The sequence below is a fragment of the Argiope bruennichi genome, chromosome 5 (genome assembly GCF_947563725.1).
Source record: "Argiope bruennichi chromosome 5, qqArgBrue1.1, whole genome shotgun sequence".
Classification (NCBI taxonomy): domain Eukaryota; kingdom Metazoa; phylum Arthropoda; class Arachnida; order Araneae; family Araneidae; genus Argiope; species Argiope bruennichi.
Genome location: NC_079155.1, coordinates 30902452 through 31046630, shown reverse-complemented (window position 1 = coordinate 31046630; position 144179 = coordinate 30902452). Strand labels below are relative to the sequence as shown.

General features: G+C 30.9%; 4 protein-coding genes across 9 annotated transcripts; 2 read left to right on the top strand and 2 right to left on the bottom strand.

Annotated features, from left to right (window-relative positions):
- Positions 1 to 24829: 24829 nt before the first annotated feature.
- Positions 24830 to 48124, top strand: LOC129969039 (fatty-acid amide hydrolase 2-B-like). The gene is made up of 8 exons (XM_056083439.1): positions 24830 to 25052; positions 29724 to 29913; positions 31695 to 31914; positions 39286 to 39495; positions 39743 to 39862; positions 42204 to 42385; positions 45448 to 45543; positions 46602 to 48124. The coding sequence occupies exons 2-8, from the start codon at positions 29737 to 29739 to the stop codon at positions 47190 to 47192; spliced, it is 1596 nt and encodes a 531-aa protein (XP_055939414.1). The 5' UTR covers positions 24830 to 25052; positions 29724 to 29736; the 3' UTR covers positions 47193 to 48124.
- A 9822-nt stretch (positions 48125 to 57946) lies between these two features.
- Positions 57947 to 97333, top strand: LOC129969037 (fatty-acid amide hydrolase 2-B-like). Of its 3 annotated transcripts, none has more exons than XM_056083437.1 (8): positions 57947 to 58104; positions 79562 to 79751; positions 80977 to 81196; positions 87618 to 87827; positions 88075 to 88194; positions 89758 to 89939; positions 92549 to 92644; positions 95896 to 97333. In XM_056083437.1, the coding sequence occupies exons 2-8, from the start codon at positions 79575 to 79577 to the stop codon at positions 96484 to 96486; spliced, it is 1596 nt and encodes a 531-aa protein (XP_055939412.1). In that variant the 5' UTR covers positions 57947 to 58104; positions 79562 to 79574; the 3' UTR covers positions 96487 to 97333. The 3 variants fall into 3 exon arrangements, with proteins under 3 accessions (XP_055939412.1, XP_055939411.1, XP_055939413.1); XM_056083436.1 differs by lacking the exon at positions 57947 to 58104 and adding an exon at positions 63650 to 63863; XM_056083438.1 differs by lacking the exon at positions 57947 to 58104 and adding an exon at positions 71763 to 72138.
- Positions 70040 to 71674, bottom strand: LOC129968223 (uncharacterized). Its single transcript, XM_056082076.1, has one exon. The coding sequence runs from the start codon at positions 71672 to 71674 to the stop codon at positions 70040 to 70042; it is 1635 nt and encodes a 544-aa protein (XP_055938051.1).
- Positions 97334 to 107378: 10045 nt separating the features above from the next.
- LOC129969580 (fatty-acid amide hydrolase 2-B-like) lies at positions 107379 to 136332 on the bottom strand. 4 transcript variants are annotated; one of them, XM_056084214.1, is made up of 9 exons: positions 136222 to 136332; positions 134156 to 134274; positions 133502 to 133595; positions 124466 to 124685; positions 122705 to 122914; positions 121568 to 121687; positions 119029 to 119210; positions 117167 to 117262; positions 107380 to 109505 (listed from the first exon to the last, which is right to left on the bottom strand). In XM_056084214.1, exons 3-9 carry the CDS (start codon positions 133556 to 133558, stop codon positions 108915 to 108917), a joined length of 1476 nt encoding a protein of 491 aa, XP_055940189.1. In that variant the 5' UTR covers positions 133559 to 133595; positions 134156 to 134274; positions 136222 to 136332; the 3' UTR covers positions 107380 to 108914. The 4 variants fall into 4 exon arrangements, with proteins under 4 accessions (XP_055940190.1, XP_055940189.1, XP_055940186.1 ...); XM_056084215.1 differs by lacking the exon at positions 134156 to 134274 and having other exon boundaries at positions 107379 to 109505; positions 136222 to 136319; XM_056084211.1 differs by lacking the exons at positions 134156 to 134274; positions 136222 to 136332 and adding an exon at positions 129013 to 129200 and having other exon boundaries at positions 107382 to 109505.
- Positions 136333 to 144179: the final 7847 nt, after the last annotated feature.

The following is a 144179-nucleotide window of genomic DNA, read 5'->3' as shown; positions in this document are numbered from 1 at the left end:
TATCGAAAAATAATCTCGAAACACATTATTTTTTCAAAAATGACTTTAGTGTGATCTTAAAATTCGAAATACTTAATTTTCAGAAAATTCAATTCATTTACACGCAGTTGTTTGTTATTATTTTAGTAAATGCTTCTAAATATAATTTTAATCAGTGATAGCTATTGTTGTAATGATATTTTAATCTTATACAAACATTAATAAAGAATATGTTAATTTCAATCAAAAATAGATTTCGTATATAAGCATATGCATTAACATATTTTCTTACTTCATTGTTAATTTAAAATTTAAAATCTTATTATCTTATTTCTTTCTTATTCATTTCTGCAGAAATGTTTTTATAAAATCAAACATAGTGTATGACCTACAAATGACAAAAGATTGCTTTATTTTGAAATAAAAATCCAGAATCTTTTCGAAGCAGAAAATTATAAATATATTTTATTCAGGGATTTTCATCAAAATATTTTGTATAAAATTTAATAACGTTTTAAATTAGATAATTATACAAAATTTATGAGAAAACATTTTGCATTAAAATTATTTAAAATGAAAAGAAATTGAAGTAAAATCCTGTGCTTGAAATGAAAAAGAATGTATTATTTTCGAAATGCATTGCGATATGTAAATTTTTCTCTAAAACATTTTTTAAGAAAATTTTCTCTATACTTTATAAAAAAAAAGAAAAATTTTAAAATCATATTAAACAATTTTTTCTCTAAAAAAAGTTTACTTTTTCTAAACGTTCCTCACTAATAGAAAAGCAAATTTTAAAGGGAAACAAAGTTCTTATTTGAAAAAATTACAAGCCAATTACTCTGTGCCGATAGATTTATTGCTTTAAATAAGAAGGAATTTCCTGCAATCTATCGCCTCAGCAGTTGGAGTTTCTAGCAGTTGCCAATACATAATGGTCATCGGAAAAAAATGTATTTCTTATTCTTGTCGAATATAAAAAGTGTAAAGAGCTGATACATTTTAATGAAAATTCTAAAACAAAAAATTATATTGTACTTGTCGTATGAATAATTAGATTGTTATGGAACTGCCTTTACTCATTTGTCCAACTTTCCTGTTGTTTTTACTTTCTTGTATACGTAGGATAGAGAAAAGCATTATACTCGTCAAAAAATTCGAAACCGAGGTTTTGACAAACGTCCAAGTTTTAGAGCTCCCTGAGTTCGAAAAACACATATCAAATTTTAAGCCAAATTCAATGAGAAATTGACCCTCTATTGGTCAGTACTTTCAGAAACATGTAAACACGATGATTCAAAAACTCAATGATTTAAATGTATTAAATCTGGTATTGAGATTTTGTGACTACAGTTGTAGTTCTGTGTCAAAAATTCGATTTTCAAACATTCTTAACCGCATGTCAGGGATTAATCGCCAAAAATATTCACCAAGGATCACACTATAAATAAATACAGTAAAAAATGCTAAATTCACACCAAAGGTTAATATTTCGTAATTATTATATGTCAATGCCATGCAAGGCGTTCTCCGGTATAAAACTTTTAGTGGAGAGTGTGCGAGAAAGTTTTTGGGGCACCACTCCCGCATGTTTTGATATGTTCTGAGCATCGATGTTTATGTCCTTCCGAAGAAACTCAATGTGCACAACTTTCTCCAAGATAAAGTATATGTTTACCATAGCAATGTCAGCTGATGTAATTACTAAGATATATATAAATATTTTTTAAATCTCACAAGCATTGATGAGTGTCTCTCTGTCCATGCTTCCCTTGTTTCAATGTTCAAAGGATGGAACCATTACCCACAATGTTAATCTTTAACTGATCCATGTACTACATAGCATAAAGACGACGAAATTGCAAGGAGTCCTAGATTTTTCGCTATAAAATATTTTTATGGATTATCTTATAGACTAATCTTTTCTGTTTTACTGGAAAACTTCTGCTTACAAAGCGCTTAGTAAAAACATTGTCAAAAAAATGTACTTTTTCAAAAAATTCTTCTTTTTACCCCAAGTAAGTAAATAGTAGATTTCTTTATATATCGTTATTATACTACATTTCCATTACCTATCACTAAAATGTAAACATGAAATTATTTCAGTAGATCATCTCAGAAAAAACGTTTTAACATAATATATTATTAGAATCAGATGAAGACTTTCATTGAAAGTTTTATCAATTTGATAGTATTGAACAATTTGAACTAGTATTATTATCACTAAAGATAATTTTAATAATTCACTCACTTAATTGTTTTAAAAATAATTTTGTTTTATTTCATATAGATTTACGTAACAAAAAGTTTTATTCCAAACTGCGCATGAAGGTGCAAACCTATATGGCATGTAACAGAATTCCGTGAACAAATCCACGTTACCTCTTCATCCATATTATTTTTCTCTGCTTTTTATTTCACTATCTGTTTATTCCTATATAAATTGAAGCAAGCTCCGACTACAATCATTTATTCTTATAAGTTTGAATTTCCTGCCTTTTAAATATCTTTTTCCTCCTTTTTTCTCTCCTTTATCTCCTTCTTTTGCACTATCAGCTGTCAAATCTCAAGAAAGTTTAACCGGACAATATGCGTTCGAATATTTCATAACTTGGCAGTATATTTCATAGAAAAACACATAACTTGTTCTCCAAAATATATAATTCCATTTAATTATATTCTATATTTTTTTCATTTTCTTCTCCATTCATGGTATCTACAAGCTCGGAAATGAAGAAATATCCATAGCACTAGTTGTTTACAAATATCAAGGTTTCATGCATGAGTGTTATTCGCTCTTAAAAATATCTTTACTCAGCATCGTGTAAGTGATCATAGTGCCGAGGGCCGAAAATAAGAAACTTTTCTTGAGAGGAAAGAGACCCCACACAGTCAAATGCACGTCCCGGTTCGCGAGATAAAGATAGCGAATATGCATTTCAGGAGAACCTTTGGAATTTTCTTCAAGAGAATGTACTTCTTCAGCCACAGAAGCCGCAGAAGTCGATACTCTGTCAGCCCACAGACACATGAAAAAGAGCATGAACGTATTGTACGGCAGTTCTATTAAGATAAGGATTTTCAGTTCGATTGAACTGTCAGCTTTTTCTGCTACTCCATACACGGCCAAGTAAATCGAAAACGCATTGTTAAGAGCGGCCCAAAACACTATACAACTGATGTGACTGTCGATTTCCGATACAAGTTTTCTCAGAGAAAAATGTTTCTGCAGAAGGGTTTGATAATCGGGGGCGGATTGGGATGTCAGGTGTTTTTTGTATGCTTCAAACAATGACACAATATCATGGCAAACGGTCATAAAATATACAGTAAACGTATTCACTGGTGTGGTACTAAATAAAATAAAAGTAAAACTCAACAACTCGTTTATTAATAAAGCAGTATTCGGATCTTGAACCTGAACACCAAAGAAGAACGATTTGTGTTCGCAGATCTCCACCGAGCGATAGCATGCCACACACATTGAAGTAACATGTAGCAAAAAATAAATAATGCTCGACCACACTAAAATGTTAAACTGCAGATTGAAACGACGATCTTTCATGGTGTTAATAGCAGAAAGACGCCGTGCGACTTCGCCAAGTCTTGGTGCACGAAGGCAGAGAAAATATCGCAAACACACTGTCGATGTGTCCTTTACGATCCAGCCTACAACCATGGTAGTGATTCTTGAGGTAGTGATAACTGAAAAGATCATTGTACTTTGAGTAATTATTATAATATATGAAATTAAAATTAGCAATTTCTCAGCAATGGTTCGCTTTTCATTTTGTGTTGAAAATCCAGTTATTGCACTGCAGCGAAAGAAATAAAAAACAAGCCTATAATATAGGTGGAGAGGAGGGGGCCCCATTTTCGTGTTACTCTGCATATTTGAAGCGTTATTTTTATTCATCTAGATGTACGATAGTGCTCATATATGTTTTACAATCTAGAATCAAATAAAAAAAATTATGCAAGTGATACACGTTAGATTTAATAACTTTACCGTTTGTTTAAAAAAAATTCAATCCAAACTTCATGCGCTAGTAGCGAAATATGTTTCTTTTAAACTTACATATGGCATTTGAATGGTTTATTTCATAAATTTCCTTTCCTTTCTGTGGCAAGAAGTGACAAAATCATTTTTTTTAATCATTTACAAATGACGTATAAGCAAATAAAAAAAAGAATGAATACATGAGATACCATTTCAAGCGTGACTATCCGAGAGAAATATTTCCTCCAAGGCTATTATTATTATGTTTACTACAAACAAAGGAAACTTGCAATATTGGATTTTCGAAGGGTGAATAACAATACAAATAGAAGATCGGTAAATTGCTCTATTTACAACATTACTTAGAATATTAAAATTTCACCTACTTTCTTTTATATAGAAATTGATTAAATGAGGCAGGAAATAATATCATTCAAGGAAACTGTCTAAGATAAGTTTCTTTTTAATTTTGATAAAATAATTAAATATACGTATGTCCTATTCTAAAATTATATCTTAAATATTATTTCTGTTCTGCAAGTTGTTTTGATGACCAACTGATTCACAAGAAATATTGAAGTGCGTTATTTTTCAACAAAGTATCTTATACACTATTTCAAAATAGTGAATAAAGTTTCCTCAATAAGTCATTTTAAGAATCCACTTTTATTAAACATTAAAGTCGTATTATTTTAATGCCTGAACATTTTTATTTTGTAGATGTATCGTCCTAAAGGAGTCAAGTCTCATGTTATCAAAGGGCTAAGAGAGATAAATGTAATATTATCAAGTAATATTTCTTTTGATCTCACGCCATTTAATATACTTCACTGTGTTTCACCTTCACATTTCTCATATGAGATTTATAGTCGACTCCAACATTAATTTTATGATGATTTAATATACTAATGTGTCTGAGGATGTTGGCGAATCCAATATGAAAGCCTTGCTCAATAAATACTTAAAAATCAAATATGTTTTGCCATTTTAATAATTCGCTAGGATTTAAGTAATAACATAAGATTAAAAAAATTCTTTAACATGCAAATCAATATTCTACAATGGCATATAAAACTTTCTGAAAATATTTTGGAATTAACTGTATTTTTAAATGAAAAGATTATTGAAAGCAGCAAGTTATCGAATGAAATATTTTTTGACATATAAAAATTTCCATCTTAATAAGCATATATTCTGTTTTATCTGGATAAGTTTAATTTGTCACATCTTCTTACCCATTCAATCATATTTCACTTGCTCGTATTCCGGCATAAATATAAAAATGTCCTTTGGTCAGTGGAATATTGAAGAGTTAATAATTTATATATTTCAAATGAATGAAAAATCCAAAGAACAAATCTCACAATCCCAGCCACTCCCTCGACTAAATCCACTTTTATTCCACAGTACAGTTCATAATCCCTACATACATCATCAGTGGTTGCCTGCATCTCTCCCATACATCCTAAAGTTTCATGAGAAAACTCACAAAAAACGTCACCTGCATATTCTCTATGGAGAAACATTTTGAGAGAATCCTCCATCCACAATCATTGTACTGTTTTAGGAAACTCTTATAAAATACGAAACCTCAAGAACCTTGGACATGTCATCGTTAGACTCGTGCCTTCCGTTGCCTTTCCATGAGATATCACAATTAAAATTTTGTCAATCCTCAATCTTTTCAGCTAAGCCACATTTTGTTTTTTAGAAGTTCAGTAGCTAATCAGAATGATCTGTGGTATTTTTCAAGCATAGTTTTGAATAATATTTCCTTTTTCTACGAGAAGATGTTGTTCATAAAATTTGTTGGATATTTCTAAATTAAAAGTATTAATATGATGGCAAACATATGGCAGTTATAGGTGTTAATTCATTGTAATTTCGTAGCAAAATCTTGATGATCTCAAGTCAGCTCCTATATAATTAATCAAAAATAAGAAATTTTGTTGAACATCGGGGATGCAATATATATATATATATATATATATATATATATATATATATATATATATATATATATATATATATATATATATATTGATTTTCCATTGCTGCAATATTGGTGTTGTCTTTGTAAGAACAAAGGAAAAAAACTAGATTTTTTCATTTTTTTTAGTGTTTTTGAGAGGGAAGTACAACTTTTTAGATTGATTGAACACATTTTGTTAAAATGTTGATTTAGCGGAAAAATTCAAGAACAACCATTAAAAAGGTGCTTTACTTCCTTTTTAGTGATCCCCATGAAAGGCATGCTATGATTCGATTCAATGAGAATCTGTTGTTCTGCAAATGGATATTTAATTTTAATTTAAAAGATAATATGTGTGATTGTACAAACTTCTCTTGGATGTGTCTTTGAAAACTCATTAACTTTAAGAAATATGAAGCAATTAGGAGAATAGAAGCTGGCTAGAATCTATAGTAGGTGTATAAAGATTTAAAGTTTCCAAAAAGCATCATGTCAAGAATCTGAAATCAGTTTAAGAGCATTGACTAAGCATATAGGCAACAAAATACAGGTTGAAAAATGAGCTACAACAAACTTTCGACTTCTGAGCTACAAAGAAAAATGAGTTATAACAAACTTTTTTATTTTGCTATGATTGCTAAAATTAGAGGGGAGTTCTATTGTTTTTGACGTTTGTGTTTGGCGTTAATAATTCAAAATGCGTTACATCCTCCAAAAAACAAAGCATCCATAATAAACTTTTAAACTTCCGCGAAAAGCAGCGGCCCAAAGGTAATGGGATCATAATATGCCCGATAATTATTTTTAACAACATTTTTTTATTAATGAAACTACAACTACAGAATCAACTTTTTTCCCAGGTAAAATTATTCAGTTCTGCAATTTGCAATAACGTTCTTTCACTCTAGATTATTGACCAATCGGTGCTGCACTAGTGACCATTATCTTTAATGCGATGGCAACCAATCGATGAAGAGGCCAGCTAATTCTGAAGTTTTAAATATGATAAAAAAAAAGGTACGAAACACATTAGATTGCCGATTTCCAACACTTCGACTCTTACATAGAACTGTGTAGGATCTTCAGAGTGCTTATTATCCTGAGGACACTTTGTTATCCTAGCAGTCCCAGACAATCTAAACAATAGCTGAGGAAATCTTTGTAAAGCTTTCATTACGGTCAGGTTTAAAACCCTGTTAATTAAAAAGTATAGATTAACTAATTATATCTAATTTTCAGAGTTATTTTTTAAGAAGTAATTACGCATTTTGAGATACTGTGAGCAGGACGAAATAAAAAGTATTTTCTAATTCCTTACTCTCAATTGCAAAATCTTTCAAGATACAGGAGTTTTTATAACTTTTTCCTAAATTTTTCTCTTTTATGCATTTTATTAAATGAAAAAAGAACCCGTCTATTTTGGAAAATTCAACAATCCCATCGCTTAAAAAAATCCTCACTTCTTAATTATGATTTATGAGCAATTTGGGAAACAAAAGTTGCAATTAAAGACGATTTCTAATTTTTCGAGTTATCATTGTGAAGCTTGGATTTATAAATAATAAGCCAGAAAATAATTAGACTGACCATGACAATTTGTCATTCAAATGAAAAGTATATTATTTTTTAAAAATTTCTTCAATACTAATAATATTTATGAAGCAATTAAATTCTGCCTGCATTTCTAAAAGCTCCTTATAACCTAGCTTGAATCAGGTTATACTGCTTATACTAGTATGTGACAAGTCGGATAGTAGGTTCCTATAACCTAGATATAGTTTGTCCATCAATGCCTTCAATAATATTAAAAAGATTATTTAATCTAAAAAGGTACTACTTAATTAATATTATCATGCATTATTATCAAGGCTGGATTATTGAAAAGGCAAAGTAAGCAATAGGTCGGGATCCTCACCGTTTAGAAACATCCTAAGCCTTTGAAATTTTTTTTTGCGATATCCCGAAAATAATTGAATCCTGTGATTTTATTTAATTATAAAAGCCATGCCTTCGAATTTCTGCAAACTTCTATCAAATATTGTTTAGACTAATTTTGGAATATTATTTTACTAAAATTCGTAATTTATTACTAATTGAGAGTTTAATGTTATGCTATTTTATAATTATATAAAACGTGTTGTTTTGCATTTTTAAAAATGCCCAATCTTAATAACAAATATTATTTAAATTGTTTTAATAATTTTTTCTTGTTATAATATTTTGTTTAAAATTAATTACTTATGAATTTTTTGTAAACAGAATATGCTGAAACCCACTTGTTAGAAAGGGATTTGCAAATAAGCGTTTTCGCCTCTTTACTAGTTTGCACAAATTTGCTCTTTTAAATAACTCATATTAAAATTAAATTAAAATCAATAAAAAATATCGTTTTGAAAATTTGAAGTTAAAAAGGATTTCTAGATTTGTATTATTTAAGGATTTCTAGAAGGCTTCATTCGATTTTGAATATTATTTTGAATATATAGTGAGGCGGTTAAATGTTGTGTTGACAATTACAGTAATTTAAACTAGAAATAATCTTTATTTAAAGCCCGAGATGAAATTCTTTGCTTGAAAAAAAATCAGGAAATTAAATGTCCCATTGCGTTAAATATAACTTCAATCTGGCGTCATAAAAAAATGAAGAAACATTTATGTCATAAGCAAACAATGCAAGAAAAACGCTAGGAAGAAAGAAATCAGACGATTAAATAGGTAAGATAAAAATGAACTTTCAAGTGAAAGATTATCAAGGAATCATCATATGTATAATTTTTTGAAAAATATATCTTGATTTTAACACTATTCTTATTGATATTCACTGAACAACTACTGTAAATTAAATTAAGTTTCCGATAATTAATACTATATTTTCTAATATATCTCAATTTCTGCGGAAAGAAAAAAATTTCGACGAATGTTTGAATTAAAAAAATTTTTATGGCTGAAAGAAAAGCTTCCAGGATTGAAAATTTAGCACGCATTCAACAAACGTACATCGCGTAAAACATTAAAAGCTCAGTTAAGCACATAAATTCTGTTTAAATTTAATTAAATTGGCAAATGTAACACATTATCTCTTGTTAAATATATAGAAGGACATAATTAACAAAAGTAATTGAAATCGTAATTTGTAGTATAAAAGTGAACGCATTATTTTACTAATTATTTGATAACTTCTTCGATGTGATTGAGTTTGGTTATTCGTTCGATTGTGTCATATCAACAATAAAGAGAAGTAACTTTTCATATTTATTTAAATTTCTTTGTGTAAGAAAACATAAAATGAACAGTAACGTTTTGAAAACTTCCATTTCCAAAAGTTAAATATCTATATATCGAGGAAAAGAAAAAGAGAACGTAAAATAAAAGTATATAAAGTAACTAAAAATAATAATATTTACACAAATCAATTACTATTAAAATAATTCCCTTTTAATGTCCAAAAAATGCGCTTTTCATGCAAAACAATATTTTTTTATTAGTTAGTACAAAATTTAATTTTATTAAGAATCTTCTTCGAAGCGTTACATTTTTGAACTTCAACTTTTTTTTAATCTTCTTAAATTTTCAAATTCAGATAGAACTGATGAATCAAGAAATGTACATAATCGATAAAAGAATCTAATATAATTGATCTATAATGCAAGATTCACTTAAACAAAAAAAAAAAAAACATTTACTAGAATTGTCAAAGATAAAATTGCATTCTCAGTTTCTTTCATAATTAAAATAAGACTGAATCAAAGTACTCATAAGAAGGTATTTTTATATTTATTAAACTTATTTACCACACTGACTTAAAAAGTTAATTAATTAATATCACGTTACGTTTCCAATTTTTGACAAAAATGATGAATTGAAAAATGTTTGTCTCAACATAATTAAAAGAATCTAATACGAATGTTCTATATAAAAATTAACATTCATTAAAATGCGAAAAGATAAATTTACATCCTGTGTTTCCTTCCTAATTAAAATAGATTTAACACAAAGTACCGATACGATGACATGATAATAAGCAAATTTTCAATCACTACTATCAATAAAAATTACGTCATTATAAACCTCGATAATATAATATTTTGAGTACAATTCAATGAGCGAAAAAAAGAATTCTGAACGATTTGATTTCTTAGATTTAAGTTTAAGTGTTCTACTGCTGTTGCCAAATCAATTTTTTTTTGTTTTGTAGTTTATTCGCTGTATATTTCCAATTCAATAATATTCTTGTATTAGTTTGTTGCTATATTGCCACTTTTTTATTATTGACTTTCTGTCATATTTAATTTTGTTCCAGCAATTAATATTTTATCGTTTGGAGTAAAAGGTTAAATCTTTGACATTCATTTTTTTCCCCCCATCTAGTTAAAGAAAAGAATTCCTTTTCTCTGTGCACTTATGTAATTTTTCAGTATAAGTCACAAGAATACACTATTTTTCACCATATTTATAATGACACAAATATACCTTTTTAAAAATATTTGTTGCTTAGTTTTCGTATCTATTTGAATTCTTTTTTCTTTTCTGAGATTTAATCTTTCTCTTTTACTGTTTAGTTCAATTATCGTCTGCTTACTTACAAAAATTAACTTCTAATATTCAAGCTTATATTTTAATTTTCGAGTTCGCAATATTTTTATTCGCAGTAATTTCTCAGACGTAGCTTTGTTCCTTAATATTGCATTGGTATTACATGACACAGAGAAGAAGAAAATGATTATATATTTAGAGTAGATGTAATTATTTTATATATTTATTTATCCATAATTCGTTGAATGCAGAATCTTAAATCTAGTGGAAATGAATAATTAATGTTTCAGTTCAATAAGAGGAAGTAAGAAGACGGAATGTTTCGTTTTTACAACATATGATGTTAATCTAGAAGAATAAAAATTCTTCTAAAGAATAGAAATACTTAAGATAATGAATTATTGATTTCATCCTAAGAAAGTAAGTTTTATTTTAATTTTTTATAAGAAGATTAACTTTGATTTCGAATATTACTTCTGTCTTACAATTTATTTCTGTTTTCGAATTCTTTTCCAGCAACTATAAAATAAGCGGTAGCTGGAATTTTAATTTTATGCTTGTAATATTTGGAGAGGATTAAGAATGCATTTTTAAGTTACCGAAAAGATTTTGTAATTTAAAAACGATTTAATTCAAGTAATAAACAAAAGTGAGCTATTAATTGAATGATAAGATAATTCTTGTGTATTTTTCGAACACAAGGTGGTCAATTCAATTAAATACTCTTCATTTTTGTTGAACATAAAAATTTAAAATATATTAGAACTATGATAAATTAGCTGTGAATAATCATATCGAAATTTCCAATTTAAATTCTAACTTTAAAAAATTTTAAGAAATTTAGAAGACAGAATCCATTATTAATCAGCTCAAAAGATAATTGTATTAGAGAACTTGTAAAACTGAGGAATGAAAAAAAATTTTTTGTGTGTGTTTGAGTAAAAAAAAAAAAAAAAAAAAAAAAAAAAAAAAAAAAAAAATTCTTCCGTCTTTCTGTTACAGGTACTAGTAATTGACAGCAAATGCAAAAAAGAACATTTTTAAAGCAGAGCTTGAGATATAGTTAAATAGTTGGAATTTTCATTGATCTTCAGAGATTGAGATATGCTAGTGTGAAATTATGTATTAAAAAGTAAAAATAAATTTTCTCATTAGGTGTCTTATGAATAATAAATCACCAAAAATATATTAGAGAGAGCATATTTTTGTTAGCTTATTTTTAAAAATAGAATGAAATATCCATTAGAAGTTATTTAAAAAATTGCAATAAAAGTAGATTATTTCTTAAAATAATATAAATAATATTCAGCTACCAGCAGTTTTCTTCATGAATGGAATATATAGCATAATCTTTCTTAGAATAAGCACTAATTTTTAGAAATGTAGTAATTCCTTTTCTTTCCTATAAAATTTTGTTTAAAAAGAAATTAATAATAATAAGTATATCTCCCGATCTTTTCATCAAATGGTTTTGGAACTGAGAATATTTTAAACAACCGTATGGAATTTTAGAATGGCGTTTAATATTAATAATTAAAATTGTAAATAAGAGAAATTGTGATTGTAAAATCATTTATTTATTTTTTCTTTTAATTAAAAAATAAAAAAGAACGAATAAACTTACGAAAATGATTACATCGATAAATGAATGATATTATAAATAAGATATAATTGCTAGGCAAAAAAAAACATGCTATGTTTTTTTTAATTAATGATGTTAATGTGTCTTCTTATCCAATTTACTGCACCATTGTCTCATTTGGGAGGCGCCACAAGCACGCGAATGTGTAATTAATGCTATAGCAAGCAGGTTCTCGCTTCCTTGAATGATATATTAATTATATGTGGTTGAGTTACTGCCACATCGAGATGGAATACAACTTTTACGGAAGCGATTGGCCAAAGCCGGATGTGGCAATTAATCTCCATCTTCAGTTTCCGTCTATGTTTTCGTTACCATGGTCACTTCGGATTTTAATTCAAGATGGGAATGCTCCTTTGTGATTGCGATTATTGAGATATTATCTATAAAAAATGCAAATTGTTTCGATTATCTGTTTTGAGATTCAGACACTTGCATAATTTATTCTGTAATATATAGTTAATAAATATTTTTGTTTTTAGATATTTTACCTTCATATTTCAGTCACACAATTTAAAATTTTAGATTAAACATTTTGCTGCAATCGAATCATGATCGCACTGAACCAAATAAATGAAGCAAGCAGTCTACAACAAAATGCTTAATGCATTCTTCGCAACCCCCCCCCAAAAAAAGAAGATTTTAGACATTATTATTTATTGATGCTTTAGAATATCCTTTATCAGCACAGAATACGTAATCATAGTCCCGATAGAAGCAAAAATGAAACCTTTTCTTAAGGGTAAAAAACCCCAGATAGAAAGATGCACATCTTGATTCACCGCAAAGAGATAACGAATGTGCGTTACAGAAGAATTTTTCTTGTTTTCTGAAAGCCAGTGTGCTTCACGTGCTACAGCTGATGCAGAACACGACACTCTGTCGGCCCAAAAGCACATCAAAAAGAACGTTAGAGTGTTAAACAGGATCATAGCAGATGCACCTATTTTCTCTTCAATGTTAGTTTGAGAAAAACCGACGATACCAAAATAGAGCGAAAATGTATTTGAAAGAGCTGCCCAAAACACAATGCAATTGAGATGACCATCCACATCGGACACTAGATTTGTCAAAGACTTGTAGATTTTCATTAGTCGCAGGTAGTTTGGGGATGATTGAATCGTCGTCATTTCTTTGTATGAATTAAAAGCTTGACTAATGTCATGGCACACGGAGATATAAAATAAGATAAATGTATTTACTGGCATCGAAAAGAATATAATTTGAGAAATGGTAGCTATTAGATATATTATTCTGACAACAATTTGCTCAGGAAACTGGAATCCAAATATTGTTGGATCCGTAAAGCTTTCTGGATTCCGAAAGAAGGCTACAGTTGTCATTGCTATAACCATTAAATAAAAAGGAATGAAACATACCATAAGGAAGTAAATCTGTTTCTGAAAGCGTTTATCGTTTTTGACGTTAAAATCCGAAAGGAGTTTAGTTATTAAACCAATCCGAAAGGAATTATGACACAGAAAATATCGATGAATGATGGACAATATATTCAATATGGCGTATCCAAATAACATTCCCGATGAAACAGATAGAGCATGAACTATGACTGATGCATTCATGACACTTTGAAATGTGATTATAATTTGAGACACCAATACACTTAGTTTTTCAAAGCATGTTGATTTGGCCAAGGTGGAGGAACGTACTGCTACAAAGGTGAAGCGAAAGAAGTAAAAAATATATTTATAATGCTGTTTGAATTGCATATTTTCTTTGAAATAGTGATGCTTGTTTTGACATAGTTAAGCACTGGTATTATTTAACTTAATTCATAGCCCTATATATATAAATGTAGAATATGATGAAGTTTAAACAATAATTTCAATCTTAAATCAGTAACAAAAGCAAATTCAGAAGTCTTGAAAGGTTGTTCGTGTATCTTTCTATTAGATTCTCCACAGACTCTATGCGGTGTCATGAGTATGTTTAATATAAATTAAATTTTATCGGCGCATTGTTCAGCAAATTCTATTCTTTAACTTTGGTTATAAAATTTAATTCTTCTCAAATTGATTTCAGCGATACATATATGGAATATTTAGCGGTGCAGATATTTTTAAACGTTTATCTAATGTCCTCATGAACTGAAAAATATCCTTAAGTTTTTCTTCTCTAAATTACAGCAACGGTAAATAATGATAACCTGGACTAAGCTTTATTAGTTTCCCTCAATAACGAAAAAGGCTTCCTTCATATAAATCGATAAAATGTAGAAAAAAGAAATTGGAAAGCTTTTAAAAACTTTTTGAAGTATGAAAATAAATCGAATAACCTTTATTTAATTTTATTGTCATATCAAACTGTCTATCACCTTTCAAACTGACATTAATGTATCAAAAATTACTTATGTCTGATTAAATAACTAATCGATTCAAAATAATTTTATAGATATATATATATATATGGTGTCGATATTTTTTAGACGGTTATCGAATATCCTGACAAGCTGATAAAAATTCTCAGCTTTTGTCCTTTAAACTGCATCAATAGAAAGTATTGATCTCCTTGAAGAAGCGTTATTAATTTACCTTAATAGCAAAAAATACTTCTTTAAAAAAAACGAAATAATGTAGAAAGAATAAATGGGGAAGCTTTTAAGAGATTTTTGAAGTATGAAAAAAAGTATCGAATAATCTTTATTTGATTTGATTGCCATGTCAAACTGCCAGTCAATTTTCAAAAAATACTTATAAATAATATGTTAATGTGCCAAAAAATACTTATCACTAATGAAACTGCTAATCGATTCAAAATAACTTTTTTAATCGTTTATGGACACGGCAAATATTGAACTGGATTATTATGTGCACTGTGTATGATCGGCGATGTCAGAATAAAGCGTGATAGGTCTTTTTTCTACAACTGCGCATAAATAAACAAACATAACAAGATAAGATTGATAATTTATTTAATACATTAAAGTAGAAAAAAAAGTTAAGCTAATGAATAAATATTTAAGATTACAATAATTCTTTTATTACTAAGAGGTAAATTCAGGGATTATCCCACATTAAATTCGAAACACATTATTTCCAATACACTATTTTTAATGTGATCTTAGAATTCTAAATATTTAATTTTCAGTTACTGAAAATGTTATGTAACATTTGGTTAGTGCAAATATTATTTAATACACAGTTACTGCAATTTCATTGACATGCAGTTATTTATTTTTATTATAATAAATGTTTCTGAATACAATTTTTAACAATGATAGTTATTGTTGTAACGATATTTAAATCTCTTACAAACATTAAAAAAAGAATAAGCTATAATCCAAGATTATTACCAATGTCCTGTAAGTAATACGCGGCCTTATCCAAGATCCACAATTTTATACCAAGGAAGGGGAAAGCTCTTATTCGAAAGTATGCGAGAAAGTTTCAGGGTGACCATCCAGTACACTAGCCACTGTAATGCCGAATCTGCTCTTAAGCAAACTTGCGTGTCTTGAGACAGAACATAAGACGAGCTGTCATCAGCATCGAAACTGACAGTTTACACGAAGCAGCGGAGAACGTCATACACCGTTTGCAATATGTTGTACATAGGGAAGGGCAGAATATTGAACATGTTGCACGGTGCCCAGGGGATCTTATATTGACGAATAAAAGATTATTTTATGCGAGTTTCATGAATTTATTCAAGACTGTACTTCTACAGCACCAATAATTCCCCTATCAACGACTTCTAGGTACTAATTTTTTTTCTGAGGAATCCATCTTCCCATGCCTTTCACAGTCTGTATATGAATTGCAGTTTCATTTAGTTCATCCATTTTAGAAGCAGATACCGCTAAACAGGGAAAGTTATTTTATGGCTATCCTGTATTTATTTTCCATTAAATCTTTTAAATATAACTTCATGTTCATAATCATTAAATTTGTGGAATATGTCTATAATTCATAAATTGTCAGACATCAAAATTGTGACAATTTAATTGTGTTTCATAAGTAATTTTCATTGTGTGCATTGACTTTTTATTAGAGACCAGTCCCTTAATATCATGGCTCTATTAAAAACGTAAATTTGCAGTTCGTATATTTTTCATATATTTTTAAAAATATTAAAAATTTATTTTCCAATAATATAGAACAAAATAAATGATTGATTTAATTTGAACGTGTACCTTTCGTGTGCCTAAATAAAATTACCTTTCATCACCGCGTTGCTATCAGGTTGATAAATGTTTTTTCTTTGGTCAAATGCACTTTTAACAAGTTATTTAAAATTTGATTAGGCACATGGTAGAAAAGCTATCACATTTTAATATCTTAAATGATTATTTATTTTGTTAATGCTGGTTTATATTTACTGTATTTTCATAGATCTGTCAAAAAGTTTAAAAATAATAGTAATGCAAATGAATGTGTCTCTATCTGTCTTCCGAAAATCTATATGTCTACTATCTTCGCAAAAAAGTAAATTTACACTGTTTGAAGATTTTAAATTATCTTTTTCCTGGTACCATTGCAAAAGTCCTATGAACTTTTGCTAAATTTTTAGTAATTTTTTAAAAAAGTATTTTTGTCTAATTTTTAAAAATAGATAATATTGTTGCCTTGAAGATCATACCGATTTTTTCAAATTGTTGAAAGCTAAAGAAGAAGGTCCTTATTCAATATCTAGACAGTTCACGAGCCGTATAAAAAATAAAATTACAAAATTGCGAATAGTGCCTTGATGTCATGGAACTGATTTCCATTACTATCATTTATGTACACTACGAACAAAACATAAATATGTGACAAATAAAATAACCCGACTTTAATGTATGATAATACGGTGGAATTTTGGACATGAAGTTATACCTATACGATTTAAAGAAAAGAAAATAGAATCCATTTTCCCGTGAACCAGCTGGTCGCTAAAGACAAATATATATTAAAAAGAGAAAGTTCACTCTATTGCGACTAAATCTGGGGGAGTTATAAAAACTTAAATATTACTATTGTATAAAAACACGCAATTTTAAACCTCTCCAGCAACCGTCTCAAAGTTGACACGCCAGTCGGTGTCCAAAGTTTCCCCAAGATTGATTGACCTAAGATTATGAAAATGTTGATTTTTCTACAATTGTAATATTGAAAACTTCATAATTCGGTCAGATTTAATCGCAGAAGAAATAAATGTTTTTTTTTTATTTATTTAAAAGCTGGAGTATCAAAAACATTTAGCAGAATATGATTCTTTCAGTCTAAAGGACTGTATAAAATTTAGATTTATATTTATTAATCAGAATAAAATAAAATATTGTTATTGACGTTATTTAAATCCTTTTGAAAGTAAAACTAAAAACTGAATTTTATGATGAATCAGAGGATTTTTATTGAATAATTTTTGAGATATTCACAAAATACGAGAATTATTCAGAAATGCATTTAAGACTTGCAACGATTTGGTTTTCTGTTTTCATATTTTTTAAAAAACAGCATCTTTTCAGAAAAAATATGTTTGTATTAATTAAAGTTTAATCACTTTTTTGTAATAACTAAAGTTTAATCACAAGAGTAAAGTTAAATTTTCACGGGAGCTAATAGAAAATTAGATAGACACATAATACCATGAACAGAATGATTTAAAGCTTCTATAATACTATGAATGATATCACTATCAAAATTTGAAGCCAAAAATACTTTGCTAAAAAAGCTATTATTACTATTTTGTTAATTAAACTATTGTTACGAATCTGTGATACGGCTTCTCAGCATAGTTGGTTACATAGGAGGTCCAGAGCTTGGCGACAAACTTGACGACGAATTTGGCGACTTTGGCGCCAAAATAGATTATACCCGAAACATCGAGAATTTTCCCGATCCGTCCATTAGGAACCGAGATACACCTTGAAAGTTCCTGATTTGTTGAGAGGCCTATAGCCTCCTGAGACCTATAAAAGGAGCTGAAGCTGCCGGGGAGTAGCCGTGAACGACGGAAGATATGGTCCAAAATTCAATAGATAATTATGTAAAACAGAACCCTAATTATAATTACGATGAAGTCAAACCATCGGAAATTGTTGAGTATATCAAGAAAACTAAAATAAACAAAACTCCTGGAATTGATGCTATAACCAACAAAATGATAAAAAAACTCCCAATCAAAATACTAATTAAAATAGCAAATCTAATGAACAAGATTTTCGAACTCAGATACTTCCCTGATTGCTGGAAAATAGCCAGAATAATACCCATACTCAAACCAGGCAAAGATCCCTCCCTTCCAGTGAGCTATAGACCTATCTCCCTTCTCCCGACACTCAGTAAAATATGTGAAAAACTAATCTTAAATAGATACCTTAAATACAGTAAGAGCACAGGAATCTTAATACCACAACAATTTGGGTTCACGGAAAAACTATCAAAGACTCACCAATTACTCAGAATGATCGAATATATCCATGAGGGCAGAAAAAATCAGAAACAAACGGCAGCAGTCTTTTTAGACATCGCCAAAGCCTTTGACAAAGTCTGGATCCCTGGATTAATCCACAAATTAATAGCATATAAATTCCCCAGAACTATAGTCGAAATCATCATCTCCTACCTATCCAATAGATACTTTCCAGTTCTAGTCAACCAGCATAACTCTTCCAAAAGACAACTCAAAGCAGGTGTGCCTCAAGGTGGCATTCTCGCCCCAGTGATATTTCTACTCTACCTAAACGATATACACCAGCAGAAAAATATCATGATTAGTCTCTATGCGGATGACACTGCCATTTTATCACAAGGCAAGAAATAAGCTGAAGCAATAGCTCCTCTACAAAACTACCTAAATAACCAAGAAAGATGGCTAACGAATTGGAAAATTAAACTAAACGTAGACAAAACTGAAGCAATAATCTTTTTTAAAAGAACATCGAACTGGACTAAAATTAAACTTTATAACAAAGAAATTAATTGGAAAAATGAAGTGAAATATCTTGGCATCACCCTTGACAGGCATCTAAACTATAGAACCCATATTGAAAAGACTAGGGAAAAATATAATAAAGTCTTCAGAGCACAATATCCACTCATATGCAGAAACTCCGGCCTCCCTCTTGACAGCAAATTATTAATATACCTAGCATACCTCAGACCCATCTTAACATATGCATGCCCGGTTTGGGCTGCCACTGCCAAAACCAATCTAAACAAAATCATAATTTTGGAAAACAAAATCTTTAGAATGATTACTGCTGCAAGATGGTTTCACAGAAACGCAGATATATCAAATGCAATTGGAATTCCTCCAATCAAAGAATTCATCGTGAAACTCGCAGAAAAATTTTACAGTAATATACCTACAATAGAAAATTCAACCTTACAAGAGCTCCCAATCTACAACATAGATGACAAGCAAAACAAAAAAAGGCCCCGTTGCTCTCTCAAAATCTAAAATAAACTCCTCTCCACACTTGCTATAATAATTATTATTGTTATCTCTTTTGCTTTGTATTATTATTTTTTTTTCTTTTCCCACAACAAAACAACGATTATACACAAATCCCCCAATAATTAAAATAAATGGTACACACTTTTATCTAACAGGAAAGTTTCATTTGCGTTAAGTCATAATCTTTGCTAGATTTGCAGATGGTGGGGCCTGCGGCCCCAATGAGCTGCAACTCCCCCTACAACTCGCGAGTAGCCGTGAACACTACTAAACGACAGAGTCTCTAAGAGTTTCCGGTTCTAGCGCTCGCTGAGTGAAGACGTGTTTCTCCTGAGCTCCGTTCGTACTGACACCCCCTGAGCATCCCGATACGCGCAAGCTGCTCAACTCGTCCTTGTCAGGATCAGTGTTGGAAGGGCAGAGAATGATGAATATCGAGAACGCTGAGTTCTCGCTGATGGATACCTCTCCCAGTCTCCAAACCTCCTCAGATATACTGGCCAAGACCACTCCACCCGCTCAACATTTCATCGACGCCAACTCCATTTGTGATGAATTAAGAAAGTGCTCTGCTGATATCAAAACCATGAAGAAGAAAATCCAATGCCTGCAGACCTTAATGACGTCCAGCACTGAGAACCCAGAGTTAAAAGCTCTCACAAGGATGGAAAAGACCCTACACCAGCAGCTGGAGGACCTGCAAAAAAGGTTGAGTGACTTTGGAACTTGCCCTCTAGTTAATTGCATGCATCATTCCCTCCAAAACCAGCCCAACTTAATCAAAACTAAAAGACCTAGAACTGAAACTGTAAATTCTAAGAATGTTAAAAATCCCAAAACTGCAAATAAAAACTTAAAATCTAACGAAGATAAAAAAAAAATCAAAATTTCAGATAATGATGAATTTAAATTCCCACCCAAAAGATTAACTGCCAAAATTGTCACTAAAACCCAGGATACTGACAACGATTCAGTTTTAAGTGAAAACACTTATCAAAACCTCGAGAACCTAGAAATAGACGAGGAAATAGAAGAAACAAAAATAGTAACTCCAAGCCCCCCCCCCCGATAATGCTTAAACGAACAGAAAAATTCATTGATGACCTAAAACTGATAAATGACAAATTTTTTCCAGTAGAAAGCTAACTTGGAGGTCCTTATATAAAAATTTCCGTTAATAATGACGATGAGCATCGTAAACTAACAAAATTCCTAAAAGAGAATAACCTCGACTACTTTGTCATAACACCCAGATCTAGCCGCCCCATTAAAATTGTTATCAGAGGTCTCCCCAACAATATCCCAACTCAGACAATTAAAGAAGCTCTGGAAAACGATTGTAATTTTAAAATTGAAAAAGTAGCCCAACCAACCCGCTTTAGAACAAAAGAACCACTTCCCCTCTTCCAAGTCACTTTACCTAATATCGACATTAACAAAAGTATATGGAGTCTAAATTCCCTACTCTATTTAAGAGTTAAAATAGAAAAATTTATTAGGAAAACAGGTTGCATTCAATGCTTTAACTGTAATTATTGGCACCATAGTGCAGCGTCCTGCCACATGAGACCAAGATGTATAAATTGCGGTGGTGAACACCACAAAGACCAGTGCACTACGCCACCAGAAAAACCTGTTTGTATAAATTGCGGAAAAGAGCATTATGCTTCATACCGTGGTTGTGAAAAATTCCCCAAGCCCCAAAGATTTACTAAAACACTTACCAAAAACAGCTATGTAAACCCAAATATCTCATATGCAAAAATAGCAAATAATGAACCATTTCAAGCCGAACTACCTCCGCCAGAAAAAATGACTCCCGAAGATACAGAAAACAATGTCCAGGCTCTAGTATATTTCCCCAAGGATAACGTATCTGAACTTGAAGATATTAAATATGTGATTAATGAATTCAGAGCACTATTTAACGGTTGCGACATTAGCAGCATTGCTAGATCAATAGCAGCATACGAGCTTAAGAACCTCGACACAAATTACTCCAAAATAATGCCATCAGAAATAGTACAATTCATCAAGAAAAAAATTAATAAAGCTCCAGGTCCCGACGCAATAACCAACAAGATGCTCAAAAAACTACCTGACAACATCATTATCAAACTAGCCCTATTATTAAGCAAAATCTTAAAGCTCAGATACTTCCCCAAATGCTGGAAAATAGCGAGAATTATTCCAATACTTAAACCTGGAAAAGACCCTTCACTGCCTGTCAACTACAGACTAAATTCCCTACTTCCAACCCTCAGCAAACTAACTGAAAAACTAATCCTCACAAGATACCTAATCTACGATAAAGAACATGGCATCTCAATCACACAGCAATTTGGATTCACGGTGAAACTCTCCACCACTCATCAATTACTCCGCATGATCGAATTCCTTCATGAAGGCAGGAAAAACAAGAAACCAACAGCAGCCATATTCCTAGACATAGCAAAAGCATTTGATAAAGTTTGGATCCCAGGCCTAATACATAAATTAATTGCTTAGAATTTCTCCAAAACCATAGTCGACATAATCAAAGTCAACCAGACTGACTCAACCAAAAGAAAACTCAGAGCTGGGGTACCCCAAGGCGGAATTCTGACGCCTGTCATATTCATTCTTACTATATCTGAATGACATACCCCAACAAAAAGACATCATGATAAGTCTCTATGCAGACGACACTGCAATTCTCTGCCAAGGCAAAAAACCCCAGCAAGCAATCATCCCCCTACAAAACTACATTAAAAATCTCGAAAAATGGCTAACCCGCTGGAAAATAAAACTCAACGTGGATAAAACAGAGGTAATATTATTCTTCAAGAAAAACAATAACTGGCCCAAAATTCAAATTTACAACACTGAAATCAGCTGGCAAAACGAGGTCAAATACCTAGGAATAATACTAGACAAAAACTTAAACTACAAAACGCACATAAATAAAACAAGAGAAAAATTTAACTTAGCTTTCAGAATCCAATATCCACTAATTTGCAGAAATTCTGGTCTCTCAACAAACAATAAAGTCCTTATCTACCTAGCATATCTTAGACCAATACTTACTTACGCATGCCCGATATGGGCTGATACGGCGAAAACAAACTTGCAAAAAATAGTCGCACTGGAAAACAAAACATTAAGGATGATAGCCAGGGCCAGATGGTTCATCAGAAATGCGGAAATCATAAAAGCTCTGAACATCCCCCCAATCAAACAATTCATCCTCAAACAAGCCCAAAACTTCTATGGAAACATAATAAATATAGATAACTCCACGCTAAACAACCTGCCGACATATGATATAAACGACACCTCCAACAAACGCAGACCCCGCTGTGCCCTTGCAATTTAAATTGCAGACAAACTAATACACTCACACCCTTTTTTTTTTTCCTTCCCACACACAAGAAAACAATACTTCCAAACTAAAATAACCCATGTATGATGCATTGTAATTAATAAGGTCAGTTTCATCACTCCAAAGTTAACCACTTTTAGATTTACGGTTGGAGGGGCCCTGCGGCCCCAATGAGCCGTAATCCCTCTCAACAATTCAGTAGTCGTGAACCAGTCGTCGTCGGAAGCGACAAAGAAGAGTAGGCGAGAGTAGTCGGAATCGACGGTGAAGAACTGGTCTTCCAGGGATAAGCGGAGCAGCGACGGAGTCAAGCTAGTGCTGAACTAAGCTGTGCGCTACTGTTTGCAGTAGAGTCTTGTTGTATGCTGCACATCTCGGCTGAAGATAATCGTCTTCTGTGCTGTACATAGTTGTTGTCTTTGTGCTGTCCTGTGTGTCTTCGTGTAAATAAACGTCGTTGATTCATTTTCTACTGCTGATTGAACGTTTTCCATACCATATAACTTCCACTATCCAAACTAACCCCGGAAATTTCGTAACACTATTATATAAAGTATTTAATTGAAAAGTTTGGCTAATAATAATCCTGGGGTACCAGCTAGTCAGAAAAGGTGGCTAGTATTAACATAAAATAAATTAAATAAAACTAGGGCACATACAGTTTCTGGAATTTTTATAGGCTCATCATTTTTATGTAATGTTTTTATTTAAAAACCTTGAATACAATGAAATAAAACGTGTGTCTCTTTATTTTATTTTTTTCAAAACTAAAAATAGATGAAGTTAAAGCCCCAAAAAATCACTTTTCAGACTCTAACTTTGAAACAATTGCAGCTATTGAAAATTCTTCGGTATAAATTTCTTCGTTCTACCTAAACACTTGTTTGCCTGATTTGATTTATTTTTCTGTCTTCAAAAGTATAGGAAAAGGAATATATATACAAGGGGTGTTCAAATGAAAAGGTACGAAACGTCGTAACAACGTAACCGTAAACATATTTGCTAATGCCGCTATTGGAGAACGTAGCGAGAAATCTAGGGATGGGGTTGGAGTCTCCGGCGTATATCGGAGCATGCGCAGGAGAGAGCAGAGGCTCTTATAAAGAGCGCCGTCCAAGGTCCGAAACTTGTTAAATTCCTCAAGCACAGAAAAACCATTAACCCCGATGTGTACTGTGAGACACTCCGAAGACTACGCAGGTACATCAAGGAAAAAAAACCCGGGGCTACTCACTGAGGGTGTGGTTCTGCTCCATGATAACGCGCGTCCACACGTCTCCAAGGACACACATGTGGAACTAGCCAAGTTCAAGTGGGGAGCAGCTTGACCATCCGCCCTGCAATCTGGACATGTCGCCCTGCGATTTTCATGTGTTTGGCCCCCTAAAAAAAATCTCAAAGGGAAGCGCTTCAACTGGGAAGGCGAACTAAAGGACGCTCTGAAGGTCTGGGTCTCGTCAAAGCTACAGCAATTCTGAGAACAAGATTAATCAATGGGATCATTTTGCCCAGGCCTATGATGTATACTTTGAATAAAGTCTTCATTTATGACCACAGTGTCGTTTCGTACCTTTTCATTTGAACACCCCTTGTATATAATATCAGAGAAGCGTCATCTCTGCTCAATTCTTTTGCATTTCTGGCAATAAAAAATTTACATTTAAAAAAAATTTATTTCAGAATTTTTAAACATACATAATTTCGAATTTTATTCATCTAAAAGCGCCATCTCCGCACGTGTAAATAAGCCGGAAAAAAGGAGAGTTAAAATTAGAATTTTCATTATGCATTAATGCCAGTAACATGTTCTTTCTTCTTTTTTCTGTATTATCAGCTTTATATCAGGAAGGAACTTTCGTTCATACTTGATAATAATCGACAAAGAATTATGATAACAATGAAGATAAAATCCTTATAATTGTATATTTAAAGTTTATAGCAACACAAAAATGAATGAAGAAAGCAAGGAAGAATAATAATTCCGTTGAGCGATTCAATTAATGCACTCGGAACACTTATATCAATACTGCCAAATAGTAACAAAATTTGAAAGTTGTTGTATTTAATGCAAAGAGTATTCACCAAAAGCTTAATTTAGTTAGTTATTATTTGAAAAAGAAATTGGCCTGTGCTGAATAAAATAATACTCTGATTTCAGCTGTAGAAAGTAAGTAAAGTTGATTCTTTGTCTCATAGCCTTTTTTAAATCTTTTAAGAAATGATATTAGTTTATTTATATTATAGACAGATTAATAATCTTATTTAATACAAATTCCGTTCTTTTTTAATTTTTTATCAAAAGATAAGTTAACGGAGCTACAATGCGAACTGTGCCATGTTATACCTTTGATCAACATTACGCATTGTTTCTTTGGCCAGTTGAGAGGTATGATTCTCATTTAGAGAAGACTAGGTGTGCTAAAATGTTTTCAAAAAATTTGACACTTAGTTACTGCGAACGAAAGTTTCTCACTCACATTCTCACTTTTATCTACTTAGAAGACACGCTCTTTATTGTATTTAAGAGATAATAGAGAATTGATAATTTGATAGAGAGACTTAATCATATAGAAATTTTTAATATTAAAAATGATTTGTTATTAAAGATAGTTTTAACACAAATTAAATTATACTGCTGAATACAAATTGGTAGACGAAATCAAAACTTTAAAATAAAGATGATTATATTAACCCAATAATTAACCCAACCGTATTTTAAAATCTATACAAAATTCATAATTATTTTTAAGTTAAGTGAAAATTTTTACCGTCATTCTGTTTAGTAAGAGTAGAATAACAATAAAAGCCAATGGAAGTGCTCTTCCAGAAAATTCTAATATATTCCAATAAAATTCATATCCATCCCCTTTCTTCGCATGAAATTATAGCAGGCTATAGACTTTAAGAGTGCTGAGATTTTTATTTTTAGAGTTCAGGTTGTGTGAATTTTGTGTTTCCAAGTATACTGAAGTAAGGCGAGTGTACTGAATGAACGCTTGTTTGACACCCAATTTAGATCAAAATTTCATACAGAGACTGTTATAACAATTAGATCACATAGTAAACTTCATTTATTTAAATCTTTGTGTTTTTCAATTGCCACTTTTACATTCACGCAAACGTACAAACCGACAGATAGTCGACTCTATGATAAATTCGACTCAAAATTTATTAAAACATTTCAGATGCTGTGTATCAAATTTCACACATCTAAAATGTTGCATTTTTGAGATATCACGTTTGCATTCAAGCAAAAATGCAGATAGACAAACAGTCAGCCCTTCTTCAGATTCGGTTTCACAGCCATGGTTTAGATGAAGAATCAGTGTATTCAATTTTATTCACGTGGCGTTTTTTGTTTTGAAGTTATAGTTTACATTTGTATTCGGACAGCTAAAGAGGCTATATCAAAATTTCTGTAACAGAGACTATATCAAAAAGATTTATTTCGAGTAAAGATCATATATCGAATTTAATCCGCTTAACTCAAGGCTTTTAAAGTTATCGTGTTCCTCTACAGACTGTAAATATGCCAAAAATATGCTTATCATACTCAGGAAGATATGAAACGTGAAGATTCAATAAAATTTTCCAGTTCTAATTTATTGAAAATTACTATACTTTCTCTTTGTATATTTTGTATGCTGCCTCAGCTGACATATTTCATGGTGATGGAATACTAACTTATTTTAAAATCTCTATCAAAAAGATGGAGTCGAGTTCACTTTGGAGAGTCCCACCTGCTCACGCTTGGTGTTTTGGTAAGAGTCCCGGTTGGTGTCACCGTCTGAATTTCTCTGAGTGGACACACCAAATCCCTCAACAATCACTATGGATGTTCGAATGAAATTACTTTTCTTTTATATTTTAAGCATTTCATCTATCATATCTTACTAATAAGGAGAGGGCACGGGGTTTAAAATTAATTTTGGGACGGAATTTAATAAAATGGCAGTTTGTCTTTAGAATGTTCATTTCTTAAAATATTAAAGCGCAATAGCCAACCCATTTCGAGGAAATGGCCCTCAAACTTTCAGTATAGTTTACATACTAAAAATGTGTCACCATCCCGTCCATTTGTAAAAGAACTGTGAATTTAAGAATGAAGTCAATAAAAAAAATTAATATCCTCAAAAATGGATGAAAAAATTGTCCAACGCTCACCCATACATTAAGCAGGAATTGTTATTTTACTTTAAAATGTTTATAATTGTTTAAAGCCGTAAAAGTTAGCAAGGCGTATTCTAGGAAAACACCTTTATGTGAGAGTATGCGAAAAAGTCTTTACGAGACCAATCCCGATGGTTTTGTATATTCTTGAAAAAAAAAAAAAAATTAATCTTCTGATTCTCTTGTTTTAATGAATTTTATAAATTTACCATGCTATTTTAATTAATTATTAATATATTAAAATTCTTAATGATGGCAACTTGCTTCCTGAAAAGATTTAATTTAACCAAATGAATTGAATGATTGCCAGATTTTTAAACAGAAGTAATCTAGGAGTGAGGAAGAGAAACATTGTGGAGATGTTTTTATACCTAATAATGAATAACTCTTGTTCAGAGTTGAAATTTTGATTTCTTATTTTATGGTGTTTCTAAAAGATATTAATAATGATTTGGTTTAAATTTTTTATTTTAATTTTCTAAAATTGATTCATGTTTTTTGCAACTGTGTCTTCCACTACATTTTTGCTCAAAATGTGTTTTATTGCCCTTGTTAATTAGGTATAGAAATAAATTAAAGTACTTGTGAAAAAGTAAGCTATATGATCGAATCCAGCTTAAAGAAAATAAAATTAAAAATGGCATGTGAGAAATTGATATTTTCTGCAAACTTTGATATAAAAAGAAACTCTGTGAATAAGTATTATCGAAAATTCTTTCTTACATCTTTATGTTCGATAAGATTTCGAGTGATCTATTTTGATAAAAAAAAATGAATAACAATTGTTACTAAAATTAATAATATAAAAAGCAACTTTGTAAAAAAAAGTTATTGAAAATTCTAAACTTTGAAATGAGACGCAGATTAATTTTCTTTTCTTTCTTGTATTTTTATATTCGATAAGATTTCGAATGCTTTATTTTGATAAAAAAAAATGGCCATGAAAAAATGAATAACAATTGTTACTAAAATTAAACGATTGACATTTTTTTGCATAGTTTTAAAAAGAAATGGAATATTCTAAACATTATAAAAAATGAATATTTATATTTATTTTTGAATAATTTTTCGATATTTTTTAGATTTAAGAATATGTTTAAATTGTGATGTAAATTTCTGAGTCTTTCCTTCTTTGTACCATTTTTAACATTTATTATTCACTATTCAAACTCACCGACAAAATAACAGCAATAATTTTAGTAGAAGTGAAATCTTTTTTTCTAACAAAGTCAAGTGTTTGTCTTAATATGTGTGCATGTGTCTGTGTCCTACAAGATAGAACAGTACACTTGCAGTTACTATATTCGTCCCAAATATACCCTGAGGCATTTTTCCTTTGAAATTTCAATCAATTAAAAAGAAAGCAAAATTTTGACGATTTTTCATCTTGTTTTGTGTGTTGTTGTAACTTATGGCAGTTTACAAGCTCGCTGACAGTTATCGGCCAGCGATTTAAGCCAAGTGAGCGCCTCTTGTTTTTCCAGTAGCGCCAACTAGGGCCAAGAGTACGACTTAGCTTTTTCATTGCAACATCTAAAAATATTGAAGAACAAAACTGGTTCTTATTTATTTAAAACTGCAAGGATTATCTTTTCATTATACCAATTTAATAGCCATAAAATGTTTGACAATTTTTTAAAAATAATTTTAACAAAATTTTTTGAAAAAGATTTCGGAGCTGCAATGAAATTCAAAGAATTTGAAGGCGTCAGTAAATAAAGAAGTTTCCATTTTCTTTCATGTCAAATGGGTAATTTTACCGTAATAATTGCAAATATCGGTAATTTTTTCTTTGAATTTCAACCAATTGATTAGACATGTAAAAAAGTTACATTTTTGTCCTATTATATATAGCCCTTAACTACAAATGTAAATTAAAGAGATCTACAGATTCATTTATTATCAATCAAATATCCATTATTAAAGTTATTAAAGTTAAAAGCAATTATTAAAGCTCAAATATTATTTAAGAGCCTTTGGTTTCGATCAGAAACAACTGCACGTCAAAGGATTTTAATAATATCTGAAAAATCTAATCTGTGATTTAGACGTGTTTTTCTCAACAGATTGAAACAAAAATTTTACACACAAAATTGCAATTTTTCGTACCGAATTTGATATATTTAAGTCATTGAGGTTTTGAAATATCACGTTTACTTATTTCTGGAAATACAGACCGACAGACTGTCGATCCTTTATTGGATTTGGCTCAAAATTTGACAGGTGTATACATTATAGATGTCAACACTGTGTATTGAAATTTATCTGACTCTCTTCATTTTGTAGTTATAGTTTTAACTTATATTCGAACAGCCAGACAGATTGACTTCATCTGAACAGATTTTACTCAAAATGTTACAGAAATCTGCACATTTGGTGTAAATATCATATACCAAATATCAATCGTCTAGGTCAAATGATTTTTGAGTTATCTTTGTCACAGACAAATGGACAGATTTCAAAAATGTGTTTTTTGATCTCAGAGAGGACTAAAACATGAAGGTTTGTAAAAATGTCGAATTCAAATTTTTTAACTATTATTTTACTTTCACTATATTACGTATAAGAGAAAGTAAAAAAGACACACCAAAGTCTTGATAGTATGCATCTTCATATTGTTGGTTTTTTTTCACTATTTTTAATGTTTAACTTGATAATTTCATTCTAGATAGTTTGCGACGATGAAGAAAACATTCTGGTACTGGTTTTTTCATATTTTGTTTAGTACTTTGCGTCACATATGGCGTTTTGTATTGTCAATAAAGCTTGGAACCAAAGGCAAAATTGTGCCACCTGTTAAAAATCCACTCTTACTGAAATCTGCTACAAAACTGGCACAAGAAATTCGAGAAGGAAAGGTAATTGCACTAATGAATTGTGGTTTAACTTTAAGAAGTGTCATGTAGAAACACAAATATTTGTGAAGTAAACATTTCACATATTATCATGTGTTTTAGCTTATGTTATATTTTTATTACTATTTATATTTCTGTTTGTCTTTATCTTCAAGTTGCTATGAGTAGAAACAGAAGTACAGAGATATCCTTCATGTAGAGCAATTCATTTAATTTCATTAACTTACCGTTACGGAGCAACTCGAGGACAAAATAATAAATTGGTATTGATTTAATATTGTATTTCCACAGCAAGGGATTTCATTCTGTGGAAATATAAAATTAACAACATTATGACGTCAGATAGAAACAGAGCATTATTGGCTCTGAGGAAATCAATATTGTAGCGATCGTTCTAATTCTCTCAGAGAAAGCGCGCCAAAAGTTTGATATGCGTTTCATCTCCATTAATCATAAATTGGCCTTGAATGCGCAGCATGACTCAGTTTCCCGCCTCTCGGGCAGCGGGGAAAAACATAACCAGAGTAGCTCCGAGGGACAGAGCGTGTGATGTTGTTGTGTGTCTAATAAAGATATATTTTTGATATAACCGAAGAGTGATTGCTTCTAAACCCTTACATGGAGTCAGATTATAGCAAATAACATTATGGATTAATCAATCCTCCTCATTGGTGACCTCGGACGCTGAACCTTCAACCTTCGTACAGCTGTTGTGGCGCCATCTACCCGCAACTAAAGTCGTCATACTCACGTGACGCAGCAACCCAAAGTCGCCAGACACACTTGGCGCATTAACACCCACAAAACGCTCGTCATTACGCTTGGCGCTATTCTAACAGGGTACAGGCCTATTAAGACAACAGCTACTCAATATATCACGACTCAACGCCATATCGCTCGTCTCCCCTTCGCCTCACTGGAGGGAGAGTACTGTGGTGAATCGCATATAAGCCAGTAACAGCGCTTGTGCCCGAACAGCTGTTTTGGCAAAATCGGAATGTTACTGGACTGCTAACCCAAAGGTCCCAGGTTCTATCCTCACGGTTCCCTCACCTCTTCAATATCTAATTATATTTATATAATCAAGATAATGACACCAACAGGAAAAACTATTAAATATCTATCATTATTTTGTTATATTTCATTCGATTTTTTTTAATAATAGAGGAATTTTCCTTTTTAAAAATGTAATTAATTATGTTATTCGAAATTATACCTACCACTCAAATTGTTTTTTTCTCTCGTAAAAATACGTCTTCTTGATTATAGAAAAGGAAATTAAATTTGGAACATAATGAAACTTTAAAATATTTGATTCAAATCTATCTATGTATGCAAATAAGTAAAAGATACGTGTTTTAGAACTTTTAAAAGTGCCTAATTTTGATTTACCTTTTTTACAATTCAAGCTTTTACTCTAAACTTTTAAGGGGGGTTGGAGAACGAATTATTTCTAATAATGCAAATAATCATTTTTTTTAAATTACTAAATTACTTTTTTAAAACTTTTTTTTAAAACTTTTCTTTTCTTTTTTAATAAAATAATTTATATTCTGTCTAGAACATGACAAATTATTGCAATACATTTACACATTTGTTATTTTCTTGTGAATACTTCTATTTACTAAAAACTTTTAATATAATTTTTTTAGAAGGCAATAACTAATTTCAGCTAGTTTTGAGCAAAAAATATACCGATATCCTCGTTTTATTAGTAAGATTTCTCTTAGAGTCTCATTTTCTTTTATTTGAAAACAAACTATTTTGAAATATCCTTTTTCCAGCTTAAAAGCGAAGAAGTTGTTCAGGCCTACATAGACAGAATTCTAGAAGTGGAACCGTACATCAACGCAACAGTAGATCACTGTTTTGAGGATGCTTTAAAAAAAGCGAGAGAAGTAGATTCTCTAATATCTTCAGCAAGTTATTCGAGTGAATATTTAAGCAAAGAAAAGCCCCTTTTAGGGGTGCCCTTTTCTATGAAAATCATACTCATGGCTAAAGGTAAGTACCGGGTGAGACATAAATTCGTGCAAACTTCTAAAAATCATAATGAAAAAAGTAATGCTCGAAAAAAAATTGAGGTTTGCGGGAATATGTTCAGAGAGCCTTTGGATTTTGTTATTTCCATTAAAAAATTTTATTTAGAAAATGACCAATAGATGGCGCTCACACGTCATACCCAGACACTTTATGCAAATCAGGAAAGCAGAGCACAGTAACATTATAGTACATTTTATTTTAAAGCAAAAGATGCTCAACATGACCGCCACCACAAGGTATAAAGAATGTGAGGCTTGCAAGATAACGGCATCGACGCCACCAACGACCAATCGAATGGCATCTCTCAGTTCCATGAAAGTGGCAGGAGAGCTCCGGTAGACACGAGACTTTAGGTATCCCCACAACCAAAAGTCCGCTGGATCAAGATCTGGCGATCGTGAGGGTCACTCATTCTTACATCCTCGGCTTATCACTCTGTCCTCAGTGAATGTGTCTAGGAGGAACGTCTTAACGGAACTTGCAACGTGGGGTGGGGCATCATCCTGCATGAAGGCGACGTAAGATAATGCGCGTCTTTGCTGCAAAGCAGGCATAACGTGGTCACGCAAAAGCCTAAGATAGCGTTCTGCATTGACGGAACAGGTTTTCCAACCGGATACAGGACAACGCTCTTCAAAAAATAAAAGGCCTAGAATGAAGGACGCAGTCAAACCGCACGAAACAGTCACATGCGGAGAATATAGTGATTTGGTCGTGTACGCACGAGGGTTTGATGTCGACCAGATACGACTGTTTTGCGTATTGACGTCACCATGCAATGAAAAGTGGGATTCATCTGTCTACATAATGTTCAGTAACCATTCTGGATCACGTTCCATTTGTGCCAACTCCCATGTTGCACCCATGTTGTCTTTTCTCGCAATCTGCTGGCAACAACTGGTGAAATACCTCTATCTCGTACGGATGCAGTTTCAAGATTTCGTTCAGAATGCATCGGATCGACCTTTCCGGAATTCCTATTACTTTACCTGCTTCACGAGCACTGCAACTCCCCGTTGAAGTCTCGGCTGCCACATTTCTCATGACCCTTTGGATAACAGGGAAGCGGTCAGCGCTGACGGATGATCTGCCACTTCGTGGACGATCCTCTAATCTTCCCATTTCCTCAAAACGGCGGACCCATTCAATGAAATTGGATTTTTCTTCGCCTTAATTCCTTTCACCGTCCGTAACTGTCGCAATGCTTTAGTCGCGGGTTCACCGTTCTTATAGAACAGTTTAACCACTTATGCTCGATCCGGTAGCGATAGCATGCTTCTGGCGTCGAATGACAGATCCATTTCCAGCCTTGTGTTTTATAGTTATGCTGATTTGCATAAACCTTCTCGGTAAGACGTGTGAGCGACATCTATCAGTCATTATTAAATACATTTTTAATGGAAATAACAAAATCTAAAGGTTCTCTGAACATATTCCCGCAAACCGCAATTTTTTTCGAGCATTACTTTTTTTATTGTGATTTTTTGAAATTCGCACGAATTTATGCCGCACCCGGTATACTAAAAAACAATAAAAAAGTGCTTTTTTTTTTTTGCAATTTAAGATATGTAAACGAGTCATTGGAACAAAAATAAACAGTCGGGAGAACTTTCTTTTTGTATCGTGTACTGTTACATGTTTTATAGGAATAGCTTTTAATACTTTCATATAAATAGTGCTTCATATAATATTGCTGTTAAAATATTTGCTACAATTTTTACGTTTATTGAGAATGTTAAATAAAAGAAAATACGTTAAGAATAATACATAAAGAAAATACAGCAAAATAAATAAATTAAATGACTAAATCAACGGGGGTGGTCTCTCTCAAATTTTTTCGTATAGTCTTAATAAACGTGTTACTCTCCTCCTTACTCATAAAATTGTTAACCTCGAGTTAGGAAGTGAATATTGGCATTCGCTGAACAATATTTATGCAATACATATCATTGGTAAGAATCTAACATTTTTACCGAATAAATCGCGAGTGTACGTATTGTGGATATTGTCTTTTCTCAGACAGAGTGTCGCCAAAATCTGACAAGGAACTACAGTTATAGTCACGAGATAACATGCCAAATTTCCATGATGTAAGCCATTGCATTTATGAGTTACTTCGCTTTCGCATGCGGAAGTACAGATCGGCGAATAGTCAGCCTTGATGGATAGGATTGAAAATTTGATTGGATCTACAATCCAAGTGATAAATCTGGGTACCAAATTTTATCCATCTAGCTTTCTTCTTCTTGTAATTATCGTGTTTACTTACATTTGGACAGATGGAATTCCTCAAAATAGATTTCGCTCAAAACTAGGAAGAAATCCATAAATTCGGTATAAAAACCATTCATCCATCTAGCTGAAAGCGTTTACGAGTTTCAATGTAGAATTTCATCGAAACCTTGAGTTCGAATTTTTTGACGATTACAATATTTTCTCTATATTTCTTATACCAGAAATAAAAAATTAAAGATACAGTAAAAATAAAAATAATTTAGTGAGTAAAAAAATTATAATTTATTATAAGAGCTGATATTCAATTTTAAACTATAAATGAATAATTAGCAATAGGCATGAATCCAATGAGGTATAAAAATGAATATTGATATGAGGTTAAATGCTATGTTTAGAATTTATAATTTGCCCCTTAATTAAGAGAAATAATTCAGTGATATTATATCCAAAATGTTTTGCAGGTATATTTCATATTGCAATTTTCAGACAAGTTTTCCTCAAATATGTAATATGGGGAAGGAAAGTCAATTTTTTGTCAAAAATTACACCAAGGAATTTGCATTCATTCTGCAGGATTAAAGGTGTGTCTTGAAAAAATAATTCCGGATCTGGGTGTAACAATCTTCTACAGAAATGAACACCAAAAGTTTTCTGAGCAGAAAAAGTAAAACCATTTTTATTTGTCCAAGCTATCATATTATTAATTGCTGTTTGCAGCTGTCTTTCAATAATTCTCATATCTGTACCAGAACAAGAGATCTGAGGATCGTCCACATAAAGTGATCTTTGTATGCAAGAAGGTAAAACTGATAATATATTATTAATTTTTAAAATAAATAGTGTTACAGCCCTGAGGAACACCCTCTTCTTGACAGTAAACATCAGAATATTTCCCAATTTAAATCTAAAATAACGTTGTTCTAAAAACTTTTGTATAAAAATAGGTAAATGTTCTCGAAAATCAAGCTCAAAGAGGTCTTTCAAAATCCCATATCGCCATGCTGTATCATAAGCCTTCTCTATATCGAAAAAAATTGAGACTAGATGGTGGCGCCTGAGAAAGGCTGTACGAATGGCACTTTCTAATAAAACCAAATTATCTGTTGTACAATGACCTTTGCGGAAACCGCTCTGAAATGGTGAAATGCATCCGTTTTTTTCCAAGATATAGGCCAAACGTGCATTCACAATCTTTTTAAGAAGTTTGCACATGCAGCTTGTCAATGCAATTGGACGGTAATTGAGAGGATTTAAAGGATGTTTATTAGGCTTCAATATTGGAATGACGGTGGCATATTTCCATTTCGATGGAAAATAATGCTCTTTCCATATTCTATTAAATATATATAGAATATTACCAAGACAGTCATCTGACAAATGTCAGATCATGGAATAAGTGATGCCATCAGGACCTAATGAAGTTTCCTTAGTTGTGGATAATGATTTACGTAATTCTTCTATAGTTAGATCAACATTATATGCAAGAATCTTTTTTGTGCGGAATCGAAGGGGAATTTTTTCTGTTTTGAACTTATATGACAGAAATGGTTCTGTATAATTATGTGCTGCGCATACAGATGAAAATGTGTCTGCTAAAATATTGTTCATTTCCTGTAAGTCGCAAATTTCCCGATCATTTACTTTTAAATATGATATAGGATATTCAGAATAAATTCCACACGCCTTTTTTATTAGATTCCACATGTCTGTCACTGACACAGAAGAATTAATATTAGATGTAAGTTTAATTCAGGAGCTCCGTTGAGCTTGACGTCGAGTACGTCTAGCTATAGCTTTTGCTCTTTGAAATAAAATAAAATTTGTCGTAGAGGGCCGTCTTCGGAACTTATTGCATGCAATTTGTTGATTCCTGCGCGTTTCTGTGCATTGGCTATTCCACCAGGGGTTCCGAAATTTAGGGAAAGCAGTACTAGATTTCGGAATAGATTCATCTACCGCTCTGAGTATTAAAGAAGTCACGTTATTAAAAACAACATCAAGGTCTGGGTGTTCCACCATATCCTTTGATATTTTGGCTTTGCTAGCGAAACTCCTCCAATCATCTTTATCAAAAAGATAACGCTCAGGTCGTTGCGGAACTGTGACAGGTGTATTAACTTGAGCGAGGAAAATCGATAAATGATCACTTTCACACAAGTCATTCCCTACTCGAAAAGTGAAAAAGGGAGCAATAGGCGCCGAGCAGAGAGCAAGATCCAAACAATGGAAAGTTTTGCTACCCAAATGGAAATGGGTATGGTCACCATTATTCAAAAGACAAAGAGAGTGATCAGAAATAAATTCCTCAATTTGCCTTCCTCGAGGATTCGTGCCATTACTACCCCAAACAGGACTACGAGCATTAAAATCACCTATTATTATGAATGGTGCTGGCAATTCAGCAATTAATCTATCAAGTTCATGTTTATCAATGGCGGAATTAGGAGGCAAGTAAAGAGAACAAACTGTAATTAAACGCGGAATCGCAATACGGACCGCGACAGCTTGCAGTTGTGTGTGAAGTGTAACTGCAGATGACTGATCATTATGAGAGACGAGAAGAACACCACCACCTGAGGCTCTATCAGAGTTACCGTCTCTTCGAATCAAACTATAACGTTTAATTTTTGCAGGGTCACTTGATTTTAAGTATGTCTCTGGAAATACCATGCAGACAGGGTGATAACTGTTAATAAAGTCCTTAATTTGGTGCAATTTATTGCGAAAGCCACGACTGTTCAATGAAAATAGTGTGGCCATAAAAGTTAACGTTTAAGTAGTGATTTTTTCTTACCTTTGCCTTTAGTAATATCGCCGAGCTGCGTAGACTCCATATCCATTTCAGATAGTTCAGATGAGGATGGATTAATAGATAGAAGTTCTCGGAAGTAGGTGGATTGCTAACATCAGCAGATTTTAATTTTTTTCGAAGTTCTTTTGTCAGTTTATTATTATTAAAAGCTTCATAGTCTGTATGTGAGGCAGTAACTACAACAGACGATGTAAGACTGGAAGTTGCATCTTCAGGCGTTGCAAGTTTAGACACATAACAGGCAGATTTAGTTGATATTTTTTTCGTCGGTATTGTATTGGTTTGTAAAGGTTGTAATTTTTTGAGGGGAGGGCAAACGACCTTCGTTAATAATTCTTCGGTTTGAGTTGAACTGACATTTGTGTTTTCCGGTTTAGATTTTAAAAGAGAGGAATACGATATACCGGACTTGGGTGTTCTATCATTAACTATTTGGCGGGCTTCTTTAAAGGATATGTTATTTTTAATTTTAATGGCCAGAATTTCTTTCTCCATTTGCCATTTAGGACAAAATTTATACGATGCTGCATCATCGCATGCGCAGTTAGGGCATTTCAATGTTTCAGAATCACATGCATTGGTATCATGATCCAATGAGGAACATTTGGCACAAACCATTTTACCACAACATTTTTTGTCGGGTGTGTCCATACCTCTGACACTGATAACATCTCAGAGTATTAGGTATGTATGGACGAATGTTACAACGTAAATATCCAGCACATATAAATTTTGGGAGAACAGGTGTCTCAAAAGTGACAACAACATGCTTTGTGGGAATTAATCGTCCATCCCGTCGAACGTGAATGCGACAAGCGGCACAGACCCCCTGGGATCGTAATTCTTCCACTAATTCTGCATCAGAGTGCTGTACAAGAGATTGTTCCGAGATTACCGGCTGTGAAAAATTTAATGTCTTATGGAGATATATTTTTACTGGCCATGAGCCTAAAGTAGTTAGCTTACTAATAGTATCTGCCTATTTTTTGGATTTCGTTTGAATAAGTAGATCGCCATAACGCATCTTTTAAATATCCGATACTTCTCCAATAGTATACAGGATCAATTTATGGACAAGGAGCGGAGAAAGTGAATGAAACGTTTCATCTGTATGCATGATAAAATAACGAGAGTTTGATGTTGCTTCAGTGACGCTAGAAAAGAAAATCCATACAAGGAGGAATTCAAATTCGGGCCCCGACGGCACCGCCCACCACGGAGCCCAACAAGGGAAGGCAATTGTTGGCTCTGGGAATTCCCAGCCTCAGTATCCACCCTGGAGGTAGCCGGAACCTATACGCTAAGGGCCACTTCCAGGAACGTCTACCACCCCTAACGTAGAGCCCCAGAAGGTGACCCCTTCGCTTGATCCCTAGCAGATCAACCACTCAGGTGGCTAGTTACCAGCCGACTGATGCACAGGGGACCATCAGTGCACCACCCGTCTAATGGGTCGCCACGCACGTGGGGTATTTGGCTGTCCATGAGAAGCAAGAAGCAAACAGAGCGGCAAAAGCTTTTCATAGCGAGCTCCCTCGCTTGCCGTCGAGGGATAGACGGACCAAGCAGACAGCAGAAGGCGTAGGGGAGAGAGAACTGAAAGGGAGTAAAGATCCCTGGGTACCTCGGGATTGGGACAACCGTACTCACCTATGATAGGTGAGCCCCTGAGGGGGCCTACACTTCTGTAATCTGTAACCTCCCAGTTCCCTGACCTTAATTCGTGCAACTTTCTGCTATGAAACGTCTAGTAAGCATTGATAATCCAAGAAATATTTAAGACTTTAAAACTGTATTTCACGCCATTTACTGAACTTTATCCAATATTCATTTCGGGTAACTGTGGAATGTGCTATCTTGCGATTTCTGAAGTTACAGCACAACAGGTTCCATGATGAACGGATATCTACTATGAAACATTTTGTGCTGTTCCACACTGGCAGCTTCTTTTGTTTAGCATTCTTGACTGAATTTTGCTTGTAAAGTTCCTTCCGAATACCTTTCTTTTTCAAGTCATTCATCCGCTCGTGGAATATCTTGTTTCTTAACTCTTTAAATCTTTAATAATTCAGCTGTACTGTAACAGAAAAAACAAGAACAAATAGAGAAACTTTTTTTTCCATTTTCGAAATTACCCCCAAAAATACTTAAAATCCGAAAAAAAAACCAAGCATGAAAAAACTGTGATTGTGTTGTTTCCTTTGGAACCAATTATTTTGCGTGTGTGTGAACTTGTGTAATACTTATTGTTTCACTCCAAAATGTTTTTTTCTTCTCGTTTTCAGGACTCCGATGCACAGCTGGATACAAAGCTTTCGAAAATGTAATAGCCACTCAAGATGCACCTTCGGTTGCATTACTGAAAAGGGCCGGCGCCATTTTGATTACATCCACGAATGTACCTGAACTACTAATGGGTATCAGTGCTAGAAATAAACTGCACGGGTCAACCTGCAATCCTTACGATACGAACAGAACAAGCGGAGGTAGCAGTGGTATGTGCCATTAAATTGTTTCCTATGCATGTTCGACTGTTCTAAGAAGCCAATTATTCTATTTTTTTGTTAATTTGAAGCTACTATTAATGTACAAATATTTCACATGCGTGAAGTATATTTGCGCTTGATTAGATAAAAATACGCGAATACCTAGAGCAAAACATTCATTTATTTGTAATGAAAGTTCATAATTTTAAAAGTTGTGCTTTCTAAATTAATTTATTTCAATATTTCTTCATTTTAGGTGGGGAATCTGCTTTGTTAGCTGCTGGTGGATCGGTACTCGGAATCGGTAACGATCTAGTGGGCAGCTTGAGAATACCAGCTCATTTCACGGGAATTTTTACACACAAACCTACAAGAGGTATAAATAACCAATTTTGAAAGCAAAATTTTTCTAAAACACTAAGGTCAGTTGTACTGCTTAAGAAAATAAAACAAGATCTAAATTTACAGTAACTTTATTTGTATCTTCAAATTGCATGCAAAATCTATTTTTCGACGGTATTACCTCTGTTATTTACACCTTTGTTGAGACGTACCACAAGTTTTTCAATGCCTTCTGCAAAGAACTCCCACGTTCAGAGCATTACCAATAACAAAATAAGTACTTAGATTGTTCAAAAATTTAATGTAGAAATAAATGCCCATGCCACAATTGTTAGATTTTAAAAATAGGAAATATACAGAACCAATACCATTTGTTTGAAGTCATCGCAACAACTCATTACCTTTTCGAAAAATGGCTAAAAACCATTAACCTTTTGAACGAATATGTTTCATTTCCCTATGCTGAAAATATAATTTTGATCGTGATACTGGATAACAGAAAAACTCTTTCAGAAAACTGGGCAGCAAACATATACATATATTTAAATCCCAAATCTGCTGTCTCGAGCAAAAAAGCAATCCGAAGTTTCAGATGATAATAATTTGGAATTTTTCGAATGCAGTTACTCTTGAATCTATTCATTCTTATCTTTCAACATTTTTTTTTTCTTTTTGCTCGCTTGTATAAGAAGTATAAATAAAGTATTATAAAAGTCAAAAAATTCGAACTCGAGATTCTGACGATTCTCCACGTTTGAAACCACCTTGATTCCAAAATAACATTTTTGGCAATACGTCTGTCTGTGATAAAGATAACTAAAAAATGCTTTACGCTCGATTAAGGAAATTTAGTATACGGTGTCTATACTAAATTTGTAAATTTCTATCAATTGCAATTTACTCAGGGGAAGTCAGTCTGTCCGGTTGTTCCGAATATAAGTTATCTCATAAGCTAGGCTCATAAAATTTAATACCCAGATTTAACATCTATAGTATAGACATATTAAATTTTGCGCCAAATTTAACAAAGAGTTGACCGTCTTATTGTTGTGTACTTTCACAAGCGTGTAACGCGATAATTCAAAAACACATTGAAATATATGAAATCTGGCATGTGATTTTGTGACTATGGTTGCAGTTCTGTGTCATAATTTAATTTCAATCAAATCTAAATGATATGTATAAAAAGCAAATTCGATTTTCAGGTACCTATTACTAAATGCCAGTGAGTAATCACCAAAAACATTTGACAAGGATCACACGATTGATTCAGTAAAAATGCTAAATTCTCGCCAAACATCAATATTTTGCATCTATTGTTCTCCGAAGCCTATCAAGATTTTCGCGGCCGGTCCCAGGGTCCGTAATTTTATGCGGGGAGAAAAGAAAAGCGCCTTTTTAGAGAATATCTAGAGAGTTTTGTTAGAACCCACTGCTTTTTTTTATGAAGTTAACTCTAATGTATTTTTTTTCTATAATTGGAAAGTAAAGTCCTACATTGATACCCGAATTTTTAATCTTTATTGAAATTTATCTTCCCTAAATAATAATAATAATAATAATAAATATTTGAGGAAGGTCACCCCATTCCATATTTTCGTTTCGTGCTCAAGCACAGAAATTTTGCGGCAACTGGATCAAAAAATTATGCAATTGCCACCAATGCATCCAACAGACCTTCAAGTATCATCTGCTGAGAAGTCACGTAAAAAACACTTAAAAGATGTTTTAATAGATAAAGTGATTTTTTTTAAAGATCTAATCTTTTTTTAAATTTCTTTTATTCTTAAAAGTCTTTTTTTTTTACTTTTAAAATTTATTTTCAAGACGCTTAACCATAAACAAAATGAAAGAATTAAAGTTAGTACTTTTTCACTCTGTAATAAACTCATGATAAGCATATACACCGAATTACTATAATTAAAAACTGCATTATAGATTGTGTGTTAATGTTACGGTTAATGATTAGGAAATAAAAACCTGCATATTGAAGTAGTTCGTGTATTTTTATCTACTTTGCAGTGAATGAGAATTCGCTATTTCTAAACTCCATACGGAACGGCAAATATCAAACACTTGCATTCATTCTTTGCGAAACTTTTCTTCGGTGTAACGACATGAAAAAACACACAATTCTTTTCATCTTACTTTAATGTGCAATTCAATAAAAGTATCTTGTTTTATTGTACTGGAAGTAATTAGCTCAAAATTATTATTTCTGACATAAATATTTCGATTAAAATTTCTAGTTATAAGAATGCTTGACAGAATTCCTTTTGTTAGAAATGTTTAATGAAAAATTAGATATAAATATTAAATTTTTGGAGGGAAAAAAAACTATAACAGTCTTTACTTATCTTTATACTGTTTTCTAGGTCTGGTACCTAATGGAGGCTGTTTTCCTCCCGAGAAACCAGATCAACCTCTAAAGTCTTCTGAGATTGAGATCTATAAGCATATATCAACTGGACCCATGTGTAGATACGCGGAGGACCTCATCATCGGTATGAAGGTTCTTTCGTCAACGAGCGGAAAAACATTAAACTTTGACAAAAAGGTAAAGTTAGCAATCATTTCATGAAAATGACAAAAGCTTCATCTTTTCATTACCCATCTTTCTTCTTGCACTTCTTTAATGTTATAATCAAACTGATGAATAAAATATTAAAATTAGAGAATTTTACGAGTCTGCTTTTTTATAAGATGCACGTCTGCATTTTCTAAAATTTCAAACAAGCAATTTTAAAATAAAAATGGGAATATTCAAAAATAACTGCATGCAAAAGATTATCAGAAAAAAACGAATATTAATTGAGATACTTGGCATTTGTTTTAAAGTTTTGTGTAACCTACTTTTGTATTTCGTTAGAAGAAAAAAAGATGTTATCTTCAGAATAAACCAGTGGGAGTAATCTCTTCGAAGCTCACTCAAACTATTCAGTGAAGGTCTTGTTCCCCTTCTTCCGCAAAAAAAAAAAAAAAAAAAAAAAAAAGACATTGAGTAACGTAGTGAATTTCTTATATGGCAGTGATAAATGATAGTTACGACATATAGATCTTTAAAGTAAATTTGGCATTTTTGTTGAATGTTGCGAAAATATTATTTTGAGAGCTATTTTGCTGGCTATTTGACGCCGAATTTCCACATAAAATTTGCTGTGGTACTCACAAGATAAGGAACTGAATTTGAACAATTTAAGTCATTAGCATAGTACAAATGAAGCTATACAAGTACTCAGTGGGTGCATTTAAATTGACATAAAGATTAAAGAAGAAAGGCGAATGGCAAAATTAATAAATGAAAAAAAACCCAGTTTTCTGATGATTTTGCAAATTTGAATTCTAATTACGAGGAATATACAAAACCATGGAATATATCGAAATCAAGTAGAATTGTTTTGAAAATGAAAATTTTCTTAATTCTGTTTATACAGATATATCTAAACAAATAAACAAAAAAAAAGAATTGGATGTGTCTTTAAAATTTACTAATACAAGCAGAAAATTGATCATTAAATATTTAGATTGAATGGTTATTGCAGTGTTTTCACAGTGGGGATAGTTATAATTATGAAGGCTGTACTTTGCGCTATAAGATAAAAGAAGTCAAAATTATATCTGATTCGGGATCGGTTCTTATGCATAGCAGTTATCTCTATGAAAAAAAAGGAATTTAATAATAATACCAAACAATTGATTGAAAGGCATCATTATAAAATTGAAATCTTTTTGGATAAAAGCACATATGCGATTTCAAGAGGGGTGGGGTGGGAGCAGACTCTCTAGTAAAAATTATTTAAAAAAATAAAATTGACATAGCTTTCAATAAATCGAATATTGATATTAAAACTAAACGCAATACGAAGATGATGAATTCATTGAAAAATACATAGCAGGAATCCGCAGTACACAGATGAACGGAAAATGTCAATGGTCAGTTGATAATGCGAGTCAAAAGAATGCAATGAAAATTTTAGTTTTATAAAATTATCACTGTCTTGGCATTTTTAAGGCTCATATATCCACAGTTACGGTAGAGATGATAAGTGTTTTTGTGGGAAGGATTTAGGCACTATTCTACACATTATCAAAGAACATGATCTTCGGAATATTCAAAGTAAATAATGGCCTTTTGACTTGATGGAAATGAAATGGAAAACCCTTTTTAAATACTAATTTATCAGAAACACTGCCATTCTAAGTTGAGAAACTCTTGACTAAAGAACTGGGCGGCGATTATCTATCAATAATTAAAGGTGTTATTATGTTCGCCTGACGTTCTGTACGATTTTATGTTCGCATTTTTACAGTTTTTCTTTTTTCCGTTATTATTCTATTCCATTTTTATTTGTGTCCCATTTTTTTTTACTTAAAAATGAACACGCCGGCTGCCAATTAGCGGTTTTTGTCTTTTGGTGGCCCGCTATTTTTTTAGTATTTTCGTACCTGATGGGTCGCTTTGCTACTACAATGGCATCGATTTAGATGTTATCAAATCAGATGTTTCGATGTTTGAGTATTGTAACCAAAAGCAATGTCATATCTTCGCAGATGCGTAAAAAGCAACACTCCCATGCTTCAAAACTCTAGATCATCTCAAAATCTATCCAATAAACATAGCCGAATAAACATGTAAACATAGAAGCGAGTATTACTTTTTCACACGGAAAAGAGGAAATGAGTCATTTAAGTTGTGGGCATATAACTTCATATTATCAAAATCAGTTACTGATCTGAAGATAAACTAGGAATTTGAAATTCTTCGCACCGTGAGTGCAGCATATAGCTACGCATATTCATGCTAAAATCAATTATTTAAAAAATTATTAGTTGTTAATTCCTGTTTGAAATACTAAAATAAGGCTGACCTATCATTTATTAATATCGTCCGTTTTATTTCACTTTAACCGTTAATTCAATAAAACAATTTCGATTGCGGAATTTTTAATCACCATTTCTTAATTGGTTATACAATTATCCGGAAAACTAATCCCGTTTTAATAGCGATTTCTCTGCGTAACAAAATAATAATAATAATGAGGAAAAAAATATAGATAAGAAAAGTATCTTTGACGGGGATTTTGAAAGGAAAAAAATTGATGTAAATTTGATAAAAATATTTTTTATTATAAATTCTTTTTATTTATATATATATTCCTTATTTATTTATATTTTAAATTCTTTAATATTTTGCTTAAAATTATTATTACTAATGATTTTGATCTCTCAATTTGATGTTTTCCATCAATTTTTGAAGTTTCTATATGGAATCGCTCAGAATTTACCAAGTGCACTCACCTAAAAGTTAATATATTTTTGTTTTCCGTAGTAATTAAATTTTTAATCGAACTATAATAACAGCTTAATTATCTTAAGTATCTGTACGAGAAGCACAAATTAAGTGTACGGCACAAATAAATTTACAACTAAATAATTACTTTTCAACAACAAACAAATTTTAATACAAAATTATATTAAATCTGCTTCATAAATTCTAAATTGGTTCGATAAGGATTTGGCATATTGAAAATTGCTTGTAAACTTTGAATTCTATCGATAAGAATGCAACATAATATTGATATCTGTGCCAAATATTTTAATAAGTTATTTCTTTTCCAGGTTGATTTCAGAAAGATAAAAGTGTATTTCTTAAAGGAAATTATAAGTCCCATGGTACCACCAGTAAATAAAAACATTGCAAATGCTTTAGAAAAAGTAAGACAATTTAAACTAAAATTAATATTTCAGAGTTATTCAGAATTTTTTTCTGTCATTGAAATGATATTATATCCTTTTGTTTAACATTAACTTTTCTATAGATTAATTTCCCGGAAGAAAATTAAGTTAAATAATTTTTGAGCCGATCTTGTATGCTCATCACGAATTAATTAAATTTTGTTATATTTGATACATAATTCGTAATCTTTTAAAATTATATTATAATTGCTTCAGACTTGCTACCAGAAAAATGTCCAATTAACCACTGATTTATTAATTTGACATTTATCAAACGAATAAAATCATAATTCGAAAATAATATTTCGAACCAAGAATATTAATAACCAGTTATTGAATTACAGTAACATGAATTTCTTTTGTTGATGAAGAACGTCTGTATGTTCTGGGGCTCACCAGGAGAGAATATTTGACTCAGAGATGTTCAATTTGCCTAAATGTACATATGAATTATAAATGTATACCTCAATGTATACCTTTGAATGTACGTATGAATTATAAATGTATACCTTTAATTAAAATTTTAATTAATCAAAAATTAAGAGTAATTTTTGTGTTTCTTTCGTAATAACTTACCAAATTATTATTCCAAAATTTGATTACTTTCAGATTTAATTGCTTTCAAATTTTGGAAATTATCTTTTTAATAGTGCTAGTTTAACTAACATGAAAATTTTTCTCGAATTTTGGCAATTTGTGAAAAATAGTATTTTTCAAAACTTAAAACAATAAATTTCATTGCTTCAATGAAATTTAGACCCTTCTAATCAAATACTAAATCGCTTGATTTTCTTCTACCATTGAAAATAAAAGCAGAAAAATTTTGTTCATTATCTGCGCAGTTTAATATGCGGAATCTGACAATAAAATTACTTTGCCGTAACTGATAACGAGCATTTTGAAATATATTAGCCAGACACTTAAGTTTTAAATAGCATTAGGCTTTCATTGCATTCGAATGCATTGAAATTATCAAATATTCTAATATTCTATAAATTTTTATTGCTAATTTTAAAAATAACCATTGTTATTTTCAGGCTGTATCCCATTTCGAAAAACGCTACAACATAGCGGTTCAAGAGGTGAAGATGCCCTCCCTGTACGACTCAAACAGGTGCGTTGTTAACACACTACTCCGATGCGTGACGAGCGTGAAGAATATATTTCTCGGAGATGAAAAATTGGGTTTCAACGAAAAGATAGATTTCCTGAAAGCTTTCATTGGAAAATCAGTTTTATGCGTATCATCTCTTGCTACTTTGAACCTAGCATATTTTCCCTTGTGGTACAGAAAAGACAGGACTGCATATTACCAAAAGATGTTGGAAGACTGGACCACAGAGTTCAATGACCTCCTGGATGAAAATTCAGTGCTCCTGATGCCGACCTCAGCTGTAACAGCCCCCTATCATTCCGAAATCGCCCTAATATTACCGAGCTTCTGCTACACGTCAATATTTAACATTCTCGGTATGCCCGCTACCCACTGTCCGATGGGTTTCACCAAACAAGGGCTACCGGTTGGCATCCAGATTGTGGGACGTGCTAATAACGACCCCCTTACACTAGCCTGCGCAATCGAATTAGAAAGAGCATTTGGTGGCTGGAAATCACCTGGTGAAATATAAAAATGACAAATTATTGTTACAAATTAGTACTTAACTTGAAAGACTAGTCAAACTTACTGAAATTATTGGGAGATTGGGAATTTAATATCGGCTATGCAAGATCTCTTTGCAGTAATTCCCAACCTTTTTTTTAAATAATAAATTTAAAATGTTTTTTTAAATTTTTTAAGTAATCAGTACCAAAATTTGAATGGGGAACTGTAATTATTTTCTCCTATTAGCACAAAATATCGTGAGATATCCCCATGAAGGTATCGTAAAAATGATGTTGAGCATTTCGTGCTAAAAAGATCTATTTATTTTAATGCATCTAAAATAGCATTTCATACAGTACAATATTAAGAAGATATAGAACATGTTTCCTAAAGGGAAATGTTAGCAATATATATGCTTTATAAGATTCTCAATCCTTGATGGTATGGAACAAGGGATAACTGATCTTTTGAGGAAATTTGAAGCAAAAGTCAATTCTACTTTGCCTTTCTTTTTGGACATGAAAATACATTTTAACATTTCAAGACATAGAACCCTCAATTCTGTAATACAACATCATAAAAGGCAGTTACTGTGGTCATTCATGTAAAAATCGCAAATTCCAAAACAGTAGTTGCGAAATAGGCAAATTTAAATTTTTAACTTGTTATAAAAAAAATGATTTAGTAAAATACGGATATCTGCTATTCAGCGATGGAAAATTAAAGGATCGAACGAGTTATACCATACTGTAAAGAATTAAATGGAGATGACGATGAACTATATATGTCAAAACCAAATTTTTTGGCCGTAGTGACATTTTCCTGAACAACGAAGATATGATGTTTTGATTAATTGGATCATAATTTTATTAACTTCATATTACTCACTTTATTAAATAAAAACCGGTTTTTTAAAACGAAGGTTTTTTGTGTTAATGTGTTTGTGCATGATGGTCATTGTTGAAATTGTCTAAATATTACTTATTTTTCTAGTTACATTAGTATTTTCATATCCACAAATGTTTTAAGATAGTATTCATCAAATTTTTAAATTGATATATGAAATTGTAATATGAGATCCGAGTGCTATATTAAATTCAACATCTATATAATTTCTTTTTTCTGTATGACTGCTATTGTTCTCCACAAATCTTTCTACTCTCAAAACAATGTGTTCTACAGCAAAAAGCAGTAAGCTCGCTTTAACTCCACTAATATACGGAACAATACAGTCTTTCAGATGCATTAAGGTAATAGGTTGCTCACGATAAACTTGTTCCTTTAAATATTTCCATTATCAGAAATCGTAAGGGGTGCGAACAGGTTGATTGCCTGTTCTTCGTAGAAAATTTGCTGTCACAATTGTCATTCAAGACGATGAATTTGAGGAAATGCACCGTTCTTCATAAAAAATGTTTTCTGTAATCAGTTACATTTCTGCAGACTGGAAATCTAAAGGGTTAATCAAAAACGTTCAACGCATAATGATAAGAGTTCTTAAGATAAGGGATATGATAAGGATTAAGATAAGGCTAATGAAACTAAGATTGCTGTGAAATTGCACCACACTTCAATCTTTCCAGAAAAGAATGGCACTTGTTGGATAGCAAGTGGATTTTCTGTTACCCAGATGTGGTAGTTGTGAGCATTCACTAAGCCATTTAAGTGGTAGTTGGCCTCATCCGTCCACAGAATATTTCGCTTTCAAGCGGCTTCGAGTTCGATTCGTGTAAGAAACTGCGCCCAAATATTTTTCAAACTCCAACACGTCGGACAAATTATAATGGTTTTTGGATTTCATTAAGGGTAATAGGTTCACTTTCCTAATTTCATAAGTGAAAGCCATCGCTTTCCAAACAGTTGAATGGGGCTTATTATCAGTTGGTAAATACCTTGAATGGTTTGGCTACATGCTTTCACGATCGCCAAAGTCACATTTTTTGCAAAATCCTTCAACGTTGTGGGTCAGTACATTTGGATGCAGTTAAACACGATAATTCAAAAACTTTATATGCGTTTCTACTCTACACATTTGATCAATTAAAAATTTTTTCTTTTAATACAATTAAATCATTACAAAATTCTATATACTTTAAAAATGATTAAATTTTAATAATAGAAAAGGTATCATTTAAACCATTTTTCCCTGTCATTCGAAACGCCATTTTACCTGCTTAAAATACGAACCATATTCAAACAGACGATGAAAATTGTTGAGTCAAAAATTAGATAACAGGTGCAAAAAATAATTGTAACAGATATTTAAAAATACATTAATAATTATGAAATGATTATGTCACAAATATATCTAAATAAAACTCTTCGGAGTCACAGTTTCCAGTGACTAGTATAGAGTTATCCATATAAAAGCAATCTGCAATATGAAGCTGCATGCAACAATGGCAGTAAGATTTAGTGACTCGAAATTCAGTATGCAGAAGTTTCAATTCATAAATTTGATAAATTGACTACGCGTATGTCGAGGAACCACACAAGAACATCAATCTACTTTTCTGTTTGAAAAAAAGCAGGACACACGCTCATGTTTTCAATCTGCGTCTTTCAAATTTTTATACTCGAAACTTAAATAAGCTAAAAATAATTTCACTAAAAAGTTAAAAAAAAATGTGTTTATTGAAAAATAGCCAATAGTTTCGACATCGAATAATTCAGAAAAGACAGTTGTTCTTTGAAAGCCATGGACGATGTCAATGACTCCATTTTGGGTATGAAGTTAAAAGACGAGCCCATAAAATATACAACAAAATGCAAACAAAAGTCTGTTGCAATGATAACAATAATAACTTTGAATATTTATTCTAATATAGAACATTTTTTGCATTTTTAATGACATTAAAGTGTATTTTTCAATTCTTAGTGCGCCTTTTAAAAAAATGTCCCTTCGTGTGCCTTTATAATCTAGAAACACTTAAGAAAAATTATTCACGAAATATTCTGAATATATTTTTTCTCAAATCCCATGCAAAAACCATCTCTTCTAATTAGGTGTCGATGAATATTTTAGAGTTTCTAGCTTTGTTTCAAGCATTATTTATCTTTTGTTAAAACTTCACTGCAGTTAGTGGAAGAATATTATTGATCGAATTTGGTCTCATGCATTAAAATCAAACTAATAATAATGAAGAAAATCAAAATAAAGGAAAATCTGTAACTTACATTCAAATAGACTGAAAGCTGATTGGTTCTCCAACTCTGGCAATTTATTATACACCTGCCATGAGGTTTAGTCTCATCATGATCTAGAAATTATCATTTCTTTTTACACAAATGGCAAAAGTATCACTTCCAAAAATCCATTGTAGAACCGATTCAACTTTCATCAAAGCACATAATACTTTTTTCTCAAAGTTCTAAACTTTGTCTTACAGGATCAGCTGGAAGTTGTAAAATTCTCTTCCTGGAATCAAAAGTCTTATTTTAGGTACTAGAGTAAAAACTGGAATCACATTTTCAAAAAACAAATAAAAAAATAAATAAACATTTTTTTCAATCAATAAAAAAAATTCTTATTGTACGATTAAATATTTAGGTACTACGGAAAAATATTCGAAATCTAAATTGGCTCGATTCATTTTATGTTAACGAATAAAAAATGAATTGAAGCATTTAAAATAAATTTATTTCGAATTAATATTTTAACCCTTGCTATTGCTTTTCATTGCTTATAATTAACATATCCAACTTTAGCGTTTGTTAATGCCAATAGAATAATATTCAGAGCATTATTAAATCACGTTATAATATCGGCAGGTAGGTATCAATATTAATAATAAATTAAACTTTTCACTTCTGACTACATGCCCTTCAAGTTTGGTTTGTACGATTGAGAGTACCAATTGTGAGTATTTGTATTGATTCATCAACCATTTGATGGCATAATTTTCTTCCCTTGTTGATAGTCAAAGAAGAAGGATTTTGTTTAATATTTGTGTAGGTGACGAGACGTATAAAAAATAAAATTACAGTAGGGCGAAATTTCGGAGATCGAAAAATCGGAAATTTACATTTTCAACAGCTCTACGATGTTACGGGACTTTTTTCATTAGAATGCTCCATATACACAATGATTCCAATAATTCTTTAAATACTAAGGGGTAAATTCAGGGATTATCCCACATTAAATTAGAAGCACATTATTTCCAAAAAGCGATTTTTAATGTGATCTTAGAATTCTAAATATGTAATTTTCAGTTACTGCAAATGTTATGTAATATTCAGTTAGTGCAAATATTATTTAATACACAGTTACTGCAATTTCATTGACATGCAGTTATTTATTTTTATTATAATAAATGTTTCTGAATACAATTTTTAACAATGATAGTTATTGTTGTAATGATATTTAAATCTCTTACAAACATTAAAAAAAGAATAAGCTAATTTTGATCAAAAGTTGATTTCGTATATGAGCAGATACATTAACATATTTTATTATTTTACTATAAAATTAAATTTTGAACACTTATTACCTTTTTCTTACTTATTTATTTCCGCAGAAATGTTTAACCTAAGATTATCACCAATGTCCTGCAAGTAATACGCAGCCTTATCCAAGATCCACAATTTAATGCGAAGGAAGGGAGAGAAAGTTCTTATGCGAGAAAGTTTAAGGGAGACCATCCAGTACACTAGACACTGTGATGCCGTGCATGCTCTTAAACAAACCTGCGTGTCTTGAGACAGAACATAAGACGAGCTATTATGAGCATCGAAACTGACAGTTTACACGAAGCAGCGGATAACGTCATACACCGTTTGCAATATGTTGTACATAGGGAAGGGCAGAATATTGGAAATGTTGCACGGTGCCCAGGGGATCTTCATATTAATGAATAAAAGATTATTTTATGCGAATTTTATGAATTTATTCATAACTGTACTTCCACAGCACCAGCATTTCCCTTATCGGCAACTTTGGGTACTAATTTTTTTCTTTTTTTCTGAGGAATTCATCTTCCAATGTCTTTTACATTCTGTATATGAATTGCAGTTTCATTTAGTTCATCCATTTTAGAGGCAGTTACCACTAAACAGGGAAAGTTATTTTATGGCCATCCTGTATTTATTTACCATTAAATCTTTAAAATATAACTTCATGTTCATATTCATTAAGTTTGTGAAATATGTCATATAATTCAATTGTGAGACAATAAAATTGTGACAATTTAACTGTGTTTCATATGTTCTTTTCATTGTATGTATTGACTTTTTATTAGAGACCAGTCCCTTAATATCATGGCTCTATTAAAAACGTAAATTTGCAGTTCGCCCATCTTCTAAATTCTGTGATATTATAACTTCATTTTTGTATTCGTCTTGCAAACCGCAAATATTTAAATTGAACTTTTCTTCTTCAACTTTTAACAATGATAAAAAATCAAGCAATTAAATATTTGATAAAAAAAATGAAAACGAGTTGAATTTCAGAGCAAAAATGCTATTGTTCAAATTTTTGCAAAATATTTTTTTAAAAAAAATTTACTTGATTATTAAATTAGTATTATTAAAAATATTTTTTTTTTTACATTTTGAAATGATGTGAAATTTATTATATTAATTTTGGAAGTTAATTAAATATTTTTTAAAACTCATTCTGAGGTGTACATTTTCACCCGCCAATGTATATATTTGCCATATTTCGTATGTATAGATAAAATGCTTTGGCCTGTACAGCACCAATGCGTACAACCGTTCATTGACTCGAATGGGGCTATTTAGAGATCACTTACAGCCATTTATGGAATTCATATATGAAAACAACAGTAGAATTTTTATGAATGACAATACGCCATGTCACCGGGCCGCATGGACACGCGATTGGTTTGAAGAACATTCCTGAAAAATCCACCGAATGATTTGGCCCCCTAGATCGCCCACATAAATCTCATCGAATATTTATAGGGCAAAATCAAGAGGTCACTTGGTGAACAAAATCCTACACCGGTAACACTTCCGCAATTGTGAACATATGCAGAGGCAGCATGGTTCAATATTCCTGCAGAGGACTTTCAACGATTTGTTGATTCCATGCCACTTCGAATTGTTGTATTTCGCTGAGAAAAAGAATCCCCAACACGTTATTAAGGGATATTTCATAACTTTTTTTCACTTCAGTGTACTATGCATTTATGTAATCATATTATTGAGAAAAGTATCTTCTAAAGCAAAACAATTTAAGAAACAAAAACGAAATTTAATTCATATTATCAAAAAGAAAAGAATAAATATAAGAGGATAACTACTATGAATAAGTAATTTTGAATATTACAGGCTATATCCAACTTTCCAAAACGCAACAACATAGTGGTTCAAGAGATGAAGATGTACTCCATGTACGACGCAAACTGGTGCGTAATTAATACAATTCTCCAATGCGAGAAAAATCTAAAAGATTATTTCTTCATTTCTTTTATATTTGTCACACATTGGAGAAATATATTATTCCTATGTGGCGAAAAATTTGGTTTCAATGAAAAAATAGACTTCCTGAAAGCCTTGATTGGAAAATGAATTTTGAGTTTCATGATTTCATGGTAGAAAAAAAGACAGGACTTCAAATTATCAAAAGATGTTGAAAGACTGGACTACAGAGTTCAGTGATCTCTTGGATGAAAATTCTTTGCTTCTGATGCCGACCTCAGCGTCACTTCTCCCTATAATTTCGAAATCTTCTTTGTATTCCCAAGCATGTGCTACACATCAATATTTATCACACGGTTTGCCCAATACGCACTGTCCAGCGAGTTTCATCAAACAGGGACATGTGGCATTCAGATAGTCGGACGTGCCAATAATGACCCTCCCCCCTTACAATAACCTCTGGAGACGAATTTGAAGGAACATCTAGGGCTCAAAATCTCCCGGTGAGATATAAAATACTTCACCATTAATTGAAATATGGTGCAATGAATACCTCAAAAATTTTGTTTTCCTGTGTGAAACGATTTCAAAATGAAATTTATCGATAAAAGTAGCATTCTCTGTAAGATCGGGATTCAAAAATACTTTTGGCGTTTTGAAATAATTATTTTCACCATTTTTTTTTACTTAAATGTTTAATTCAAATGATATAAAGGAATAATTTCATGCAGTCCAATATTGCTCAATGATATCTTAGATATTTCCTAAAGAAAAAATTTTAGTATTGTTTAACATGATTAGTTATTTTTTTTTCTCATAAAAGGAACACTTGAAGATGAAACTTTTCAATCAGTCTGGCGAAATAGATAATTACGCTTTCATTTTTCTTTAGGAAATGTAAATTGCTATGATTTAACAGGAAATCGATGTTTTCATGTCGAGAGCATCAGTCTTGTAAAAATGAAATGCAATACTTTAATTTGTTATATTTATATTATTTCTAATTTTGTATTTAATCGCAGCTATTTTTACTTTCTTGTATATGAAACATACAAAAAGAAATATCGTCATTCATCGAAATATTCGGAAGTGGGAGATTCTGCCAAATCTCTCGAAACAGAAAAACACAATTTTGAAATAGTGTCTATCTTTGAATTCGATCACTCAAAGTCAATTTGGATTGACGGAAGAAATTTCGTATGCAGCTATGCACAAAATTTTTTCCGTCAAATTTTTTTGAAGGAAAAATTTTATGTCTGCCCATCCGAGTACAAGGAAATAAGTTAATCACAAAATTGAAAAATCCAGACGCATAAACAATTTTATATATTAAGTGTAAATCTTTATCAAATTTTAAAGTAAATTGGTTTGCTAGTTAACTATTTCTCTGTCTGGTCATTCGTGTACAGATCGTATGACGGTCAAAGCGATGAATCAATGACTGAGCTGAATGAAATTTGATACATAAACGTGACACAAAAATTATAGATTTGTGTAAGTAGTATTTTTTTTTCCAAAACATAGATCAATATTATTTATAATCGATTTATTATTAATTGATTAATATATTTAAAGAACATTCTGATACATTCTTTAATGAAGAAAATGTGCAGTTATTTTTCGTAAAATGATTAATATTTACTTTTCAAATTCAACTTCTTTGTGTGTTCCATTTGTGACAAATGCTTTAAGTTTCTATTTTATTAAATAATTAGCTTTTATCCGTAGTTTGAATTAGGCAAATTGTTATTATTAAAAAACAAAAAGGGAACCGATTTGATAAGGTTAACACTTAAGAAACACCGCGTCGGTGTAATGAAGACTGTAGTAATTAAGATGTTAAAAATGAAGAAAGATTGCAGGTTAGTATGGATACGTGTATTAAAAATGTCTAGAATGAATGTCTTAATGGCTAATTAAAGCATTTAAAGTTATTTTTAATCAATATTTTCTTCTTTTAAACGCTTAATAATCTCATTATTTTTACAGCGGAACTGTCTTTTAAGCGATATTTTGACACCATGTCAATAAATTTTCTAAGTTGGGTTTGTTGAAATTATAGAAAAAAAGTTATAGGGTACACAGTCCAATAGAAGGCTGGTTTCTTTTCTTCTTTTTTTTTCTTTTCTACAAACACAACGATTACTAGTACATAAGAAGATTAGATCAAATTGTGGAGATAAGTTACAAAGAGCCCATTTCCTATGATGAACTGAATACATTTTGAGATCGAAGAAATTCAATCAATAATAACATGAGGTACCATGTATAAATTATCGCCAAACTCACAATTAGGAACATTAATTATTTACTCACTGATTTGTACTGCTTTATAATTTTACAGTAAAATATTATTGCATTACCCATTACCCCTGATTGCCTTTTAAATGAACTACTCTTATAATAATATCATAACAATGTCATAAAAGTAATACGTGATTCCTATGGTTTCAATAATAATCCAAGACATGCAATATCCTTTGACCATATAAAAGGAATCCGAACGACAGATTTTTTTAATTAATATACGAAAGCAATAAAAATCCTTCAGTAATATGATTGGGAAAAATTAAATAAATTTTTATTGAATTTTTATTATTTGAAACTATTTTGTTTTTAAAAAATGGGAAATATTTAAATTTTTATTTAAAATATAATTTTCTTTTGTTATTTTCTCAATATAAATATCTTCTTTTATTTGTTTTCTTATAAGAATTTAGTGATGTTCAAAATCAATTCACTGCTCCCAGACTGACAACAGGTATTTTTACGAAACTGATCCGTACAGTGAACAGTGAAAAAGGACCCATTTGCTTTGAAATGGAAGGTAAATGCCTTATTCTACTCCGGAAAACATGGAGCGCAGATGAAAAAACACAGCCACAAAGTATACAAAGAACAGAATTTGCCGACACTACCAACACACTAATAGATAGAAAATTTGCTAATTTAATAACAGTATATTCATTTAGTGTAAGACAACTAGAGAGCTCGATCGATTATCAGCACTCCAAATGCAAAATATGACTACTCATGCTTCCCTTTTTATAGTTTCCCAATAGGTCATGGGATTCTATGGAAAGCATCTTCAAATCTCTGCTTCTAATACAGATATCGTCACAATCCTTGCATTTTCCAGAACTTTCAGTTCTGTTTCAAATTCATCACTAAATGGTCCCCAAATGTATAGCTATTGTTGGGGTTCATTGACTTAGCATCCGTAAAGAATATCTGGAAACCTCTTTTGGTAATGGTACTGACATTGCTGGAAAGTAGTATTACAGATTCATAACAATATTTACCAGTGATACGTTATTTGGGGAAATGAAAAGGAAATTGCAGCATGATAAGATACTAATCTTTTCAGAAAATATTGCAATAAAGAAAGTGAAGTATTGTTTTAAAATTTATCATAAAAAGTTTTATTTATTTCTAAAAAAGTAATAGATATATGTAAATAAAAAGCAAGGAATGTCAATTCACATGTTTTTATTGTTTATTTTAATATAAATATTTGAAACGATAAATAAAACCAAAGAACTACTCCACTATCCCCAATCACTGGTTCGATTTCGCCAATTTTTATTTCATATGAAAACTCAAGAACTCTATATAATCAAGATTTCAGTTCATCGAAAAATACCATTCATGTTGGAAGTATGATCTCTTTAAGTATATACTAACTGCATTTACATAAGAGACCGCACACGCATGCACACACGCACATAAATGCATGATACCAAAGTTTTCAACTGCAACCTTCAATCGTTCACCTTTTAAATTATTCTGAATATTGAGAAATCCTCATATATAACAATTGATACAAATTGCCTCAAAATAATTGGAAATAGGATTTAGGTACCATTTTCAATAGAGCACAAAGGTAGCAAATAGATCAATGTTACTCGTTAACACGATCCTACAAAATAGATGGTCAGACTAATATGCATGCAAAATTTTATCAAATGGATCGATTCACTAATGGCTAAGTTCAGAAATTATAAAATAGTGTTTAGCTATCAAAAGCACAGAGCTGTATTAAATTTCAAAACGCTAGTGAATCAGGAAGTGACAGGTAAATGGAATACAAAATTCTACCTTTAAAAAAATTTCACATTAATCAAAAGTGTGTAAAAAAAAGCAAAAGGATTCAAAGATATCTCAAAACAACATCTTGAGAGAAGAGAAAGTCATTATTGATGTTTGATAATCCATATCAGTTATTACTGACAAAAATCACTTAGTTTACAGCCACGTCGAAAATTTGTCTTTGTATTTAAGTTATCGTGTTATGTTATTCTTCCATTCTAAGCATGATAAATATTTGCATAATTATTTCTGATAATATTCAAATCTTCATTTTTATCTTTTCAGTGAATTTTCACCATTGGACTTCTTATAAGCAAATATCAATTTAATTTTTTTAAACTAATAACTAAGCAAAATTTTATAGTTCTAAATATTGTTATGATTGGCTTCAATGCTAGCATTTTGGTAGTGATATCTGGACAAAGCTTTAAACAAATTAAATATCAATAATCTCATTTGCAGCAGAGGTAAGTTAATTTGATAATTGTTTAAATTAGTTTTATTAGATAAGTGAAACTTCCTAAGCTATAAGTGATAATGATGATAGTTCGATGCATTATTTATATTTATGTCATTTCAGAAGTTTCTAACCAAGTTACAAATAATATAATCTTTACTTATAATAAAGACGAATGTGTGTGCATCTGTACATTGGCGTTGTATAGGGTAAACAGTATAATATAAAACTATCATACTTGGTACATATGTGTATTTGAAAGGTAAGAATGCGCCCGTGGGAGCATATTTTATGAGAGCTTAGTTAATTAATTAAAAATTAAGTGAAATTTTGATGTTTTTTTCGGATAATTTCTGAAAATTTAATATCAAAAAAATAATTTCTACATCATCTTAAAATTTAATAAAAATCATTTCAAAGTTATCAATTTTTTTTTATTATATAAAACTTTCAGTATATTATTATTGTATAAAATTTAATAATATAATGATTTATTTTATATATATTTTTTAAAAAATAAGCTTTTTAAAAATATTTAAGGTTTATTTCCCAATAATATAGAACAAAATAAATGATTAATTTAATTTAAACGTGTACTTTTCGTGTGCCTAAATAAAATTGCCTTTCATCACCGCGTTGCTATCAGGTTGATAAATGTTTTTTCTTTGCTCAAATGCACTCTTATCAAGTTATTTAAAATTTGATTAGACACATTCTAGAAAAGCTATTACATTTTAATATATTAAATGATTCTTTATATAATTTGTTAATGCTGCTTTATATTTACTGTATTTTCGGTCAAAAAGTTTAAAAATAATAGTAATTTTTAGAATGACAACTAAGAAACTTTTTAAAGATATTCTATCAATATTTTATTTATGAAATGATAAACCAAGATTTAAAACCTTTAAAAGCTAAAAAATGTAACATTCAAAATTTTACCAAAGCATTTGACTGAATAGAGTACAGTTTGTAAAGCCGTTATGACAATTATTCAGTAGAAGATAGATAGAAATCTATCGTGACCCTTGATTGAGCATACATTTACCTAAATGACAGAAACGAAATTAGGTCAATTTACATCGAAAACGAAAATAAAAAAAAATAAAAACTTTATTAAATGCTAGTAAAGTTTCGATCACTTGTCGCAAGTAATGTGGCTTTCCTTTTTGGCAATTCGGTGGAATCACTGACATGAAATTGTATTTAAATGATTTATCTGAAACTAAATATAAACAATATGATTGGTGAACAAGATGGTCGCCAGAGATAACTAGAAGTGAAAATTTTAATTTTCCTATTGTTAATATGATTACATATTTAAACAATTCTTTTAACAATGAATCCAGTGTAAGCGCAGATATTAAGGTTTGGGAAAAAATTATTGTGTATAATATAATATGAAATACGACAAAAACTCTTATTATAAATACTGCCCAAATGAAAGTGGATTTTGTGGATTAACATGAAGTTTCTACAATTATTAAAGTTTCTACAATTCTTTCCATCTTGCACTGATGGGTTATACTTTTTCAAAGAATCGTTATTTTCAAAAAAATATTCATTTCAGTACTTTTCATTGTTCTTTAAGATGGAAAGATGGATTGTAAGATGATTATTGTTTGATAACGATTCTTTGAAAAAGTTTAACCAGTCAGTGCATTTTTAGTCAGCAGGAATTACAAGCTGGGTAAAAAAGAAAACAGTAATCTTTATTTGATAATAAAATAATTCCTCCCGACAAGTTAGATAGTAAAAGTAGATTACTTATCGTGTAAATTATTGTCTTCAAATTCCCTTCAAACTTTAGTCAAATAAAATATTGCTTACTGAAGGAATTTGTTTTTGTTTTAGGAGAGATAATGATATAATTCCATTGTTTTTGAAAAGATAACTATATTGCATAATTCAGCATTTATTACAAAATTACAATATTAAATAACAAATATTATAAAAATGAAATATTAGTAGCTGTGTTAGGAATTTTATATTATCAAAAGACTTTGAAGTTTTTTAGCAAATGCCAAAAGATTATATCAGCTGTAAGAAGAATATAAAATATCGCCTGCATTTTATATCAGGTGACATAATGAGTGGCAATTATTTTTCTTTCAATTAAAATAAAGAGAATAAAATTTTATGATACAAAGTAAGAATTTGTTGTTCAATTTTTCAATTATATTATAGAGATGGTATCGTCTACTTTTCTCAATTAAAATTGGAATTAAAACCTCTTTTGTACCACTTTTGAATATTTCAGCTATAACTATTACTTGGAATAAAATATAATAGAGTATTCATTTGTTAACTTGTTTGCGTTAAGGCTAGGCTAGAACGGCTGTTCTTTTTTAATACTATATCCTATCAGTAATGCGGCAGACTATAGAACCATTAAATGTAAAAAACTCCGAAGCAACTAGAGTCATTTTAAAAAATATTAAAATAACAAAATTTATATGCATAATACAAAATTATAAAAGTAAATATTCTACATATAATAAATATTAGAAAATATAATTTAGAATCTGAGAAGTGGCCTGTTTTACATTTTGGTAAGATTCTTTTAATAAATGTGTTGACCACTATAAAGAGCAGTTTTATAAAGTGTAATTTCTTTGCATAGTAAAATATCCTTTTTCTTTTGATAATATTTAATCATTACCTAAAGAAATAGTTTACTGCCTATGTCTACACCTGCCAAATTTAAGTACCTGGAATTAATGGCTAAAAAGAATTTCGCTTTTATATATATTTATTCGAAAAAAACATAACAATTTTAGGAAGAAATTTAGTTTATTTTAAAAGGTCAAATAAAGTGAAAACAAACACCCTCACATTCTTGTTTCCAGGATAAATCTATACTAATAATGAAAATGAATGTGTCTCTATCTATCTTCCGAAAATCTATATGTCTAGAATCTTCGAAAAAAAGTAAATTTACACTGCTTGAAGATATTAAAATTTTCTTTTTCCTGGTACCATTGCAAAAGTCCTATGAACTTTTGCTAAATTTTTAGTAATTTTAAAAAATATTTTTGTCTAATTTTTAAAAATAGATAATATTGTTGCCTTGAAGATCATACCGATTTTTTCAAATTGTTGAAAGCTAAAGAAGAAGGTCCTTATTCAATATCTAGACAGTTCACGAGCCGTATAAAAAATAAAATTACAAAATTGCGAATAGTGCCTTGGTGTCATGGAACTGATTTCCATTACTATGATTTATGTACACTACGAACAAATCATAAATATGAGACAAATAAAATGTTCCAACATTAATGTATGATAATATGGTGGAATTTTGGACATGAAGTTATACCTATACGATTTAAAGAAAATAAAATAGAATCCATTTTCCCGTGAACCAGCTGGTCGCTAAAGACGAATATATATTAAAAAGAGAAGGTTCACTCTATTGCGACTAAATCTGAGGGAATTATAAAAACTTGAATATTACTATCGTATAAAAACACGCAATTTTAAACCTCTCCAGCAACCGTCTCAAAGTTGACACGCCAGTCAGTGTCCAAAGTTTCCCCAAGATTGATTGACCTAAGATTATGAAAATGTTGATTTTTCTACAATTGCAATATTGAAATCTTCATAATTCGGTCAGATTTGATCGCAGAAGAAATAAATGTTTTTTTTATTTATTTAAAAGTTGGAGTATCAAAAACATTTAGCAGAATATGATTCTTTCAGTCTAAAGGATTGTATAAAATTTATATTTATTAATCAGAACAAAATAAAATATTGTTATTGACGTCATTTAAATCCTTTTGAAAGTAAAACTAAAAACTGAATTTTATGTCGAATAAGAGGAATTTTTATTGAATAATTTTTGAGATATTCATAAAATAAGAAAATTACTCAGCAGTGCATTGAAGACTCGCAACGATTTGGTTTTCTGTATTCAAATTTTTTAAAAAACAGCATCTTTTCAGAAAAAAAATATGTTTGTATTAATTAAAGTTTAATCACTTTTTTGTATTATCTAAAGTTTAATCACACGAGTAAAGTTAAATTTTCAAAGGAGTTGATAGGAAATTAGATAGACACATAATACCATGAACAGAATGATTTGAAGCTTTTATAATACTATGAATAATATGACTATCAAAATTTGAAGCCAAAAATACTTTGTTAAAAAAGGTATTATTACTATTTTGCTAATTAAACTATTATATAAAATGTTTAATTGAAAAGATTGGCTAATAATAATTCTGGGGTACCAGCTGGTCAGAAAAGCCGGCTTAATTAACATAAAATCAATTAAAAAAAAACTAAGGCACATACAGTTTCTGGAATTTTTATAGGCTCATCATTTTTATGTAATGTTTTGATTTAAAAACCTTGAATGCAACGAAATAAAACATACGTGTATCTTTATTTTTTTTTCAAAACTAAAAATATAGATTATGTTAAAAATAGCTGAAGTTAAAGCCCCCAAAAAATCACTTTTCAGACTCTAACTTTGAAACAACTGCAGCTATTGAAAATTCTTCGGTATAAATTTCTTCGTTCTACCTAAACACTTGTTTGCCTGATTTGATTTATTTTTCTGTCTTCAAAAGTATAGGAAAATGAATATATATATATACAAGGAGTGTTCAAATGAAAAGGTACGAAACGTCGTAACAACGTAACCGTAAACATATTTGCTAATGCCGCTATTGGAGAACGTAGCGAGATATCTAGGGATGGGATTGGAGTCTCCGGAGTATATCGGAGCATGCGCAGGAGAGAGCAGAGGCTCTTATAAAGAGCGCCGTCCAAGGTCCGAAACTTGTTAAATTCCTCAAGCACAGAAAAACCATTAACCCCGATGTGTATTGTGAGACACTCCGAAGAATACGCAGTTTCATCAAGCACAAAAGACCAGGGCTACTCACGGAGGGTGTGGTTCTGCTCCATGATAACTCGCGTCCACACTTCTCCAAGGACACACATGTGGAACTAGCCAAGTTCAAGTGGGGAGCAGCTTGACCATCCGCCCTACAATCTGGACATGTCGCCCTGCGATTTTCATGTGTTTGGTCCCCTAAAAAACATCTGAAAAGGAAGCGCTTCAACTCCGATGTCGAACTCAAGGACGCTGTGAAGGTCTGGGTCTCGTCAAAGCTACAGGAATTCTGGGAACAAGGTTAATCAATGGGATCATTGTGCCCAGACCTATGTTGTATACTTTGAATTAAGTCTTTATTTATGCCCACAGTGTCGTTTCGTACCTTTTCATTTGAACACCCCTTGTATATAATATCAGAGAAGCGTCATCTCTGCTCTATTCTTTTGCATTTCTGGCAATAAAAATTTACATTTTTAAAAATTTATTTCAGAATTTTTAAACATACATAAATTCGAATTTTATTCATCTAAAAGGGCCATCTCCGCACGTGGAAATAAGAAGAGTTAAAAATAGAATTTTCATTATGCATTAATTGCAGTAACATGTTCTTTCTTTTTTCTCTATTATCAGCTTTATATCAGTAAGAAATTTTAGGTCACACTTGATAATAACTGACAAAGAATTATGATAACAATAAAGATAAAATCATTATAATTGTATGTTTAGAACAAGGAATTCCGTTGAGCGATTCAATTAATGCACTCTGAATACTTAAATCTATACTGCCAAATGGTGACAAAATTTGAAAGTTGGTGTATTTAATGCAAAGATTATTCACCAAGAGCTTAATTTAATTAGTTATTGTTTGAAAAAGAAATTGATCTGTGCTGAACAAAATAATACTCTGATTTCAGCTGTAGAAAGTAAGTAACATTATTTTTTGCCTCATAACATTTTTTGATTGTTTTAAGAAATGATATTAGTTTATGTATATTATAGACAGATTAATAATCTTATTTAATACAAACTCCGTTCTTTTTTAATTTTTTACCAAAAAAAAAAGTTAAAGGAGTTTAATGCGAAATTGTACAATGTTAACTTTGATCAACATTACTTATTGTTTCTTTGGCCAGTTCAGAGGAAAAATTCTTATTTAGAGAAACGAGAAGTGCTAAAAATTTTTTTTAAAAAATTGACACTTAGTTACTGCGAACGCCATTAGATTCTCACTTGTGATCACATTTTTATCTACTTAGAGGACACGATATTTATTATATTTATTATTTTTAACAGATAATAGAGAATTGATCATTTAATTTGATTTAGGGTATGAATCATATCATCATATGAATCATATCATCATATATTAAATATGATTTGTTATTAAGGATAGTTTTAGCACAAATTAAATTAAATTATATAGCTGAATACAAATTGGTAGACGAAATCAAAACTTAAACATAAAGATGATTATATTAAACCAATAATTAACACAACCGTATTTTAAAATCTATACAAAATTCATAATTATTTTTAAGTTAAGTGAAAATTTTTACCGTCATTCTGTCTAGTAAGAGTAGAATAACAATAAAAACCAACGGGAGTCCTCTTCCAGAAAATTCTAACATATTCCAATAAAATTTCTATTCCTTCCCTTTCTTCGCATGAAATCATAGCAGGTTATAGTCGTTAAGAGTGCTCAGATTTTTATTTTTAGAGTTCAGGTTGTCAGAATTTTGTGCTTCCAAGTATATTGAAGAAGGACGAGTGTCCGGAATGCACGCTTGTTTGACGCCCAATTTTGATCAAAATTTCATACAGAAACAGTTATAATAAATAGATAGATTACATAGTAAACTTCATTTATTTAAATCTTTGTGTTTTTCAATTGCCACTTTTACATACACGCAAAAGTACAAACCATCAGATAGTCAACTCTATAATAAATTTGTCCCAAAATTTATTAAAAGATTTTTAGATGCTTCGTATCAAATTTCATATATCTTAAATGTTGCACTTTTGAGATATCACATTTGCATGCATGCTGAAATACTGATGGACAGACAGTCAGCCCTTCTTCAGATTTGGTTTCATAGCCATTGTTTAGATGAAGAACCAGTGTATTCAATTTTATTCATCTCGCTTGTTTAGTTTTAAAGTTATAGTTTACATTTGTATTCGGGCAGCTAAACAGACTGAACTTTTTCTAATCGATTTCGTTCAAAACTTAATAGAAATCTACAAGTTTCGAGTAAAGATCATATATCAAATTTAATCCGTTTAACTCAAACCTTTTAGAGTTATCGTGTTCGTCGATGGACTGGAAATATTCCAAAAATATGCTTATCACATTCAGGAAGATATGAAACGCGAAGATCAATAAAATTTCCAATTCTAATTTATTGAAAACTAGCCGCATTTCGCAACCAGCTGTTTCGCCAAACTTAATGTTCGTTTATATTTTAATAATTAAATATTTTACTCAATTCCTACTTTAATAGATTCTTCATCAAAATATTTTAAAACTTCAAATTTTGATAGTCATATAATTCACTCATAATATTATAAAGGCCTTCAGTCATAACGTAATATGTATCTCTAATTTTCTGTTAGCTCAGGTAGAATTTATGCTTTAAATTAAAGTGGAAAGAATTAATCTACAATTAATATAATAATATTTTTTCTGAAACAAAGTATTTTTTTTATAATATGATTACTGATACACAGTCACTGAGCGTTTAAACTTTATGGGAACTAAAGAATATCTTTCTTAATTTATGTAATATCTCAAGAATTTCTCAACAAATTTTCTCAGATTCATCATGAACAGATAGATTCATAAACAATGTTTAGTTTTAAATGCATCAAACACTAAGAAAATGAAATGAATCGTTTAAAATAATCGGTCGAAAACAGCTTTAAAAAAGTATTTAAAAAACGATGTACTTAAAACTATAAGCATATACAAAAAATATATAACATAAATACAATTTAATTACAAAAGCATCAACTAACCTAAAAATAATTTAAATCAAGAATCATCCGTTGAAAATACTGTCAACAATTAGAACACAATGCGCATGCGTGAATCTTCAACGCCAGTTACGGTAACGCAAATGCGTGAATTTTTCTACGCCAGTTGGGGTAACGATATGCAGATTAGACATTTTTAATTTCCTTTATTCTGTGTTATTTTAATTCAAAAGTACTTCAGAATAAATCTGAAAGATCGATTCATTAACAATGTTTAATTTCAAATGCATCAAACATTATGAAAATAAACAAAATAGTTTAAATAATTGGCCGAAAAATGTTAACCCTAGCCTCATTACCGTTGGGGAAAAAACTGAAGACTTACTCATTTGGCATTTATGTACGGAGTTACCACCCCAACACCGTGCGCGAAGCACATCGTTGGTGCGAGTGGTGGAACCCGAGCAATTATCTACAAGAAGCTACCACAGAGGTCTTCACCAAGGGACACACCCAACCCACCCGTTTGGCAGAGCAAACAGCGGCGGCTTGTTAAAGCCTAGGTATGCGGTCGTTTATCCACGCAATGATTTGGTGGATGACATGAATGTTGTTAGGAGCTTTAAGAAGCTGATGTTTATCATGCACGTTAATTAATTTTTGCCTGAGTAAATGAGTATGTTTGCACTCATATATGTAATGGTCCGGTGTACCAACTTTGCCACAGTCGCAGAGTGGATCGTTGGTAAATCCAAATTTGTTAAAGTAGAAGGGAAATCTCCCATGACCTGAGAGGAATTGTATCAGGAAAGGATGGAATGATTTCATTTTAGTTGATACTTTAGGGAAATATTTGTGTGTTTGTGGGCCTTTTGTGCTACTTGCCCACTCGTTTTGCCATTCTGCTAATATGCAGCGCCGAATGTCAGCCTTCAAGGTACCATGTGACTTGGTGACATGTGTGTCGATGGAATCTTTCTCGGTACCAAGCTTTGCTTGTTTGTCAGCCTCTTCATTACCTTGTACTCCAATGTGGGCTTTGACCCAGTGGAGGGACAGTCGTAGATGGGAGTTGACTGCTTTAATTCTGTCTGCTATTTGTTTTAGCATCCAGCTTTTGTGTTTAGGCGAAGCCAGAGCTGAAAGTAGCGAAAGCGAATCCGAGTATATAGAGACTTTGCTCCAAGGATTAGTGAGATCTATGTAGTTGAGGGCCATGAAGAAGGCATAGGCCTCTGCTTGGAATACCGTTGAGTGGTCATCTAGGCGATGGGAGTCAACAAAAACTAGTTTACCGAAGTAAAAGCAAGCAATGGCAGATCCCACCCGATCGCCAATTTTAGAACCATCAGTAAAAATTTCAATACCTTCACCAGATGGTTGTTTTTTCAGGAATGGGAAAGTTAACCATTCACAGGGATGTTGGTCGTATGGGTTGCAAGTTGGTTCATACAGTTCGGGATCTAGGATTGTGTTTTCAAACTTAACTTGAATTTTTTGCACCTTGATTAGAAAGTTCGCGAAAAGTTCTTTTGCACGAAGGTGAAGAGGCAAGATGCCTGCAAGAACTTGCAACGCGTGCGTGCTTGTAGTTCTATAGGCTTTTAGAATTTTAATAAGAGGCCTTCTCTGTATAATTTGAAAAGTGCGAGCTATTTGCTTAAATTTTAGACGGTGGCCCCAAGCCCCATACCCAAAAAGGACATAAGGCTCGAAGGCGCCTGTGTATATGCGTCTATGGAGATGATGATGTCTGGAAAAGAATCTGTTAGCAACTGTGTTAAGTTTGTACATAAGCAGATCACTTTTCCGACGAACATGCCTAAAATGCTCAGTGAAAGTGAGCTTGCTGTCCCATATGACCCCCAAATATCTGAATGAAGAGACCACTTTAATGGTGGAGTTTTGGATGGAGATAGCCGGAGGGTCGTCTAAATTTAACCTGTTGCCGAATGTAATTGGCATGAGCACCATTTTGTCGAGTCCAAAAGTAAGCTTGTGCTCTTTGCCCCAGTTAGTGAGGGTGTGCAGGATGGTAGCCCCTTTTGTCTCAATGTCACCTTTGCAAGAGCCCCCTATGACAACCACTAGGTCATCAGCATATGCTTGAATGCAGCATCCAGGCGGGAGCGGAAGATTTAAAGCTGTGTCCACAATGATATTCCAGAAAACTGGCCCGCTGCAGGAACCCTGTGGGACTCCTCTCTCTATTTCGAAGGACCATGTTTGTCCTTGCATTTCTATGGAACCTGTGCGTTGTTTGAAGTAATCTTGGACAAGTGCAAAGAGGTTTTGAGAGCAACCCGCCAAGGTCAGCTGATGTAAGATGCTTTCGCGCCAGACGTTGTCAAAAGCGCCGCTGACGTCAACAGAAAGGACGCAAGCCTTTCCCTTGTGCTGAAGAGCATGCTGAATATTACTCCAGAGTTGGAAATGAGCAGTTTCGCATGAGCGGCCCACTCTGAATCCATGTTGGTTTTGGTGTAGGAGCTGTTTCTGGTGTAGGAGATAAGTAACTCTTTGTGTGATTAGTTTGTCCAGAATTTTGCCAAAGATCGAAAGCAGACAAATAGGCCTATATGAATTAGCCAGACTGAGATTTTTGTCCGGTTTAGCAATTAATATGACTCTAGCGGTTTTCCACAAATCGGGAAAATACCCTAGTCTTAAACAGGAGTTAAATAGCTGTTCAATGACACCTGGATTTTGTTTGAACAGGATTTTAATGGTATCTAAAGGAAGTTGGTCAAGACCAGGTGCCTTTTTTGGTTTGAGGGTATGCAGAACGTGCCGAATCTCCTGGCGCGTAAAGTCAGGGTCAGAGAAAGAAGAAACGTAAAGTAAATTTTTAGCCCTGATAGCTGCTTGTGCAAGAGTTTCTTTAGTAATGTCATCTTTTGGAAAGAGGGCATCAATGATGGCCTGAACTGAATTTTGTAGTGAGGATGTTAAAGACCCGAATTGGTCGGTCACATTTTGAATTATCAGTTGTTGTTTAAATTTGCCTTTGGCAATTTTATAAGGGAGGTCGAAGGGATTGTATTTGGTGGCCTCAACACAAAGTTCTTCTAATGCTTTCCGACTCTTATTGCCAATCATCCATTTGTATTTTGCCTCTTCTTTTTTATATTTAATTCTCCTTATGGATCTTTCATCTGGATTATGGCATCTCTGGAAGCGAGCACGTAGTGCTCTAGTTAGTTTTCTTTGGGTTTCCACTTCCGAATCCCACCAGGGAACTGTATTATGTTTCTGGCTGTTCTTTGCAGAAACGAAGCATGTTTTTTGCAAGAGCGCAGTGATATAAGCTATGAAATTGTTAACTTCAAGAGATGTTTTGATGTTTTTAACCGTCTCGAGATGTGAGTTGAAGTGCTTCTCGAGCGTTTTTCCAAGAAGCTTTAGTTTTCTCTTGCTGAAATGGGAACGTGTAGGTGGCAAGTGGTTGTTACCAGCAAGGGAAAAGAGAATGTAGGAATGGTCACTGAGTGTGCTACGTTCTAATTGCCACGCCTCTTTGCGGTCATAAAGTGATGACGTAGAGAGCGTGACATCTATCCAACTTCTACCATTGTTTGTTTCAAAAGTGCGCCCTGCGGTATAATCATTCCAAACCAGGAGATTCCTTTGAATGATGAAGTCAATCATCGGAGCTCCAATGTCTCTCTTACGTTTGATGTCGTCCCTATCAGGACCCCACAATTCTGATTGGATGTTGCCATCCCCCACAAGGAACCACTGCTTTGGTTTGATAACCTCTAACATGTCATTAAGATTTTGAAAAAGGGTATTTTTGTTAGAGGAAGGTGGAAAATAAAAAGAAATTAAGGTAAACGTGTCCGGACCCTGGGAGACATCTACACAGACGAAAAGCTTGTCAATGTGTCTAGTCACCACTGCAATGTTAGGGTTTCTGATGGAGATGAGGACACTACCGTCAGGATGGTGTATAGTGCGCCATTTAGATGGGAAAAAAGAGGAACCGGCATGCAGATATGGTTCCTGGACGCAATAGATGTCTGGGGTATTACTATTGAATAGCATTGGTAACTCCTTGGTTGCTTTGAACGAGCGACCAAGATTACCCTGAAAATTTGACCAAGCAAATAAGTTAGAGGAAGGTGAACTAGTCATAATTGGTATGAGCTTTAAGTTTTTCGATGTTCTTCTTATAGAAGGGACAATTTAGAGAGGTGGCAGAGTGGTCTGTTTTGAAAGTAGTTTTTTGTTTTCTGTTACTTTCGCGACAGAACCGACACGTTTTGTTATTTTTATTGCAAGTTTTTGTTGTATGGTTTTCACAACATTTGCTGCAAGCTATTGGTGCAGTACAGGTGTTTTTGGTATGGCCAAATCTGAGGCAATTTTGGCATCGGATCGGCTCAAGATGTTCTTTAAATTTCTTGGATCCGAATCCGTAATGCAGCCTTTTGTCATTTTGAATGACCTTAAAGATGTTTGGAGATAGAGACAGGACCCAGTGTGACCTTGCGCCCCTGCCTGGTTTCCTGAACAGCACTCTAATTTTACCATCTGGTAAATTATTATCTGCCTTGATTCTGTTGATGAAGTTTTCTTCTTCAACATTTTTGTTTTGATCGGTGTTATCAACATCGTAGATGATAATTTGCGGGTCATGCTTTTGTGGAAAGCGTGCCTCACAAATAGTTTTGAGGTAGGTATGTACATTTATCGCCTCCAAGAGTTTTGAGGCCATTTCCTGGGTGGGGACCGAGATCAGGATGTTTTTCGATCTTGCCTCCCTACAAGAAATAATTCTGACCCCTAGGGCTTTGGGGCGTATATTTGCCTCCAGGAGAGATTTTAAATTGAGGTTAGAAGTGTTTTCCTCCTCCATTGGGTCTGAGTTTAGAGGAGCAACAAGGATTGTGGGCAAGGCCACAAATTCTGCCTTCTCTGTTATTTTCTGTCTTTTGGCTTGCTCAGGAGCCCGTTGTCTTACTGGTTGTTTAGCTGGTGTTTTAGCTGATTGTTTAGCTAATGGTTTAGCTGGTGGTTTAGCTGTATTAGGCATAGGAGGGTTATGATCCCTATTCTGAATTTGTAAATTTGGCGTGGGCAGGAGACCCTGCGACCACTGCTGAGCCACTGAGGCATACGTTTTTGTTGTTTTAGGTTGGGCTGGAGGTGACGCTGGAATGCCCACTTTTTGTTCTAAGGTTTCTATCCTCTTGTTTATTGCTCCCATGTCTAAGCTTTCAACAAGACGGGTAAAAATCCCCATAAGTTCAACTGCTGCATTGCTTTTCAGCTTGTGTTTGGCAATAAAAGTCTGCAGGTCGTTCACTGCGGAGAAGTGGGACCTCTCAAAGTTGTTAAAAATACCCTGTTGGGATTCTGGAGTACCCGGGATGAGGTCCTCACTCTCCATATTGTCTATGTCAGTGTTACTGACCTTAGGGAGGGGTTTAAATGAAACACCCTCTGGAATGAGGTTGAGATGTTTCTCTGTCAGTTTTTGTTTGGCTTTTTTCAACGATTTTGCCAGGCGCTTTTTGCGCTTTTGCTGTTTTGTTGTTTCTGCGGTGTTTGCAGTTTTGTTGGCCTTAGCCATAAGAAACCGAGAACTAAGAGAGTGTTTCTTATTATTATTTTTAAATTTCTCGACAACTACCGAAGTAGTTGGAGGATTACGCAGAGGAGACTCTGCCGCTAGTATATCATTTTCTTTCGCGTTTTCAAAAATATCGCTATCATCTGATAGGAGGTTTAAGCTCGAGCGGGAATCGCTTTTCGCCATAATCTTATTTTCTTTGTTTGTAGCCATATTTTAGAATTGGGACAGGGTTTGTTCTTCTTTTTACGGTAGATGAAACCAGAACCGCCTCGTTCCTCTGGACCCCTAGTCAGGAGAAAGTTACCAACAAGAAGTCCCTGGAGTCTACGAAGGCAAACTAACAGGGCCCTTACCAAAACTAACCCGTCTCAACGTGCCGTCCCAGCACGATCCGAGGGTACCTCCTCACCATACTTACGCGCAGCAAGGGACTCCCCCCAGAGGATTTCTCGAAAAGATCAAGTAAGTCAGGAACGTGGAGCCGTCCGTCTCCCCTTCTAAGAGCAAGGGAACACAACAGGTACCGAGCTAGAGGTGCCACTCCGAAAGTCTCCATCTGTCTTGCCACCATCCCCGTTCTGCCGAAGGGCCTGGGTCACCCCAGTGATTCCCAACAGTGGCGTGAGATGGTTGCCATTGAAGGGCAGGTAAGACAGATTTCCTCTTCCTCGGTTTTTACGACTAGCCCAGTCACCACACAACGTGCATAATAGCTTCCGTGGTGCGGAATTTTAATTTATTTTTGTGTTTTTAAAATTTTATACTGTTTTTGTAATTTTAGTGCGGCACTTAAACTGAAACAGGAGTCTAGAGGTGCAAATACGCACAGAAAAAGAAAAACTTACAAACTAATGATATTTACATTATTTACATTATCTACATTTTTTGGAAAAATTTAATGAAATATCTGCTGCGTAAAGGTTCTAACACGCGAGCAAGATAACTAAAATTTAGAAAGAGTTTGTGTGTGTAAAACGTTATTAATACCTGTAATTTGAACTATTTATTTTTGCCTGTAGAGGCCTGATAAAACAAAGTTAAGTCTAAAGGAACTTCAATAAATTTATGACTGTAAACTATCAAGTGTCTAGATGTTCTGCACTAAAGGGGTAACCTAATTCAAGGGGTTACGAGAGACCGAGAAGGTCACTTAACGAGAGAGACCCCCTCCCAGGCTCCTCACTACAGAGAAGACTGCTTAGACCGGTTAAGCACAAACAGCAGAGTTTGGTCCGCGAGGGCTCCATTCTCCAACTGTCCGGCACACACAGCCTAGACTGACGTCTCCTCCCAGCCCAGAACTGAGAGAGGGATGCGGGGGAACCAGAGGTTGGTTGTTCAGCAGCTTCCAATCGCAGACGGAGTTCAAGCTAACGCCTACTACGGGATGTCGCATCGTAGAAGTGCCAACAAGGGCGCCCGGTCGTCAACAAGAACAGAACCGCCGCTATGGTTTTCACAGCTGAAGCTCCTCGCAACTGGTATCCATGGAAATTTAGTTTGGAGTAAGAAGACTCTGCTACGCCAAGACAAGTTGGCGGAGTGTCTTCCTCCGTAACGTCTCGCGCCACGAGAAGGCATTTCCATTTTGGGTGAGGAGAGCCTATTTGAGACGGAATCACTCACCCTCTCTCCTTTCGGAGAGGCGAGACTACTCATTTGGCAGTGGGGAAAATAGAAGATTTTTTGGTGGGAAAGTTAGATTTTAATTAATAATTAAATTCTAATTACAAATTCAAAAAAAAACGGACCCCAGGTGCCCATTCCCGACCTCTAAGGTATACATGTACCAAATTTGGTAGCTGTAGGTCAACTGGCTTGGCCTGTAGAGCGCCAACACACACACACACATTGAGCTTTATATAAGTATAGATTACTATACTTTCTCTTTGTATATTTTGTATGCTGCCTCAGCTGACATATTTCATGGTGATGCAATACTAACTTATTTTGAAATCTCCTCTATCAAAAAAATGGAGTCGAGTTCAGTTTGGAGAGTCTCACCTTCTCACCCTTGGTACTTTGGTAAAAGTTCCGGTTGGTGTCACCGTCTGAATGTCTCTAGAAGACAGCAAACGGCTCTCTCTCGTTTTTCGAGTGGACACACCAAATCCCTCACCAATCACTATGGATGTTCGAATGAAATTACTTTTCTTTTATATTTTAAGCATTTCATCTATCGTATCTTACTAATAAGGAGAGGACACGGGGTTTAAAATTAAGTTCGGGACGGAATTTAATAAAATGACAGTGTGTCTTTAGAATCATTTCTTAAAATATTAAAGCGCAATAGACAACCCATTTCGAGGAAATGGCCTTCAACTTTTCAGTATAGTTTACATACTAAAAATGTGTCACCATCCCGTCCGTTTGTAAAAGAGCTGTGAATTTAAGAATGAAGTCAATAAAAAATTAATATCCTCAAAAATGGATAAAAAAAAGTTGCAACGCTCACTCATACATTAAGCAGGAATTGTTATTTTACTTTAAAAAGGTTATAATTGTATAAAGCCGTAAAAGTTTGCAAGGCGTATTCTAGGAAAACACTTTTATTAGAGAGTATGCGAAAAAGTCTTTACGAGACCAATCCCGATGGTTTTATATATTCTTAAAATAAGAAATAAATAATTAATCAGCTAATTCTGTTGTTTTAATGAATTTTATAAATTTAACATGATATTTTAATTAATTATTAATATATTAAAATTCTTACTGACGGCAACTTGCATCCTGAAAAGATTTAATTTAATCAAATTGATGGAATAATTGCCAGATTTTTAAATAAAAGTTATCTAGAAGTGAGGAAGAGAAACATTGTGGAGATGTTTTTATACTTAATAAATGAATAACTCTTGTTCAGAGTTGAAATTTTGATTTCTTATTTTATGGTATTTCTAAAAGATATTAATAATCGCTTAGTTTAAAATTTTTATTTTAATGTTCTAAAATTTATTCATGTTTTTTGCAACTGTGTCTTCCACTATATGTTTTCTCAAAATCCGTTTTATTGCCCTTGTTAACTAGATGTAGAAATAAATTAAAGTACTTGTGAAAAAGTAAGCTATATGATCTAATCAAGCTTAAAGAAGATAAAATTAAAAATGACATGTGAGAAATTGATATTTTCTGCAAACTTTGATATAAAAAGAAACTTTGTGAAGAAATATTATCGAAAATTCTAACCTTTGAAATGAGATGCAGATAAATTTCATTTTCTTTCTTATATCTTTATGTTCGATAAGATTTGGAGTGCTCTATTTTGATAAAAAAATGAATAACAATTGTTACTAAAATTAAACGATTCACTTTTTTTGCATCGTTTTAATGAACAATGGAATATTCTATATATTAAGAACAATGAATATTCATATTTATTTTTGAATAAATTTTCGATATTTTTTCGATTTAAGAACATGTTTAAATTGTGATGTAAATTTCTGAGTCTTTCCTCCTACGCAACATTTATTATTCACTATTCAAACTCACCGACAAAATAACAGCAATGATTTTAGTAGAAGTGAAATCTTTTTTTCTTACAAAGTCAAGTGTTTGTCTTAATATGTGTGCATGTGTCTGTGTCCTACAAGATAGAACAGTACACTTACAGTTACTATATTCGTCCCAAATATACCCTGCAGTGTTTTTCCTTCGAAATTTCGATCAATTAAAAAGAAAGCAAAATTTTGACGATTTTTCATCGTGTTTTGTGTGTTGTTGTAACTTATGCCAGTTTACAAGCCCGCTGACAGTTATCTGCCAGCGATTTAAGCCAAGTGAGCGCCTCTTGTTTTTCCAGTCGCGCCAACTAGGGCCAAGAATACGATTTAGCTTTTTCATCGTAGCATCTAAAAATATAGCAGCACAAAATTGATTCTTATTTAGTTTAAAATTTCGAGGATTATATTTTCATTATACCAATTTAATTGCCATTAAATTTTCGACAATTTTTTTAAAAAAAATTTTAGCAAAATTTTCTGCAAAAGATTTCGGAGCTGCAATGAAATTTAGAATTTGAAGGCGTCTATAAATAAAGAAGTTTCCATTTTCTTTCATGTCAAATGGATAATTGTATCGTAATAATTGCAAATATCCGTCATTTTTTCTTTGAATTTCAACCATTTGATTAGACAAGTAAAAAAGATACATTTTTGTTGTATTATATATAGCTTTTAATTACCAATGTAAATTAATGAGATCTACAAATAAATTTATTATTCAATCAAATATCCATATATCTCTGTAAAAATTTTTGATAGACTATTATCTTATCAGTCAAGAAAAGTTATCTTCAATTATTAATTATTATTAAATATTTATATAATTATTAATTACCTTCTTGAAAGAACAATTAAATAATGTAATTTGCCAATTACGTAATGTATTTTTAGCTCCGAAAGAAAAAATATTTTCTTAAATTGGAGTTCCTATGGATTTTTTTTTCTTTCTTTTTAAATCAGAAAAACGCATAGTGGGTTTACATTTATATTTTTGCTAAATTATATTTCCTTTTTCTGAGATTCATTGTAATCGAGGTCAAAAGTTTTTCAGTGAACCGAAATTGGAACGATATAAACATGTTTTTCTCCTAAGATCAAGATGAAGATTTTATGTTAAAGATTAAATAATATAAAATCGATGTAATATGTAAAGATTAAATAACATTTTTATATTCGTAAAATATCGTTTGCGAATATAAATAAAATACCTGGGCGAAATTTCTTATTGCAAAATAAGTAATATTAAGTTAACAAATATAAAAATAATATTCAAATGTAGAATTCGGATAATTTTTTTAATTCCTAAATTAATTCCTATTTTACTTTCAGGTGTACGAAATATAGAGAAAATATTGTGATCATAAGTTCATATTTTTGAAATTTTTCGACAAATGCCAAAATTTTTTAACTGTTAGCAAGAACTAAAAACTTCATCGCCTGTATTCTAAATATATTAAAGAAATTCATTATCGTTTTCAATTTTCTCAATTTTTTTAAATAAAAAAATAAGTGATAGAAAGTAAGTATGTAAAATAAGTAATAATAAGTAATTAGTAATAGAGAGTAGAAAGTAAGAATTTATCGGTTGATTTTTCAATTATATTAGAAGGAAAATTCGTTTTCTTTTTATAATTAAGATCTCATCTGTTGTGCTTCTGAACATTTCAATTATAACTCGTAATTGGAGTGAAAAATAATCATTTATATATAGACTTCAATACTTGTGTATTGACAACATAACATTGGCGAACTTTCGGTTTAATGTCATGCAGTTATAAAAAAAACATGTTATTTGCAAATATAGTCAATACATACAATATAGTATCTTGTGTATGTAGTAAATATACGCAAGATCCGTGGCGGATTTATGCGTTTAATACTATAATATCCAAAACTTGTTAGAAAGTTATAACGGTTATCTGCTTTTCTAATGCGTTATACTCGCAGTCATTTGCAGATATAAAAGCATAAAACTAAAGGACTGCAAATTAGTTAGGTTCTGTAACAACAAGGTTCATTTAAAAAATACATTTCAATAATAAAGTTTATGTTTATTGCACAAAATGTGATGAATTATATAGAAAATTATTCTTCTCGTAATGAATATTTCAAGATATGATTAAAAATTTAAACATCAACTTATTTTATGTTTTTTGACAAGATAACTGGTATAATTAATAAATTAGTTGATCACTATAGTTGTCAGTTTCATGATATTTCCTCTAAATTAGACACTAATTCGCTTCATTAGATATATTTCTCTGTCTTCAATCTTAAACAAACTATGGGAATTTGAAAATTTATACTCTCTAGCATTCCCAAAGTGATGGAATGTGATTCTGGGTTCTAGGGCTACGGTGAAGATCCACAAAATTTTTCCCGAAGTTATGTCTTGAGAATCATTGCAATAGGTAGTCTTCCTATTCAGAATATACTTAATATCTATAAGAGATGTATTAATTAAAACTTACTTTAAGAATATACCTAAAAGAAAAGATAAAGGAATTTTCAAAAAGTAATCTAAAATCTCCTGTTTAAAACAGAAGGGTGTGATAAAGTTTTTGATTCTTTAAGATACAAAAGCATTTCTCTTAAGAATTTTTTTTTTAAATTTAATAAAAATATTCCATTAAAAATTGAGACATGTTGCGAACAAATGTTTAAACGATATTTAGAATATATTTCAATGAGATAAAACAATCAGAAGTGGTCTTTCCAAAACTTTTTCGCATACTTTCTAATAAATTTATCAGGCCAGACAACGTCTTGCAAGACACTGGCGTGCAATAGTTACAAAATATTAATTTTTGACCAAGATTTGGCATTTTTACTGAATCTATCGTATTATATTTGATGAGTTATTAATCCCTAAATTTGGCGAGTTAGTCCCCATAATTTTTAAAAATAATGTAATTAATTTACATGTTTAGAGTCTAACGGAAGAGAAAACACCTTTAAAAATAATATAGTGGACTGCACCAGGAAGGGGAGGATGGTTTCGATGGAGTACCACCGCGCACCTATAACATATTCTTCTTATAGATAATTAGTACTTTTTAATTCGTTTTGTAACATAATTATTCATTATTTATGAATGAAAATACTTAAACATACAATATTATCAATGAAAATGACTTATACAATCTTACAACATGAAAAAAAATTATAAAAGAAAAATAAACAATTTTAATAACAGGTAATCCTCAAATAAAGCTAATAATGACAAGTTCTTTACGTGGCATTTAGACTTTAAATACAATCAACATTATATTCAAGTTATGAAGAAACATAATATTTAAATGAATCATTTAAAAATTAAAAAAATTTTACTACAAAAGAAAATATATTTAACATCCCCATAATATGGTTGCTTGCTAATGCTGAGAACTCAAGTGAAAATTTCAACCACCCTATTCGTATAAACCTTGCTCGAATGTAAATAAATTCCTCACCCACAAAACTGATGGCAAAACTAGCATTAATTATCAGCCACTTGACTAAGAGAGTCAGGGGATGGAAAACATAGCCGTTTCGCTAAAGCGTTTCAAGTGGTAGTGAATCTCATGTCGCAGGCGCACGATGGTATGTCTCTGAAACGACCTCAAAAGATATCAAGGATGAAGAACTTTTCTTTCGCGATTTGATTTTAAAAAATGTGTATGTTGTAGACAGCTTTCATACAAAAAATTTATGAATGCATTTTGAGTTTGCTTATTTTTTGCTTGTTGAAAAAAAGTTGAAAATATTGAGAAAAAGCATTAAAAATTACTTTTTTTTTTAATCTAAGAATGATATTAACTAGTGTGCTGACATCTACAGGCAATTATTAAAGTTAGAATATTATTTTAGAGCCTTTGGTTTCGATCAGAACGTTCAGAAATAATTTTTAGAAAGTGGTGGTTTCACTGTGAAACCACCGCGCGTCAAAGGATTTTAGTAGCATCGGAAAATCTAATCTGTGATTTAGACGTGTTTTTCTCAACCGATTAAAACAAAATTTTACACAAAAATTCAATTTTTCATACCGAATTTAAGTCATTGAGGTTTAGAATTAGCGTGTTTATTTATTTCTGGAAATACAGACTGACAGACTGTCGATCTTTTATTGGATTTGGCTCAAAATTTGACAGGTGTCTACAGTATAGATATTAACTCTCTATACCGAAATTTATCTCACTCTCTTCGTTTTGTAGTTATAGTTTTAACTTATATTCGAACAGCCAGACAGATGGACTTCGTTTGAACAGATTTTACTCAAAATTTTACAGAAATCTGCACATTTGGTGTAAATATCATATACCAAATATCAATCGTCTAGGTCAAATGATTTTTGCGTTATCTTTGTCACAGACAAATGGACAGATTTCAAAAATGTGTTTTTTGATCTCAGAGAGGACTAAAACATGAAGGTTGGTAAAAATGTCGAATTCAAATTTTTTAACTATTATTTCACTTTCTCTATATTACGTATAAGAGAAAGTAAAAACGCACACCAAAGTTTTGATAATATGTATTTTCATGTTGTTGTTTTTTTCCACTATTTTACATGTTTAACTTGATAATTTCATTCTAGATAGTTTGCGAAGATGAAGAAAACATTCTGGTACCGGGTTTTTCATATTTTGATTAGTACTTTTCGTCACATATGGCGTTTTGTATTGTCAATAAAGCTTGGAACCAAAGGCAAAATTGTGCCTCCTGTTAGAAATCCACTCTTACTGAAATCTGCCACAAAACTGGCACAAGAAATTCGAGAAGGAAAGGTAATTGCACTAATGAATTGTGGTTTAACTTTAAGAAGTGTCATGTAGAAACACAAATATTTGTGAAGTAAACATTTCACATATTATCATGTGTTTTATCTTATGGTATATTTTTTATTACTTTTTATGTTTCTGTTTGTCTTTATCTTCAAGTTGCTAGGAGTAGAAACAGAACTACAGAGATATCCTTCATGTAGAGCAATTCATTTAATTTAATTTAATCTCATTAACTTACCGTTAAGGAGCAACTCGAGGACTAAATAATAGATTTTTATTGATTTAAAATTGTATTTCCATTAAAAGGGATTTCATTCTGTGGAAATATAAAATTAACAACATTATGACGTCAGATAGAAGCAGAGCATTATTGGCTCTGAGGAAATCAATGTCTAACTATCATTATATAATCAAGATAATGACACCAACAGGAAAAACTATTAAATATCTATCATTTTTTTTGTTATATTTCAGTCAATTTTTATTAATAATAGAGAAATTTGCCTTTTTAAAAATGAGTTTAATTATGTTATTCGAAATTATACCTACCATTAAAATTGATTTTTTCTCTCGTAAAAATACGTCTTCTTGATTACGGAAAAGGAAATTAACTTTGAAACATAATGAAACTTTAAAATATTTGATTCAAATTTATCCATGTGTGCAAATAAGTAAAAGATACTTGTTTTAGAACTTTTTAAAAGGGTTTAATTTTCATTTACCTTTTTCAATTCAAGCTTTTACTCTAAACTTTTACGGGGGTTGGAAAACGAATTATTTCTAATAAAGCAAATAATAAGCTAATAATAAGTAAATAATAAGCTAATAATAAGTAAATAATAAAGCTAATAAACAAATAAATCATTTTTTAAATTTCTAAATGACTTTTTTACAAACTTATCTTGAATGATTTTTTAATAAAATAATTTATACTCTCTCTAGAACATGACAAATTATTTCAATCCATTTACACATTTTTTAAGTTACTTTTTTGTAAATGCTTCTATTTATATATTACAAAAATAATATAAATATTATATAAATTTATTATTATAAAAAAAATTGCATTTTAATATGATTTTTTAGAAGACAATAACTGATTTCAGCTAGTTTTGAGCAAAAAATATACTCATATCGTCGTTTTATTAGTAAGATTTTTCTTAGAGTCTCATTTTCTTTTATTTGAAAACAAACTATTTTGAAATATCCCTTTTCCTCTCTTTTTCAGCTTAAAAGCGAAGAAGTTGTTCAGGCCTACATAGACAGAATTCTAGAAGTGGAACCATACATTAACGCAACGGTAGATCACTGTTTTGAGGATGCTTTGAAGAAAGCGAGAGAAGTAGATTCTCTAATAGCTTCAGCAAGTTATTCGAGAGAATATCTAAGCAAAGAAAAGCCCCTTCTAGGGGTGCCCTTTTCCATGAAAATCATTCTCATGGCTGAAGGTAAATATACTAAATAAGAAACAATAAAAAAATTGTGCAAAGTTTCATTTTTTGCATTTTAGGATATGTAAACGAGTTATTGGAACAAAAATAAACAGTCGGGAGAACATTGTTTTTGTATCGTGTACTCTTACATGTTTTATAGGAATAACGTTTAATGCTTTCATATAAATAGTGCTTCATATACTATAATATAGCTGTTAAAATATTTGCTACAACTTCACGTTAATTGAGAAAGTTACATAAAAGAAAATACATTACGAGACAGCAAAATAAAAATAAAAAAATTAATAACTAAAATAACGTGGGTGGTCTCACTAAAATTTTTGTCGTATACTTTTAATAAATAAACGTGTTACTCTCCTCCTTACTCATAAAATTGTTAACCTCGAGTTAGGCCGTGAATATGTGCATTCGCTGAACAATATTTATGCAACACAGATCATTGGTGAGAATCTAATATTTTGACTGAATAAATCGCGAGTGTACGTATTGTGGATGTTGTCTTTTCTCAGACAGAGTGTAGCCGAAATTCGACAAGAAACTATAGTTATAGTCACAAAATAACATGCCAAATTTCCATGATGTAAGCAATTGCTTTTATGAGTTACTTTGCTTTCGCATGCGGTAATACAGATCGACGAATAGTCAGCCTTGATGGATATGATTGAAAATTTGATTGGATCTATAATCTAAGTGATAAAACTGGGTACCAAATTTTATCCATCTAGCTTTCTTCTTTTTGTAATTATCGTGTTTACTTACATTTGGACAGATGGAATTCCTCAAAATAGATTTCGCTCAAAACTTGGAAGAAATCCATAAATTCGGTATAAAAACCATTTATCCATCTAGCTGAAAGCGTTTACGAGTTTCAACGTGGAATCCATTGCAAGACTGATTGGATTAGTATTATTAAAATGATAGAAAATATTTTTATTGATATATATTAACCAATTTTTCTCAATAAATGCCTTTTTAAGGTGAAAACATGATAAAAACACATGCAAGTACCTATTACAAGACAAACGCAAAGAATGAAGGGTTTTCAGAATATGTGTTGAAATGAAATAGCTATAGGCATTTTATTTCAGATATTCTTGATTTTCTTTTCTAATTTGCATACTCTTTTCAATTGGTTTATTAATACAAAAGAACATCATGAATGAAAACAATAACACTAACATGCAAAGTATAAATTTTTGTCTGGATTTTATAAAAATCTATATTATAAAATTTAGATTTCAAAAACAAAATCAATCGTTTCATATTGTACAAGGATTTTTTTTAACTCTTCTGAATGCAAAAGTAAAAAATTGTGAGTATTAAAAAAAAAAAAAACTAGATTCGTAAAATTTTGTGGAAGATTGTACGAAAGGATGGAAATTTGTTTCAGTAGGGGGAAAAATAACTTACAAATGTTGCTACCAGAAGATTTTGCTTCAAGAATACTTGTAGAAAACATGCCATTGTGTATGATGCCATTCAATAAATGCTATTGAGTGATTTCATACACAATTACTGAGAAACATTCCCGGGTATGCATCACTCTTACTGAAGAAAGTTATTCCAAATACCCATCTCAAACACAATCTTTATTCAAGATGGAGCACTTCTATGTATATCTTGCATGTTACTTTAAGGACATTTTACAAAAGAACGTGTCTTCCGTCAACACTTCTGTAATCTGTAACCTCCCAGTTCCCGGACCTTAATTCGTGCAATTTTCTGATATGAAACATCTAGTAAGTATTGACAATCCAGGAAATACATAAGACTTTAAAACTGTATTTCGCGCCATTTACTGAATTTTACCCAACACACATTTCGGGTAACTGTGGAACGTGCTATCTTGCGTTTTCATATGATTTCTGAAGTTACAGCACAACATGTTCCATGATGAACGGATGTCTATTATGTCTATTGTGGTGTAACTTTCCTGCATTTCATTTTTTGTTACAGTATTAAAATTATAACAGCATATAAAAATCGTAATAATTGTAAAACTATTTGGAAAATGTGCATGGTGTAAATGTATGTAAAATGATACGCTTCCAATCGGTACACCTTGTGGAAAGGTTAAAACTCAAAAAAGCTGGTCAACGTTTGCCTAAGTGCATCGATTCTTGATTAAATGTTCATTGTTTGCGAGAAGTGTAAATTATTTTTCTTCAGCTAGAATAAATACCCATACTTTCATGTAGTCCTCCAAAAACTTTTGTAAATTTTCGGCATTTGATTTCGTTTGTAGAATAATTTGAAATAGAATTTTTCATTATGGATGCCTTGTGCTTTATTCGGTTATTTTTCATACTGACTTAATCAAAGAGCTCTCGCCATGTTCTTTAATTTGTTTAAAAATCTACGGATAAAGGGAAGGGAGCAAATATCCTTTTTGTAAAAAGCGCATCTGATTATTAAAAAAAAAAACATCTAGCATTTTCAAATCTCAGATTCGTGTTGATTCATGTTATTTTTAAATTATAGATTTTGATTTAAATAGTAACCTATCGAATAATCGAGGCTCGAACCTGAAACCCTACGGCTCACGAGTCGGGACCTTACCACTAGGCCACCGCGACCCTGATTTTGTGTATTTTATATGCTGAAGATAAATAAAATACCAATTTTTTTTCAAGAAACGAAAGTATCGTTATATTACGTTAACGCATTAGATTAATCTCAGATTACCGCTATATATCAAAAAATATCATTAATAAACTTTGTAAAGATATTAATTAATCGAAAAATAAGGCGCATTGCTACTGCAAATTTAAGTTAAAATTAGTAATAAGGTTAATCAAATAAAAGTAAAAAAGGAAAGAAATTTTATTCCACACTGGCAGCTTTTTTGTTTAGCATTCTTGAATGAGTTTTGCTTGTAAAGTTCGTTTGCAGATTCCAACAATTATCTGTCATCATATGTACTCCGTCTGAGAGACGCCTTTCCCCTATTCCAGCTGTAGTCATCAGGAAACCGGCACATGCGCAGTTTCTGTGGAACTTTGATACCTTTCTTTTTTTACATACTTAGCTATTCAGAATTAGTGATGTCTAATTATAGATGTAACGTAGAACGATGTATGTTCGTGTTCGTGTTCCACAAATGTTCGTGTTCAATAAATGTTATTCTGTGTTTTATGATATCTTCGATTCATTGAAAGTTAGAAATAGATTTTAGATGTAGATCCTAAATAATTAAAAGCACACAATAGAATTAGAATGGCGCGATTACATTTAGATTTATTTGATGAAAGTTCTGGCGCCATATACATCAACTAATATGAATATCCCATCTGTCATGATTAGGGATTGCAATACCGGACCAAAACTTCAATACCGGTATTCGGTATTTTTTAAATCTTAATACCGGGATACCGGTTTTAATACCGGTATTAGAAATTTTAGAAAAAGAAACAAAACACAGGTGTTTCTTTGTTTTATTTGCCAGTTTTGTTAGAGAGTGTAAATATCACAAAAAATAATTTGTAACTTATAAATTATAACAGTATATAATCACAAAAAAGTAAAGAAACATCTTATTTATTTAAATCACAAAAAAAAGTGTAAATATCACTATTCAGTCTGGGATACTATTACAACTTTTTGAAATGTGATCTTAAAAAACATAATGCATCCATTGTACTGTCATTAAGCCTGAAAAGTAATTTTGTGTAAAAATGACCAGCTTCGAAAACGCTCTTTCGGCATCTACTGTAGTTGGTGGTACTGTTAGCAATGCGCGATATACTTTTTCCAAGTATTTACCTCTAAATACCTCATCTTCAAATAAATCGATTTCCCGTCGGATGATATAGCTGATTTCTGTATTGTATTTTGGTTCGTTGAAATTTTCTTATTTATCGCTCATTTCTAATTTTTGTTCAAGAGACAATTCCTTTTCACTATCGACAGTAGTGACATCATAATCTTCGATAATTGAACCGAATTATTCCGAATGTGGATAGGTTTGTGGGTAAACAATTTTAAGAAAATTTACTCTAAACTTAATCAGATTTGAATTGGTTATTTTCTTTTCTTCTTTTTCATTTTCATTTTTAAAATCATTATAATTATGTAAATACCATAAGACATTTTCTATTTCGGTATGCCTTTCTTCTGTGAGATTTTCCAATGTAATATAGTGCTAGTGACGTGTGCTGTTCTTTCAGTGACTGCAACATGAAATTTATTGTTGCATTAGCTGTTAATAAATTAAAATCCCTCCGACATAATGCCTCAATAGTCAGTTTTATTGGAAGTACAGCTGATATAGTTCTGGATATTAAGCCGAATTCACTATCTGAAAAATTAATTTACAGGTTTAAGTCGATTATTGCTTTTTTGATTGGATTTCCCAGTTTCAAAAATTGCTCCATCATTAGGAGTAAACTGTTCCAACGTGTTTTAGAATCTAATATTAATATATATTCTGTTTTATTTTCAGTTAGTATATATTTTAGTAATATATCCTTTTTATAGGGGAATGTTTAAATATCTTAACAATTTTTCGAACTTTATAAATTATAGGAAGCAATTCTTGATAGGTTAATATTTCATCCTCATTAGCAATATCTTCTTCAACAATTAGAGTGTCATTATCTTCATTGTCAATATCACTCTCACTCTTACTCTTTTAAAAGTTGGAATCCGAAATTTCTATATTCACAGTATTTGGATTCTTCTGTTCTTTATTTTTTCGGTATAACACATCTACTACTCCTAATTGAATTCCACGTGCATAGCACAACTGCTGATTTGCACCAATCAAGTTTCCAACTTTTTTCATAATTGTTGCTCCATTAGTTGTTATGGATACAATATTTTCTTTCAGGGATAATCCATGTTTTGCTAATTTAGATTTAAGCAATTAATTAAGCCATTAATTAGCTAATTAATTTCGCCCGTTATGGAGACATAAAAACAAAAACGTATACTATTTTGCTATGTTCGTGATACCTGAACATATTGTGGAGACAATTTTAAAAATTTCTAGTAAATACCGAAAAACCTGTATTTAAACTTGTGAATACCGGTATTACGAAATTGTACAAATGGCTCAAAATACCGGTATTCGGTATCCCGGTATACCGGTATTGCAATCCCTAGTCATGAGGTCAATCCTCAATAGGCCTAATGGCTTGGAAAAATCTCTCCCCCAGGATTATGAAGGTCACGACCTTTCCAAAAACTTAGATAAAGTTTTTAGAGCGGAAAAAATAAGATTGATCGTATTTGGGCAGTTGATCGGCCTAAAGATTATTGTTTGATTAAAAAAAGCGATGATCGACAGCTTTTAGGTATGAGAACTAAATAATCAGTTTATTTTTTATAATGCAATTTTTTATTCAATTTCTCAATTTGCTGTCAGGAATTCTCGTGCATGTCAAGACATCGTGTCTATAAAAGAATATTATATATTATTAAAGAATTTGTCTAAAAATTCAAACTTGGTCATCTGAGGTATTTCCTTTATTCAAGTTCTTTCAAATCCTAAAATTAAACTTTTTCATCGCTAATTTTCCATTTTAAATAAAATAATACAGCGTATAACAACACAGCTTAGTCTGAAACGCATCATCCTCGAGCGATCTGGTGCTATTTATTGAACTCCAAACCCTTCCAGAAAATTTTCGTACCCAATGGTGCATTCTTGATTGTGCCCTCCGTCCTAAAATGTTAGTCTGATTCTTCCACTGATTTTCTCTATCAGAGAACTTATTATCACCAATATTTTCAAAAAAAGATTTATATAATAGTATAATTAATAAAAACTCTATATTCATACTACATCCAATGGCTTTGAACTGTTAAATAAATCCAAAAAGAAACTCTTGACAACAAGATCGAAAGAAAGAACGTCTAAAATGCTTTTGTTTCTTGAACTAAATGGTCGCAATTCTTCCCACAGCAACCATGCTCTCCCTTACTGGTTCCTATTTTCTTATACAATGATATTGTTTGACACAGATAATCAATTAGCACAAGTAAAAGGTGAAAATCAACCACTTTTTAAGTATGCACAAATTGTCTAATTAATTTAATTATCTCTGTAATAAAGCTACTGTATTACTCTCTTTTTTAAAAATCGTGTAAGACTTCCTGTGTAAGAATAGATGCGAATATCTTTCTTTTTTTCAAGTCATTCATCCCCTCGGGGAATTTCTTGGTACTTATATCTTTAAATCTTTAATAATTCAGCTGTACTATAACAGGAAAAACAGGAACAGATAGAGAAACATTTTTTTTTCATTTTTTAAATTGGCCCCCAAATATAATTAAAATCCGATAAAAAAATACCAGGCATGAAAAAAAACTGTGATTGTGGTGTTTCCTTTGGAACCAATTATTTTGTGTATGTGAACTTGTGTAATACTTATTGTTTCACTCCAAAATGTGTTTTTTTTTCTCTCATTTTCAGAACTCCGATGCACAGCTGGATACAAAGCTTTCGAAAATGTAATAGCCACTCAAGATGCACCTTCGGTTGCATTACTGAAAAAGGCCGGCGCCATTTTGACTACGTCCACGAATGTACCTGAACTACTAATGGGTATCAGTGCTAGAAATAAACTGCACGGGTCAACCTGCAATCCTTACGATACAAACAGAACAAGCGGAGGTAGCAGTGGTATGTGCCATTAAATTTTTTCCTATGCATGTTCGATTGTTCTAAGAAGCCAGTTATTCTATTTTTTTGTTAATTCGAAGCTACAACTTACGGGCAAATATTGCACATGCATGAAGTATATTTGTGCTTGATTAGATACAAAAACGCGAATACCTAGAGCAAAACATTCATTTATTTGTAATGAAAATTCATAATTTTAAAAGTTGTGCTTTCTAAATTAATTTATTTCAATATTTCTTCATTTTAGGTGGGGAATCTGCTTTGTTAGCTGCTGGTGGATCGGTGCTCGGAATCGGTAACGATCTGCTGGGTAGCTTGAGAATACCAGCTCATTTCACGGGAATTTTCTCACACAAACCTACAAGAGGTATAAATAACAAATTTTGGAAGCAAAACTTTTCAAAAACACGAAGGTCAGTCAAAAAGTTAGCTGTACTGCTTAAGAAAATAAAACAAAGGTTTGACCGTCATGTCGTTCTGTACTTTCACAAGCAAGTAAGGCGATAATTCAAAAACATACTGAAATATATGAAATCCGGCATGTGATTTTGTGATTATGGTTGCAATTCTTTGTCATACTTTAGTTTCTATCAAATATAAACGATATGTATAAAAGGCAAATACGATTTTCAGGTACCTATTGCTAAATGTCAAGCTTTTATCTCCTAATAAAATGCCAAGGAGCACACGACTGATGCAGTAAAAATGCTCAATTTGCGCCAAAGATTCATATTTTCTATCGCTGAGGCCTATCAAGACTTTCGAAGCAAGTCACAAGGTCTGCAATTTTATGCGGGGATAAAAGAATAAAGCCCTTATTAGAGAGTATGCTAGAACGTTTTAGTGGAACCCACTGCTTTATTTCGGAAGTTAACTATTTTTTTTTTATTTATTTATTTTTTTGTAATTGAAACATGGATTGATACCTGAATTTTCAATCTTTATTGAAAAATATGCTCCCTAAATAATAATAAAAAAATATTTGAAGGGGGTTATCTTATTCCATATTTTTGTTTCGTACTCAATCACAGAGGGTTTGCATCAATTTGATAAAAAAAATTATGCCATTGCCATCAATGCTCCCATCAAACAGATCCCCAAGTATCATTTGCTGAGAAAAAGTCATGTACAAAATTTAAAACACTTAAAGATGTTTTAATAGCTAAATAGATTTTTTAAAACGTCTCGTTTTTCAAAGTTTCTTGTATTCTTATCTTTTTATTATTTTTACTTTTTAAATTTATTTTTAAGACGCTTAACCATAAACAAAATGAAAGAAATAAAGTTAGTATTTTTTTTTTCGCCCTGAAATAAACTTATAAGTATATACATAGAATTATTGTAATCAAATATTGCATTATAGACTATGTGTCAAAATTAAAGTTAATGATTAGGAAATAAAAACTGCATATTGAAGTAGTTCGCGTATTTTTATCTACTTTGAAATGAATGAGAAATTGGATGTGTCAAGCGATTTCGATTAGTAACTTTTGTTGCTATGAAGAAGAGTATTCAACAGCTGAAACAATAATAAACAAATAGAGTCAAATTTCAAAATATTAAAATTAATGGAAAATAATAATTTTTCGCTCTTTTTAAACTCCATACGGAACGGCAAATATCAAACACTTGCATTCATTCTTTGCGATACTTTTCTTCGGTGTAATGACATGAAAAAACACACAATTCTTTTCATCTTACTTTAATGTGCAATTCAATAAAAATCAGTATCTTGCTTAACTGTACTGGAAGTAATTAGCTCAAAATTATTATTTCTGGCATAAATATTATGATTAAAATTTCTATTTACAAGAATACTTGACAGAATTCCTTTTGTTAGAAATATTTAATGAAAAATTAGATATAAATATTTAATTTTCGGAGAAAAAAAACTATAACAATCTTTACTTATCTTTATACTGTTATCTAGGTCTGGTACCTAATGGAGGCTGTTTTCCTCCGGAGAAACCAGATCAACCTCTAAAGTCTTCTGAGATTGAGATCTATAAGCATGCCTCAACAGGACCCATGTGCAGATACGCGGAGGACCTCATCATCGGCATGAAGGTTCTTTCGTCAACGAGCGGAATAACATTGAACTTTGACAAAAAGGTAAAGTTAGCAATCATTTCATGAAAATTACAAAAGCTTCGTCTTTTCATACCCATTTTTCTTCTACTTCTATAATGTTATAATGAAACTGATGAATAAAATATTAAAATTAAATAATTTTTCGTGTCTGCTTTTTTATGAGATGCACGTTCGCATTTTCTAAAATTTTAAACAAGCAACTTAAAAATAAAAATGGGAATATTCAAAAATAATTATATACAAAAGATTACCAGAAAAAAACCAAATATCCATTTAGATACTTGTTGGAAATTTTTTTGTAACATGGTTTTACATTTTTAAGAAGAGGGAAAAAAAGATGTTATTCTTCAGAATAAACAAGTCGGAGTAATCTCCCTAAACATTGTCGCAAACTATCCGATAATGGTCCCTTCCTCCGCCCAAAGAGGACCTTGTGTAATGTAGCGATTTTCTTACATGACATTGATGAACTATGGTCACGAAATTTTTGGCATGAATCTAGCATTTTTCCTGAATCTATGACATTAATTGACTCTAATCTTCCAAACAAAAAGACAATTGTGGTCACAAGATAATGCACCGAATTTAAATCATTCCGTTTATGTGTTATTGCGTTTACAAGCATGCAAAATTATATACCGACAAACGGTCAACATTTGGTAGATTTGGCTAAAAATTTGATAAGAATCTGCATTTTAGATGCTAGACCTTTGTATTAAGTTTCATTATTATCTAGCTCTTTGTTTTGGGAATCAACGAGTTCACTTATAATGGAACATTCAGACAGACATACAGATTTCCTGTGAACGGACTTCGTTTAAAATTTGATAAAAACTTTAAAATATAGTCTCAATTCCAAATAAAAAGTTTCATTTCTGAGTTCACTCTAAGATCTCAATGAGTGATCACACATTAATTATTATAACTTTGAAAATGATTGGTTTCAAAATTTATTCAATATACAGGGTGGTTATAATTAAAGTTCCACTTTGAAATGGTCATAAAAAGAAAACTACTGGACCAAATATTATCAATCTTGGTAATAGTTTAAAGAAAGTCATGGAAATTTCTTTTTCTCAAAAGAAAAAAAGTTCAAAAACTCACCACCAGGGGGAAAATAGAGCTGTATGCAATATTGCTAAGCAAAATAGGACATGTTTAATCGCTTCTGAAACATGTTATAAAGCATGTTCAATGTGGCGTTCACCATTTTCTTATAACAAGTTAAACGCATTACTACATTCTCAACAAAAGCTCTTAGCATATCAGGAGAAATGTTCCGCAAATTTCGCTGTATCGCATTTTTCAGTTTCATCAAATTGTTTATATTATCACCATAAGAAGTGCTTTTGAGACAACACAGACTTAACAGGATTTGTAACATGATTCGGAAACGGTAAAACACATTTTAAACCGATGCTTCCATGTCCTATTTTGCATAACTATATTGCATACAGCTCTATTCCCCCCCTGGTGGCGAGTATTTGAACTTTTTTCTTGGAGAAAAAGAAATGTCCATGACTTTCTTTAAACTATTACCAAGATTGATAATATTTGGTCCAGTAGTTTTCTTTTTATGACTATTTCAAAATGGAACTTTAATTATAAGCATCCTATACATATCAGCGCAAAGATGGGCAATTTTTAACGTGGGCGAGAAGAAGGGTCTTATCTAAACAACTGTGGACCTCTGACCTCAAATTATTAAAATCCAACACTGACCTGAAAAAAAAATATGAATTTGAAACTTTTTTCTGCAATCATAAGTGCAACATATAGCTTTGCATATTCATGCTAAAATCAATTATTTAAAAATGTTTTCGGTTGTTAATTCTTTTTTGAAATGCGAAAACAAGACTCCTTCATCTATTTTAATATTGTATTTTCACTACTCTTTAACCATAATTTCGATAAAATAACATCTACTTCAGAGTTTATAATCACCATTTCTTATTTGGCTATGCAAACTAGCAAAATAATTCCGTTTCAATAGGGGTAATAATAATGAGAATAGGGGTAATAATAATGAGAATCTTTGCGTAATAATAATGAGAAAGATTTAGATAAGAAAAATATCTTTGACGTGAATTTTGAAAGGGAAAAAAAATGGAAAAAAATTCTTTGTATGTGACACAAAATATTTTTATTTTAAATTCCTTATTTATATATTAGATATTCTTTATTTATATATTTATATTAAAAATCCCTTAATATTTTGCAGAAAATTATTATTACTAATGATCTTGATCTCTTTATTTGATATATTCCGGCATTTTTTTTTCCAAAGTTTCTTTGTAGCATTTCTCAGAATTAACAAGTACATTCATGTAAAAGTCAATTCATTTTTGTTTTCTGTAATTATTAAATTTTTTATCAGGACTGTAGTATTTTACTTATCTTAAATATAAGATGAGAAGAAGCACAAATTAAGTGTTACAATATGAATAGTAATTTATGGCTAAATAACTGCTTTTCAACTTGAAAGAGATTTGTTGCAAAACAATTATACAAAATCCGCCTTACAAATTCTACAATTTCTCATCAATCTTGAATTCTATCCATAAAAATGCAACACTATATTGATTTACTGAAGATCTGCGCCCTGTTTTAATAAGTTATTTCTTTTCCAGGTTGATTTCAGAAAGATAAAAGTGTACTACTTAAAGGAAATTATCAGTCCCATGGTACCACCAGTAAATAAAAACATTGCAAATGCTTTAGAAAAAGTAAGACAATTTAAACAAAAATTGATATTTCAGATTTATAGATTATTTTATCATTGGAATGATTATATACCCTTTTGTTTAGAATTGACTTGCTGGATTAATTTCACAGGAGAAAAATTTCAAGTTAAATACTAACTATCCGAGAAACCTTATATACTCATCAATAATTAATTAAAAAGTTTTACACTCGATATATAATTCGGTAACTATTTTAAATTATATTAAGCTGGTTTCAGACTTGCTACCAAGAAAATTCCATTAATTATTGATATATTAATTTGGCATTATCAAATGCATAAAATCATATTCAAAAAATATTTCGAGCCTAGAAAATTAATGAGTAGTTACAGAATACAGTAGCATAACTAATAAAGAAGAATACTTGTGTGTTTGGTGTTCTCCAGGACAGACTGTTTGACTTAGAGATATCAGATTTACCTATATATGCTTGTAGAATAAAAATATGCACCTCAAACCGATTTCTTAAAACTTCAATTGAAATTTTAATTAATTAAAAATTAAAGGTAATTTGTGTTTTTCTCCTAATAATTTTTAAAAAATGATTATGGTAAAAATGTAATTACTTTTGGATTAATATTCAGGAAATTATATTTTTCATAATGCTAAATTGAATACCAAGAAAACAAAATTTTTAAATGTTGCCAATTTTGTAAAAATTGTATTTTTTGGAATTTCACACAATAAATTCCATTATTGTAATGAAATTCAGATCATTTTCATCAAACATTAAGTTTCTTGTTTTTTTTTCCACCATTGAAAGCAAGAGAAGAAAGATTCAATTAATTATCTGCGCAGTTTAACGTGCGAAAACAGACAACGAAATTACTTTACTGTCACTGATGACGTGCATTTTGACGTATATTACCTAGACATCTAAGTTTTTAATAGCATTAAGTTTTTAATGGATTCGAATCCAATAAAAATGTTTATGTTCATAATAAATATAATATGTCTAAATTAGAAAATAGGATGATTTTTATGACTGTCATAACTGCTGCTTAACAATATTTTGTAGAACATTAAGTTTTGCTTAAGATATTATTGAAATTTAACATAAAGAATATTGCGGGCAATCAGCTAACCAATGTTGGTTAGTAAATTAAATTTATTTGTAAAGCTGTTCTATATATTTTAATTTGGAAATATTTATATATAGTAAGTCAACAGTTAAAAAAGACCTTTCTCATTGAAAAATAATCGATAAATTATTTCAATTAATTGAAACTATTAAGTGCAGATTTATTAATAGTGTGTTCAAGTAGTTTTATATAGGGAACTATTATAAGATACAACAATTCTCTGAAGTGAAATTCCTTTAATGCAGGTACAGAAAATTCAGCTATCACTAAATGAACTTGTTTATTAAAATTTTTTATCACCCGATATATTTCCAAAGCATGATAAAAGTAACATGATAATTTTTAACTTTTTTTCGTTGATGTAAAGCAGTGGATATTTCAACTACACATACAAAGATGCAAATATGCAAAGATGCAAATTTGTCAATAATCTTTAATGGAATTATAGAATAATATTTTACAAATATTTAACTATTTTGAATCAGACAAATTTTGGGATAATTGTTGATTCGACCATAGTCATGGAAACTTTTTTTTAAAAAATTTAACAGTATTATTCTTTTCACTTTTTTTCATTTATTGCAATTCAATAAATTGGAATTGGCTTTCAATTTAAACCGGGTATATAAAAAGAAGTTTAAAGAGAGTTTATTTCCTTAAATATTACATTTAAATATTTAACTATATGTTTCTTCGAATAAAATTGGCAACTGTTTAGATACATTTTAACTTTTCTGGAAATTGAAAGTAAGATTGGTTTGGCTTGGTTATATTAACGTCCCGTTTGAAGCAACACTAGGGCTATTTTGGGACGGACCTCGTCATTTTGAACCGCGGTCAGATGACGAGGACGACACCTGAGCTAATTGAAAGAATTTTTTTTAAAAAAATGACTTTTCATACTGTTCTTATAACGCAAAAGTGTCAATTAATAAAATGTTTTTCTTACATTCATACACACACGCACAAAAAAAAAATTACAAGTCTTTACTTATAACATTTTCTAAGATATTAAAGACGGCAAAATTATTAACTTACGCTACTTTTTTATAACTCAGACTGACTAATGTATGAATGAGTCTTTCGTTGCATATTTCATAGAAAAACTCACGCCACAGTAGGCTGGCAGAGAGCTAGAATCTGGTAATAATAATGAAATTAATTAATTCTCATTAAGTTCTAAAAATGGTTATGCATAAATTGAGGTGTTTACAAAATCTGTTCAAAATGAACAGATTCGACATCTGTACCAAATTGCATTCTTCTAACAATACTTCGTATATGAGCAGCTGCATTGCGATTACCTACTGCATAAGTCACTAGTTTTTCAAAACGTTCCTTGTAACTGAAATATGTAATTTTTTGAGGGTCATTTAATATGACGATATATAAATGAGTGAAGAATTTTAATTGCTTGTTCGGAATTGCACTGCATTTCTGAGATGCCTTAATTATTCAATTTCTTAATCTTCTCTTCCCTTCTTAATTATTTCGAAATTGCAATTATCAACTAATCAATGCAAACAAGAGTAAGCATGATTACCAAATTTCTTTCAGATCATGATGATTAAGAATACACTAACAGGCAAATATTTGCATATAACATCTTTTCTTCATTGAATAAGGTTGCATTTCTGAAAAACATATTTCTTTCTAAATTAAGAAATAAGCTTATCTCTGAGAATTTTGAAGATAAAGGGTCAGCATTTTGTGTCTGCATAAATGAATGCACGAAAAATGTTTTATTAATTGACACTTGCACAGTATAGAAGTAAAAAATTTAATTTTTCCAATTTTTTATCATTAACTTTGACAATAGGAAGCGAAGTTTGTTCCTACAATCGTATTATGTTTAATGAAATTTTGTAATAGCGAGTATATATATCTAGGCGTTATCTTTAGGAAAATGAACGCTTGCTCCACATTTTTTGAACACCCACTATAAGTCCCAGAATTGCATTATTACTTCTTTTTATTCAGTATTATAATTTATAATGAAAAAAACCGATGTCTCAAATATAACATTGTTATTATTATGAAGAGAGAGATGCAAAGAGATTTTTTTTAATATGTTTTAGCCGAAAATTAATAGAATATTCGAAAATCTTATATAATTTTATTGCTATTTTAAAAATAACCATTTTTTTTCAGGCTGTATCCCATTTCGAAAAACGCTACAATATAGCGATTCAAGAGGTGAAGATGCCCTCCCTGTACGACTCAAACAGGTGCGTTGTTAACACACTACTCAGATGCGTGACGAGCGTGAAGAAGATATTTCTCGGAGATGAAAAATTGGGTTTCAACGAAAAGATAGATTTCCTGAAGGCTTTCATTGGAAAATCAGTTTTATGCGTATCGTCTCTTGTTACTTTGAACCTAGCATATTTTCCCTTGTGGTACAGAAAAGACAGGACTGCATATTACCAAAAGATGTTGCAAGACTGGATTACAGAGTTCAATGACCTCCTGGATGAAAATTCAGTGCTTCTGATGCCGACCTCAGCTGTCACAGCCCCTTATCATTCCGAAATCGTCCTAGTATTCCCGACCACGTGCTACACGTCAATATTTAACATTATCGGTTTGCCCGTTACTCACTGTCCGATGGGTTTCACCAAGCATGGGCTACCGGTTGGCATCCAGATTGTGGGACGTGCTAATAATGACCCCCTTACAATAGCCTGCGCAATCGAATTAGAAAGAGCATTTGGTGGCTGGAAATCACCTGGTGAAATATAAAATGACAAATTATTGTTACAAATTAGTACTTAACTTGAGTCAAATTTGCTGATAAGATTGGGAGACTGGGAATTTAAGATGAGCTACGCAAGATCTCTTTGCAGTAATTGCCAACCTTTTTTTTTTAAAATAGTAAATTTTAAAAGCTTTTGAAATTTTTAAGTAATCAGTATCAAAATTTGAAAGGGAACAGTAATTATTTTCTCCTATTAGCACAAAATATAGTGCGATATCTCCATGAAGGTATCGTAAAAATGATGTTGAGCATTTCGTGCTAAAAATATCTATTTATATTAATGCATCTAAGATGGCATTTCATTCAATATAGAACATTTCATACAATATAGAACATGTTTACTAAAGGGAAATGTTAGTAATATCTGTGCTTTATAAGATTCTCAATCCTTGGTGGTATGGAACAAAAGATAAATGGCCTTTGGAGGAAATTTGAAGCAAATGTCAATTGAACTTTGTCTTTCTTTTTGGAATGAAAATACGTTTTAACATTTCAAGACATTCTGTGCTACAATATCATAAAAAGCAGATACTGTGGTCATTCATGTAAAAATCACAAAGTCTAAAACAGTAGTTTTGAAATAAGCCAGTTTAAACTTTAACTCGTTATAAAAAGAATGATTTAGTATATATCATATCTGTCATTCAGCGATGGAAAATTAAAAGATCGAAAGAGTTATACCAGACTGTAAAGAATTGAATGGAGATGACGATTTTGGCCGTAGTGACATTTTCCTGAACAACGACGATATGATGTTTTGATTAATTGGATCATAATTTTATTAACTTCATAGTACTCACTTTATTAAATAAAACGTGTTTTTTAAGCTAATGATTGTTGTGTTAATGTGTTTGTAGATAATAGTCATTTTTGAAATTGTCTAAATATTACCTTTTCTAGTTACATTAGTATTTTCATATCCACAAATGTTTTACGATAGTACTCATCAAATTTTTAAATTGATATATGAAATTGTAATATGAGATCTGAGTGCTATATTAAATTCAACATCTATATAATTTCTTTTTTCTGTATGACTGCCATTGTTCCCCACAAATCTTTCTATTCTCAAAGCAATGTGTTCTACAGCAAAAAGCAGTAAGCTCGCTTTAGCTCCACTAATATACGGAACAATAAAGTCTTTCAGATGCATTAAGGTAATAGGTTGCTCACGATAAACTTGTTCCTTTAAATATTTCCATTATCAGAAATCGTAAGGGGTGCGAACAGGTTGATTGCCTCTTCATAGAAAATTTGCTGTCACAATTGTTATTCAAGACGATGGATTTGAGGAAATGCACCGTTCTGCATAAAATTTGTTTCCTGTAAGCAGTTGCATTTCTGCAGACTGGAAATCTAAAGGGCTAATCAAAAAAGTTCAACGCATCCTGATAAGAGTTCTTAAGATAAGGGCTAATGAAACTAAGATTGCTGTGAAATTTCACCACACTTCAATCTTTTCAGAAAACAATGACACTTGTTGGATAGCAAATGGATTTTCTGTTACCCAGATGTGGTAGTCGTGAGCATTTACTAGGCCATTTAAGTGGTAGTTGGCCTCATCCGTCCACAGAATGTTTCGCGCTCAAGCGGCTTCGAGTTCGATTCATGTAAGAAACTGCAACTCAAATATTTCTTGAACACCAACATACACGCCGAACAAGTCATAAAGGCTTTTGGATTTCATTAAGGGAAATTAATCAATTCACTTTCCTAATTTCATAAGGGTAACTTCACTTTCCAAACAGCTGAATGGAGTTTATTATCAGTTGATAGATTAACAATACCTTGAATGGTTTGGCTACATGCTTTCACGATCGCCAAAGTCACATTTTTTACAAAATCCTTCAACGTTGTCTGTCAGTACATTTGTATGCAGTTAAACACGATAATTCAAAAACTTTATATGCGATTCTACTCTGCACATTTGATCAATTAGAATTTCTCTTTTATTGCAATTAAATCATTACAAAATTCTATATACTTTAAAACTGATTAAATTATAATAAAATAAAAGGTATCGTTATCATTTTCTCTGCCATTCGAAACGCCATTTTGCCTGTTCAAAATATGAACCATATTCAAACAGACGATGAAAATTATTGAGTCAAATATAAGATAGCAAGTACAAAAAAATTATTATAATAGGTATTCAAAAATATATTAATAATTATGAAATAATTATGGTGCAAATATATTTAAATAAAACTTTTCTCAGGCACATTTAGATATTATTGATTGTTGTATAGAGTTATCCGTATAAAAGCAATCTGCAGTATGAAGCTGTGTGCAACAATGGCAGTAAGATTTAGTGGCTCGAAATTCGGTATGCAGAAGTTTCAATTCCTAAAATTGATAAATTGACTACGCGTAGAACATCAATCGGTTTTTATGTTGGAAAAAAGCAGGACACACGCTCATTTTTTCAATCTGCGTTTTTTAAATTTTTATACTCAAATTTTTTTTAAAAAAAAGCTAAAATAAATAAAAGCTAAATGAAAGCTAAAAAATTAGAAAAATGTGTTCATTGAAAAATAACCAACGGTTTGGACATCGAATAATTCGCAAAAGGTAGTTGTTCCTTGAAAATCATAGACGATGACGATGACAATGACTCCATTTTGGGTTTGAAGTTTGTAGAATTTGGCAGGTGTCTTAGCGGGAAAAAATTGATCACTTATAGATTAATTCTGACATTTTTTGCTCTTTGTTCTTTCTGATGCGAGGTTGAGTTTTTATTTTATTTTATTTGCCACTTATTTTCTAAAGCTTTTCAAATTTAAGTATGTTGACCTTTTTTATTTTACCATGTTTCATTGTATAAATATCCATCATTTTAATGTGATATGCAGTGAAAAAAAATTCAGGCCACCAAAAGGGCAATTTGTAGCCCAGCATGGAAGCCTGAATCTATTTTATAAAATTGTGGCAAACATAAATCAGTGCCTTTCTGCGCATGCGTTGCCTACAGGCCGTCTTTTAAGGTGTGTTCACACGAGGCAAATAGTTGCGCGCAATTGTTGTCTCTCTGCTGTTGTCCCTATATTGTCCCCGTGTGAACAGTTGAGACAACGTCGATGGCCATTGTTCCGTTGCAGTCACGTGATTTTCTTGTAGTAGGTGTGACCTTCTATTGCGCGCAATAGTTGGCCTCGTGTGAACCCACCTTTATAACTGGCCGAGTGTAAACTCCGCATAAAAATGAATGTGTGCATGTGGGTCTGTCTGTAAACGCTTGTATATGGCGCTTTACAGGCCAGACCGTTTCATCTATACTACAAAATTCGGCATATATATATAGATAGATAGATAGATTGAGGAATGATAGTATACACCTCGCAGAGAAATTTTACATTTTAATTAGAATTTTAACTAAATGAAATTAAGGTGGAATTTGTAAGTTTTCCACTGTAAATTGTAAAAATATTTCACAAAAATAAATTTTGTACCATTCAAAAATTTAAAAAGATTCTTTTTTTTAATGATACCAATTTAATACCCATGCGAATTTTTGCTAAGTTTTCGTAAGTTTTAAAAAATAATCTTTTGCTTAGTTTTAAAAAAATAGACAACATTATTGACCTGAAGTCGAACAATTTATATTATTTCATCAACCATCTGATGACATAATTTTATTCCCTTGCTGAAAGTCAAAGAAGAAGGATTTTGTTTAATATTTGTGCAGTTAATGAGACGTATAAAAAATAAAATTACAGTAGCGCGAAATTTCGAAGATGGGATATTTACATTTTCAACAGCTCTACGATGCTATGGGACTCTTCATTAGAATGCCCCATATACACAATACACAGAGTAAATGTAACAATTTAAGTAAGACCAAGTAATAATTATAGATGGGAGTCAAATTGTGGAACCAGAGATGTAAAGGAAGACGTCCGAAATACATAATTGTATTCCTGGAGCGCCATATTATTTTATTATATCAAAAAGGTAATGGCACAACCAACAGTTTATTTCTGTAAGCAATTTCGAAAATACATTAAATAATTTTTTTCAGACCATAAACTGTATGATATAGCGATGTGAAAGACATAAAGCAAAATCCTAATTGAAAAGAAACTATGTAGAAATGTATTTAAGTAAAACACACATACTATATAAAATAATCTATTCGAGACAAAATCTATTAAAATAAAAGATTTTACTCGAATTTAAGGGGAAAAATCATGTTTATATGAAATCAGTGTCTCGGCAATTTTATTGCTGTTGTCCGCTAGGGCGGCGTTGCAGATAAGGAAGATTGTTTTGCAAGCATTTAGTTACGATGATTAATTTTTAGAAGTTGCGATAAAGATTGAGATAAAAAAAATTATGAGGATTTAATTATTTATTTATTATGAGGCTTTAAATTATGTATCTGCAAATTTATTGCCCTTAAAGTAGTTTTTGCTACTCTCTCTAACCTTTGTATAATAATGATAATTCAACAGACATAAAACTTCATAAGTTCGAATCATTAATTCTTTTTCATTGTTATGATTGGAAGCTAAAATTCTGAAATTAGAAAACTATTTTTGATTTATCTACTTTTTAATAATAATCTGAAACATTTTGTTATTATTATTTCAAAATTTTGGAATTGTATCAAATATATATAAAAAAATCACTCATCTCATGCGAAATTTTGAAGTAACAGCTGAAACCATTAATAGTGCAAAGATCATATTTCCGATCTGTAATGGTGTTCTACATGTGACCTTATAAAATCAAAAATTAGATAAATCACACAGATTTTAAAAAAAACAAGAAAAATTATAACTTGATGTTTTTATTTATCCAAGTACGTTCCTTTATTAGGCACGTTTGACATATCATTTTGTTACAGCATTGGCGATTCATCAATTCCAGCTAAAAAAGTCAATGCGTTACCTCATAAATTTAAATAGTTTTTAAGTAAGAAGCTAGCGAGATTAATCTCTCCTACACTTTCTTACATGCTTTCTAAAAAATATGTATCACCCCGACTTCATCTCGTACTAAAATTGCAAACCTTATGCAAAGTCGTGAACTCTGAGAGCGCTCAGATTTTTGTTTGGTAAAAGTGAATTATAGTGTGCACTCTGCTGCGCCAACAATGCCAAGTGGCCAATAAAGATGGCGGACAAAAACAAACACTTCCGCAGAACAGTTACGGTTACCATTTCCGGCCACATAATTAGAACTTTTTACTGATAAGTTTGTTTTCGTTTTTTTCCATACTGCCAGGTGCCTTCTACAGATGCCTTTGGCACCTGTAGAAGGCACGGGTCAGAATTTTTTAACTTAAAAAAAAAAAAACTCCTACGGCTTCGCTAGCAGTGGGAGCGGGAACATAGTAGTTTCGCTAGCACATTGAACATAAGGAGTGTGTGGATAAACAGAAACAGTACATAACCAAAAGAAAAAAAAGAACGGAGAAAGAAGGAACATTCTCCATACAAAATTTCAAACAAACATCCTTTTCCCAACTTCATCAACTCATAAAAAAATATATTCCACTCACCCTTCATCCATTCTGCTGGTTCGATATCAAACCATTCTCAATACAAAATTTCAAACAAGCATCCTTTCCTAACTTCATCAACTCGTAAATATATATATATATATATATATATATATATATATATATATATATTTAACTCACCCTTCATCCATTCTATAGGTTCGAAATACTCCCGAGATAACAAATTATGAAGAGAATCAACGGTTAGAACACCAAAAGAATTACGAGAACTGCGAAGAATTCCATTGTAGCTGTCTTTTACAGTGAGAATGCAGACGATTTTTTTAAAGCGCATACTGAGAATTAAAAATTGCAAAAGAATAAATATTTTCTGTTCATATTCACATTTAAAAAAAGAAGAAAATAACTTAATTATAATAAATAACAAAATTAAAATCTTTAATCGATATTTTTTTAACATTTTTAATTAACATTTTTCATAATATAGTTGTAGTTTATGTACAACTCAACCATTGCAAAAAGCAGTAAACAAAACAACACTAGGGTTGCTAGAAGAGCGATCCGATGGGTTGCAATATTGGCGACAAACTCGGGAGCACACTATTCTCTTTATCCCTTTGTTTTTCGAGACCTGCGCATAAGCACTGTGTGCTTCATAGTATTATAAAGAAAAATCGAGTGCGTATTTCGGCATCTTTTTTTTTTCGATCGAATCAAGCCAAAATGTGACACACAACTACAATATTAATGGCAAGATTACATACCAAATTTCATTTATTTCAGTTACGTTTTTCAAAGATTGCAATTACATGCATGCAAAAGTACATGATGAATAACGATCAAAACTCAAAATCTCCGATTCAAAATTTGATAAAGCTTTGCATATCATATGTTAAACCTTTATATCAAATTTCAATCAGCTAGATTCTTTCGGTTTTGAGTTATCTCGTTTACATGCTTGCAAAAGTACAGACCGACATACGGTCAATCCTTTTTTAGATTCAGTTCAAATATACGGATCTATACTTTAGATGTTAAAAATATGTTCCAAATTGTATTTATCTAACTCTTTACATTTTATAGTTGTCATGTTTACTTGTACTCGAACCCATAAACCTCCTGTGAATGTATTTCACTCAAAATTTGATAGAACATTTTTTTAAAAAATGTAGAAATCTATAATTTGTATATTTCTATCAATTGACAGCAAATGTAAAATTTGCAAATTTCTATCAAAATTTGATTGGAATCTATAAATTTGATGTAAAGTCAGTATACCAAATTTCACCCATCTAGCTCAAAACGTGTTTTAGTTATAGTTTTAGTCGCAGATATAATTCCAAGAATACGTTTTTTGAACTCATAGAAGCCAAAAACGTAAATATTCGTTAAAATATTGTTTTCGAATCTTTTGATAATTATTATATTTTCTTTTTTGTATATTTCGTATCGAAAAAGTAAGAAAAACAAGTGATATAAAAAAAATTACGTCAATTTCTACTTTCTCAAGAATTGAACTCGCATTCTTCACCTTCACTTGAAAAATACTGAACCCTTGCAATTTACCGATTGAGCTACTGCCTGTTGATCTCAATTTTCATTTCAAACTGCTAAAACTCTATTTGAAGTATTAAAAATTAATTAAATTTAATTATTAATGAATTAATATTTGAAAAAACTGTATTAACATCAAGTGTCATCCACTACAAGTTTTTTTAAAAAATGTATTTGAACTTGAGTGGATGAATAAAAAGTATTTTATTAACGATTGAAAATGTGAACAAATATAAATATATATAGGAATAGTGTGAACTAATAGTAGGAATTGAAAAGGGAATACTAGAAGGTCTTTCATGGGTTTTAATTAATAATATTTAACTAATTATTATGAAGCTTTTTTATACTTATCAAAATTCGTTAAGTAAAATTTAGAGAATGTATATTAAAAAATTTCAAATAAAAAATATAATTTTAGGCTTATTTATATAGATTGCATAGTTAATATCTAATTCAAATTTAGCACATGAATTTGCATTATAAATTTTCGAAGTATAATGACATAATAACGAAATCAATTAAATTACTTACCCCATTTAAAATACTTCATCCTGTGATTTCCATTCCATCTATACGATACTTAATTGTAGTTTTCAAGGAGAAATGTTTGAAAATTCGAGAAATGTAACTTGTCAACAGATGATTCTAATATAGATATTGCAATGGAATAACATTTTGCAAAAATGTAACATGTGGCCAAGCAAATTTCTTGAAATCAAAACTTTTTAAGTTCCTGCTACTCTCTTGCTTAAAAGACATGATGTCATCAAATGCGAAAAATAGAATCGTCTGCAAGTTGCAAAAACGGAATTCTTATGAGAATGCGTAGTGGGTGAATATTTTTGTAATTTTTGTAGATAATAATTTCAAAGTTGTTTTATTTTATTTATTTTATATTTATTCTTTGTTTAATAGTTTATTCTTTTATATTTATGTGCAATAAAATATATTTTATATTTAATAACTTTTTAATATTTCATTCAAATGTATGTAATTTTTACTTGTGGCAACACGTATTTATTCTAAAGATTTTTTTAAAACAATTTTTCCTGTTTTTGATTTTGCGTGTCTCGTTATTAAAAGTAAATTATATTTTAAATTTCGGCTCAGGATTAGAATTTTTTTTTACTTAATTTCATTTTATATATAAAAGAAAAAAAAATTTACGTATCAATAAAATGGTTTTAATTCTTCATCACATATCACTCCGGAATCTGGAATTTCTATGAAGTAAGCCAATTTTTTCCTAATCGACTAATTTCTTATTAATTTCCAGAAAATATAAATTTTATTAATTATTCTTTTTTATTAATATTTATTGAATATTTATCACTTGTAGTATCGTTATTATTGAACTATTTGCTGCATACATTCGACGCACTCTTTTATAGATTGACCTTTATCCGCATTGTAAACATTCAACATAACGTTCGAAAAATTCTTGCAAATATTTTAAATACTATTTATTTTAATTGGACTGGACTTCATAATGAATGATATTTTCAAAAATCATCTTCCATACACAGAAAGGTTGACCTAATCAATTATTCCAGTAAACAAATCATGGCTGTTGAAAAGAATCTAATTACTCTAAAATTATCCACCAAAGACTGTACTAGGAGGTCAAATAGTGGTATAAGAAAATGCTTGTTGATTGTATGTTAATACACATCTAGCTGCTTTCAGTACCCAACTTTTTAATGGGAATATTGGCAATTCTGACTCTCAAATTATTAATAGAGAAAATATAATTACTCAAAATGTCATCCTTGTTACGTGATAAAATTGAAAAATTAAAATATAATGGTAAAGGAATTGTATTTTCTGTGCATTAGAAAAGAAGAAAAAAACATTCTGAAATTAAGCTATCAAATTAAAATTGAGGTGAATATTAGTGTGTCTCTCTAGTTTGTCGCCAATATGGCAACCCAACGGAACGCTCTTCTAACAACCGTAATGTGTTTTGTTTACTACTTTTTACAATTGAGTTGTACATGAACTATAACTATTACTTAATGAAAAATGTTATATTAAAAATAATAAAAAAATATCGATTAAAGATTTTAATTCTGTTCTTTATTATAATTAAAAGTTTTTTACAACTAATAAGACATTGCAATTTTATTTTTAATGCGAATACGAACAGAAAATATTTATTCTTTTGCAATTTTTAATTGCCAGTATGCGCTTTAAAAAATCGTCTGAATTCTTACTTTCCGAAATCGTCTGCATTCTTATTTAAAAGTCAGATGCAATTGAATTCTTCGCAGTTCTCGTAATTCTTTTCGTGCTCTAATAGTTGGTTTCCTTGATAATTTGTTATGTCGACTATTGTACAAGAAAAGATGGGTAAATCGGATGGAAGACGGTATTTCGAACCTGCAGAATGGATGAAGGGTGAGTGGTATATATATTTTTTACGAGATGATGAAGTTGGGAAAAAGATGCTTGTTTAAAATTTTGTATGGAGAATGTTTCGATTGCTTCTTCCTCCGTTCTTTCGTTTCTTTTGGTTATGTACTGTCCCTGTTATCCACACAGTCCTTATGTTCAATGTGCTAGCGAAGCTACTAGGATCCCGCTCCCGCTGCTAGCAAAGCCGTAGGAGGTTTTTTTTTTTTTTTTTTTTTTTAAGGTAATAAATTCTGCCCGGTGCTTTTTACAGATGCCGAAGGCATCGCAAGTTCTAACTTTTGTTCTGCATCCAATAGACTGGTTGCGCCGGTCTGAAAAAAACAATACTTATCAGTAAAAAATCATAATTATATTGCGGAAAGTGGTAACAGTAACTGTTCCGCAGAAGTGTTTGTTTACTTTGTCCGCCATCTTTATTGGCGACTTGGCATCCTTGGCGCAGCAAAGGGGCACACTAAATTCTAAATTTCACTTTTACCCAAATTAATAACCAGTTGACCATTCCCGCATAATCAAATTGAAAAGCAAAAAAAGGGGGGAGGGGGGAAAACAAGTGAAAAAATAATTTGGAAAATGAGTAAAACATAATTATTGAATGAATGAATGATATGTTGTTTTGGTAAAATGAATGAATAAACCTACCATAAATTTAACTGAATTTGCGCAAATAATATCAAGATATATATATGCACTAAAAATATCTTTTAAAAAAAGCTAACTATTTAAAATTTTCAAAATGATAAATTTTACTAAGAGAGAGAAAGTCTCTCTTCAGATTTTCTTACCCAAAAATATCAAACCAAACTTTCTAATAATTGTGATCCATTAAAATAAAACGGAAAAATCTAAAATTAGGAAATTTGAAAAGTAAATTCCTGCGATCTTCTGTTTTCACATAAGTGGAAAAAAAATGATCGATTGCAAAATTAAAGCTCATTTCGATTATTAAATTATAAAAATTGTACATATAAAGCTGGTGCAGGAAAACACTAAACTAAAAAAAATACTTAAAAAAGAATACTAAAATTATTTCATTGAATAGGATCGGAAATATATTTCTGAAAAATTTTGAGTGAATGAAAATTTACTTTAGATATAACAATTACTTCAAAGTAACATTTCCAAGACAATAAATGTTGTTAGTTATATTTTTCAGAATGGAAAAGGTCATATAATTGGGATATTAATAACTGCAATCGGAAATGCTGTGCCAAAATATTAAAAATATATATATATTTTTAAAAATCTGAAATTGAGTGGAAATTTTGCGATAAGTAAATAACTGAAATTATTAAAAAAATAATTTTAAAATAGTGCAAAATTATTTTTGTGAGAATACTTTTGGAAAATATAGCAAAAAAAGCCAACTAATTTTGCTTACATGTTTAATTTTTTATAATTTGAAAAGTTGACAGTAATTTTGTCCAGTCTTTCAAAATTTCATAAAGATTGGACAAAAATTATAAATTTATATAAAAAGTGCATATTACAGGCATTCTTTTATATAAATATGGATAGATGTCAAAAGATTAAAATGTAACACTCTTTCCAGATTTTTATGTAGAGAAACTCTTTATTGATTAACAACGGACACAATGGTCGATTTCTAACAACATTTTTTAAAAGTAATAATATCCAGGTAGACTGCATACCCGAAAATTTTGAGTTGCCTAAAACGATGCTTTTTTTTTTTTTTTTTTTTTTGGAAAACTGGAATATTGATCTGATATTACGTCAACATACGTGAACAAAAATCATCTTGAGTATATTTATCAGCAAAGAATAGAAACATATAAAATAAACATCTAACAATATTTCAAATTATATAAAAGTATTCAATAATAAGACGTCTCGAGGTACAGACAGTATATGTATTCATGACTATTGTATTTGATGTATTCATAATTTCAGTATCAGAATACAATAGCATTTTCAGTGGTTGTCCTTGACACAAATTTATTTTGACAAATAGAATTAAGATGCGAAAAAAAAAAACAGGAACTTATCGCAAATGACCCTTTTTCTTTTGAAAAGATAATCAAATTCCAGTTATCATATCTTATCCACAAAAATAGAAAATGATAAGCTTTTATTAATAAAGAAACAAAATGGGACTTGGATGTTGCGTAAAAAAATATAAATGGCAGCTCTTTTCGTAGGGTTTAGACATAACTGGTATTCGGATATTGTTTTTGTTGTTTTACGTATTTTTTTTATATTGGAAAGATAAACATATGAATAGAAAATTTAACTTTGCATTTCTTTATTCAGAGAAAAAGTGAAATAAGCCTTGTTTACATTGTAAAACTACTTGAAATATCCTCATTTTTAATATCTGCGATAAAGATATCTTAATCCAGATAAAATCGAGACCCATAGAAAGCAATTCGTTTTAGACTAATATAACTTGAAATTGTGGAAAGTAGGCATGTTTTTGCATAATAAATTTTAAAAAAACTGGATAACTTAAGTTCTAGATAAAAAACAATTTATTTTCCATGAAATTCTTAATGAACTGAAAGATAAAAGAGAATAATTAACTAAAAATAATTTATTTTTTGCAGTGTCTGCCACTTTCGAATCTTGTTGAAATGTGTATATTTTTATCCTCCTGCAGCTAATAGGGATTATTTTTTATTAATAGTTCATAAACTCGTGTCAGACTCTGCGCCATATTAATTGTTTAATCTGAGAAATGATATTGTCTATCTGATCTCTATCAGACAGTCTTTTATGTGATTTTGAGCTATATGCGCAAAAGTCTGTGAACGGTAATTTACCAAATCAAAGCATAAAAACCTTCTAAAAACTTGACTTGGAAATTTTTTAAATGGCAAAAAAATGTGTATAATCCCTGACTATTAAATAAAAGATAATCTCACTTTATAAACAATTCTTTAAATGCATCCATTGGACAAAATGTTTTGTGATCAGGTAAAGGTATCAAAACAATAAATATAAATTCATCAGAAATTTTTATAGCTCTCCTGGTGATTTCCAGCCACCGAAAGCTTTTTCCAACTCAATTGCACAAGCTATAGTTAGAGCATCATTATTTGCACGGCCAACGATTTGGATGCCATATGGTAAACCCTTTTTAGTGAGGCCCATTGGGCAATGCGTGACTGGCAAACCTGTAATGTTAAATATTCCAGAATAACAAACGATGGGAATTAGCAGGGTGGATTCGGAATGGTAAGGTGCAATGACAGGCGATGTAGGCATCAGAAGTACGGTGTTTTCATCAAGAAGTTTATTGAATTCAGTACTCCAGTCTTCTGACATTTTTTCATAATAAGAAACTTTGTCATGCATATACCACTCAGAAATGAATGAAAAATTAAGTATGGCAAGATTTGTGAAATTCAGAACAGATTTTCCTATGAAGCTCTTCAGAAAGTCTTTCTTTTCATTGAAGTCTGAATCTTTGCTGCCTAGTAATGTCTCTTTGGGGTTCTTCACATATCGGTGCAGTGTACCCATTATGCATCTCATAGCATCGTACAACAAAGGCATTTTCACTTCCTCGGCTGTTATGTTGTAATGATTTTCTAAGTAATACACAGCCTGAAAAGTAAAAACACATTTAATTTCAATATAACAGTAATAATAATAAAGAATGTTAAATAGTTGAATTCGTTGGCCTTTTCCCTGTATCTTTTTTTATCCTTGCTTTATAGAAAACATTTATTAAAATATGGTAGGGTTAATTTTCAATATTGTAACTATGAAATATATTCAGAACCAGCGGAAGTGGTCACACCGAAATTTTCTTGCATTCTTCCAGCCTTCAACATTCAAATTTGGGACCCTTGAACAAGGCGATGAATTCCGAATTTCACAAGTATTCAGATTTTTATTTTCATTAATCCCGCACATAAGTGCAATATGCTTCATAGTAGAGAGAAGAAAATCAAGTATGCATGTTTTAAGCTTTTTTCCTTGGTCTATTTAAATAAAACAAAATTGACAACCAAGTACAATTTTAGCAACAAAGTCGTGTATCTAAGACTTTGCGTATCACGTTTGCATGCATGAAAGTGTACAGACCGAAAGGTGATCAATTTAAGAAAGCATATGGTTAAGAATTTGATGTACATTATATGATGAAGCTGTGTACCAAATTTTATCCATCTAGTTCGCTTATCTCTTTTGCATTTTGTAATTATTATGTTCGCTTGTAATCAGGCAACTATACATGACAAATTTCCTGTGAATACATTTCGTTCAAAATTTGAAAGGAATCGACAAATTTGGTTTTAAGCCTGCAAATTTTAATCATCTAGCCTAAAGAGTTTTTGTTTTCTTAGACAGACAGACATAATTTCAAAATTATGCTTTGCGGACTTGCTGAGATTTGAACTGTAGACATCCGTCAAAAACTGATGCCGAATATTTTAATGATTACAATACATTTTCTTTGTATACTCATAAACAAGAAAATAAAAAGGGGAAAAATACTTATTTTTAAAGCTATTAAATATTTCACGCTCTTATTTAAAGTTTTTATTGAAATCGTTTTCAAGTCTTTTAAATTTTTTATATAACATATTATTAACTTTATCATTAACTAGTTTAAATAAATACTAGTAAGTTTTTCTTGTTATTGCAAGTTGCTGTTAATAATTGTATTGTATTACAGTTGTTAAAAAGGAGCATTTTGTTTTTTAATGTGTTTTGCTTTTCAAATGAAACAATAATTTTAACGAGAATCTTTTTTCTTTTCTACTCTTTTTCCTCGGGAATAATATCTAGAATTTAAAGACTATAACCATCAAAATAGAAATTATTAAATTCTGTGTCAAAATTCTCTAATATCACAACAATGTGAATTAATTCTCTATGTTAAGAGAATTGATAATCAGTTCTATATATTCTGTTGAGCAAAATGATTTTGCGGTTAAGATATACAGGGTGGTTATAATTAAACTTCCCCTATAAACAGCATCCTGCAATGCAAACGGGTAGATAAATTGTTACGAAATTTGGTATGTAGACTATTCACGAGATGTGCTCACGGAATTTCTAAAAAAAATTTAGTTCCGAAATGTCCGTTAGAGGGCGCCTTTTCTGGAAAAACATTAAATTTAACATATTAAACGACCAAAACGGAATACCAGAACAAGAATTATGAGTAATAAAATGTAAAACCGGGAAAAGCTGTCAGTTCTAGGAAAAAAATGCCTAGATTTGTATGCTTGCGAAGAAGAGGAAGATTTATGCAAAACAAATTAGAGTATGATAAGTTTGCAGTCGTTGTCATGTTTTATGTCGATGTTTCCAACTGTAATGATGACTGTATCTTGTTGGGACATTGAATGACTTAAAGAACTCCCTAACGCTTCATGTGCGAAGCATCGCAATTAATCAGTTACGATCTGCCTTTGAACACGCTGTCCATCGACTTGAAATTTTGCAGGTAAATGAGGGTGGCCACATGGGGCACTTTTCCCTACATCATCCTGGGCACGATTAACAACTGCTCCTCTTGTGCAATTTCATTCTAATAGGTTCTTGTTTTTGCAAACCGAACTGGTTTTTCCCCCTCAACCAGCATACTGTTATTTTTTCCTTACCTTTATTTAATGTGGATCGATGACAAGGTGATCAGAAACTAATTAATAAAAGTTAATATTGTTTCTGTATTCCGTTTTCGTCGTTTATTGTGTTAAAATTAATGTTTTTCATATCGCCTTCTGGTGGGCATTTTGGCAATAAAAAAAAAATTTGTAATTCAGTGAGCGCATCTCGTGTATAGTCTATATAACGAATTTCGTTGCCATCCGTTCACCCGTTTGCGTTGTAGGATGCTGTTTATAGCGGAAATTTAATTATAACCACTCTGTACGTTGGTTTTAAAAAACTTAATTGCAGAAGATATGCTGAAATTTTCCAATTTTCCTGGAATTGTGTCAGAAGAACCATTTGCCATTTAGGTATATTTCCAACTTAAAATATGCAAAGAGGCTTAAAATAATTTTTATAGGATGTTCAAAATAATTTTTATAGGATATTCAAGTAAAAATTAAAATGCTTGAATTTAATATTTAAAATTCAATTATTATTGAGAGAAATTTCTGACTGTATGTAAAAAATCTGATGAAGTGTGATATCAAGGATTAAAATTTAACATTTATAAGTTTAATGTTAATATTGTTTATAATTTATAAGTTTTAATTTTTCTGTTAATATTGATTCGTTAAACCAATCTCATTGCTAAAGGTTCAGTTAAATTTATTTAATTTAAATGAAATTGTTCAAAACTATTATATATTGTAGTGAAAGAAAGAAATTAAAAATAAAGAATTTTAGTACTCTGGGGAATGTCAACAAACTAGGCTGGTGTAAGTTCGAATATTTAGTTATATGTTTATATATTTGGACCATTGCCAATAGGGATTGCAATATCGGACAAAAATTTCAATACCGGTATTAGGTATTTTTTAGATCTTAATACCGGGATACCGGTTTTAATGCCGGTATTAGAAATTTTAGAAAAAGAAAGAAAACAGATGCGTTTCTTTGCTTTATTTGCCAGTTTTATTAGAGAGTGTAAATATTGTAACTTATAAATTATAACATTGTATAAAGAATCAGAAAAAAAGTAAAGGAACATCTTATTTATTTAAATTACAAAAAAAGTGTAAATATCACTATTCAGTCTGTGGTACTATTACAAATTTTTGAAATGTGATCTTAAAAAACATAATGTATCAATGGTACTATCATTAAGCCTGAAAAGTAATTTTGTGCAAAAATTACCAGCTGTCGAAAACGCTCTTTCGGCATCTACGCTAGTTGATGATACTATTAGCAATGCTCGTTATACTTCTTCCAAGTATTTACCTCTAAATCCCTCATCTTCAAATAAATCGATTTCTCGTCGGATGATTTTGGATATAGCTGATTTCTGTACTCTATTTTGTTTTGTTGAATTTTTTTTATTTATCGCTAATTCAAATTTTTGTTCAAGAGAGAATTCCTTTTCACTATCGACAATAGTGACATCATAATCTTCGATAATTGAATCGAATGTGGATAGGTTTGTGGGTAAAACGTTTTAAGAAAATTTATCTAAACTTAATCAGATTTGAATTGATTATTTTCTTTTCTTCTTTTTCATTTTTAAAACCATTATAATTATGTGAATACCATAAGACATTTTCTATTTCGGTATGCCTTTCTTCTGTGCGATTTTTCAATGTTATATATATTTCTTCAGATAGTGATGTGTGCTGTTCTTTCAGTGACTGCAACATGAAATGTATTGTTGCATTAGCTGTTAATAAATTTGAATCTCTCCGACATAATGCCTCAATAGTCAGTTTTATAGGAAGTAGAGCCGATAAAGTTCTGGATATTAAGTCGAATTCCCTATCTGAAAAATTAATTTACAGGTTTAAGTCGATTATTGCTTTCTCAGTATTATGGATTTCTCAGTTTCAAAAATCGTTCCATCATTAGGAGTAAACTGTTCCAACGTGTTTTAGAATCTAATATTAACATATTTTTAGTTAGTATATATTTTAGTAATATGTCATTTTTATAGGGAAACGTTTAAATATCTTAGCAATTTTTCGAACTTAATAAATTATAGGACACAATTCTTGATGGGTTAATATTTCATCCTCATGAGCAATATCTTCTTCTACAATTACATTGTCACTATCTTCATTGTCAATATCACTCTCACTCTTACTCTCTTCAAAGTTGGAATCCGAAGTTTCTATATCCACAGTATTTAGATTCTCCTTTTTTTTTTTTTTTTTTTTTTTTTGTATAATACATCTATTACTCCTAACTGAATTCCATGAGCGTAGCACAATTGCTGATTTACACCAATCAACTTTCCAACTTTTTTCATAACTGTTGCTCCATCAGTCGTTATGGATACAATATCTTCTTTCAGGGATAATTCATGTTTCGCACATTTAGATTTAAACAATTAATTAAGCCATTAATTAGCTAATTAATTTCGCCCGTTAGGGAGACATAAAAACAAAAACGTATACTATTTTGCTATGTTGGCGATCGCTGAACATATAGTGGAGACAATTTTAAAATTTCTAATAAATACCGAAAAAATGGTATTTAAACTTGTGAATACTAGTATTACAAAATTGTACAAATGGCTCAAAATACCGGTATTCGGTATCCCGGTATACCGGTATTGCAATCCCTAATTGCCAGTGTATGTCGACAAGCACAGATAAGTTTTGATGAGAGGTGAGATGAGAAGACTTACCCAGAGGGGCAAACGCAATAATTTATTTTAATAAGGTTTTTTTACGTTAATTATGTAATTTTTTGTAACTATTAACTGTGTTATTTTCTTTTATCATTAAAATGCCCTATTCATTTTATAGATTCAACAGTTTACTGACATGAGATTTTTCAAAATTTTCTCCTACTTTGATATCCAGTAGTTGCTAAAATTTCGTGGAAACCTTTTTGAAAAAAAGCATTTTTTAATATTTAATGACTCATAAAAACATCTTTATTAATTAAAATAACGTAACGTTATATATTTTTCATGATAATTTAGCCAATAATTTAATAAAATGATTCTCATAATGAGAAATTGTATTAGAACAGCAGAAATAAAGAAGTAAAAAGTAATATAGAAACAAGGACATTTAAAAAAATTCTTATTTATGGTAGTTAATACTTATTTGAATAACTTTTAACATTAATTAGCCTTGAAAATAGTCCCATGGAGTTCACCAAAGCTTTCAATTCCTTAGTTGTTATAATATGAAACCATGATTGCATTATTACTTCATTTAATTGTGTTTTATTGCTGGGTTGCTTTTGTGTAGCCAGTTTCTTTAGTCTCTACCTTAGATGTTCGATAAAGTTGAGGTCTGGGCTATTCTCGGACCGTTTCAGAAATGCAATACAGTAGTTTTGAAGCAAGTTTTTACACAAAAATGCGAAATGATACAGAACTGCATCCTTATGAATAACAAATTCTTCAGTATCTGATCAATTATCACATGCGGAAGATAGCAGTTTAGAAATGAATATTTCATTTATATATTTGATGTATTATGTATTTTTGATATATGTTTATTTTTGTATGTGCATATTTTTTCTATATTTTTGGTGTATTATGTATTTATATTCCCATTAATTATACTAATCCTGCCTATGGATTTTGTTAACATAAAACCAAAAATTATATTGACTAACTGAATGTTCAACAATGGGCGAAATTCAATCAGGGTGGAAATCTTCTATTCTCCATTTATATCACCATCTTCCCCTTCAATATTTTTGTGCCATCGTTATCACGTAGTGAAATTTTGGTGCATGGCATTTGGTACGTAAAAATAGAACGGTCCTCGCACTCAGCTTCATATTGCATTGTACTAAATGGTTTTCATCTATCATGTAGACACATTCTTTTATTTATTCTATCATCACTCGGTACTAAGCATCTTTGTCTTTACAAATTTGGTTTTATAGTGACTGATTTTCCTCACACTCCCCCAAAAATTTAGAAATACCGCCTTTATTTAGATTTTCACGAATTTCCTTACTCATTTTATCATAATTAACGCCTTGTTCATGAAATATTAAAATTTTATACTACATTTTGGGTGATTCGTAAACTCTAAGTCATTTTTTTCTTTTTTTATATTTTTACAACTCACAAATAAGAGAAATATAAAAAACAGAAACCAACTTGAGAATAATCTCAAAAAACACGAAAGAAAACTATTTCCACTCAACTTCAAAACATGGTGTTCATTGCTAAATATTATTGATAACAAAGTGTCTTTTTACTTATTTTCTAAAATTTTTTGCTCTTTGACTGCATTCGAATGAAGAATTCGAAAAAGTTATATTTTATAAACTTATGCAAGGTGTGCTTCCTTATTCTAATTGTTTTGCTATAACATTAATAATATATATATAATATTAATTATTCCTGCAAATACTATTGCTGCTGTCAAACCTCAAAAATGCACTTCCTGAAAGTTTCTACACTTTTGGCCACTATTGTATTTTTTAGTATGTTTAAATAATAAAATATTTACAAAGTTCCAGTTTTGTCTGAATGTAACAAAGCCCGACATTCATCATTATTGCATGCTCAATATGCTTGAAAAGCGCATCAGAAAGCTGCATTTGTTTTGGATATTATAGCATGGCTAAAACAATAACTATGTAATTTCTTATACGATGAAAGAAATTACACAACTATTAGGTTTCTATAAGAAAAAAATACATTCTATAAGATGAAACAACACTATGAAAATCTAATTTCATTTATGAACTCTACTCTCTCCCTTTAATTAATTTTGAAACGAAATGAAAGAAAAATACCGTGTTCGAAGCAAATAAGGTTGCAAAATAACACGCCGAAATAAAAAAATAAAAAAAAATCAAAGAAAAAGCTAGTGAAAACTGAAGAAAATAGAAATCTCATCAAATGACCAACTACAATTAACAAACGTAATTCAATAATTGATTGGATTCTGTTTTTAATCACTTAAAAAACATAATTCTATCAAAAATGTAATTGGGTATATATATTATATGCGTTAGGCTGACCACCTAACCTGGACCTATGCCTTGTACCCCAGGACACCACGGTCAAGAAAGCAGATATGGGCACTGTAGGCCTTGGCCCACATGGGTTGTCACGCCACTGAATTTAGTTATATATATATATATATATATATATATAATATAGCATTTTAAAAGCCCTAAACTAATGACACTATGTAACAATCAGAAAGAAGTTAAGAAAGGTTCAGGTCCATAAACCTTTCAAATGTGGAAAGGTTTCAATTTTCCAAAGTGAAAGGTTTCTTATGTAAGATTGCAGAATTGTATCTTATAAGCAATAGGGCGCATTTTTGCGATCATGTTGCTTCTTCGTTTTATGAGATGTCTTTATCTGTACTTAAAAATTCTTCCGTAAACTATGTGTTGTTTTGTTTATTTGTCAGTTGAAGTTGATTGATCACCCTCTTTTTAAAATAGACCAAGTAAAAGCAAATGTAAAGGCCAAGTGTTGACTTGCCAATTAAATTAGCGTGTCAATTAATTTCGACAAAAAGAAATAGATTAAGATTTTGATAACATTTGTTTGAGAAAATAATTCTAAACGAGGAGCGAGTGGTAAACAAGAGAGATTTTCTAATCATTCAACTAATGAAAAAATTATTTCCTAAATATACGAATATGAAGTTTTCCAGGTGGGAAACACAACTTACTTTTTTCAGAGCATTTGCAATGTCTTTATGTACTGGTGGCACACCTGGACTTCGAATTTCTTTCAAATAACGCACTTTTATTTTTCTAAAATCCACCTGCGAATAAAATAGCACACATGATCAATTTGGGAAATGTATATAAAAGAACAATTTTATAACATATTTATATTTTTTAAGTTTTTCTTTTATTGTGAAGCATATTTTGAGTAAATAATTCAACATTTTAATAATAAACCGAGCATTAGTTAAAATCCATTAAATTTTCTTAAATACAATCCATTGAGCTTTTTTTCAATAGAATCCTTTAATAGAATCTTTCAATAGTCCTTCCTGAATTTGCATTGATCATGGATTTGCAGCAAAAAAATCATTTCAGTATAAATTTGTTTAAATCCTGAAACAGCTTTCCAAGCCATTACGACATCTAAAGATTTTTATAGATTCGAAATTTTCTTAAGCTATAATTCTACTACAATTATAAGTCGTAGTTGCCATCTAGATACAATAAATTTAAATTTTCTTGGCGATGATCGCTAGTAATAAGTATTCTGAATGTCGTAAGAATTTAATTATATTTATTAGAAGAAAATATTAATAGACTTTACACCATACGGTAAAACTTAAAGTGCTTATTCCGTAAAGTTGCTTATTCCGTTTAAAGAATCGCTTTACTTAATTTTAATGCTTTTCTGGGTATATTTAACTGTTTTTGTTGAAGTCTAACACGACAGTGAAATTTAGAATCGGAGTTGTTGCCTATACTCTATGTGCAGCAGAAGATAGGACTTTGACAATGATATCGAAAAGTACGTCAACAATGTTTAAAACAATGGTTACAATGAGCATGTAGCATATAAATAATCTTTTCTTGAGGACAGGTATGTTTAAAAAAATTTTTCTTTTAATCTGGATATTATAGAGTAAATGATTTACATAGAAAGTATGAACAAGGATATGAGCCTATTTTGAAAAGCTCCGGGAATAGTTTCCAGAAAATATTCACGGATACTCTCGAATAAATGTACTTGTGTATATTATAAACCAAATGTCATTGACGAACAATACTTGCTGAAAAGTCTATTGCCATGAGATATTTGGCGATTAATCGCTATAATGCACTTAAAACATCGAAAGTGTATTTTAAATTAATGTTTTTTTCAATCGATTGCAAAAACGAAATTAAATATAGAACTACAATTGTCACAAAATTACATAACAAATTTCATTTATTAAAGTCATTACATTTCTGTATTGTCCCCTTTATATTCTTGTGAAAGTACAAACCGATAGACGATCAATCGTCTTGACGGATTTAGTTCAAACTTTGATACATACCTACACTTTTGATACAAATTAAAATCTATCAACCAATTTTATTCATTAAACTCTCTTCGTTTTGTAATTACCGTTTTAACTTAAATTCTTTCCGCCGAACAGACAGACTTCTTCCGCATGAATTTAATTTAAAATTTGATAGAAATTTACAAATTTAGCTTAAAGACGATATATCGAATTTCAATCATCTAGCTCAAATCGTATTTGAGTTATCTTAGACAGAAATTTTCCAAAAATGCGTTTGGAAAAGTTTTTTTAGTTATTCTGTTTATACATAGACATAACCCCCAAAATATATTTTTCTAACTCCTCGAAGTCGGAAATTCTTCAATGCCTCGATATCGAATTCATTGATGATTACAATATACTTTCTCTTGGTAAATTTCGAAAAAGAGAGAAAATTATCATTTTCTATATAGTTTGAAAAGATTGTTCGTGCATTAGCCCGAAAAAGATATCAAAAATAATTTATCGAAAATTTTAATAATTGTAACTTTAATAAAAGAAAATACTTGTGTTTTCTTTACCTGTTTATCAAAATTCGTTTTTATTCCATTATTAAATGACAGGATCCTCATACTGATTACGAGATCTTCGGCATACCTACACATAGGTCCGGTCGAAACAATCTTATAAATATCAGGCTTAGGAAGTTTCGGTGGCTTATCGGGACTTTCAGGAGGAAAGCAACCTTCATTTGGCACCAGATCTGTTCAGCAGAATAAGCAGGCTGAATAAATATTACATTCATGAAAACGTAACCTATTTCTTTATTTTATTGTTATTATTGATTGATTTCAAAAGTTATCGACTGAAATGGCTAACCGGAATATATAAATAAAAGAGTTTAATTTATATATCGTGAAAATCGCTAGACCAAAGTATATGCGCATTTCATCAAAAATATATCTGCATGTCTTTTTATGCCATGCTGGGGTATATTTCATTTTTTCTAAGTGTAAGTTTATAAAATTGGTAATAAAATTAAAGTTACATTTAATTTTAGAATTCACTGAGAATTCTAAGGAACTGGCACATTAAAATATTTCCCAGGAATATAAATTAAGTCCATTATTCTAAATAGAAATTAGCATAATAGAAGTACTTGGCTATTTACATGATCTCTGGATAAATTACGAAAAACAAATGCAAACCACCACCAACTTGGCGACTGGTACTGGCGATCTTGGCGAAATCCTTTAAAAGTCTACATGTAAATTGGGGTAAGCAGCCATTTTGGCATTTTAGGAACAATGGAGTTAGATGCTCATGCAATTTGATAACCTTTAAAAATCATAATACTTAACGATTTTTACATAATAAATAGTGTGGTGCAATCTACTTTTACATTCTTCGCAACTTTTCCTCTGATTTATGTAAAGTTTATTCAGATCTTAACAAATAAAGCGTTGTTCATCACCAATTTCTGTTAAAAAAGATTTTAAAATTTAATATCTATTCGGAAAAATTAATTATTAGGTTAAAATTATTTTAAATCAAAAAAATGTCATGGGTTATTAACGGCTTTTTTTCCCCCTTATAATTATTTATTTTCAGAGAGGAGTTCTTGAGAAGGAAAAACGTATAAAACTGCTTTCCGAAAGTATGTTGTCCACCCGTGAAAGAATTCAGTCCGCAGAGTATTAGAAGAGCTAGATTGAGTAACTGAAGAGTGAATCGCAATGTTTAAAATTTCGGTCTAGATTGATGAAATTCAGCGTTTTAACATATGTTTAATGAAATTTTAGATTATGGTACAACAATTAGTGTCGTTTTTGGAATCTTTACAATTAAAGTATCTTTCGATTTGTTCAACGCCCCTTAAGAAATTATGGAGGACATTAGTTCCTTATAAATGGCACCTTCTATTAAGCTAACATATTAATTCTTGATAGTCCGGCCTTGGGGAGGGGGTACAAATTTTGTGGTCCCCGATATTATAAAGGAATATTTCTTGAAAGTTGCACAATTACATCGATACAAAATGAGGTCATAATATAGTCTTTTATTAAATGGAAATAGCTGCAATGTTACTCTTTAATTACAAGAAAGTATTTTTGTGTCACAAAATCCTATTGCAACAATTCTTCATCTTTACTACTCATTTATACTTCTATTTTAAGCTGAAAACAAAGATGTTATACTGAAAAAATGATAATAGCACATTTAACAGTATTTAGTACATTTAATCTTCTGGTCAAGTGGCAATATTGGCACTAACATCACTGATTATTATTCTGATTTAAAGCTCTACGGTCGTACGGAAATTGAATGAATTTAATTATATCGTATCATATCCGGCTTGCTTAAAGGGACATTAATTATTATTATTTCCTCAAAGTGTATGGTGTTTTTTCTATTTTGAATGACCTTCAAAGAAACAGGTTACTCTCAGAATGTGATATTAGAGAAATTCATTTATAAATCTTATTAACGTCAAAATTATTAATTATGTTGAAAAATATATGAACATGCAAGGAAAGAATATTATGCATTTTAAAGAAAATTAACACATATTGAATGGAAAATGGGAATGCGAAATATATATCATTGTTAAATAGAAACATTGATTGATGCAGAATTCAATAGCTACAAACCTAATTTTCTAGAGCTCAAAATTAATAGCGGGATAAACTAACGTCTTTAATTTTCGTCTCTTGTTTTCTTCAAAGGGTAATTTAAGATTAAACTGGGTTATAGGACATACTTGCAGGCATTAGTTAAACTACATCCATACATTTAAACTGAACTGATCAATACAATAATGAAGACCATTGAAAGGATGCCGCTACAAAATGTGTAGAACAAGTTCAACAGCCATCTGGAAGTATGCCGTTTGATTCAGGGAACTCAAATAGAAAATTTGTAATGTGCAAAAAGCTTGGTGAGTCTATGATTCTTTTCTTACAACACTCATATTTGTAGTCTTTTGAATATATAGCGTTTTGGAAATGTAAGCCTCTTTTATAATATACCAGTACTTTATGACTTTGTAAAACATAAAAGACGTTTAACAAACTTAATTTGAGATTAAAATGGATTTAAAGCATAGAAATTTCTTTATACCTCTTGTTGGTTTGTGGGAGAAAATGCCTGTGAAATGAGCTGGAATTCTGACGCTGCCCAGGCTGTCAGTACCCAATCCGAGCACGGAACCACCTGCAGCAATCAAAGCAGCCTCTCCACCTACAGTTTAAAAAAAATATTGGGTTAAATATAATTTGATTTTATTGAAAGACTATATGTTAGAACTGTTCAATAAAGGGTCATCATAGTCTATTGGGATTGATCACAGAATAACAGAGGATAACTATATGAGCTTCCCTGTCTTACACATATGGGATTTCCTACAATTGTCAAACATATTCTTATAGAATATACAGAGCGAGAAAGAAAGCATACACAATATCTTTCAAATCTATATCACTCATATTAACTAAACTATTATAGCAGGGTTTCATTATTCGGTTTTTTAAATTACCCTTCTTATTAAATTTTACACAAAAATGTGGAACATTTAATGTCATTCAAAATTTTTTACTAACTTTTTAACTTAAAAAGCAACTAATTTGTTTCTGCTTATAAAAAAGAAGCTTGTTTGAAACATCTCGGAAGAACTTATTCCCAAAATTGCAATCAAACCAAAAACTGTTAAGTTTGATTTGCATTGTTCAGTTGGACAATTCCACGAATTCTAAGCTAATCAAAAATAAAATTTCATCTGCAAGATGATAATTTCTTATCAAATCGCTGAAATGCCATGAATTAAGCTAATAATTACACTTAGCCCTAGCTTTCATTAATTAACTGTGGTGTACAACTCGTACATCGAATGATCATATTTTTCAAATATAAAATAAAATTAAGACTACTCAAACAACTCGACAGAAAAATAGTGCAAAATCCATTATTTTCCCCGATGAACTTTATATTGAATCAATGCGACAAGATATTCTAAAAACCGAAAGAACTATCTAACTAGACAAAAAAGAAAAATACAAAATCAAATTTCATTGCTTTTTGCTTTTCTATTTGAAATAGAAATCATATTGCAGTATAGCAATTAGAAGAAAATAATAGTTTTAAAAAATAAACAGACTAACAACTTTTTTACAGGGGATAGGCTTCTGCAAAAGAAAATGCAAAAATTTGATAAAACGAAATTTTAAAATTAAGAATTAACTGATAATTAACAAAACTTACCTGAAGTACCGCCACTAGTTCTGTTAGCATCGTAAGGATTTCTGGTTCTCCCATATAATTCGTTCGTGGTTTCCAGGTCTGTAGTTAATTCGGGAATGTTTGTAGTAGTGATCAAAATAGCCCCAGCCTTTTTCATCATTGCAACTGCAGGAGCATCTCTTACAGCAATTAGATTTTCAAAAAGTTTGCACCCGGATGTACACGGAAGGTCTGGAAAAAAAGAGATAGTCAAATTATCATAAAAAAATGAAAATATAGAGGACAAATATATAACAGCATTTTTACAGCTTTAAGATATTATGGTTACCATTCGAAACATGTCAAATTATGGTTGCAGCTAAATACTAAACTGGACGAAGAGAGGGGATTATAATGTCAGTTTTTCGCATTTAAAGAAAATGCAATTAATATGAGAGGAAAGATTTAGGTAAAAAAGTTATAGGTAATAAAAAAAAACTATTAACTTTGAAATGATAACGTTAACTATGTACATGTGACATTCAACATCTTTTGAAATGTGAAGTCAGCTTGTCTTAATCAGCCCATTTTTACATATTTAATTAAATAATCGGCTATGTTTTTAAAATAGAAGCGAAAATTTCATAAATCATATTTCCACTTTAAAATTTGTCTGTTCATTATGAATAGCAATTTTTTTTAAAAGTAAATGGGGTCAAAGTACGGTATTTTCTGTTATAAAACGGTTGTTACGGCACAGTAAAGATGAACCAACCATCTGCAAAACAAAAACCAAATATATAATGTATATTTAAATACATATTCTAAGTATTATTAACACAAAAGCAAATCTATAACAAATATAAACAAAAAAAACTATTGTTATTTTTCGAATCTCGGTAATTAAAAAATTGATTTCATATTTTGTTGGTAGAAATAACCTTCGTAGCATTTACATAAAATAATATTGAATAAAACAGTAAAACAAAAGAATATTTACGGCCTCCGATTTATTTGGCAAAGTTCAAATTACGTCAAGCTTCATTTTGCATGAGATGCCAAGATGGCTGCATTATGGTTTCATTTATTGGCAATCTAACGCCTGCGAATTGAAGTGAGAATTCCTTTTATATATCATATTAATGAATATAATACTTGTGGTGATATCAACAAGTATCATATTCTCTTATATGATAAAGATGTAAAAGCAAGTAATTAAATATTAGTCTAAGGATTTCTTGTTTCAACTTTTTGTTTACATGTGAAAAACCCAATTTTTAGATGAATAGAACACCATATGTTATTTATAAATCTTATAGTATTGAGTGACTTTGTCTTGTTAAAGCTATTATTATTTTGATGAGAACTAAGCATAAAATTCAGATTTTTCTTTGCTTTTTGGGTAATTCCATTATGCAAATAAATAAGGACGTAAATTATCGGGTCACCATAATTTGATTTTACCATAAAACAATATAATGTCAGCAACAAATATACGGAAGGAGCAAGACAATTCTTTCAAGCTTTAAATAAATTTGCTATCTTCTGAAGGGATAGTGTGCAAATTTTCAATTAGAATTCTCATGACGTTTTTTAATAATTTTTGTTTGTTTTAAGGTCAAGTAACTTCCAATTTTAAAATACCTATGCTATAAAACAATACGAATTGTAATTTATAATGCATATTGTAATTTGTCAGTCAGGCACAGTATAAACTTGTCACCTACAAGTTAGTGTACCAGTAACATTTTAAGCTCTCTTTTGTTTGTTTGTTTAAAGTCCGATTTTTTGTACTGTACTTGCCTTTAACCATGAACTGAAGCTTGACAGAAAAAGGTACACCTAATAGCGGCTTTTCTTTCAGCAGAAACTCTTTCGAGTGATTTCCTGAAACAACCAATGAATCCACTTCTCTCGCTTTCGTTAAAGCATCTTCAAAACAGCGTTCTCCTGTTGCGTTGATGTAAGGCTCCACCTCTAGAATTCTCTCTATATAGGCCTGAACAACTTCCTCACTTTTGATCTGAAAATTAAATCGATTCTTTTAAACTTAATTATTTTGTGAAATGAAAAAAAAGGAATAAAATATTTGGAACAAGCTGTACAAATATCATTGAATTGAAGATATTGAAACCTTAAACAAATTCCTGCCTTTTGATGGATTCTAACGAAATTTAGTGCACATATTCTTTCGCAGTAAATCGCAAAGGATTTACTGCGTATTAAAAAGTTTTTATGAGCTTCTAAAGGGGATGAAATAGGAGTTAAAAGATTCTACGTTTTCGGCCATAAATTCTGAACTAATTATTAGATAAAAATTGTTTAAAAGATCTGAAAATTTGTAAAATAGTTTCTTAGTAAAAAAAATTTTTATTTCTAATCGGCTATTTCTCTAATAATTTTTTTAATTAGTTTAAACATATTTTATAAAAAAAATTTCATTTTTCGAAAGAAGTATTAAACTTATTTTCTATATTATTACATTTATCACTCGAGGGCTTTTGCTAAAGTTGAAGTTATTTTCTGAGGTCTTTTTTGCTGTTGCAACATAACAATTTTTGATAAATGTTTTAAAAGGTGTCATTTAAAGTTGTTGCAATTGTTTTAATTGATTGATCTAATTTTATTTCATATTTTAGTAATATAAAAATCTTAACCGCCAACTGAGGATTCATAAGCTCTATTTTAATGGTTTTTAGCTTGCATTTATTGATAATACGATAAATGCTATTCGCTTACATTTATCGTATTCTATTCTAAATAGATGCAAAATGTTTTTAAACTGTGTTTATTTACATGTGCGTTAGCATTTTCAATCTTATGGAAAAATATTTACTTGTGGGGTTATTTAAATTATTAATTACTGGAATTCTGTCTTAGATGCAGTTAAACCTTTTATGAACTAAATGGTATGACTTGCAAAACGTAATCGAAGTTAAAATTTATCCAAATAAGTATTAATTGGCATAAGTGCTAATTTTTTTAACGTTATTTTTTTTTCTATGTTTCTCTTTTCTTCTTTATATAGACGTTTCAATACAAATATTAAAAATTATTTTATTACATTTTTAGTTCAATGATCTTTAAAAACAATATGTGATTCTATGATATTTATCTTCATAAAAATATTGTTTGAACTATCAAGTTTCAAAAATTGCACTGTCTTCAAAAAATTTCCGCATTTTGGCCAATACTATAAATGTCCAGATGGTTAATATTCCAACCTTAGTAAAAATTTTGAATTAAATGGCAATCCTTATTGACACTCTTGCAAAAATATAAAAGGATATTTAACATATACTCTTTGAGATGTTTGAAATATTTAACTAATAGAACAAACCCGTGGAAGAAGCATAATATTCATGACAAATAATATCGTCTGTTAAATTTTCCTCTAAAAAACATTTTTTAACAAGCTGCAAATTCTTTTTTCGATTATTGAAAATTTTTGACGTATTATATAATTTCGATTTCTTGGCTTTAGAAAATTAACTTTTTGAGGAGGAGCTCAATCAGTATATTTTTTTCATATATAGCGTATAGATATAATATATATAATAACGGATGGTTGAAATTATCATTTCTCCATAACTTCTTTAGAAAAATAAAAAAGATAGAAAAATAAATTAAATTATACGAATTAACTTCCATTACAAAGACAATTTTTGTATAAAAGTGTTTCGATAATTGCAATCGGTTAGAAGTTACAGGCTGGAAAAGGGGTTTTCAACTCCTAACTTTGAATATTTTTAACACCACCTGCATTGCCATGTTTAAATAAATGGAAAAAAACTTCTACTTTACTTTATTTCTTCAGATTAAAATTATTTAAACCCACACGGTCTAATACCGGTTTTACACTCGGCCTGGTATAAGACGGCCAGTTGACAGCGCATGCGTAGAAAGGCTGAAAAATGCTGTTCGGTCCATGGCAAGTAATTGTCCCGACGGGACTACAACATGCTGCTGTATTGCATTTTTTTCCTACTGTGCATGAGTTTGTAAAATGTGGCAGGTTTTTGTTGTTGTTTTTTTTTTTGTCGTGAAAAAAAGTGATCACTTATCATAGATTAATTCCTTTATTTTCTGCTCTTAGTTCTTTGCGAGGGTTTTATTTATTTGCTATTTTTTTTCTATAGTTTTCCAAATTTAGGTATTTTGATCTTTTTTTAAAACATGTTTCTTTGTGTAAATATCCTTCATTTTAATACGATACTCAGTGAAGAAGAAAACTTCATTGGCGCCAAAATGACAATTTATAGCCAAGCGTGTAATGCCTGAATCTATCATATGAAATTATGGCAAACATAAATCATTCTATTTCTACGCATGCGCTGTCTACTGTGTGTAAAACCGGCATAATGTTGAATAGCTTGACGAAAATTAATGATATAAAAATAAAGAAGCAGAGATATTTATTGGCAAATTTATATAAGAAAGATCAGCATTAGAAAATTTCAGAAGCTGTTAGTGCTTTAGTTCTTTTGAATGTATTTGATTATAATATTTATTTATTTAAAAGGGGCAATACATATCATGTTAAATATTTATTTTGCAATAAATGCTGAATTATGCGAAATACATGCTATGACCGATGGCCTTATCACGTTGCCTTAACACGCAATATTTAATTGTTTTTGCCCAAGGATTAAAAGAAATTTGGAAATATTAACTTAGATGATAAAGAACCTGCTATCTTTGCTTCCCAACTTGTCGAGATGAGTTGCTTTGATTCAGTCATATCCAAGAGGTAAACATATTGTAGATGGAGATAATAGATAATTTCATAAGCCTTTATCTCGTGCAAAATTTAAGAAAATATTTGAAGACAATTTTATTGAATTAATATCAGAAAATAAGGTATTATTTAAATTTCTACGCTATACTTAAATCATTGATGCTGCTAGGAAAATTTTGTAGAAAGTCAGCCACTGCAGTCAGATATATTGCAAAAAATATATAGACAGATAATCTAATCATCCATTATACACCGAGAGAGATTTAACTCTCTCTTTATTTCTAACGTGCACTAAATTTAAACAAAAGTAATATTACGTATAAAATTCTTAATTTCATATCTCATTAAAATTGCGAATGTAATCTTGTGGAGTATAAGTCCAATCACCTGTTTTTCTAATGGGATGGCAATGCCTAAAAATAATCTTATTACAAAGAATATTATATTGCTAATTTCTCCCAAATATTTATATATTTGGGAGAAATTAGTAATATAATATTCTTAATAAGGTAAGTGACTACGTTAAAAGTCGATTTTTCGCGAAATTATGAATTTTTTTTTATTTAATACTTTTAATTTTGAGCTGATTTCTTTATAAAATCGTTAGAATTTTGTTCCTAAATCTAATTTTTGAAGAGGTTACACTCTATTTTTAGAAGAGGTTATTTTTATTTTACATACGTTTTAGTGCTATTTCACATCTTTAGATGCTACTTTCTCAAATTCTAACCTTTGGTAGAATTTTGTTACATCATAAATTAAAATCTAATGCATATATTTTTTGTTCAAATTTAGTGTAATAACTTCTCAATTTGTTCTATAGTTCTTGAACTAGAGGATAAATTATCTATTCATTTAGACATATTTTATAGTTGTTTTAGTGCTTCATAATGTGAAAAAAAATTGTAAAATCCTTGTTATTTATCAATCGAAGCGCTAGATTTAAAGAATGGATAGAAATACAGTTTTTTTTTATTATTATTATTATTTCAAGAGCTGAATAATATATTTCTTACGCTCTCTTCAAAATTTTAATCAAATCATTTTATAAACCTCTAAACTAGAAGATTTTTGCTTTATATCTCTTTTTAACTAAAAAGGCCCTTTTTTCCACTTTTTTTTTAAAAAAATTGCCCCTTAACTGATATATTTTGGTTTTATAGATGTTTCCTCAACTTTAAACCTTTTTAATGCAAATATTCAAAAACATAGCTATTTTCAAACGTTTTTGAAAAAACTTTATCCCGAACGTAGTCGCTTACCTTAACATCTGTATTCCTTTACCCTAACAGGGCCGCGGTTGTAAAACCTCGGCTTTGAAACCGGAGGGTTTCAGGTTCGAGACCAGATTCCACCAAAGAACCGTCGTGTAAGCGGGTGTGGTGCACACTAAATCCATCGAGACCAAAAGTTATCCCACTGGTGAGGTGTGGAAGTTTGGAGAGAGGGTAGCCAGCTCAGGTGTCATCCTCGTTCTCTGATCGCGGTTCAAAATGACGAGGTCCGTCCCAAAATAGCCCTAGTGTTGCTTTAAAACGGGACTTTAATATAACTAAACAAATCCTTTATCCCAACTACAAAAAGTTAAACTTGAAATTATTAACGCAATTACCTTTCCATTCCGAATCTCTCGAGCCAGCTGAGTCGCAGATTTGAGTAGCAACGGTTTTGTCACAGGAGAAACGACTTTCCCTTTGCCACCATATTTTAACGATAGGATACAATGCCACAGGAAGCGGATGCAACCGAAAAAAATTTGAAAAATCCAGTACAAAAATGTTTTTTTCATCTTGGATTTGTCTAGAAGAATATTTAACAATAAAATTACCATCTATGATTAAAAATGTTAATGAAAATAATAAAAATTATGCTAAATTTTTCAATTTTATAAAAATGATACTTTTAGAATACTTAAAGCAAAAAATAGTAAGATTTAAAGTGTCTTTGGTTTTTAATAATCTAAAAACAACAACCGCTTAATGAAATTCTTGCACGAAGATTTCCAGTTTGCTTCTTTATTCCGCAATATATATATATAAACCTGCGGCAGTGTCTTCCCCAATATTTTCTCGCGTACATTCTAATAGAGGTATTATCCCAGAGAATGCTTTGCATAACATAGGCAAGGAGTAGTTACAACATATTAACCTTTGGCGTGAATTCCGTATTTTTACTGAATCTATTGTGTGGTTTTTGGCGAGTTATTTGGCAATTAATCCCTGGCATGCGTTTCGAAGTATCCGGATATCAAATTTGTGTTTTAAATGCGTTTTTTTCCAACCGATTGAAACTAAAATTTAACATAAAACTGCACTTGTAGTCACAAACTCCATACAAAATTTTATATATTCAAGTCATTACGCTTTTGAGCTATCGTATATAGTTGTTTTTGGAAGTACAGACCAACAGACTATCAACCCTTTTTTGGATATGACTCAAACTTTGTCAGGTGTTTACTCTACAGGTTAAATCTGTGTACCAAATTTTATTTATCTAGCTCTCTTCGTTTTGTAGTTATTGTGCTAACTTATATTCGAACAGCTGGACAGCCGGTCTTCCTGTGAACGAATTTTGCTCAAACTTTGAAGAAAAAATCTTCAAATTTGGTATAAAAACCGTATACCGAATTTCCTCCGCTTAATTTAAAGCGGTTTAGAGTTATCTTTGTCACAGACAGACGGACATTTTCTAGAAATATGTTTTTACAACTCAGGGAGATTTAAAACGTGGAGTTTCATCAAATATCAAATTTGAGTTCTTTGACGATTACTGTACTTTCTCTATACTATATGTATATACGAGAAAGTAAAAAAAACAAGCACAGAGAAATTCCAACCGAATGAAATAAATAATTTATTAATATGTTTTTTAAAAGTCAGTGGAGAGATTAAAAATATTCAACAACAAAATTTCACATGATAGTGAAATTATTAACCTCTGGCACTGAAAGTAATGCTTGTTAAGGAATAATCAAAATTTGAGATGTGATTCTGTGAGAAATTGAAATCTATTCCTTATCAATGTATTTTATAATAGAGCTTGCTTTAAATTTGATAAGTACTAACTTAAATTGCATATAAATTGAACCCTAAGTTGTATACAAATTAAATTTCTATAGTGTATATATTACTAGCCGCCTTTGGCGACCAGCCGGTTCGCCATTCTTAATGTTCGTTAAAATTTTAATAATTAAATATTTTATGCAATTTCTACTTTAATAGCTTCTTCGTCAAAATATTTTAAAACTTCAAATTTTGATTATCATATAATTCATTCATAATATTATAAAGGCCTTCAGTCATAACGTAATGTGTATCTCTCTCATTTTCTGTTAGCACCCGTAGAATTTATTCTTTAAATTAAAGTGCAAAGAATGAATCTTCAATTAATATAATAATATTTTTTACTGAAACAAAGCATTTTTTTATACTCTGATTACTGAAAATAGAGTCACTCAGCGTTTAAACTTTATGGGCACTAAAGAATATCTTTTTTAATTTATGTAATATCTCAAGAGTTGGTCAACAAAATTTTCTTAGATTCATTATTAGCAGATCGATTCATTAACAATGTTTAAATTTAAATGCATCAAACACTAAGAAAATAAAACGAATCGTTTAAAATAAACGGTTGAAAACGGTAGAATTTATGCTTGAAATTAAAGTGGAAAGAATTTATCTTCAATTAATATAATAATATTTTTTACTGAAACAAAGCATTTTTTTATAATCTGATTACTGAAAATAGAGTCACTCAGCGTTTAAACTTTATGGGCACTAAAGAATATCTTTTTTAATTTATGTAATATCTCAAGAGTTGGTCAACAAAATTTTCTTAGATTCATTATGAGCAGATCGATTCATTAACAATGTTTAAATTTAAATGCATCAAACACTAAGAAAATAAAACGAATCGTTTAAAATAAACGGTTGAAAACAGGTTTTAAAAAAACTATTTAAAAAACGATGTACTTAAAACTATAAGCATATACAAAAAATATATAACTAACATGAATACAATTTACTTACAAAAGCATGCAACTAACCCAAAAATAATTTAAATCATCCATTGATAACGTTGTCATGGCAACAATCACAGAAGAATGCGCATGCGTGAATTTTCTTCGCCGGTTACGTAACGCAAATACGTGATTTTTTCTACGCCAGTTGGGGTAACGCTATGCGGATTAGAAATTTTTAATTTCCTTTATTCTGTGTTATTTTAATTCAAAAGTACTTCAGAATGAATCTGAAAGATTGATTCATTAACAATGTTTAATTTTAAATGCATCAAACATTAAGAAAATAAACAGAACCGATTGAAATAATCCGCCGAAAAATTTTAACCCTAGCCTCATTACTGTTGGGAGAAAAAAAAACTGAAGCCTTTCTCGTTTGGCGCTGGGGATAATGGAAGATTTTTTTGGCGGAAAAGTTGGCGGTGGGGAAAATGGAAGATTTTTTTGGCGGGAAAGTTAGTTTTTAATTAATAATTAAAATTCTAATTAAAAATTCGAAAAAAGAAACCCCAGGTGCACATTCCCAACCTCCAAGGTATACATGTACAAAATTTGGTAGCTGCATGTCAAACGGTCTGGCCTGTAGAGCGCCAACACACACACACACACACACACACATTGAGCTTTATTATAAGTATAGATTATTACACAAACACAGTTGTCTATTTTTCAAACGATAATAATTAAAATGTTTTCATTTCCTTATGCCTTTTTATCAACAAATGAGGTAATCTTCATTTAAAAATATTTTTAATTCCAATTTATAATAGTTTAAATATATATTTTACCTTATAGCCAATCAGTTAAATGAGAGTACTCTAGATCAATACCCTAAAATATATTTCATTTTCTAATTATTCTTTATCCCCAGAATCTATCAATAGCTTTTTCAGAGATGAGCTTGCTGAAAATATTGAAATGCTCTTAAAACTTGCTCAATGGAAAGATAAAATATGATTTTTTTTAACCAAACCTATCTAAGATCGTGGATAACGGAAATAATTCCATGTTTATTTATTAACTATATTATTATAATCCCATATTATTTATTAACATTCATGGTAAACTAATTCATCAGCTCTAATTAGAATGGCTATTTCTTAATAATTAATAACCCCCCCCCGAAAATATAAACAATCTCACCTCGAAATAGGGTTTTCACAAACAAATTAATCAACACTTCATAATTATTATTATTATCTCTGTATAGTACCTAATGCTAGAAAGATGGTTGATATGTGGTGCCGCCAATTGTTTTTAATGAAACAAAAATCTTATTTTTAACCTTAACGAAAAGTCTTGTTTTCTAATTATTAATTAGTTTTATTAATTAAAAATAAAATTAATTTTATCGAATATTCTAACTAAATTTCCTTTCTTCAATAGTTTTCCTTTCTAAAAATATTCCATATAAACATTAAAAAAATTTACGTTAAAAGGTGAAAGTAAAAAATCATTATTCTTCAAATACAAAACATTAAGAAAGCTCTAAAACACTGAGGCATTTTGAACACAAGAAAAAAGTGAACTGCATTGCTTTTAATAAAAATGATTGCCATATTAATGAATAGTGAAAGCAATCAAATGAATACTACAAATATCCATTAAAAATCCTAAATAAAAGAGATTAAAAGTATAGTCTATTTATAAAAGCAGTTTACTTGATAACAAAGATTCTTATTCCATTAATTGTGAGGAACAATTTCACCTTTGGAACGATATTTAATTACTGATCATTCATAAACAACATATTTATGTCATTCTACTTTCATTCTTAGATTATTTGTTATTTTTTTCCTTGAAGTAAAACATAATTTTGCTGCAAACTTAAGGGTGGAGACACCTTTAATTGAAGCAATTCGTATTTCGTCACAGTTAAATAGCAAAGTGAAGTACGCATGACAACTTTTTCCCCCTTCAAGGTATATCTAACTTGCAACAGAAGGAAATGAATATTACCTCTTGTAACCACATTAGAAATTATAATTCATTCGGAATTACTGTTTAACATTTGTTCAGTAGATGGTTCGAATTCTGAAAGAATAAAAATAAACTCTTAATAATTCCTGTCTAGACAACTTACCTGACCAGACTGTGAAAGCGGATCATGTATTAAAATCAGCCAGTTCAATTTCCTCATGCGTCTGAATACCAGTTTTCAGTAGACCTGTCTATCCCTTTGTAAGATTAAAAATGCAAATTAGATAAGGGGAAGTTCAAAGACTTTAAAAAAAATATTTCAAGATAATTCAAAAGATAGAAGTTATGTGAATGAAGGAGTAAATCTAAAAAGCTTATCCGATTAGTTTTTAAATTTTTTTTCTGTATTTATTGTTAGTTTTTGCTCAGCACAGATACATACGAAACATAATACGGCTTTAAAATACCTTGTTAAACAAGCAATCTTGCAAGTTCTATTTTGTATATGCTTCGCAAAGACCGTTTTGGTAAATCATAAATCACAGAATAGTTAATAAATAATAATTTGTTTATCTTGAAACCAATTATTTCAAAGTGCATAAAAAGTAGATTATAAATAAAATATTTTTTAATCTATCAAACATTTTTTTATTTTATTTATTTTGTAATTAGAATTTTATATAAATATTGAAATAACATAATTATTCTTATCTAACATATTTCAACTTTTTAACTGTATTATTTAAACTTTTAATACATTGTAATAGATAAGAATGTGAATGTAATTTAAAAAACAAAAATTGCAAATACATTTTACCTGAAAAGCCTTGAACTGTAAGTTCGAGTGGATGTCCTGACTGACTAGTTCTTAGGAGCTATTGTGATCATTCGTAAATGCTACAAATGAAGCTCCAATCAGAACTTCAAGGAACTGTGCTACAGAGAGAGCGTAGAGGAAGTTTACGAAAAACATTCGTAATGTTGAATCATAATCGAATAATGAGGTTAACATCTTTATAAATCAACATATCAATTCATAATTAATTTTCTTCGTTCGGTTTCGATGAAGATGATATCTGAAATAAGTGTTAAATGTTTTAATAATTACTACTCTAAAACTAACATGTTCATTGTTCGAGATGATACCATCAATATAAGAAAGAGAAATCTTCATTATATTGTAACCTTCAGTGGTAAATTCATATTTCATTCCTGTTATATTAAACATCAATACAAAATTATTCAATCATTTTTCTTTTTTAGTTCGTAGATTATTACTTTCTTACAAGATTTAAAATTATTTCTGAAATTTTTTTAGCCTTTTCAGGTTTTTCTAAAGGAAAAATTGTACTCATTTTCTCTTCATTAAAATATACAGAACAATATTTTGTGGCTGATTTGTTTACAAAATTTATATACGAAAGAGTAACTGAGCAATCAAACGATAAACAACATGTAGTAATGGTCTGTGATATTTACAAATATGACAAAAGGAAATATAGGATCAATACACTAGAGATTGTAAACTGAATTATTATTTCACCATTAACTTTAGTCATATGACGGATGCAGTTTGTCATACTAATGAAAAGTTGATGATAAGCCAGATTCGTCATTTTATTGCAAGACTTTACACATTTAAATATTATGTCAATTTGGCTTCTAAAATCCCTAAGAATAATTCATATTACTGAATTCTGGTTTAGGCATTTGATTAGAATTTGATATTCATCAATACATAGATCCAGACTCTTTCATAATAAGAAGAAGTATTTCATAGCAAAATTCTTCACAGTTTAATCACAAAGTTCACTTCAATTAATTTATAATTTGTCATCTCAAGAGTACTAATTAGTAGAAATACAAGTCGAAAGGAAAACTGAAAATTATTAAAATTGTTCAGTTTAACTCATGTTCTTTCATTAAATATTGATCGTCCAATTTTTCAATCAATTATTATCAAATTGCTGAAAAACATAAAATTTCGCAGAAAGAAATTAAAAATTTCGCAAGAATAATATCTTTTTCCTCATGAATATCAATACTGTATTTTTATCTGTGAATCTTTTAAAATATTTTATTTAAAAATTCAAAACTGATAAATATTTCTGAACGTCAGTCACTCTATGTCTATAGCTATAGCCATTACTGAATCATTGAAAATAATTCTTCTCTACGCATTAACAATAAATATTAGTTTTTGCTAAAATTTTTAATAAGAACGGAGTACGTAATTAGAGTCCCAACAGTGGCTAGAACAAAATTTTTCCTTAAAGGCAAGAAACCCCACGCAGTCATGCAAAGATCTTGGTTTACTACATTAAGATAACAAATGTACGTTACAAGAGAATTTTCGGAATTTTTTTCCAAGCAGTGCGCTTCTTCAGCCACGGATTCCGCAGAGCTCGAAACGCGGTTCGCCCAGAAACAAGCAAGAAGAAATATAAGCGCATTGTAAGCAGCAGAAAAACAACTTCCTACTATTTCCAAATAAGACAATTCATCAGGCTTGGCGATAGCAATAAGGCCAAAGTAACAAATAAACATATTGGTTGCAAGCGCACAGAAGACCATGCCATACATCTGGCTATCTACCTCTAACACTAATTTCCTCACAGATAAATAACCCCTCACTAGGCACCTGTAGTCTGGTATCGGTTGAGTCATACTGAACCTTCGATAAGACTTGATAACCTGTTCAATGTCGTGACAAACTGATATGAAAAATATCATTAAAATGTTGCCAATTATCAGAAAGAAAATGTGTTGGAAAACGTTCGCTAGAATAGTGGTAACTAAAATCGGTACAGAACCATCAGATCCAATAGCACGAGCTGTTGTTAATGCAATATTCACCAGACAATAAATAATACAAAAAATTACCAATAAGCAGTTTAATTTGTCAAAACCATTATCTTCTATGAGCTTCAAGTTGGACAGACGTTGCGCTATCTTACCAAGCCGCCCCGAGTAATGGCACAAGATAAGTCTGTTAGCGAAATGCAGTATCAACAGTATAACAGATCCACGCATGGCTTCTGATGAAGCATATGAATAAACATCAAAATAAAAAATCATTGAAGCGATAAGGGCAGCTTGAACCAACGTAATCACGTGAGGGAAAAAAGAACGCGTTCCACATTTGTTTCCGCAATCTGACGAGAATCCCATTATCATACTGAATCGAAATAAATCGAAAATTAAGTTGTAACGAAATTTTAAAGGCATGGTTTGTCTTTTAAGACGTGGTGTATATATTTCTTCTCTATATGCAAGATATTTTAACTAAGTAGAAGACTCCTTTCTTATTTCAATTTCAAAACACGATTATATTATTTATTATAGGATGAGAAATTCAAAAATCAAAAATTGTTACAGGATTAAAATGTCTGTTTTCCTGAGAAAAATTTGAACTATAAAATGAATAGCTTTTCAAAGATATATCTCGTTTTTCCCCTCTTTAAGGAATAAGATATTTGCCTTCGTACGTATGACGTCGAATTGCTGTAGACATTTAAAAGACCAATCATTAAGATATTAAAAAATCGCCATTATCTGTCAAACATACTGCATTTGCAAATTAATCTTAAAAAGATAATGGCGACGACCTTAGAAAAGAAACGGAGGATCTAAACAGAAAATTTTATCTATATAATATAGCAATATTCTTATTTTAAATCGAATAAAATAATTATTTTTTTCTTTCTTAATATGAGCTAAAGAAAGACAATTTATTCTATCCAAGGAAATAAACAACAAGTAATTGATTTCTGAACGATATTTTTGTGTACCTGAAATCGATGAGATAAAAAGTGTGTTTGACAAATGAAACTTCTTTTTGATTATCAATAAAATTTCTTTCGAAATTCAATAAAGCACTAACCGATAATGTAACAATTTGTTTCGTTCTCATTTGGTATAAACTGCTGTCGAAAATGCATATTGACTATGTTAGCTCTATCACATATTAGAAAGCGAGCTAAGAAAACAAATATACATAGTCGCAGATATGTAATCGATTTAAAATAAAAATATTTTAATGTCAAATTGTATTAAAATCAAGCAATAAAACTCTCTAATAATCAAATGGAATCCAAATTCATCAATTTCAAGGTATCCGACTACGTTCGAAGAAGATTTTTCAAAAAAAAATTAATGTTTATATGATTTTTTCATTAATATAAGGATAAAATAATGAATAAAGGCGAAATTATTTAAATATACATGTAGCTTTTGAAGAAAAGCGTATTTTGATGCAAATATCAGCAGTTATTTACAAAAACTAGAATTGTTCAAGAGAAAAAAAAATTGTTACAGTTTTTCATATTTCTTTGATATTATTACATATGTTAACAAAGAAGTACCTATTATCGAATAATTATATTCAAAAATAAAAGTTTTGTGTGCAATGTATGAAATTTTGGAATTTTTTTTAACAATATTGTTACAAATTTGTAATGTTGCTTCCCAGCATGGTTATTTCAATCATTGGAAAGACCGTTTTACGATCAGCTCTGTTGGGTGCTGATCGGGTCGCGTTAGTGATCTCAGAGCTTGACAACAAACTTGGCGTCCATTTGGCTACAAAATAGATATTACTGGAAACTTCGAGAATTTTAGTGATTCAGCCAATTGGAACCGAGATACGCCTGATTGGTCCAAAACCTACTCTGCTCGCCTCTTGAGAACTATTAAAAGGCGACTGCCTCAAGCTGCAGTGAGTCGTAGTCAAGTATCGAATTGTTGAGAGGATAATGAAGCAAAGGTGGAATAGTCCAGCGACAAAGGAGCTCAAAGCGATTACTGAACTGGGCTTTGTGCCGAGTCCTGCTGTTTGTTGTGGAAGTAGCATCAAGTCCTGTGAGGAGCAGCCAGTCGTGTAGTAGTGTGTCAGCAATTGGATACAGATAAAGCGAGGAGACAGTGGAGATTTGCAAACGTTTGGAGAGATCGTAGAGTGAAGCTACATAGATTCCTTCTTTCTGCAGGATTCTGTCTGTCCGCTTTGTGTGTTGTGGTCGTTATTACTACCGATTACTACTTGTAGGATACTGTTTGTTGTAGTGTGTTGCCTGTCTTCATCTCGGCTGTTTATTTGTGGTTTCTGTGCTTTCGTGTTTCTTCATGTTCAATAAACGCCTTTTTCTGTGATTGAAGGATTGTGTATTTCATCGACCAAAAAATCGGTAAAATAATCCCGTCGGAGGAATAATCCCTAACAATATTTATATTAAACAATCATAAATCCTCTTCTAGAACATTCAACATCAAATTCATTGTTTATTAAATTCAGCATAACATAACGAGCACTATTTAAAAATTTCATGAAGACATCTTGAATATTTTTGGAGATATGACAATATTCGTACTGTAGAATCGTTCTTCAGAAAATGCAATTAAAGTTTGTAAATGCTTATAAATAAGCATCACTTACATATCAATATTTTGCTATAACTTGGCTTCTAATTGACATAGAGATAAAATAAAGCTATCACTGGAAACAGAATCGTACATATTTTTTAAAACTACAAAATAAAATTAGAATTTTCATCTAAATTTGTGTTTTCAACCTAGTCGGATACCTTAATGGGTAAATGTATGTTTCACTCTCTAATCGTAGACGCTTACGCAATGATTCTGTAAGAGCAACAAATTCCCTTTTGTTACTTTTTTTTCAGTTACGAATATATTTTAAACAATTATATATTTCAGTTTTCAATAAGTATTAAGATTAAATCTAGCTCAGTACAGACAAAAATGGTGCATAAAATTCAAACAAAACCATTCACTCGCGTAACGCAGATTTTAACCTTTTTTTTTTCCTAGCTACGTATCTAAAGAAGTTTTATCTTAGAGCTCTAATCCTTGTCTTGACAAATAATAAATGTATTTTAGATATTCTAAAAATTTACAGTTGTTTCATGTATCTGACCAAATATTCTATTCATAAGCAGAAGTGCGAAAAACATAAAATAACATATACATGCAAATTCAAACTAGAATGTCACAGTGTATCAAGAATTATCATTTATCAAGTATTTCTACTATTTAATTTTATTATTATAGCAAGAAAATAATCAGATTGTTGTTTCCTTTTAAATCTGAAATAAATGCTTATATATATATATATATAATATACGTATATGAAAAACCAAATTCATCGACTAATTCTTCAATTGGGAGTAAGACATTTTTGCATCGAAGCTAGTTCTAATTCGACAATTCTAAAACAATAAAAGTATTTTATATAATATATTTTTAAAATATTGTTTAAATTTATTAAGATGAGGAAAAAAAATATATAAAAATAAAATTGCTATCACAGAAAACCTTATTTTTAAAAAATTTTGAAATGGTGTGTGTGTAATAATATGCTCCAAAATTATTGAAAGAAAACGTAAATATTTTTATAGATTTTTTTTATCAAAACAATCAAGGTTTTAATGTTTTTCTTCAATATCTTTGAAGTAGTGTATTTTATAAAAACTTTCCTCGCACAACTTTAAAATTTAAAATATAACTTTGCAGCTTAACCAATTAACTGTTTTTGACGAGTATACTCGTCATGGAAAAAGTACAACATTTTGTGTTATAACAAGTTTATTCAACGAAAATTAATATATTTTTATAACTGTTTAATTCTTATATTTATAATTAATTATTTATTATAATAGGAAAATTTAGATATCTCTTTTCCAAAGAGGTCTAAACAGTTAACAGGTTAATTTTTAAAAACTAAAAATTATTTGTAAAGATATTTTATAACAACAATTTTCGACTAAACGCCTTTGGCGACCAGCTTGTTCATTCAGAATATGAATTTTTTAGGCTATTAACCGATTAATATGGAAAGCTTTTTTGTTTTGTTTCATCTTGCTCTTTTATACAACGTAAACATATGAATTTAATTGAATCAATTTGCTATAAATAATTGTGTGTATTTATAAAATATTATTAATTACTAGCTGACCGGCAAACGTTGTTCTGCCATATAAATTACTTATAGTAAATATTGTAGTTGTTAATTAAAAAATAACGAAATTATTGTAAGTGTGTACGGACGGGATCTATGACAGAAAGAGGAATGTAGCGTTGTAGACGATGATCACTGATTAAAAAATTTAAAAAAAATAAAAATTAAAAAACACCAACCATTTATTTTCTAAATACAATGTATTTCATTAAAGCAACGAACATATACATTGTTTTATCTCTTAAAAATTAAACGTTCAGTGAAAAAAGTAATATATTTTTTTTCCTAAAATATAAAAATGAAATAAAGAAAGTCAATATTCATTTCGAATTGAAATTGAGTGTACGATATTTTTTCTCAGTCCGTATTTAGCCAACACAAATAAGCTCGATGTTTTGCCCTCGCGAGAACATGCCACGTTTAATTGTCCCTGTGGAAAACATGGCGTGTCCAAATCTAAGTCGAAAGCAGACATCGTTTGGCCTTGCGAATTACTGATTGTCATTGCGAATGCCAATCTAATAGGAAATTGAACGCATTTGAATTCAATTGGAACGCCTTTCAGAATCATTGGAATTCGTAATAGCAAAACATTTTCGACTTGGAATTTGCCATTCAAAATGGTGGCTTCGATAACGTTTTTCATCAATTTTTAATGACTAATCGCGTGCCATTGCACAGCCGTGGCGAGTTCAAATTCCGAAATAACATAACCGGAGATCCAACTTTCAATCGTAGAAGGTGTGGTGACATGCCTGACAACTCCAGTGAATTCAAAAACTCTGTTGACAATTTACAGCATCGCAAATTGTGTCGATCGATTTGTATGATACCAAGTTGCCTGGCAACGACTGCCGTATCTTGAAGTTTAAATCGTCGACGTCCACATTTTTTGCTGCCAAAATGTCTCTTTCTGCCAGCCACGCATGATTTATGTATTGTGTGTACATCGGGAAATATGCAGTCAGTGAAAGCATTTTGCAAATGAACGATAGTGCAGAAATAAGTGGGAAATTTTATGCATCCAGTATTTTTATAGACAGCAACTTTTCCATCGCCGATATCTAACAATTGGTCCGAGAATATGTTAACAGATGGATCTTGTAGCATTTGGACGCGCGTGTTTATCTTTAGATGGACTTTTTCAATATTACGCCACCGTGGCGATGATTTCAAGCAAGCATTGATCACACCAGCGTACGTTGAACGTGGAATGACGGGAAGTGTTTGTCTGAAATCACCTGAAATGAGTTAACAATCGCTGCCATTTCTGCAGTATCGTACTGCAGTTCACGATGCATTTCGGTGTCCATTAAATCAGATGCACTTTGATTTGGCGAACTCATACCGAAATGACTGAGTGGTAAATTGGCAATGACAACGTAAAAATCCTCGATAGCAATCAATGCTTTTTTGTACATAGCGTCAATGAATGTAATCGTTAGATCGTTGCACCGCGTACGAATTCGATGCAATATATCGTCAGTCATAGAATCTTTGTGCTTATCCCACGATGTGCCTGCTTGTCCCGGGAAACATGTAGTCAACACTATAGCGAATAGTAAACGAATTTGTTTTGCTGTACAGCCCAATGCTGCTTCAACAAACATATCGTCCCAGTGATTGTCGTCTTTGAACAGGCCGAGTGCAAGGCATGCTTCTTTATATGTTGGATACTGTTGTCCATTCACTTTGCTTATATCTTGGAATGACAATGGGCCAGTGGCATTAACCAATAACAGTCGCATACCCTAATTACCCAGCATTATGAAATATACTTTACGACCTATTCTCATACCTACCAAATACACATAAAAAGTTCATAAAAATCAGTCAAGCCGTTTCGGAGGAGTACGAACACAAAACACCGTGACACGAGATTTTTATATCTATACTTATAATAAAGCTCAATGTGTGTGTGTGTGTGTGTGTGTGTGTGTGTGTGTGTGTGTGTGTGTGTGTGTGTGTGTGTGTGTGTGTGTGCGTGTGTGTGTGTGTGTTGGCGCTCTAGAGGTCGGGAATGTGCACCTGGGTTCCCTTTTTTTTGAAATTTTAATTATTAATTAAAAACTAACTTTCCCGCCAAAAAAATCTTCCATTTTCCCCACCGACAAATGAGTAAGGCTTCAGTTTTTTTTTTTCTCCCAACAGTAATGAGGCTAGGGTTAACTTTTTTCGGCTGATTATTTCAAACGATTCTGTTTATTTTCTTAATGTTTTATGCATTTAAAATTCAACATTGTTAATTAATCCATGTTTCAGATTCATTCTGAAGTACTTTTGAATTAAAATAACATAGAATGAAGGAAATTAAAAATGTATAATCTGCATGGCGTTACCCCAACTGGCGTAGAAAAATTTACGCATTTGCGTTACCTAACTGGCGAAGAAAATTCACGCATGCGCATTGTTCTGATTGTTGTCATGACAACCGTTATCAACGGATGATTTAAATTATTTTTTGGTTAGTTGCATGCTTTTGTAAGTAAATTGTATTTATGTTAGTTATATATTTTTTGTATATGCTTATAGTTTTAAGTACATCGTTTTTTAAGTAGTTTTTTTTTAACCTGTTTACAATGATTTAAATTATTTTTAGGTTAGTTGCATGCTTTTGTAATTAAATTGTATTTATGTTAGTTATATATTTTTTTGTATATATGCTTATAGTTTTAAGTACATCGTTTTTAAGTAGTTTTTTTAAACCTGTTTTAGACCGATTATTTTAAACGATTCATTTTATTTTCTTAGTGTTTGATGCATTTAAAATTAAGCATTGTTAATTAATCGATCTGTTCATGATGAATCTGAGAAAATTTTGTTGACAAATTCTTGAGATATTACATAAATTAAGAAAGATATTCTTTAGTGCCCATAAAGTTTAAACGCTCGGTGACTCTGTTATCAGTAATCATATTATTAAAAAAAATGCTTTGTTTCAGTAAAAAATATTTTTATATTAATTGCATATTAATCATTTACAGTTTAATTTAAAGCATAAATTCTACGAGGGGTAACAGAAAATGAGAGAGATACATATCACGTTATGGTTGAAGGCCTTTATAATATTATGAGTGAATTATATGACTATCAAAATTTGAAGTTTTAAAATATTTTGCTGAAGAATCTATTAAAGTTGGAATTGCATAAAATATTTAATTATTAAAATTTTAGCGAACATTAAGATTGGCGAAGCGGCTGGTCGCCAAAGGCGGCTAGTATTAAATAAATACAACGGAATAAAAGCGGAAATAAAAATCCTATTTCGTAGTTGTGATTCAAAGAAAGCACATGTTTTTAATCTTAATTTTAACATAACAAAGCAAAGCAAGCGATTGAATATTTTGTTGGATGAGCTTTATTTTTATCATATTGAAAACATTACAGTGTAATTATTTTATTTTAAATTCAGTTTTTGTGTATTAAATTCAAATTTTTAAAAATATCAAAAATAAAAAACAAATAGTACAGAAATAAATTCATTATCATCAAAAAGGTAATTTTTTGAGTTAATGCAAAATCCATGTTAATGAAATAATAACTTTGGTAGATATGGTCATCATTTTTCATAAATAAATCATGATGATTACTCATTTGGCGACGGTTAAGTCTATTCTGGGCTCCATTAAACTTTCTGTTTAGCGCATATTTTTTTTATTATTTTTTACATCGTTTCTCATACAGAATGAAGCATTTCCTGAAAAGTGAATTCTCTACAAAGCTTTTCTAATGCAAATTTATAACTCCTTTATTTAGCAAAATATTGAATTAAATACAGCTGTAAAAACGCTCTGTCTAAAATATTCGTACAGCGACATTTGTTTACATTTGACTGCTGCCATTCGATAATATGTAATAAGAGAGATTT

Bases quoted from the DNA above. Each gene is read 5' to 3' on its own strand.
- LOC129969039 (XM_056083439.1), top strand. From the start codon at position 29,737: ATGAAGAAAACATTCTGGTACTGGTTTTTTCATATTTTGTTTAGTACT. The intron at 29,914-31,694 runs GTAATTGCACTA...TCCTTTTTCCAG, and splicing joins AAGAAATTCGAGAAGGAAAG to CTTAAAAGCGAAGAAGTTGT. The intron at 39,863-42,203 runs GTATAAATAACC...ACTGTTTTCTAG, and splicing joins TACACACAAACCTACAAGAG to GTCTGGTACCTAATGGAGGC.
- LOC129969580 (XM_056084211.1), bottom strand. From the start codon at position 129,189: ATGAAAAAAACATTTTTGTACTGGATTTTTCAAATTTTTTTCGGTTGC. The intron at 124,686-129,012 runs GTAATTGCGTTA...TTTAATTTTCAG, and splicing joins GAGAGATTCGGAATGGAAAG to ATCAAAAGTGAGGAAGTTGT. The intron at 117,263-119,028 runs GTAAAGAAAACA...TTTTATTCGCAG, and splicing joins AAACGAATTTTGATAAACAG to GTGGATTTTAGAAAAATAAA.
- LOC129968223 (XM_056082076.1), bottom strand. From the start codon at position 71,674: ATGGCGAAAAGCGATTCCCGCTCGAGCTTAAACCTCCTATCAGATGAT.
- LOC129969037 (XM_056083437.1), top strand. From the start codon at position 79,575: ATGAAGAAAACATTCTGGTACCGGGTTTTTCATATTTTGATTAGTACT. The intron at 79,752-80,976 runs GTAATTGCACTA...TCTCTTTTTCAG, and splicing joins AAGAAATTCGAGAAGGAAAG to CTTAAAAGCGAAGAAGTTGT. The intron at 87,828-88,074 runs GTATGTGCCATT...TCTTCATTTTAG, and splicing joins AACAAGCGGAGGTAGCAGTG to GTGGGGAATCTGCTTTGTTA.